The sequence below is a fragment of the Lepidochelys kempii genome, chromosome 14 (assembly GCF_965140265.1).
Source record: "Lepidochelys kempii isolate rLepKem1 chromosome 14, rLepKem1.hap2, whole genome shotgun sequence".
NCBI classification, from domain to species: Eukaryota; Metazoa; Chordata; order Testudines; family Cheloniidae; genus Lepidochelys; species Lepidochelys kempii.
Window position 1 is genome coordinate 34559664 of NC_133269.1, and position 144179 is coordinate 34703842.

At 46.8% G+C, this 144179-nt stretch overlaps 4 protein-coding genes and 5 pseudogenes across 4 annotated transcripts; 3 read left to right on the plus strand and 6 right to left on the minus strand.

Annotated features, from left to right (window-relative positions):
- The first annotated feature begins 1885 nt into the window (after positions 1–1885).
- On the plus strand, positions 1886–2836 carry LOC140898070 (olfactory receptor 11A1-like). Its single transcript, XM_073311528.1, has one exon. It carries the CDS (start codon positions 1889–1891, stop codon positions 2834–2836), a length of 948 nt encoding a protein of 315 aa, XP_073167629.1. The 5' UTR covers positions 1886–1888.
- Positions 2837–22445: 19609 nt separating this feature from the next.
- LOC140898141 (olfactory receptor 6N1-like) lies at positions 22446–57853 on the minus strand. The gene is given in 4 exon segments (XM_073311585.1): positions 22446–22975; positions 22978–23352; positions 23355–23427; positions 57780–57853. Coding segments are annotated over 3 exon segments (978 nt in total). The 5' UTR covers positions 57780–57853.
- On the plus strand, positions 39274–40324 carry LOC140897472 (olfactory receptor 5B21-like; annotated as a pseudogene).
- Positions 52783–69635, minus strand: LOC140898142 (von Willebrand factor A domain-containing protein 5A-like; annotated as a pseudogene).
- A 7249-nt stretch (positions 69636–76884) lies between these two features.
- On the minus strand, positions 76885–82971 carry LOC140898143 (olfactory receptor 6F1-like; annotated as a pseudogene).
- An 18756-nt stretch (positions 82972–101727) lies between these two features.
- LOC140898144 (olfactory receptor 6F1-like) lies at positions 101728–107413 on the plus strand (annotated as a pseudogene).
- Positions 107414–108767: 1354 nt separating this feature from the next.
- On the minus strand, positions 108768–109691 carry LOC140898145 (olfactory receptor 14A16-like). Its single transcript, XM_073311587.1, has one exon. It carries the CDS (start codon positions 109689–109691, stop codon positions 108768–108770), a length of 924 nt encoding a protein of 307 aa, XP_073167688.1.
- Positions 109692–124535: 14844 nt separating this feature from the next.
- On the minus strand, positions 124536–125495 carry LOC140897743 (olfactory receptor 14A16-like). The gene has a single exon (XM_073310744.1). The coding sequence runs from the start codon at positions 125493–125495 to the stop codon at positions 124536–124538; it is 960 nt and encodes a 319-aa protein (XP_073166845.1).
- Positions 125496–138694: 13199 nt separating this feature from the next.
- On the minus strand, positions 138695–139694 carry LOC140898146 (olfactory receptor 14A16-like; annotated as a pseudogene).
- Positions 139695–144179: the final 4485 nt, after the last annotated feature.

Here is a 144179-nt window from a genome sequence, read left to right on the forward strand (position 1 = left end):
CATCTCACAGCCCAGGCTCAGGGTCTCAACTCTGGCTCGCCAAGACCGCAGCCTGCCCTTCACCTTGTGCCTTCAGGGATGGGTGTCACCAGCCCTGCAGCCATACAGGGAGCTCTGTGCACCTCTGCTGTCACTGCCCCACTCGCTCACCGCAGTGAGAGCTGGGGGCAGAGGGTCCCTGCCCAGCCACAGGGCCAGTGACTCCCATCCCTGCCGGTGCGATGCAGAGGGGAGGCTGCACTAATGATGCCTGTTACCGATATTTTTTTATTTGGTTTTGCTGTGTCAGCTGATATCAACGTTTACCAACGTCTGTCAATGGAAATCAAATCCTGCCGAGCCAAACTATGAGTGTCAAAGAAGGCTAAAGGCATTAGCTGTCCAAATCCCTTTGAAATCAATGGGTCCCATCCTTGAAGTCAGTGGGAAATTTTATCTTTGACATCCACAAGAGAAGGCTCAGACTGGACAGAATTATTCCCGGTTTGTAAAAATAACTGTGCAGAATCAGGTCCTTACTTAGCAGTTAATAAGGATTAGTAAATTGGTCCAATAAAAGATATATTACCTCATCCACATGTCTCTTTGAATTAGTAATGGCACGAGGCAGTGATGGCAGATACAACAGCCACAAACAAAGGGAGAATTCATATCTTTTTAACCAAATATAAAGGGGAAAAAAAAGAATAAAAGGTAATGCTGATAAAAAAAAATCTGATGAAATAGTTTTCTATCAGGAAAAATATCAACTCCTCAAGATGGAAATGGTCCCATGGGACCATATTTTATTTCTAGGAAACTTTGTTTCCTAAAGAAAGTTATTGTATGTTTTATAAAATGAAATAAAATTTTAAAAAAATAAATTTTACTTTAAAATATACAAATAAAATACAATACAAATATAAAAAACAAGTAATCTAAAAATGTATTTTATTTCTAGATATATATTTTAAAGTCAATTAGAATGAAAACCAACATTTGAAATCATGGAATTGCCCATGAAATTGAAATTTGTAAGAAACATTTTCATGTTATTAGAGAAATGGAGAACCTAAATTTCCAACAGAAATCATTCATGCAAAATAGTGTAAATCTTTAGCTAAATTGGTGGTTTCTAGCTGTTTTGTGTTTGTTTTGTTTTGTTTTTAAATAAAGTTTGGGTAACTGTGTGTGGTTAGTAGTAACATTTCCACCACTAGGGGCTAACTGCAGAGATTTCAGATTTTCCTTTCTGCATAAGATGGTCACCTGGCTGGGTCTTTGGATGCAGAGTATCCTACTGCAGAACTATGAAATGTTATCATAGGGGTGGACAGGTAGTCCTGTTTGTTTAGGATAAATTTTTCAAAAGGCGCTAATAAAATTAGGCTACCCATTTCCCTTACAATTCACTTGCAGTTGGCTGCCCACCCATTGCAATTCCCAGCCCTATTTGCTTGGTTGGTTTCTTTTTTGTGACTTCCCATAAAATCCTGACCGATTTCAGCAGTGGAACTCCAGCCTATTTTGTTCTGCTTTTAGACACCAGGAAGTGGTGTGTATGACTATTTGAACCAATATCTTTCTAATCTGTCTCCTCTGTGTGTGTCTGTACTGTTGTATCTGAGCCCCATCACAATAGTATTTGAGTGCTTGGTGCCGTCTGTCAAGGTACTGCACAGATTTTCAGAGAGATTCACATTTTGTTTAACCTGCAGTCTGCTCAGATATGAAATCTATCCCAGGGATCAAGAGAGATGGCATTTCCCCTCCCCTGGACTTCATTCTCCACTCTGTTATTGTTCCAGTAGCCAGCAGAGGAAGACAATGAAAACAATGCTAACATTTTATTAAGTGAATGTTGTCCATTTATGTCGCTGAGTTATTTTCTTTCCCGTAGACACGTGCCATGGCGAATCCAGAACAGGGAAATCAAACGTCCATCACAGAATTCATCCTCCTAGGATTCAGCACTCTCCCTGAACTTCGGATCCTTTTCCTGGTGTTTCTCATGATCTACATTGCAACCATGGCCATTAACCTCCTCATCGTGGCGCTAGTTGTGGCTGATCAGAGCCTTCACACCCCCATGTACTTCTTCTTGGGGAACTTGTCCTGCTTGGAGACCTGCTACACCTCCACCCTCCTGCCGAGGATGCTGGTCGGTCTCCTGACTGAGGACAGGACTATTTCATTTAGTGGGTGTCTCTCACAGTATTATTTCTTTGGTTCTATGGCTGCCACAGAATGCCTTCTCTTAGCGGTGATGTCTTATGATCGGTATTTAGCCATCCACAAACCACTTCACTACGCAGCCTGTATGAGAGGCAGGTCTTGCCTCCAGCTTGCAGGTGGCACTTGGATAGGTGGCTTCCTAGCTAATAGTATAACAACATTGTCAATGTCACAGTTAACTTTCTGTGGCCCCAATGGTATTGACCATTTCTTTTGTGATCTTATCCCCCTTGTAAAACTCTCCTGCAATGACCCTCAGGTGATGGAAATGTTGGCTTTCACACTCTGCTTGATTTTCACACTGGTCCCATTCCTACTTACCTTGATGTCCTACATCTGCATCATTGTGACCATCCTGAGAATCCCTTCCACCACCGGGAGGCAAAGGGCCTTTTCCACCTGCTCCTCCCACCTCATTGTGGTGACCATTTATTATGGAACTCTACTGATTGCCTATATGTTCCCAGCAACCAACACCCTGAGAGACTTCAAGAAAGTTCTCTCTGTCACCTACACTGTCCTGACTCCCCTGGTCAATCCACTGATCTACAGCCTGAGAAACAAAGAGGTCAAGGAGGCCCTGAGGAAAGCTCTCAGGAAATGCAGGGTTGGACAATGCTAGCTGATCGGTTTCCTTATGTTAAAATGAAATAGATAAGTTTGATTCTGCCCCTAAAATCAGACCACTAAAGTTAAAAGGTCACATTTCCATTCTCTTCAATGGGGTTCATGTCATGCTCCTAGGAGAAATGGAGGTGCATAGACCTTTTAAAAACCTGTTATTTTTAGGACCAATATTAGATACCACAGGTGAGGTACAACTCAGCTGGTGGGAGACTTGAACTGGTGGCTACTTGAAATAAAGAGAACAAATGGAGATTGGGCTCAGCGGGAGGGTGCAGGCTAAATGGATGCAAATGGAATGCTGAGCATCCATCCCTTGTAGGGTGAGATAAACTAAAGAGTTAATTACACAATTTCTGCCATTGGAGTTCCATTTTGACATTGCAATCTAATATTTTTGTAATGCAGGTGTTGATGTCTGGGTGTATTTCATCCAAAGGACAGAAAAGCAAAAGGAAACCTTCTAACCTGTGCTGCAGGACACCAGCCCAGGCCTTTTAGTTGCCCATTTTCGAAAAAAGAAAAGGAGTACTCCAGTTAGAAGTACTCCACTTAGGAAGGAACAATCAGTTGCACACATACACAATGGGAAATGACTGCCTAGGAAGGAGTACTGCAAAAAGAGGTCTGGGGGTCACAGTGGATCACAAGCTAAATATGAGTCAACAGTGTAAGACTTGCAAAAAAATCAAACATCATTCTGGGATGTATTAGCAGAAGTGTTTGTAAGCAAGACACGAGAAGTAATTCTTCCATTCTACTCTGCACTGATTAGGCCTCAACTGGAGTATTATGTCCAGTTCTGGGTGCCACATTTCAGGAAAGATTTGGACAAATTGGAGAAAGTCCAGAGTAGAGCAACAAAAATGATGGAAGGTCTAGAAAACATGATGTATGAAGGAAGATTGAAAAAATTGGGTTTGTTTAGTCTGGAGAAGAGAAGACTGAGAGGGGTATAACAGTTTTCAAGTACTTAAAAGGTTGTTACAAGAAGGAGGGAGAAAAATTGTCCCCCCCCGCCACTGTTATTCACACCTTCTTGTCAACTGTTTGAAATTGGCCACCCTGATTACCACTACAAAAGTGATTTTTCCTCCTGCTGATAATAGCCCACTTTAATTGAATTGTCCCATTAGAATTTGTAACGCAACCCCCATCTTGTCATGTACTCTGTATATATTTCTTCCTACTGTATTTTCCACTCCATGCATCTGATGAAGTGGGGTTTAGCCCACAAAAGTTTATGTCCAAATAAATGTGTTAGTCTCTAAGGTGCCACAAGAACTCCTCATTTTTTTCTCTTCCTCCTGCTTCTCATCATCTACATTGAGACCGTGGTTGGGAACGTCCTCATCATTGCACTAGTTGTGGCTTATCAGCAACTTCATGCCCCCATGTACTTCTTCCTGGCGAATTGTCCTGCTTGGAGACCTGCGAGGGTTGAGATGCTGGCCAGTCTCCTGACTGGGGACAGAACCATTTCTGTTAGCGGCTGCCTCACGCAATATTATTTCTTTGGTTTCCTGGCAGTTGCAGAGAGTTATCTTCTGGCAGTGATGTCCTACGATTGGTATTTAGCGATATGCAAACCACTGCATTATGAAGCCCTTATGAATGGCAGGTCCTGCCTCCAGCTAGCAGTTGGCACTTGGGTAAGTCATTCTCTGGCTGCTGACATTAACTTTATGCGGCTCTGTCAAGGTTCCTTCCCCACTCTGAACTCTAGGGTACAGATGTGAGGACCTGCATGAAAACCTCCTAAGCTTACTTTTACCAGCTTAGGTGAAAACTTCCCCAAGGTACAAATTATTTTACCCTTTGCCCTTGGATTTCCACTGCCACCACCAAACTTTATCTGGGTTCCTGAAAAAACATAGTTTGGACATGTCTTTCCCCCCAAAATCCTCCCAACCCTTGCACCCCACTTCCTGGGGAAGGTTTGGTAAAAATCCTCACCAATTTGCATAGGTGACCACAGACCCAAACCCTTGGATCTTAGAACAATGAAAAAACATTCAGTTTTCTTACAAGAAGACTTTTAATAGAAGTAAAAAAGGAATCACCTCTGTAAAATCAGGATGGTAGATACCTTACAGGGTAATTAGATTCAAAACAAAGAGAATCCCTCTAGGCAAAACCTTAAGTTACAAAAAAGACACACAGACAGGAATATTCATTCTATTCAGCACAGCTATTTTCTCAGCCATTTAAACAAATCATAATCTAACACATACCTAGCTAGATTACTTACTAAGTTCTAAGACTCCATTCCTGTTCTGTCTCCAGCGAAAGCATCACACAGACAGACACAGACCCTTTGTTTTTCTCCCTCCTCCCAGCTTTTGAAAGTATCTTGTCTCCTCGTTGGTCATTTTGGTCAGGTGCCAGCGAGATTACCTTTAGCTTCTTAACCCTTTACTGGTAAGAGGATATTTCCTCTGGTCAGGAGGGATTTTAATGGGGTTTACCCTTCCCTTTATATTTATGACAGGCTCTAATGAAATTGACCATTTCTTCTGTGACTTCATCCCAGTAATAAAACTCTCCTGCAGTGACACACGTATGATGGAGCCTGTCACTACCATGCTGGCTGCTATATGCACTCTCTCGCCATTTCTATGAACACTGGCAACACACATCTGTATCCTCACGACCATCTTGCGAATGCCTTCCACCACTGGGTGGCAAAAGGCCTTTTCCACCTGCTTCTCTTACCTTATCGTGGTGTCAATTTTCTATGGGACCATAATGATTGTCTCCATGCTACCAAAAACTGATACACTGAGAGACCTGAACAAAGTGTTCTCCGTTTTCTACACAGTCCTGACTCCCATGGTCAACCCCCTCATATACAGCCTGAGGAACAGAGAGGTCACAGAGATCCTGGGGAAAGTTGTCACTAAATTCTGTGCTGTCAAAAGGGTTCAGACTGTCTTACCGTAGTTTGTTCAGTGCCCGTGAAATGGAAATAAGCTGGTTTGCTGTAATGAGTTTGAGTCACCTCTCTCACTGGCCATCTGGCTTTTTAGGTGAGGTCAGCGGCTGCTATAGCTTGCATTCAATATTGGGACAGATACTTCTGCTGTTTTGGCTTAGGGATGCAGGTCTTTGTGGTTTGATTAGTCTGATATTTATCACTGCTGTTGTGGGTTGCTCTAAAACACCTCATCAATGAGGCACCAAGGCAGAGAGATGCCATTCTCTGTGTCTCCATTACAATAGTCTGGAATTACGTGAGCACACACTGTGTTTTTTACCAGGCCCCTTTATCGTGGATTGCACCAGATACTCAATATTTCTTTACATCTAACTCCTTCAATGTGCAATGGTAATGTAAGATGTGAATCACGTCTCAGGGCCCATTAACTCTGTAAGAACGGGAGCCCTGAGGTGGGACAGTGAAGAAGAAAGGTCAGTACTGTGATAGTGGCACAGAGACACCGGACTTCTATTCCCTGTTTTGTTTCTGGCTGACTTCAGCTCTCTGGATCTCAGTTTCCTCATCTGTACAATGGAGTTTCTTGGGACCCCTGTGTGAATGGCTGCTTTGGTCCCTTATTGCTTGGGGTACCCTTGTTTTGCAGATTTCCAAATACCAGCACTCTGAAGTCTGATTTCTCAATTATAGAAAGCAGAGAAAGCATATAGTGTCCACTCCTACAGGGTGCTGGGTGTTTCCTGTGAAATGCTGAGTGCCCAGTGGAACAGGTGCTGGACTCTCCATGGAGACGCTTGGAGGGCTCAAGGGTTGGAGTGTGCCTATCACTAACCAGTAGATTGACAGCAGGGCCTGCATAGGCCTAGAAGGAGTGCTTATATTAACCATGGCTGGCGGAGTTGGGAAGCTGACCCCCAGTAGACACAGACAAGACTTCCTTACACTCAAGGCAGGTGGTGACGGGGGTGCTGCACTGCCCTGGGTACCCCCAGGAAGCATCACTGCTATTGAGGGTTAAGTTAGGAACTCCAGGTCAGTGCATCAGTAAAGAAGGCCCAAGAGAGTGAAATACGCATTGGCAGCAAGACAAAGGGTCTGTTGACAGCCAGACGTTTGTGGGCAGACTGCTGTCCCAGGAAGTCGATGGCTGAAGGTGACACATGATGGTCGTTGAACCGAAGTTACACCCACACACTGATTTTGAGTTTGAGTTGTTGTCCTTGGCAGTTCTCGGAGAATGGGCCCTGGGCAAGGTCCCTGCATTCTGAAAGGTTCCTTCGGGAAGTTCTGCCCTGAAACCAAAAATTCTGGTTTTACAGCATTATTTCAAAGAGCTCTAGAATGCACATGATAGTTCTAAATATAGAGGTAAAACAATCTCTCTACGCCTAGTCGATATTCCCCTGTTTATGCCTCTATTGCAGTCCATCAGATGAGATGTAATCAAGCCAGGGAGTCCAGCTCAGAGAGGAAAACAGGACCATGAAGCACCCACACTGCAACGCCCATGGATTGCTGAAGCAGCTCAGGGGAAGAGAGTTTAACGTCTAAGCTACCCCAAATGAAATGTTTCAATTTGGTTAAAAACAAAAACAAAAAACCAAAATGTATCAATCTGAGAATGTTTATTATTAGGGGAAAACAGGTAGGCACATGCCTGTGGAGGAGGACCTAGATCTTCTGTCTCCCACTCCTTTGCCTTAACACTAAGACCATCCATCATTCCCATGCATAGAATTTCACATAATGAAATCGCTTTTATTTAACCCCATGCAGGAGAGCTCCTCTTCAAGCAGAGAAATGGACAATGAGATGATGGTGACTAAATTCATCCTTACGGGACTTTCCAATTGCCCAGCCATTCGCTTATCCCTTTTTGTTGCCTTTCTGTTGATCTACTTGATAACCCTCGCTGCCAATGGCCTCATCTTCATAGCCATAGGGACTGAGGCTAAGCTGCACAACCCCATGTACTTCTCCCTCAGCAACCTCTCCTTGTTAGACATCTGCTGCCCCACTGCTACAATGCCCAAGATGCTGGAAAACCTCTTGTCAGAGAGCAACATGATTTCCTTCACTGGCTGCATGTTGCAGCTCTATTTCCTGGTGGCTCTAGCAGAGATGGAAATTTTCCTCTTGGTAGTGATGGGCTAGATGGTCATGGCCTAGATGGCCTGGAGGATGGTGTGGATTGCACCCTCAGCAAATTTTCAGATGACACTAAACTGGGAGGAGTGGTAGATACACTGGAGGGTAGGGATAGGATACAGCGGGAGACCTAGAGAAATTAGAGGGTTGAAACTCCTAAAGTTTAGGTTGGATATTGGAAAAAACTTTTTCACTAGGAGGGTGGTGAAGCACTGGAATGGGTTACTTAGGGAGGTGGTGGAATCTCCATCCTCAGGGGTTTTTAAAGCTTGGCTTGACAAAGCCCTGGCTGGGATGACTTAGTGGGTGTTGGTCCTGCTTTGAGCAGGGGATTGGACTAGATGACCTCTTGAGGTCTCTTCCAACCCTAATATTCTATGATTCTATGGATCTGGTCAGAAAATGAGGGTGGGAAATCACTAAAATGTTCATGATTTCCACCCCACCCTGTTTTTAATCCAAACCTCATTTGACTAATATTGTCCAACCATCTCTGTTACACCTTAGCGTAATGCAAAGATGTGACTATGAAGAACATTCTAGACATGGCTGAGTCAGACAAACCAGATTATTAGGGCTGGTCAAAAAGTTTTCATCAACTTTTTTTCAGAGAATTGGGAGTGTGATTAAATGATCTTTTTTTTATGGAAAGTATATGCTTCCCTTGCAAATTATTGATTTTTCATCAGAAAACTGAACCTGCTGCCAAAACCCCCCAAACTTTTGGAGGGTGGCAGTTTTGTCTGAAAATGTTTGTTTTCAGCAGTTTGGGGCCAAAAATTGTTCAGTTTTCAGCAGAAATTTTTCAAAATTTGGATGTTGAAAACAAAATAATGGGTTTGGGAGGGGTATCTATTTTTTTGTCCAAAATGTCAAAATTTTCCCTGGGGGAAAAAACAAAAACATGTTCTAACCAGCTGGATAGATGATTTGTTTGTCAAAACCCATTGTGACATAGTGAGGAATGCAAGGTTGATAGTGGGTGATTGTTCTGTATTTCCAAAGTTTCATATATGATATTCCAAAAAAATAAATTTCTATTATCTGATCCTTTGTACACAGAAGACTGAGATTTTTCAGAAGTCCCTAGAAAATTTGGATGCCTCAATTTCCATCAGTTTTCATAACTGGGCTTCCAAATTCCTTAGGCAGCTTCAAGAATTTCAGTCATTGGCTTCTCCACATTTATCCCAGTATAACTGAGTCCACAGTCAAAGTGGTACATCTTCACGCATTGCGCTCAGGCTTAGGCATCCAGACACCTAGAATGGAGCAGCAGGGCGACCCTCAGAGACAAACATCGGTACACACGGAACGGTCACTTCCCAAATTTAGGTGCCAACCCCAAGCGACACCTACAGGGTTCGGCGGCAGCTGAGTGAGGGCATTGTGAATTGCAGTGGGGCCTAGAACTGGTTCATGTTACCTCTTCTCTGGGGCAAGGGAAGAGCCAGGGACTCTCGGGGACAAAATCCGTCTCTTGGTCTGCTCCTGGGGCAGTGTCTGCACTGCCCCTTATGCAGGGATCAGGATAAAGTCCTTCTTGTGAGTTCACTCCCATTTGTGTTTCTTTTTTTGAATGGCCCAGCAAATGGGCTTGCCACTAGCCGTGTCTGGAAAACAGTGAACTTGAAGCAACTTGCACAGCGTTTCATGGAAAGAGACTCTGAATTCAGAGCATTGGACATGCCCAGAAGACGTAGGACCTCACTGCCAGAAGAAATGGGGGTAGGGTGAATGTAAAGGCTAGGGTGAAAGTTATAAGAACCAGTGTGTGGGTGTCACTGCAGGAGAGGTTTGTCATGGGGATTCAATCACCAAGAGTAATTTAATTTGTCTACAGAAAACCAATTGTAACATCATACCCATTAATATGGAAGTAATCAGAAATCTGCTCATCCAAGACCAGCTGCTAGCTGGAGGCAGAATCTGCCATTCATAAGGGCTGCATAATGCAAGGGGTTACATATCACTAAATACCGATCATGAGACATTGTAGCTAGGAGATAGAATTCAGCACCTGCCAGAGAATCAAAAACATAAAATTGCATGATGCAGCTGCTAACAGAAATGGCTCTGTCCCCAGGCAGGAGACTGGCCAGCATTCTGGTCAAGATGGGCAAAGTGAAGCAGATCTCCAAGCAGAAAGAAGTACCTGGGGGTGTGAAGGTTCTGATCACCCACAAGTAGCGCAACAACGAGGATGTTCCCAGCCATGGTCACAATGTGGATCACTTGAAGCTGCAAGAAGAGAAGAACCTTCAGTTTTTGGGTATTCCTGGATCCCAGGAGGATGAATTCTCTGACGGACATTTGATTTCCCTGTTCTGCGTCTGCCATGGCTTGTATCCAGTGGAACCAAACAAACTCTGCCGTATAATGAGGAGAACACAGAATTAAATGTTAATACATTGGCACCGCTTAATTCTAGACTTGTTCTAAAACCTTCCTCCTCCTTTTGGCCAGCAGTGTAAGGACTAGTTGGAGAATCCAGACCAGGGCTTCAGGGATTTGATATTTTGGAAAGTGGATTAGATTCTATTTCAGATAAAATCGTAATCACAGAACCATGCACTACAGCCTAAATCCTAAGAAATATTGAAATCCTAGGCATGAAATAAAACCAGTATAAACGTCTCCTCTCCGCCATCTTTTCATGCACAATTTGGGACATTACAATCCCAATCCCCATCCCCATCCTCCACCACCCTAGATTGCCCTGCAAGTTAAGCATGTGCTCAAGTATTGTGGGGAATTGGGGTCTAAATTGCTAGCAGTCTCCTGGGGGCAGCTACCATTTTGTGCTCACTTCTAAAACAAAATTACTGAGGCGTTACATACACTGTGCTCTCTGTCGTGGATACTTTATTTTTATTCCTTCTGTTGCTGTTTGCCTTTAATATAAAATAAAAAGTCATTGAGGCTGAGATTTTCAGAGCTGTCTAAGGGATTCAGTCTTCCAATTCACAATAAAACTAGTGGGAAATGTGTGTCCAAATCCCCTAGACAGCTTTAAAAGGCTCAGCTGGAAAGTATATGCTTACTTTTTCTGTATGGGAAACAGAAAAGAAGTCAAAGTGTTAGACAGAACTTCAAGATCACAGGTCAAGGCAGGGGAATTAGGAGCAGGATTGCTGCTGTGGTTGGTGAACTTTGGGAAATGTTTTTAATTATTATGATTTTATTTTTGTCTTTTATATTTCTTTACAACAGACAGTAGCTTCATGGAGCAGTGGAACATGTTATGCTTTGTGGACAAGTAGTTGATAAATTGAAGAGGTTCAGAGAAGAGCCAAAAGAATGATTAAAGGATTAGAAAAAGTGCCTTATAGCGATAGACTCAAGGAGCTCAATTGATTTATCTTAACAAAGAGAAGGTGAAGGGGTGACTTCATTACAGTCTGAGTACCTATATGGGGAACCAATATTTAATAATGGGCTCTTCAATCTGGCAGAGAAAGGTACAACATGGTCCAATGGCTGGAAGTTGAAGCTAGACAAATTCAGACTGGAAATAAGGCATAAATTTGTAACAGTGAGGGTGATTATACCCATAGGAACAATTTACCAAGGGTCATGGTGAATTCTCCCTCACTGACAATTTATAAATCAAGATTCAATATTTTTCTAAAAGTTCTGCTCTAGGAATTATTTTCGGGGAAGTTCTCCGGCCTGTGTTATACAGGAGGTCAAACTAGATGATCACCATGGTCCCTTCTGACCTTGGAATCTATGAAACCTGAGAGCTGGCAGATCTCTGTTCAAATCCTTTCTCCCCCTGAGCCAGAAGGGGGACTTGAACCAGGGTTATGCCACACCCCAACTACATAGCCTAACCACTGGGTTAAAAGTTATGAGGGAGGTCCTCCTCTTGCCCCAACTCCAGCCATCCTTGCTTTGCATAAGATCGCCTAAAAGGCCCCAATCTGGTAGGTGAGCTCTGACTATGTTTACCAAATTGGGCCCCACAGACAAATGAGGCAGAGGACTGGTTATCTCCTCCCAGCTCATACATCGCTCTGGGGCTCAGGTGTCTGTCTGGTTGGTGTTGGGCTGCAGAGCGCATGGGAACTTGCGCTTGGGAACTTTTACTGCAAAAAAGCAAGAGCCCAGGGAGTTTAGGCACTGACAGCATTTGACGGCAGCTCAGCAGCAGTTGTGTGAATCCCAGAGGGGGCCTGACTCCCTTATCTAGACCATTGGCAGGATGGAGCCAGATTTGCCAGAAACCCTTACAAGTGGACTCCATTGTTAACTGGCCTGTACCCTGAACCAAAAAGCCAATTCAGTCTTTTAGAGGCTTGCCAAATTATTACCAAAGACTCCGTGGAAGGTTTCAGCAACATTGCGAATGCAATGACAGACCTCTGCAAAAAGACACAGCCTGCCAAGGTGGTTTTGACTACAGACTGTCAGGAGGGCTTTGCTCAAGTGAAAAGACTTCTGTCAGTGACACTGGCTCTAGCCGGTCCAAATTTGGATAAAATGTTTGAACTCTGCACAGATTCATCAAGTACAGGCCTGGGAGCCGCACTGATGCAAGCAGGCAAGGGCAATAAGAAGCGTCCTATTGCTTTTTTTAAAGTAAACAACTGACCCATCACTGAACAAAATTACTCAGTCATCAAAAGGAAATATGCAGTTGTGGGGCAAATAAGGCTATACCTACGGCACAGGAAGTTCAGAGTCCTAACAGACCATTCTCCACTGGCAGGACTTCACTGAACGGAAGGTACCAGCTTCTGACTGCAATGCTGGAGTATAGACATTCATGGTATGGAAACTGCACACATGAAGGGCAAGGAAAATGTGTGACAGAAGCTCTGTCCAGGCACGAGGGTTCTGAGCCAACTCATGTGGATTAGCCAATGGCTAACCCTACTGCCTCAGTGAGAGTGGGGGAGGTGTGACCCAGGAATCCCGTGGTGCCAAGCGGCAGAGGGGTTGCCTAGGGTTTTACGGGAAGCCCCTTAGTTGGATATCTGCATAACTCTTCACTCAATGGTGGCATGTGAGGTCTCTACCAAGAGCCAGCAGCCCACTAGGCATCCTAATCGGTGTGAAATGTGGGTGTGGATAATATTAAAGGAGTCGTGTGTCCATATGTAAGCACAGTCAGGATGAGCTCCACCCTGACATCTGGTGGTGAGGTGTGGCAAGTTGTGGAAAAGAACTTCAGGGGCTGATCTCATTTGCATAGGCACACCCACCCCGCCTAGAATGAGGCCATAGCTGCCCAAATGGTCACTTTGGCTGCTGTGGGATCCCCAGTGTCTCTGTTATTGGGACAGGAAGAATAAATTGTTATTACCCTGATTATGGGAATCAAGGACAGTGGAACTGTACTTGAGCTTTTGTTATGATGGAGGGACTCGCCATCAACTAAGTAGCACTCGCTAGGCAAGGGACATGGGTTCCAAAACTCTGTGAATTGGGAGAGGTTGGGAACAGGTATTAATATCTGGTGGCATGGGCCCCCTGTGAGGGCCTTAATTGCACTTCCTTCTCTCTCCACTGTGGAATATCCGAGCTAATTTTGATTCTATTAGGAGTCTAGTTACAGGCTGCTGAGCTGAATTCACTTTGGGCTAATGGTGCACCAGCACTCAGGCTCCCCTACTACAAGCTGAAATCACAAAAGAGCTAAACTTGCTAAGAGCTGAAATCACTGAGTGTTGTGTTAAGTAGTGGGAGAGCCTGAAGATAGATTGTGGAGCAGTTTGCGGGACAGCGCGCAGAGTGGAGCAGCTGGTGGAGCAGAGCAATTTGTTGGAGGCCTAGAGCAGCCCATGGGCGGCTGGTGGAGTGGAGCCCCATGGAGAGGTGGGGCCATCAGCTTTGGACCACGTAAGGTACCCCTTAACCCCCGCCCCCATCCAATCTCCACCCAGGTTGGGAGGTAAAACTCTGTAGATAAACTTTTGAACTCTGGGGCTGCCCTGACCAGGGACAGAGACTTTCGGGTCGTTGGACTTTTGGGACTTTGGGTGATTTGGGGTTGCTGGACTCAAGAACTAAAGGGAAAGGACACGCCCCAATTTGCTTGGGGTGGGTTTTTTGCTCATGGGTTGTGTTATGAATCCTGTTGGTGGTGTTTCCCCAACATAATGCCACATTGTTTCTCTCTGTTATTAAAAGGCTTTTGCTACACTCAGACTATGTGCTTGCGAGAGGGGAAGTATTGCCTCTTGGAGGCGCCCAGCGGGGGTGGTATATATTTGTCCCAGGTCACTGGGTGGGGGCTCGAGCCGGTTTGCATTGTGTTATTGGAATGGAACCCCTAGCTACTGAACCAGGCCCTTGTTGCTGCCAACTCTGACAGGCAAAAGGGTTACACATACTCAAAACAAAGTCTTTAAGGTCTTGGCCTTAAGGCAGGTCATGTGGGTCGGAGGGGTTCCTACCAGGCAGGGGGTAACTGTGACCTTAAGAGCCCCTGAGTCAGCAAAGGGCCCTCTAGACTGTAACTCGCAACAGGCCTGACACACTCACTACACCCAACACACTGTTGTTGTCATGTGTATCTAAGCGGTGTCACGTTAGGTATCGTATGCAAAATGGTGACGCTGGTCCCGAAAATCATTGTGTTTTGTGTGTACGGGTTGTGTATAGCAAGTTATGTATATGTGCGGGAAATATGTTCTTAAAATGGCATTTGGAGGCCGTACATAATCCAAGTCTGCCCTAGACAAAGGAATATGCATTTACCTGTCTGATCGGCTTAATTACAGGGAGAGGACAATAAAAGGACATTTCCATGTAAGGTAAACAAAGCAATGAAGCTAATAAGTGATGGAGGAAATAATGTAGTGAGCACACTGGGGGTCTGAATCTGCACCTCAAGGAAATCTTTCTAACTCGTGAGACAGACAATGGACTTTGGAAAATATAAGCAGGAGCAAAAAGCCATTCTAGTTATCCCTCAATTTGGGGACAAAGATAACAGCACCCTCTGATTCTGTGGAAGTTGGATCCCTGGCCTGGAGGGCTAAAGATGCTGGTAACTTGATGTAAGTGAGAAAACTGCTTAGGCAAAGATTGTAACTTACTAAGATTTAAGTTTTAGTCACTAGAAAGCATGGTTTGGTTTGGTTTGTTTGTAACCAGACCTGTATCTTTTTCTCTTGCTTAGTATCATTTACATTTCTGTTCTTTGTTAATAAACTTATCCTTAGTTTTACTATAAACCAAATCAGTGCTGTGATATTGAAGTGAAGTGTGAGTCTTCAGCTAAACTAACAGTCTGGTGTGTGCGCTGCCTCTTTGGAATCAGTGAACTCAATAATTTCTGAGTGTGCAGTGACAGGGAGTAGACACTGCAGGGATATGTCTTTGGGGAACTCAGGAACTGGAGGTCAGTGATGGCTACCTGCAAGGCAAGGTTAAGATTGGCAGAATCTTGAGGAGTTTACTATGAAGCAGGCAGATGGATGTGGGAGGGAGCAACACACAGTCTAACCTCCAGCAAAGCTCACTCTTGCTAAAGCGGAGGGGTGACACAGTGGCTTATGGTTCTGGGTTCCCTGAGTAGACCCTTATCTCCCTGACTGGACAGGCATGCATTGTGTATTGTATGCCACTCAGTGTAGGCCTATTTGCATACTGAGCCAGATGCAAATTGAGAGAGTGCAAAATCTACAAAGTAAATCTGCAGGGTGAAACAAAGAGTGGAGGGGGTGTCCTGTTTGTGAATAGGATCAAAGGATTGGTCTGGTGTATCAGGGAGTGCAAAGAAACTCACTGAGTCCTTCACCTGGGAGAAAAACTAACCACACATTTGTTTCATGAAAGCAGGGTCCCAGGGAGCCTGACTGTAAAGTGCTGCAAGGATCCAGGGTGAGAAATACTCTACAAGACACAAGAGTATCTTGGGAATTAAGTCTAGGCTCTAGAATGTATGTTATGTATATAACCCTTTGTTTCCATTACTTCTATTTTCTGCTATTTGGATCTCTGTGCTTTGTTCAATTAACATCTACTTGTTTAAACTATAAACGTATCTAAGTGCTGTGTGTTAAGCGGAGCGGTGCTCTGAGGTGGAGCTGATAACCTGGGATGTACTGATCCTTTGGGAACAGTCAATCTGTGACTACTGCAAGCGTCCAGTGGACAAGGGGCTGGATGCTCCAGGGAGATGCTCGGGGGTTGGAGAGTATCTATCACTAACCTGCAGAGTGACAATGGGGCCTGCATAGGCCTAGGGGGAGTGCATATGTTGCCCTTGGTCGGTGGAGATGGGGCGTTGACCCCCGGCAGGCACAGTCAGGGTCAAGTGGTTGTGTCAGTTTTATTATGGTAGCACCTAGAAACTCTATTCACCCAAAATGACTTGCCAAAATTGTGGGAGTTGTGAGAAGAACTCAGCGCTCTAGAGCGCAAGGTACCATCAGCAAGGATACTGGACGGTAGCACACTTTTTTTCTCCCCAACATTCTCCTCAAGGCCAGCTGCATCTCTTTGTTCCTCAGGCTGTAGATAACGGGGTTCAGCACAGGCATGAGGACAATGTACACCAGGCCGAATGGCCTGTCTCTGCCCCCTCCATAACTTGACTTGGGTCAGAAATTGATAACACTCACCGATCCATAGAATACAGTCACCACCATGAGGTGTGAGGAGCAGGTGGAGAAGGCTTTGCGCCTTCCCTCAGCAGAAGACATCTTGAGGATGATGTGGGCATAAGACACAAGGATCAGCAGGCCAGGGGCCATGACCACCAACACGACCACCACAAATACCTCCACCTTGTTCAGGTAGGTGTCAGCGCAGGCCAGCTTCAGAAGAGGGGGGATGTAGCACAAGAAGTGGTGAATCTCAAATCACTAACATCTGGGTCAGAGGAGCAATGGGTCAGAGGAGACTTAAGTGTATAAAATAATTAATGGTCTAGAGGTGGTAGATTAAGCCCTTCTGTTCTCCCTATCTCATAACACAAGAACAAGGGGACTGTAACCTAGGAACACCTTTGGTGCCAAGTGGCAGAGAGCAAAGGGTCAGGGGGATAGGGTTTTTACAGGGATCCATTGGGTTGGATATCTGCATAATACCAAAGGGTGACATGTGAGATTACGAACAGCCAGCTGCCCACTGGTCATCATAATCACTGCAAAATGTATGTACGGATAATATTTAAGGAGTTATGTATCTATACTAGGCAAAGAAAAACACTAAATCCTTTGATTGGGAGGCAACTGACAGTGTATTTGCTTCAGGAAACATGCGTCATGGCCAAGGCTAGCTGTAATGCTCTGCAAGCATTTTGGGGTGAGCAATATTCTGCAAGATGTGAGAGTCTCCTGTTAATCAAGTCTGGGCTCCAGAACGCAGGGTATGATTTTGTTTTATATGTAACTATTTGTTCCCAGTACTTTTACTTGCTGCTACTTGACTGCCTGTGGTTCGGTAAATAACATTAGATTTCTTTTGACTGTAACCATATCTTTGTGCTGTGTGTCAAGCAGAGCCATGATCTGAGGTGGACCTGGCTCAGGTGTTGGAGTGAGCCTGTCGCTAACCTGTACAGTAACAGTGGGGCCTGCAGAGGCCTAGTGCTTGTGTCACCCATGACCAGTGGATTTGGGGAGCTGACCCCCGGCAGGCACAGACTTGGTTTCCCCACGCTAAGGGCAGGTGGCAGTGGGGGCGGCACAACCCCAGGCACCAACGGGAAACGTCACAGGGACATACAATAAAATTAAAAGATGGCAAATTCTGAACCAATAAATACCTTTTCCCACGACGTGTGATTAGACTGTAGTCATGAGAGCGGGACTGGACATTTGTATGGCTAACAAGAATAGCCAGAGTTATCATATGTAATGATGATAATTCCTATTACTCTAAGCAGCAGGTTGTTTTTCTCTAGGGACCAGACAGAGACTCTCAGCTATTCTGCAGCAAAAATAAGACAACCCTGAGTAGAGGCTGAGGACATTAGGGTTGAAACCGCCCCACACACAATGTGTATCCCCATGTCAGGTAAAGACTGCGTATCATTACCCCTTTTTGACCAGAGTGGCTAGGCAAAGTTTGGAGCCATGGGGATGTCCCCGTTGGAAGTAGAAATTGATGGAGTCTGGTATTTTCTTTGATCTCATTTATTGACAAGGAATGTACAACGTCCAACTTCTCTGAATGCATGAGGAACCAAGAACAAAAAGAGCAGCTTCTTTGCTTACTGCCCCAAGTCTCGTTCGTCACCTCATTAGATCCAAACACTCACTTTTTCCAGTATCTTACACACTCTCTCTCTCTCTCTCTCTCTCTCAGCAAAGCCCTTCTGCCCACTCAGTCCAAATTCCTGGGCAGGTTCACACACCTCTTTATCTTAGCCGGGGGAAGGGGCTTCTGCTTAACTCATTCTGACCGGTATGTGACTAGAAGGGTGTGTTCACACATCAGTTAGAATACGTTTTTTTAACTCAACCATAACAAGGTTTTTCCAGCTCATTACAACATCCCCCACCTCAGCGGAGGCTCAGGCTAGTCACCCAGGCTTGGCCCCACCCTACAATGTTCACCCAGCTATTTTTTGGCATGCTAGCACAAGCCCTACTAGTACGAGTCTGCCTGCCTAGGCTGGGAGGCTCACCTTCAGCTGCCGTGTAGACGTACCCTCAGTGGTTCAACTACTGTCATGCCTTCAATTAGTTCCTGTGTATTAATTTGAATCAGAGTCCTAAGAATTCAAGTACTACTCAATGGGTAGAATTTTCAAAATCACCAAAGTGACTTCAGAGCCTCCGTTCTCCTTTCAGAAGGACCTAAGGATGGGGGAATCTGTGTCTCATTGAAAGTCAATGTGATTTATGCTTCTAAGTCAGCTAGGCACTTTTGGAAATTTTACCCCATGTGCTTCAGGATGAAAGATGCTGGCACTTGTCAAATATGTCATGACTAGCATTTCCTCCATGCCTAACTGCTGTTTTTTTTTACTTGACATTGGTTTTGTTGTTTGTTGCTGCTGCTGTAGCAAAGAGGTTGTGTCAACAAAAATCATTCACATAATTTATTTTACTTTGTTAGCCATTAATCTGTTTAGGGTCTGATGCACTGGGTCTTAGGGAATGTCTACACTGCAAAGTAAGCCCAAACTCAGACTCAGGCTCGAGGATTTCAGTCTGACAAACGCACATTCAACCACCATTCTACACCTACTGAGAATGTAATTAAACCTTCTTTTGCCAGGGCCTCTGTGATCAGGATACTGTTTCATAAGCCCAGGCAAAAGGGGGTACATGGGATCCTCTAGAATAACCGTGGGAACAGTAACTCCATTTATGACATTGTCATTTGGAATAGTGTTTTGGCCTATCCATGAAGGTAGACGCCTGGCTGGCAGAAAACCCTGGCATCATGAACTTTTCCCGTGCAGCCCAAGTTGGCGTCCATAAATTGGCCTCTGTGGTCCCCAGGGGCCTGCATGCCCATGGAGTAGTACCCTTTGCAGTGTATGTACTCCTGCTCCTTGAGGAGGGCAAGCAATGGGCTCATGAGTCCCATCAGTGGCCCCAGTGCAGTGGGGAAACCCTATTCTCCCCAAGCCAGCAGTTACTTCAGGGATATTGTTTATGCCCCCACCTTTGGATAAACCACACACCTGATCACCTCAGAAACCTCGGCCACCACTTTACCTTCCAGTCAACTTTCCAACCCCAAACTGGTTAGCAACAGACCTGTAGGACTCTGGGGTGTAGAAATCCACTTTTGAACAGGAATGGCTTCCTTCGCGTATATGTCATGGTGCTGAAGGGTCCGGGCAAGCTGCTCACAAGGCTCCACAAATCTAGCTTTCTTCATGAGCAAATTCTAGTCATCCCAGATCCGCTTGACTATGGGGTCCCACTGGTCTGTGCTTGTGGCCCTGCTCCAGAAGCGCTGGTCTACACAGAGGGCATCAGCAGCTCTCCCGAGAGCCGTGAACACCATCAGCCAGTTTGAGTCTGACAGGTCTGTTTCACGCCCCCCCCCCTCCTCTGACAGGTGCCTTCTTCAGCAGGTCAGAAAATGCCCCCGAAACGTCCACCAGCACTTCATGGACTCTCTGCCCGTTACCTGAAACAGGAGTGAAAGCACAAGCAAGACAAGTGCTTCAAACGCTGACTCCTCCCTGTTGCTGGCTCCAGCCGTCGGGCACGTGTAGACTCAAAAGACAACTCGGCCAGATGCCTTGGCAGGATGCAACAGCTTCCGGTAAAGTGCCACGGGATGGACAGTCAAATTTTCCCACAGGGCATCACAAAGGGCTAGAACGGCTACCGCTGGGGAGGGTGCTAGGAAACCTGGCACAGGCTGGTTTGACTTAGGTTTGCGTAGTGCAGCACAGATGCCTGAGCACTGGCGTGAGGCCCGGGTCCAGAAATTCTAAACCTTAGCTTAATATGCAGTGTGGACGCTCAAGCCCAGGTTTACACCCACCGAGCCAATGGGTTCAAGTCCCGCAGACCCTAGGCTTACATTGCAGTATAGGCACATCCTTACGCCCCTTCTACCCATTGCAAGATGGCATATAGTACAAGAGTGGGAAGTCCAGTACAATCTTCCCAGATATAAACTTATGGAGCTTTTGGGAATCCAGGACATCAAGGAGACAGAAAATATTTGAACCAGCTAATTCCACCCACAGAGATCTGAGGCCAATGCCAAGTAAAACATGGCATTTTCCCAACTCAGAGAGAGCAGAGAAATAGATGAAACACGTATCTGAAATCCCAAATGTCACCATGTGGAGTGTAGAGTGCAAGACAGTAAGGTTTCCAATTAAGGCAGTAGCAAGTATCAGCTTTAGCCATGAATGGGAATGTCGTCATCCCAAAATGTAGTATGTCCTCACATTCCCCAAAGCAGTTCCCACTGGCATGAGCTAGGGCCCTGTCAAGATTCCTTCCCCACTCTGAACTCTAGGGTACAGATGTGGGGACCTGCATGAAAACCTCCTAAGCTTACTTTACCAGCTAAGGTTAAAACTTCCCCAAGGTACAAACTATTTTACCCTTTGCCCTTGGACTTCTACTGCCACCACCAAACATTTATCCGGGTTTATTTTATTAGGAAAGCATTGTTTGGAAACGTCTTTCCCCCAAAAAATCCTCCCAACCCTTGCACCCCACTTCCTGGGGAAGGTTTGGTAAAAATCCTCACCAATTTGCATAGGTGACCACAGACCCAAACTCTTGGATCTTAAGAACAATGAAAAAACATTCAATTTCTGAAAAGAAGGATTTTAATAGAATAAACAGTAAAAAAGAATCACCTCTGTAAAATCAGGATGGTAAATACCTTACAGGGTAATTAGATTCAAAACATAGAGAATCCCTCTAGGCAAAACCTTAAACTACAAAAAGACACACAGACAGAAATATTCATTCTATTCAGCACAGCTTAATTTCTCAGCCATTTAAAGAAATCATAATCTAACGCATATCTAGCTAGATTACTTATTAAATTCTAAGACTCCATTCCTGTTCTGTCCCTGGCAAAAGCATCACACAGACAGACTCTTTGTCTCTCCCTCCCTCCAGCTTTTTAAAGTATCTTGTCTCCTCATTGGTCATTTTGGTCAGGTGCCGGCGAGGTTACCTTTAGCTTCTTAATCCTTTACAGGTGAAGGATTTTTCCTCTGGCCAGGAGGGATTTTAAAGGTGTTTACCCTTAGAATCATAGAATCATAGAATATCAGGGTTGGAAGGGACCCCAGAAGGTCATCTAGTCCAACCCCCTGCTCGAAGCAGGGCCAATTCCCAGTTAAATCATCCCAGCCAGGGCTTTGTCAAGCCTGACCTTAAAAACCTCTAAGGAAGGAGATTCTACCACCTCCCTAGGTAATGCATTCCAGTGTTTCACCACCCTCTTAGTGAAAAAGTTTTTCCTAATATCCAATCTAAACCTTCCTCACTGCAACTTGAGACCATTACTCCTCGTTCTGTCCTCTTCTACCACTGAGAACAGTCTAGAGCCATCCTCTTTGGAACCCCCTTTCAGGTAGTTGAAAGCAGCTATCAAATCCCCCCTCATTCTTCTCTTCTGCAGGCTAAACAATCCCAGCTCCCTCAGCCTCTCCTCATAAGTCATGTGTTCTAGACCCCTAATCATTTTTGTTGCCCTTCGCTGGACTCTCTCCAAATTATCCACATCCTTCTTGTAGTGTGGGGCCCAAAACTGGACACAGTACTCCAGATGAGGCCTCACCAATGTCGAATAGAGGGGAACGATCACGTCCCTCGATCTGCTCGCTATGCCCCTACTTATACATCCCAAAATGCCATTGGCCTTCTTGGCAACAAGGGCACACTGCTGACTCATATCCAGCTTCTCGTCCACTGTCACCCCTAGGTCCTTTTCCGCAGAACTGCTGCCTAGCCATTCGGTCCCTAGTCTGTAGCGGTGCATTGGATTCTTCCATCCTAAGTGCAGGACCCTGCACTTATCCTTATTGAACCTCATCAGATTTCCTTCCCTTTATATTTATGACAGGCCCTACTAGATGAAAACTTTTCTTGCTCATTGAGCCAGATAGATTCCTTCACAGATCAGTGACTCCATCTGAATTCATTTGAGCAACATATATTAACTGATGACTTTTCCTCAGGGCCTCCTTCATCTCTTTGTTTCGCAGGCTGTAGATGAGGGGGTTGACCAGGGGAATCAGGACTGTGTAGAAGACAGAGAACACTTTGTTCAGGGCTATCTGTTTGTTGGTTTTTGGTAGCAGATACACAGTTATTAGGGTCCCATAGAAAACTGTAACCACAATGAGGTGAGAGGAGCAGGTGGAAAAGGCCTTTTGCCTCCCGGTGGTGGAAGGGATTCTCAGGATAGTAGCAATGATACAAACATAGGATGTCACAGTTAATAGAAATGGGCAAGGCGAGTCTAGGGAGGTGAGTATGAAACTAACCAGTGTGATCATGCTCGTGTCACTGCAGGAAAGTTTTAGCATTGGAGAAAAATCACAAAAGAAATGGTCAATTTCACTGGGGCCACAGAATGTTAATTGTGACATAAAACACATCATTATTACACAAGTTAGGAATCCGCTTATCCAAGACCCCCTGCTAGCTGGAGGCACAACCTGCTGTTCATCAGGGCTGCATAATGCAGGGGTTTGCATATTGCTAAATATTGATCATAAGACATTGCTGCTAGGAGATAGCATTCTGTAGCTGCCAAAAAATCAAAGCAATACAACTGTGCAAAACAGCCACTGACAGAAATGGTTCTGTCTCCAGTCAGGAGACTGGCCAGCATCCTAGGCAGGATGGCGGAGGTGTAGCAGGTCTCCAGGCAGGACAAGTTCCCCAGGAAGAAGTACATGGGGGTGTGAAGGTGCTGATCAGCCACAACTAGCGCAATGATTAGGATGTTCCCAGACGTAGTCACAATGTAGATCACTAGGAAAACCAGGAACAGAAGGAGATTCCCAAATCCCAATTCCCAAATCCCAGGAGGATGAATTCTGTGATGACCGTTCGATTGTCCTCTTCTGCTTTCTCTATGAGGTGCATCTAGGAACAAATAAAAATACTAAAACTCAGAGGTGGGACTTTCAAAGGCACAAACATCCCATCACCTTAAGAAAGGGCAGAAGGACAAATATCCAGAGGCATTTAGGCACCCAAAGTTGCAGATAGATGCCTCATGGGATTTTCAACAGTATTTAGGCAACATAGGTGCCTTAAGGCCAGATTTTTAAAGCTATTTAGGTGCTGCAGCACTCAGCATCGCAATGTCCAAGCCTAACTCACTTTTTCCCAGATTTAGGCACCGAGGAGTTTACCTTCTATTGACAGCCAATGGGATTTAGACTCCTCCATGCCTATATCCCTTTTGAAAATGGAATTTAGGCTTCTCAATCAGTCAGGCATTGTTGCCACACTGAGCTCAGCAACCCCAAATAGCTTCAACAATCTGGGCCTGAGGGCTTTGCTGAATCAGGACCTTAATTCAAGCTATGCAGAGCCTCAAAGGATCTGCTGTTCCTCAAAGGATGCTAGCCACTGGGAAGTTTTAGACCACACTAAAAAGGTCAGCAGAGCTAAGAGATAGTAAAGGAATTGCTTTAACAATATCGATCTTGCAGCCTTTCCTCACATGAATAAATCCACGAGGTCTAATTCTGATCTCACAAACTGTTTTTTGCAATATTAACTTCTGCCAGAGATCCTCCCATTTTACAGCTGCCCAGGTGAGGTCAGAACTAGGAGCTGTAAATTCTGAGGACATGTACATTCTACATGCTATGTATTTTATTTTTAAATAACTGACTTGCTGCACTGAATATATGTTATTATTATTTTAATGGGAATTGGGGGTCCAAATTCCTGAAGTGGGATAGACAGAGGAGTAGTTGTGGTTGATCTACCATGTAATCTGGAAGAACACTGCAAAGAGATGATGCAGTGCTCAATGCCTCCCGACAGCTGCTGAGAGCAATCAGCTGACACTCCGATCAGTGGAGGAAAGGCTCTGCTGAAGACAACTAGCAGCTACAGGGTCAGGAACATGCACAGAACTTCCACTTTATGGGAAAATACAGAAGGACATTTTGAAAACAACTGCGGAAAGGAGTGAGCGTCCATGTGAAAGAGGCGAGTTGTCAGGGAGACAGAAAGGCATGCAAGCCCTGTCTAAAGGGCTGGGAGATGGGAGATAAAAGCTATGGGAATTGCCCTGGGTACTGTTATGCTCACAGCATACAAACAGGGAAGTTAGATTAAAACATCAAATACTGTCTCTGGAAGGTTGCAATGGAACATGACTTTATTGCATAAAATCCAAAACCCTAATGCACAAGAACCAAAACCTGAGAGAGAAAAAGCAGGCTGCTCCCTAGGGCAGAGAGACCCAACTCACCCAGCATTGCTCTAGGCTGGCTCTTTCCAGACTGACTGCTGAAAGACACTGATCTCATGCTTCCCTACAGAGCCCCTGGTCTGCAAGCAGGACCAGGAGAACCCTTGAGAGTTTAAAGTGAGAGCATATAATTTTAATGCAGTTTTCAATACACCACCGATGCCATAGAGAGAGAGGGAAAGATACAGGCAAAGAGAGAGAGACAGACAGGCACAGAGAGACATCAGACAGATAGAGGGAGATGTGTGAAACACGCCTATTTAACATTAGAGCTGATGGATTTTTTTTCCTTCACAGAAATGTTTGACTTTTTCTGAAAAAAATTGACAATCAAAATGTTGTGGCTGAAAACTGAAAATTTTCCAACAGAAGCTGAAAGCTTTTGATTTTTGACCCAATATTTTTCAGATTTTGGCTGAAAAGTTTTTGGGTTTTGGCGAATTTTTTTTTTTAATGAAAACATGCCATTTTCCAGGGAAAGCAGACACTTTTCATGCAAAATTCTCATTTAATTTGAAAACCTAATTTTCCATAAAAAACCAAACCAAAAAAAAAAAAACAGTTTTGAGAAGAAATTTTCCAGAAGCTCTATTTAACATAAGAAATGTAACACATCCGAAAAGGCAATATAAAAAAACCCTCTGCATTCCAATGTTAGAGAAATAAAGAGACAAATTAGTAATACACTCGATCAGTAGTGTATCACTGTAACCAATTTCACTCAAACAATCACTGAAACACCAAGTCAGCTAAAATGTGTCCAAGTTATCAGTTAACCAAGGCCTTGTCTACACTATGAAATTAGGTGGAATTTCTCAAAGTTGGTTTTGTAGAAGGCCTTTTTATACAGGCAACTGTGTGTGTCCCCACACAAATGCTCTAAGTGCATGCAGTCGGCGGAGTGTGTCCACAGTCCCGAGGCAATTAGAGAAGGTGTATCAAGCCACAGGCTGGCCATGAGCCACCTGAGCACAAGGATTGATTTTACTTATGGAATTATGGAGCAGCTGATTTTGCTTACTACATGGGACACATTACTCACCCAGTCACTATATCTCATCCACAGCATAAAAAGGGGCTTGGAAAACAACAGTGGGCTGAAAAGCAAGAGCAAAATTTCATAGAGAGGACTCAAAGGCAGGCAATCAAAGAAACACTGAAACACCCTGTCTGGAACAGGATAGAATGGGAAATGCTCAGAAACCAAAAGAAAGAGAGAGAGAGACAGACAAAGAGATAGAGCCTTTGTATTTCAAGTGTTTTCCTAGTAGTACACTGCATGGTCTACAGTCCTTAATCAGCCTTCACTCAGTGAAAATTCCCATACACCGAGAACAATGGAAGTGTGTTGGTTACAGACTGAGCAAAACCGTTGTATTTGAGCACCTCACAGTCCTTAATATATTTATCCTCACAACACCACAGTGAGATTGGAAAAGGTTTTTGTGGCCATTGTACAGATGGAGAGCTGAGGCCCAGAGGGCCAAGTTTGATAAAGTACTTAGTGCCTAAAAATGCAGATCAGTGCCCAGTGAGATTTTACAAAGTCCTTAATCAGGCTCAGTGCCTAACTCTCGTTGAAGCCAAAGGGAGTTAGATGCCTAACCTGCTTAGATGCTTTTCAGTATTCCACCTGGTGCCCATCTACATCGTTTGGTGCCTCAACACCTTTAAAAATCTGGCCCTAAGCAATTCCCCCAAAGGCCCCCCCAGGGAGCCTGCAGGAGAACAGAGAATTGAACCCAGGTGTCCAACATCCCAGGTTAGCCCCCTATCCAAATCTATCCATAGCTATAGCTCACCACATTATTTAATTTCCTGAATTACAAAAAAGATCTCTTATGACAGTGAGTTCCAGGAGACAAATACACATTGTGTAAAAAGAAAATGGTTTTGTGTCTGAGTGTTAAAGGTGTTGCCTGTTAAGTTGATTGGGTGACTCTTGATTTGGAGGTGCACCTAATGGAGTTTCTCTGTCCCATTCATTAGTCCTTAACATCCCGCATGTCCCACCTTGTTCATCTCTTCTTTAAATTAAACTCTCCGAGCCTTTTCTGAGGCTGGGATATTCAAAGGGACCTAAAGAAATTTGGCACAGTAGAAAATCAAATGGATTTGGTCACCTGACTCCCTTGAAATTCCCAGTCCCATTAAACTCTGCCCATCCATGCATCTGCTTCTCTTCTCACCCTCTGCTCCATTCCCAGCCCCATGCAGCAAATGGGAAAAGAAGAGACGCTCTCCTCCCCCAGCTCTGAGACGGCAGGTGCAGCTCAGGAGCCTGCATGCCACAGCCAGCAGAGCGGGGTGTGAGCGCGCGCTCCTCATGCGAGTGCCTGAGACACTGAGAGCGCGACACTGACCAGCAGCGCAGCTGGGAAACTGCCTCTGCCCAGCGCCCTGCCCCGTGCACAAAGGGAACACCCCGAACAGCCACACACAGACCCCTCTCCCTTTCCTTCCCTCCCCAGCACCCTGAGACACACACTACCCCCGCTGCACTCTGCAGCCCAGCTGAAGCGTGAGAGTGTCTGGGCCTGGATTTCGTGCAGCACCCCTGGTGCAACAGAACAGCTGGAACTCAATGCTCCCAGCCACGCTCTGCAGTGTCGCAGCTCGGCCCTGTTAGGGGCAGGGCTGAGGCATATCAAGGGAAGAGTAGGAAGTGAGAGGGAGCAGGATATGCACAGCTGCGGTGTGCGCCTGAGAGAGGCTCATTCCCACTACGGCACCGTTTCCTCCCTACGTGAGATCCCCAGGATCTGACTAAGGGCTTGTCTAAATGGAGAGTCAGATCGTGGCAAGCTGAGGGTGTGAATATACAGCGCACTAGCCTGCCACGTACTAACACGCTGTGTGGACCCTGCTCCAGTGCACTAAACGTTCCCAAGTGCACATTGACCTACCCCCATTTCAAACAGCGCTCGGGCAAAGGCCACTAGGGGACTTTTAGTGCTTGATAGTGAGCTCCACGCAGCCCCTTACTGCACAGCAACCTACAGCACAGTAGATTTCCACCCCAGCTTGCCACGCACTAACTCCCTGTGTGGACAAACCCCAGGAAGTTCAGATTTACCTTTAATCCTCAGCAAGAAGTGGCAACCTCTCTGTCGACGCCGAGTGGGTGTGGGGATCAGGATCTGGTTTCCACTTCCATGCTGCTCCCCTCCGTGTCTCCTGCTCTCAGAGCTTGTCTACAGGGTGGGGAAGTGCACTCAAGAGCAATGGGATTTCTAAAGGGCACCAACGTGTGGCTTGTGAACGGGCTCGTGTAGACTCTTGCTGGCGCCCACTGAAAGGTCCTTTGTACAAGACACATTGGGACACTTTAGAATTAACACCCCGCTGTTGTGCACAAGCGCCCCATATGGACAAGCCCTCATTTGCTCTGCAAAGACATCTACCTTCTACTGCTGCACTGGGCTGGCTCTTGATTTCTTTCTTGATGCACACACCTGTGTATATTACAAGAGACCTGCATGCCTCCTGCTCTGGAGCCTTCCAGGGTTTATAGGGGAAAGCAGCCTCACGCTGGCTCAGACAGCTGTTGGGATCTCCGCTGAGGCTGCTGCTAATGATCCCTTTGAAAGTGCCCTCAGGAGGGAATTCAGTGCTATGGTGCTTGTTAAGACAGTGTAAACACAAAGGCCATTGACGACTGAGGCCTGGTCTACACTACAGAGCTCGGTCGATGCAAGGCATTTTACATTGACCTAACTATTGAGGCATTTACACTTCAATTTCATTCCCGCCAATGTAACTGCCCCGCTACGCCGACTTAATAACCCCACCTCCACAAGCGGCGTAGAGTCAAGGTTGATGTAGTTAGTATGTTAGAAAGAGGGTGATGATCCATTGTTCTCCATGTGCACCAAGGGTAGGGCAAGAAGGAAACTATAACAAAACATGCCGAGGAGTGGGGAGGAGCACTATGGAATCACAGAGCAACTGTGTGGCCCAGTGGAGAAACCACTGGATCGAGACTATTCCTAGCTCTGCGACTGGCCTGTTGGATGGACATGGGCAACTCACCTCACCTCTCTGTGCCTCAGTTTCCCATCTGTAAAATGGGGATAATGATGTCAAGCTCTTGGCGATCTGCTGATGAAAAGCACAATATAAAAACTAGGTCTTTTGATTATTACCGAGCCACAGTAGCACATCAACTGCAAACCTAGGTGAGAACGACAGCTGTCTAAACAGCCAGTAACTCCCGCCAACAAACATTGCTCTTTCTGTTTAAAAAACTAGGAAATAAAAAGTCACAAAAAACCTTTGTTAATGCAGAGTTAAGGTGCCCGGTGATAGCTAGGGCCCTATCCAAAGGCTGAGTTCAGCAAAAGTCTGACTTCTGAGAACCAGGAAATACAGAGAGAACATAAATGCCCACACAACCTTAACACTGCCGTATTTGTATGAAACCCCAAAATACCCACACCACACACTCCCACTCTACCATGTCACTGCAGTGGGCAGGCACTCTCTGCCCTGGCCCTATGTTCAAATACTGATCCCACTCCCCCAGCAGAATACCACACTTGTAAAGTGTGACGGCCACTTCACACCTTTTTCCAGCCCCTGAGTTGCTGAAGACAGGGGAGAGTATTGTCACACTTTTCAAGACCACCTGGCTCACTCATGCCATCCCTGATGACAGGGGAAGAAGAGCTGTGTCAAGGTTCCTCCCCCACTCTGAACTCTAGGGTACAGATGTGGGGACCTGCATGAAAACCTCCTAAGCTTACTTTTACCAGCTTAGGTGAAAACTTCCCCAAGGTACAAATTAATTGTATCCTTTGTCCTTGGACTTTTTCACTGCCACCACCAAACTTTGACTGGGTTTACTGGGAAACGTAGTTTGGACACATGTCTCCTCCCCAAATCCTCCCAACCCTTTCACCCCACTTCCTGGGAAAGGTTTGGCAAAAGTCCTCACCAATTTGCATAGGTGACCACAGACCCAAACCCTTGGATCTGAGAACAATGAAAAAACATTCAGTTTTCTTACAAGAAGACTTTTAATAGAAATAGAAGTAAATAGAAGTAAAGAAATCCTCTCTGTAAAATCAGGATGGTAGATACCTTACAGGGTAATTAGATTCAAAACATAGAGAATCCCTCTAGGCAAAACCTTAAGTTACAAAAAAGACACACAGACAGGAATAGTCATTCTATTCAGCACAACTGTTTTCTCAGCCATTTAAAGAAATCATAATCTAACACATACCTAGCTAGATTACTTACTAAAAGTTCAAAGACTCCATTCCTGGTCTATCCCTGGCAAAACCAGCATATAGACAGACAGAGACGCTTTGTTTCTCTCCCTCCTCCCAGCTTTTGAAAGTATCTTGCCTCCTCATTGGTCATTTTGGTCAGGTGCCAGCGAGGTTACCTTTAGCTTCTTAACCCTTTACAGGTGAGAGGATTTTTCCTCTGGCCAGGAGGGATTTTAAAGGGGTTTACCCTTTCCTTTATATTTATGACAAGCTGTCAGGCTGTCTGGAGTGGCTGAAGAGCACCGGTACCAACCTCAGGGCAGACAGTTCAGAAGCAGGGCACAACCACCACATTGGCTGTGAGTTCTAGACTTAGATTTCACCAACCAAGTATCAAGTGGGAACTCCTTAAGAACTACAACAACCTTAACATGGAGTCACAGACAGTCCCCTTGGGCACTCCAGTCTGTCTTGCTATCCAGGTGAGCCTGCCTTTGCAATAGATGGCCCCTTACACCAAAAATCACAATATTAAGGTTATTCTTAGTCCCAAAGGACCAGTCACTTACCCCAGGTCAACTGCACTTTAGATATTACACCAAAGATATTCTTGTAGCCAATCCTATAGTAAACTACCTAAGGATTTATTAGCTAAGAAAAACAAACATATCTATTCAGGGGACACCATCATAAGGCCTAATCACATCAGCCACACTATCAGAGGCTCGTTCACCTGCACATCTACCAACGTGATATATGCCATCATGTGCCAGCAATGCCCCTCTGCCATGCACATTGGCCAAACTGGACAGTCTCTACGTAAAAGAATAAATGGACACGAATCAGATGTCAAGAATTATAACATTCAAAAACCAGTCAGAGAACACTTCAATCTCTCTGGTCACTCGATTACAGACCTAAAAGTGGCAATTCTTCAACAAAAAAACTTCAAAAACAGACTCCAACGAGACAGTGCTGAATTGGAATTAATTTGCAAACTGGATACAATTAACTTAGGCTTGAATAGAGCCCGGGAGTGGATGGGTCATTACACAAAGTAAAACTATTTCCCCATGTTTATCCGCCCCCCCCCCCCCCAGCACTGTTCCTCACACGTTCTTGTCAACTGCTGGAAATGGCCCACCTCGATTATCACTACAAAAGGTTCCCCCTCCCTCCCCGCTCTCCTGCTGATAATAGCTCACCTTACCTGATCACTCTTGTTACAGTGTGTATGGTAACACCCATTGTTTCATGTTCTCTGTGTATATAAAATCTCCCCACTGTATTTTCCACTGCATGTATCCAGTGAAGTGAGCTGTAGCTCACAAAAGCTTATGCTCAAATAAATTTGTTAGTCTCTAAGGTGCCACAAGTACTCCTTTTCTTTCTACAAGGGAAGAGGCAATTCTTGATTTAGTCCCAAGTGGAGCACAAGATCTGGTCCAGGTGGGTAAATATAGATGAACTGCTCAGTAACAGTGACCATAATGTAATTAAATATAAACATCCTTGTAGGGGAAAACCCCCACAGTAGCATTTAACCTCAAAAAAGGAGAACTACACAAAAATGAGGAGGCTAGTTAAATGAAATTAAAAGGAACAATCACAAGGGTGAAATGCCTGCAAACTGCATGGAGATTATTTAAAAACACCATAATAGAGGCTCAAACTAAATTTACCCCCCCTCAAAAAAAAAAGTAAAGAAAACCAGAAAAATGGCTAACAGCAAAGTAAAAAAGGCAGTTAGAGACAAAAAGATATCTTTTTACAAATTGGAAGTCAAATACTACTGAGGAAAATAGAAAAGAGCATAAACTCTGGCAAGTCAAGCATAGAAGTATAAGTAAGTGAGGCTAAGAAAGAATCTGAAGAACAACGAGATAAGGACACAAAAACTAAAAGCAATTTTTTTAAGTACATCAGAAGCAGGAAGCCTGACAAACAGTCAGTGGGGCCACTGGACAATCAAGGTGAGAAAGGAGCACTCAAGGAAAACAAGGCCATTGCGGAGAAGCTAAACAAATTCTTTGCATCAGTCTTTACTGCAGAAGGTGTGTGGGAGCTTCCCACACCTATGCTATTCTTTTTAGGTGACAAATCTGAGGAACTCTCCCAGATTGAGATGTTAATAGAGGAGGTTTTGGACCAAATTGATAAATTAAACAGTAATAAGTCATCAGCACCAGATGGTATTCACCCAGGAATTCTGAAGGAACTTATATGAAATTGCAGAACTAGTAACTGTGGTATGTAACCTAGCACTTAAATCAATCTCTGTACCAGATGAATGGAGGGTAACTAATGTAACACCGATTTTTAAAAAAGGCTTCAGAGGCAATCCTGGCAATTACAGGCTGGGAAGCCTAACTTCAGTACCAGGCAAATTGGTTGAAACTATAGTCAAGAACAGAATGATCAGACACATAGATGAACAGAACGTGTTGGGGGAAGAACCAACACAGCTTTTGTAAAGGGAAATCATGCCCCCGCAATCTATTAGAATTCTTTGCGGGTGTCAACAAACATGTGGAAAAGGGTGATCCAGTGGATATAGTGTACTTGGACTGTCAGAAAGGTTTTGACAAGGTCCCTCACCAAAGGCTCTCAAACAAAGCAAGCAGAGAGGGGATAAGAGGGAAGGTCCTCCCATGGATCAGTAACTGGTTAAAAAGATAGGAAACAACGGGTAGGAATAAAAGTCAGTTTTCACAATGGGGAGATGTAAATTATGACGCCTCCCAAAGATCTGTACTGGGACCAGTGTTGCTCAACATATTCATAAATGATCCGGGAAAAGGGGTAAATAGTGAAACGGCAACATTTGCAGATGAGAGAAAGTTACTCAAGAAAGTTAAGTCCAAAGCTAGGAAGGTGCATAGGAATCTGCCCCCAGAAAAGTCTGGAGAAGCAGCTGATAAGTAGTTGAGAAACTGAAGGGCAAGGTCCCTGAAAAAACAATGAGTTCTCAGAGAGAGAGAGAAAGAGAGAGAAAGACAGGAAGTGAGAAGGTGAGGGACAGACAGAGAGAGCATGAGTAACAAAGGAGATCTCATAAAACGGGGTGACTGGACAACAAAATGGCAGATGAAATTAATATTGATAAGTGCAAAGCAATGCACACTGGAAGACATAATCCCAATGATGCATACAAAGTGATGGGGTCTAAATTAGCTGGTACCACTGAAGAAAGATCTTGGAATCATTGTGGGTAGTTCCCTGAAAACATCTGCTCCACGTGCAGTGGCAGTCAAAAAAGCGAACGACGTTAGGAACCTTTAGGAAAATGGTAGATAATAAGCCAGTAAATATCTTACTGCCTCTCTATAAATCCATGGTACGCCCACACCTTGAATACCGCGTGCAGATGTGGTCGCCCCCTCTCAAAAAAGAAATATTGGAATTGGAAAAGGTGCAGAGAAGGGCAACAAAAATGATGAGGGGCGTGGAACAGCTTCCGTATGAAGAGAGATTATAAAGACTGGGACTGTTCAGCTTGGAAAAGAGACGACTAAGGGGGGATAGGAGAGAGGTCTATAAAACTACGACTGTTGTGGAGGAAGTGAGTAAGGAAGTGTTATTTATTCCTTCACATAAAACAAGAACCAGGGGCCACCCAATGAAATTAATAGGCAGCAGGTTTAACACACACATATGGAAGTTCTTCTTCACACAACGCACAGTCAAGCTGCAGAACTCATTGCCAGGGGATGCTGTGAAAGCCAAAAGTATAACTGGGTTCAAAAAAGAATTAGATCAGTTTATGGAGGACAGGTCTATCCATAGCTGTTAGCCAAGATGGTCAGGGACACAACCCCATGCTCTTGGTGTTCCTAAACCTCTGACTGTCAGAAGCAGGGACTGGATGACAGGGGATGGATCAGTCAATAATTTCCCTGTTCTGTTCATTCCCTCTGAAGCATCTGACACCGGCCACTGCCAGAGACAGGACACTGGGCTAGATGGACCATTAGTTTGACCCAGAGTGGCCATTCTTGTGAGGTTACGCTGTTTTAAAAAGTAATACAGCATCAATTCTCCTATGGAGGGAACCCAGAGGATCACCGGCAGCAGTCCCAAGGGAGATCCCAACAGCAGCGGCAAGGGCCAGGGGCTGGCTGCTTTCCCTGATAAATACTGCAAGAATCCAGAGCAGGAGACATTAAGCGTTTGTGTGATGCCAACAATCAACCCAGGCAGCGAGAGATGCCGATCCCAGCAGCCACAGGCAGGTGTCTGCCCACACACTGGGACAAGAAGGCTGACTAACACCAGACCCAGTCACTGGAGATGGGGAGCTAACTGCTTCATGCGAAGGTTTGAAGGTAAGTGTCACTAGCCTCGGGGCAAATCCTCAGGTCCTTGTTCATATGCAGCCCTTGTTCTGAGACACCCCCCTTGGACAGTGTCCTCACACGCTGGGAGCTCTGCCAGAGTAAGGACTTCAGAGTTGCTTTCTTTGTGGTTCACAACTAGAAAAAATGATGAATCAGAACAGAGACCCAGCTATCATCTCTGCCCTTACACATCCCTCTGTCTGTCCTCCCCTCATCCTCTTGCTCGCTGGCTGGCTGTCCCCATCTCTCTCTCCCTGACAAATCATTGTTTTCTCAGGGACCTTGGCCTTCAGATTCTCAGCTACTTATCAGCTGCCTCTCCAGACTTTTCTGGGAGGCAGATACCTGTGCACCATCCCAGCCCAATCCTCAGATGCTTTATGTCTCATGCTGAGTATTTCCTCCCTGCATTTCTGTGGGACTTGAGGGCCCTCAGCATTTCTTGGGCAGTATTGAGCACCCCACCGAAAAAGGGTGTACATTAGAAATGAACTGAATGGAGACTGGATTCCTTACAGATTAGGAAACTTTGCCCAAGCATTTACTGCTCTACCGTAATTTTTTTCCAGAGGATGGGTACTACAGCGGTTAGGGCACCAGCCTGTGACTTAGAAGACCTGGGGGCTCTTCTCTGATCAGCCGCAGCCTCTTTGTATGACCTTGGATAGTCACTCAGTCAATAATTAATATTTAACATTAATCAATAATAGCTGGCAATTCATTATAAGCAGTGTCAGTGTTTCTGGACTAGTCATTAATGGGATATGAATGAGAGGAATCTGAGTATGCATCTACTCCAAGGGGTGGTTTCATCTGTGCCTTGGGCACGGCCATTGGCAGAGTCACTTTCCCATCAGTGCTGTTGGTCATTGTCACTCCCTCATCGCAGGCACTGACCTGGTGCAATCTCATTCCTGCCCTTCTCTGGGGAAGCTCATGTGTCTGACCCTCGCCCCCATCACATTGTTAAGCTGGAGCTCAGACTACAGTGGACAAGTAACTCATCTTCAGCTCCCAGCATGATGCTGCGGGGCAAGGGCTGATGCGATCCACCATTTACACTAGTTTAATCTTGCAAGTGACCTGTGCCCCGTGCTGCAGAGGAAAGCGAAACCCCCTCAGGGTCTCTGCCAATCTGACCTGAGGAAAAATTCCTTCCCGATCCCAAATATAGCAATCAGTTAGATCCTGAGCATGTGGGCTAAACCCACCAAGCAGATACCTGTGAAAGAATTCTCTGTAGTAACTCAGAGCCCTCTCCATCTTGTGCCCCATCACCAGCCACTGGAGATATTTGCTGCTATCAGTTGCAGATTGGCTACATGCTATTGTAGTCAATCTCATCATACCATTCCCTCCACAAACTTGTCAAGCTCAGTCTTGAAGCCCGTTAGGTTTTTTGCCACCACTGCTCCCTTTGGAAGGCTGTTCCAGAACTTCACTCTTGTGATAGTTAGAAACCTTAATCTAATTGCAAGCATAATCTTGTTGATGGCCAGTTTGTATCCATTTGTTCTTGTGTCCACATTGGCACTTAATTTAAATAACTCCTCTCCCTCCTTGGTGTTTATCCCTCTAATGTATTTGTAGAGAGCAATCATATCTCCCCTCAGCATTCTTTTGGTTAGGCTAAACAAGCTAAGCTCTTTGAGTCTCCTCTCATAAGATAGGTTCTCTGTTCCTTGGATCATCCTAGTAGCCCATCTCTGCACCTGTTCCAACTTGAATTAATCTTTCTTAAACATGGGAGACCAGAACTGCACACAGTATTGCTGATGAGGTCTCACCAGTGCCTTGTATGATGGTACTACCACTTCCCTCTCTCTACTGGAAATACCTCACCTGATGCATCCTAGGACTGCATTAGTCTTTTTCACGGCCGCATCACGTTAGCAGCTCATGGTCCTCCTGTGATCAACCAATACACCCAGGTCTTTCTCCTCCTCTGTCGCTTCCAACTGATACGTCCCCAGTTTACAGCAAAAATTCTTGTTGTTAGTTCCTAAATGCATGACCTTGCACTGTGCACTATTAAATTTCATCCCATTTCGAGTACTCCAGTTTTCAAGGTCATCCAGATCTTCTTATTTGATATTCTGGTCTTCCTCTGCATTGGCAATACCTCCCAACTTTGTGTCATCTGCAAATTTTATGAGCACACTCCCACTTTTTGTGCCAAGGTCAGGAATAAAAATGTTAAATAAGATTGGTCCCAAGACCGATCCTGGATGAACTCCACTAGTAACCTCCCTCCAGCCTAACAGTTCACCTTTCAGTATGACCCATTGTAGTCTCCCCTTTAACCAGTTCCTTCTTCACATTTCAATTCTCATATTAATCCTGATCTTCTCCAATTTAACTAATAATTTCCCATGTGGAACTGTATCAAATGCTTTACTGAAATCCAGGTAGGTTAAATCTATTGCAATTCCTTTGTCTAGAAAATCAGTTATCTTCTCAAAGAAAGTAATCAGGTTGGTCTGGCACAATTTACCTTTTGTAAAACCACGTTTATTTTATCCCAATTACTGTTTACCTCTATGTCCTTAAGTACTTTCTCTTTCAAAATTTGTTCTAAGATCTTGCATACAATTGAGGCCAAATTAACAAATCTGTAGTTTCCTGGCTCACTTTCCCCCCCTTTTTAAAATATAGGCAGTAAATTTGCAATTCTCCAATCCTAGAATATGATCCCCAAGTTTACAGGTTCATTAAATCCTTGCTATTGGGCTTGCAATTTCATGTGCCAATTCCCTTAATATTCTTGGATGGAGATTATCCAGGGGCCCCGATTTAGTCCCATTAAACTGTTTGAGTTTAGCTTCCACCTTGGACGTGGTAATTTCGACTTCCATATCCTCGTTCCCATTCGCCACCCTGCCACTACCCCTAAGCTCTTCATTAGCCTCATTAAAAACTGAGGCAAAGTATTTGTTTAGGTGTTAGGCCATGCCTAGATTATCTTTTATCTCCACCCTCAGTGTTTAGTGGTCCCATTTATTCTTTCCTTGTTTTCTTCTTATTTATATGGCTATAGAACCTTTTACTATTGGTCTTAATTTCCTTTGCAAAGTCCAACTCTGCTTGCCTTTTGGCATGTTCAGTTTATTCCAACACATTCTGACCTCTATGAGGTAGCTTTCTTTGCTGAACCATCCCATCTTCCATTCCTTGCAGGCTTTCTGCTTTCTCTTAATCACCTGTTTGAGAAGCTTGCTCGTCTGGGCTGGTCTGCAACCCTTCCTTATGAATTTTTTCCCCTTGCTTCGGATGCTGGCTTCAGATAGCTTCTGCTACTTCTACCAAGTAATTCCAAGCCTCCTCCACATTAAGATCCTGAAGTTCTTCGCGCCAGTCCACTTCCCAAATAATTCCCTTATTTTTTTTAAGTTAGCCCTTTTGAAATCAAACACCCTAGTTGTAGATCGAGTTTTGTTTATCCTTCCATTTAGTTGAAACTCAGTTAGCTCATGATCACTCAAACCAAGGTTGTCCCCTACAACCAGTTCTTCTATGAGGTCCTCATTGCTCACTCATACCAAATCTCAAATGGCATCACCTCTTCTTGGTTCAGCAACTATTTGGGGAAGAAATCTGTCAGCAATCACATCCAGGAAAACCTGGGCACTACTATTATTAGTTTCAGAGTGGTAGCCATGTTACTCTGTATCAGCAAAAACAATGAGGAGTCCCTGTGGCATCTTAGAGACTAACACATTTATTTGGGCATAAGCTTTCATGGGCTAAAACCCACTTCATCAGATGCATGGAATGAAAAATACAGTAAGCAGAATATATATTCTAGCACATGAAAAGATAGGAGTTGCCTTACCAAGTCGGGGGTCAGTGCTAACAAGCCAATTCAATTAAGGTGGAAGTGGCCTATTCTCAATAGTTGACAAGAAGGGGTGAATACCAAGGAAAGGAAAATTACTGTTGTCGTGCCAACAAAGCCAATGAAATCAAGGTGGCCCATTTCCAACAGTTGACAGGAAGGTGTGAGTATCAGCAGAGGGAAAATTACTTTTTGTAGCACTTGTCCTCCAATCTATATGTGGGAAATCAAAGTCTCCCTTAATCACACAATTCACAGTAGTATTTGTTTCCTTACAAACATTAACAAGAGGTCTCTATCCATATTGGATCCTGGTGGTCTCTAGCAGACTCCAAGATTATCCTGGGAGAACCTCCAGAAGCTTTCTTCCCCGAAGTGATTTTAGCCGAAACAGACTCTGTCTTATCAATTCCATCACTTCTAATTTCTTTAGTCTACCTCATCATTAATATACAATGCTGCTCCATCACCTTTGCCTTTATTTCTAGTCTTTCCTGAACAGCACATACCCATCCATACCTGTACTCCAGTCATGATTATTACTCTACCATGTTTCTGTTATCCCTATAATATCTGGTTTCACTTCCAGCACCAGTAGTTCTAGTTAACCCATTTTGTCACCCAGGCTCCTTGCGTTGGTGTACAAACATCTTATCTGGTGCTGCTTGGCTTCACCCACGTTCCTTGCCTGATCGGGTACAGTTATTCTTCTTCCAGTGTCACCTATCTGACTGGTATCAGCACTATCCTTCCTCTGAATGTCCATTCTCCGACCCACTGTGGCTCCTTTCTCCATTGCTGTATCCTTTCTGACTTGATTTTCCACCCTCTCAATCTTAGAATCAGGCATGGAGATTACCTGAGCATCTCCCCCAAGTTTCTAGTTTAAAACTCTTTTAATCAGTTGTGTCAACCTCCATCCCCAAATGGTCCCTTTTGGTCTTAAATCTAAGAATCAATTAATGAAAAAAGTTGGGGTATGGGGCAGAAGAAGGGCAAGTTAACTGGGTGACAGCTCTTTGGGGTGTGTAGGGAATCTCTCTGAAGTGAAGAAGTTTCTGTGTTGTGAGAGAATATAAATCCAGCTCTCAGTTTGCAGTGGGAACTCTTATGGAATCAAAAGATGGAAATCTATCTAATTTCATGGTCCAGCCAAATCTTTCGATGTTCATTACTTTTTCACGATCACAGGATGCAGCTCATGGAGAAAGGAGATGCGGAAAATCAAACAGATGTGACAGAATTCATCCTCCTGGGGTTTGGGGATCTCCCTGAACTGCAGATCCTTCTCTTTCTGGTTTTCCTAGTGATCTATATTGTGACCATGGCAGGGAACTTCCTCATCATTGCTCTAGTTGTGACTGATCAGCACCTTCACACCCCCATGTACTTCTTCCTGGGGAACTTGTCCTGCCTGGAGACCTGCTACACGTCTGCCTTCCTGCCGAGGGTGCTGGCCAGTCTCCTGACTGGGGACAGAACAATTTCTGTGGGGGGCTGCAAGACACAGTTTTTTTTCTTTTGTTTTCTAGCAACCACAGAGTGTTATCTCCTGGCAGTGATGTCTTATGATCGGTATTTAGCCATATGCAAACCACTGCACTATGGAACCTGTATGAATGGCAAGTTGTGCCTCCAGCTAGCAGCTGGGTGTTGGATAAGTGGATTTCTACCTTGTACAATAGTGATGTGTTTTATGTCACAATTAATTTTCTGTGGCCCCAGTGTAATGGACCATTTCTTTTGTGATCTCACCCCAATGCTAAAGCTCTCCTGCAGCGACACCAGCCAGATTATGCTGGTTCTTTACATATTTTCCTTCCCAGATGCAGTTACCCCATTTCTATTAACCTTGACATCCTATGTTTGTATCGTAAGCACCATCCTGAGAATCCCTTCCACCACCGGGAGGCAAAAGGCCTTTTCCACTTGCTTCTCTCACCTCATCGTGGTAACAATTTTCTATGGGACCATAATGATTGTCTACACACTACCGAAATCCAGCAACCTGAGAGCCCTGAACAAAGTGTTCTCTGTCTGCTACACAGTCCTGACTCCCCTGGCGAATCCCCTCATCTACAGCCTGAGAAACAGAGAGGTCAAGGAGGCCCTGAGAAAAGCTGCCAGGAAATGTCTGGCCCTCACACAGAAGTCAGACTAGTTGAATGAAATGAGGATCAATCAATCTGCTTTCTACTGTGAAAGAAGGAGGGTCTAAGTGGGCCCTGATACAGAAATGCAGTGTACAAGAGATGTGTGTGCTTGCGCACACACACACACACACACACACACATACATATAAATTTAAGAGTGATACAGATGGTTGGAATTTTGCAGGGGGAGGAGGGGAGAGAAGATTTTGACTTTTCATCAAAATAACTGAAACCTGAAAAATGAAAAAAAATTTGCTTTTTGGCAACTGACATCTGAAAACCTTCAGATGGAAACTGTAAAAAAAAAAAAAAAAAAAAAAGTCATGCACTGTTGTTGTGGCTGTGTTGGTCCCAGAATATTACAAAGACAAGCTGTGACTCTCTGTACCTCAAAATAGCACCCTGGACCCCCCTATTCACCACTGGGATAGGAGGATGCTGTGTTTGGTACAAAGTATGCCTTGGGAGGGATCATTTGAGAAGTCTGGATCTGCTGAACATTACTATCCTGTCGAATTGTGGGTACTATCATTGTATGTGATGTTATGAAGTATTGCTAAATGTGTTACTGAAATATAGTGAGGTTGGTTGATGGGCACAGCTGGCCTTTCAGTAACAACAAAGGGGCACCCATCGCTGGCCAGACAGGCGTTGATGGCCCATCAAGAAGAATCCACTCTCCCAGAAACTCCTCAGAGGGCAGGTACACAATGGGTACTGCCCGACCCCCGCCTCACAGCAAAGATCTTTCTAGCACCTGGAGAGAAAGTACAAGGAGGGTCAATGACATCACCACTTGGCCTCTCTCCTCCACCATCTCAACACCTGGAAGATCATCTGGAAGACAAAGACTTTGAACTGGGGAAGATTGGTCCCAGGCTGGGAAAGGATTCCAGCCTGTGTATAGAGAAATGTGAGCTTCCAGAAACTATTAGGGTGAGAAACTGTTTGATTCAAATGTTGCTTCATTTGTAGAATTTAGACTGCAAATTTATTAATATTTCTTATGTAACCAACTCTGATCTCTATGCCTGCTTCTTATAATCACTTAAAATCTATCTTTCTGTAGTTAATAAATCGGTTTTATATTTTACCTAAAACTGTGTGGTTTTGGTTGAAATGCTTGGGGAATCTCAGCTCAGCTTCACAAGGGCTGTTGCACATCTGCTTTCATTTGTTGGTGTGGCCAACTAATTAATGTGCTTGCACTGTCCAAGGGAGTCTTGAGAAGTGTAAGACGGTATGTTTCTAGGGTGCAAGGCTGGGGTGATTGACTGGTGCCTCTCTCTGTATAATTCATGACTGGCTTGGAAAACATTCATGCAATTTAACTGGGTGTGGGTCTCCACAAGCTGATGGCTGAGTAATCACAGCACCTGGAGGGGTTTGCTGCTTGTCACGGGCATAGTATTGTGAGAGACAGCCCAGGCTGGAGAGTTAAGGGGACACAGCGGTCCCACAGCTCCAGGTTGTACCCGGGGATCCCATCACACAAGGCCGGTGAGGTAGTATCTTTTATTGGACCATCTTCTGCTGGTGAGAGACTCAAGCTTAGACAGAAGAGCTCTTCTTCAGGACTTGGAAATACACTCAGTGTGTCAACTAAATACAAGGTGGAACATACTAAGTAGTTAACATATTTAACATAGTTAACATAAGTAGTTAACATATTTCAAGGGACTGCTATAGAGTGATCTCGGTGAAAAGTGTTCACCCAAAGGTAATACAGTGTTTGTCTTTTATCATTTTTCTGTGTCAGTTCATTTGAGAGCATAGTGATTGTCTGGTTTCACCCACATAGCTGTTGTCTGGGCATTTGATTCACTGGATGAGGTACACCACATGTCATGATAGGCACAGATAGGACCCATGGATCTTGAAAGGTGTGTTGGGGGAAGTATTGCTCATTGTAGCAGAGGAGATATGTCTGCTGCTTTTGCATCTGTTGTTCTGGCAGGGTCTGATGCGGCTTTGAGTTGGTGTGTCCTGATCTGTGGGGAACTTGCTTCTGATGGTGAGGTTGGAAAGGATGGAGGGTTGTCTGAAAGCCAGAAGTGGGGGTTCAGGAAAGATTTCTTTCAGAATGTGATCCCCATCGAGTGTGGATTGTAATTGTTTAATGATACTTTTCACAAAGCAATCACTCTACATCTGACCTCTCAGTCCTCATTCTCAAAAGAAATCTGCACAACCCTGTCAAAAGATGAGTCTGGGAACTTAAATTCATAATTTTGCAAGACACTAAAAATCATTAACTGAATAGAGACACTAGATTTATGGCTTATTACAACAAACTGTAACCAACTAACCCTCTCCCCCCCCCCCCCCCACACACACAGCTGCATTTCCCACCCTTCCTCTCATGACTGGGGGTGTGTGTGTCATAACCATAAGGGTAGCCTAAAATTCCTCCTTACCTGTAAGGAGGAATCTGGTTGGCACTTGACCAAAGGAACCAATGGGGACAAAAGATACTTTCAAATCTCGGGGGGGTGGGGGCCTTTGTTTTTTGTTCTTTGTTTCTGTGTTCCTTCGCTCTTAGGACTAAGAAGGACCGGACTTCGATCCATGTCCTCCAAACCACTCTCAACCAGTCTCTCAACTTGTGAATTTTCCCTTTGCTGGAGGGAGGTTTATCCCTGTTTTGTTGTAACTTTGAAACTAAGGCTCAAGGGGGTTCCTCTGTGTTTTGTTCACCTTTTGTTACCCTGTAAAGTTATCTTCCAACCTGATTTTACAGAGGGGATTTTTACCTTTTTTTAAAAAAATAAAATTCTTTTTTTAAGAACTGATTTTTTTTCAGTGTCCAAAGATCCAGGGATTTGGGTCTGTGTTCACTTTGTACCAATTGGTTAGGATATTGTTCTCAAGCCTCCTCAGGAAAGGGGGTGTAAGGGCTTGGGGGGATATTTTGGGGGAACAGAAACTCCAAGTGGTCCTTTCCCTGATTCTTTGTCTAAATCACTTGGTGGTGGCAGCATACTGTTCAAGGACAAGGTGGAATTTGTGCCTTGGGAAAGTTTTTAACCTAAGCTGGTAAAAATAAGCTTAGGGGGTCTTGCATGTGGGTCCCCACATCTGTACCCCAGAGTTCAGAGTGGGGAAGGAACCCTGACAGGTGTTAATCATAGAATATCAGGGTTGGAAGGGACCTCAGGAGGTCATCTAGTCCAACTCCCTGCTCAAAGCAGGACCAATCCCCGACTAAATGGGACATTTCAACTTGAATGGTCCCCTGAAATGTGTGTGAACTATTTATGATAAATTATCTGTTCCACCTTGTACTTAGCTGTGACACCGAGTACATTTCCCAGACTGAAGAAGAGTTCTGTGTAAGCATGAAGGCTTGTCTCTCCCACCAACAGAAGTTGGACCAATCAAAGGTAACACCTCACCCACCTTTTTTTTCCTCTCTCTCGCTCTCTCTCTCTCAAAAAAAATGTTCTGTTGTTTTCAGTTTTCTGTCAAAACCTTTGGAGGTGGTTTGCACTGTGCTCCTTTCTACTCAGCTGAGGAAAGAGAGAGGGGCCCAGACTCACAATCCCCGCCCCGCCCATGTGCACACACCTACCCTCCACCCTGCAAGACTCACACTTCCCCGTTAACCCACTGTTCCCTGGGGGAGAGGAGCTCCTAGATACATAGATTTTAAGGTGAAAAAAATCCATTCTGATCATTTTAGTCACATCTCCCGCATAGCAGAGGCTGGAGCTTTCCAGCCAGCGATTCCCCCCTCAGGCCCATCGCCCTAGGGGGCTGGTGAAGATACCCTTTGGGGGAGCTCAGGGAAATGGTCAGGCCCCACTCTCTGGTGTCGGGGTCGCTGTCTCTATCCCAGCCTGGTGTGGAGATGAGGCCCCAGCAAGGAGGGGAGGGAGGTTGGAGAGCCAGCCTGCCCCACGCTCACCCCACAGCAGCATCCTGTGGGGCTGGGCCCGCCTCCCTACTCTGGTCTGTTGGCTCTCCCCACTCTCAGATTTGCTGGGTGGCTCATTCCAATGAGTGGGGGCTCAGACCTCTGACCACCCCAAGGGGACAAGGAAGGGGAGGGCTAAGGAGGGGGGAAAAGGTCCCCGTCCCCTCATATGGTGAAGGTAGGATGCTGGTGCCAGGGTAAAGCGGTGAGGGGCCTGTGGGGGGTTCCGGGATGAGCCCCAGGGGACCGGAGCGACTGAAGAAGGGAGAGGGGGGTTGGTGTAGCCAGGAGCTGGGGGCATTCGGGCTGATGGGTAGGGTAGATGGACCGGGGTGTTGGGGGCCACAAAAGGGCCCTGGGGGGAGTCGGGGTGCTGGAGCAGTGGCAGGAGGGGCTGGGGTAAAGACAGAGGGAGGTGTGGGGAGGGAAGTGGTTTGAGGATGGTGGGGGATGGGGGCGTAGGGACGGTTTTCAGAGGTGGGTTTATTAGGCAATGGAGCTGGGGGGATGATGAGCAGCGGCGGGCGGAGGTCTGGGTGGGGTGAGGGGGTGCTGTCAGGGTGATGTTTTCTGAGGGTGTGTAGTTGGAGGGGTGTGCCATGAGGTGGATATATGTGGGGAGAAGGGGGTTGGTGTAGTGTGGTGGGTGGGGGATGTGGCAGAAGGAGGTTTTGTGGGGTTTGGGTTTCTCCGGGGGTGGGTGGATGTGTTTATTTGGGGATGGGGTAAAAGGGGTTGGATGGATTTAAACAGGAGCTGTGGGGAGGGTTGGGGGTTATATGGGGGTCTGTGGTGGGGGTGTTGGCTGGGAACTGCAGGAGGGTATTGGGGGGTCTATGGCAGAGGGTTGGTTGGGGGGCTATGGGAGAGGGTTGAGGGGCACTGTGGGAAGGGATTAATTGGGGGGTCTATGATGGGGGTTTGGAGGGGAAAGGGAAGGGCGGTGGGGGGCTGGGAGCACAGGCAGCCGTGTGGCAGTGCCGATGGCAGCAGCTGGCTGTGTCTGTCTCCTTCCCTCCTCTGCAGCCCCTTCCCCCTCCCCTCCCCTCCCTCCATCTTACTACTCACACCGGGGACAGGCCTGGCATGCTGGGCACGCTCAGGATGGACTCTGCCCGAAGCACCACACCGGGCCACGGGGACTCTCCCTGCTCATCCCTCTGCTGAGCAGCCAGCGGGCTCTCACCAAGCAGGAGGCTCGCTCAGATCTGGCAAGGGGTGAACCCCCTCTAGCCCGAGCCCACCCCGGCAACACCCCTGGCTTGTCCTGGAGCTAGAGAGGATCTTTTAGAAGGAGGCATCCAGCCCTGATTTAAAGACTGCAAATGACCCAGAAGCCACCACAGCCCTGGACAAACTGTTCCAATGGCCAATTGCCCTCACTGTTAAAAATGTGCCCCTTCTTTCTCACCCAAATTTGTCTCCCTTCTGCTGCCAGCCATTGGCTCTCATTTCGCCTTTGTCTGGGAGACTAAAGAGTCCCTGGCAACCATCAACGGAAGCTTTGCTCACCGTCTCCCTGTTCAGTAACATAGTTTGAGGTTCTTGAGTCTTTCACTGTAAGGTTGGTTTTCCAGATCCCCAAATCGTTCTTGGAGCACAGGTCAGCACCACCATGTTGTGCAATGGACACTTGACAAAATTACTGGACTTAGTGACAGACATTGCAGGAAGGATTATGTCTTTCAGTCATTCAACCCAGATTCCAATTGCCATGGACATTACAATTTTTACTACAGATACTTGTTTCCGTGTATGGACACGTTGCCTACCTCTGTCTTGGAGCAACTCTGAACCATTTACCAAGGGATGTGGTGGAGTTGCCATTATCTGGAGACTTTACAGGAAGGCTGGAGCCTCCTTCTAAAAGCTACACTCCAAGTAGGGTCATAATTGATTGACTTTCAATAATGAACATGCCTTTAGAGCAGGGGGACTGGATCCAGGGTCTCCCATGTCCTTGGGGAGTGCTGTAACCCCTGAGGCTCAGAGTTATGGGGCAGCTGTGTCTGATTCAAAGAGAGGGGCTGAGAGCCCCAGTCAGAAGTATGCACCTCCCTCCAGCCAGGATTTAGGTGCTGAACTTTTTGATCGGGCAGGTTTGGGACACACTCCTCTTAGCATCTCCCAGGAACTACCTTAGGCACCTGCCTGCAGAGCACGCTGGCTTTTGTGACTCCCAGTCTTAGTCCTGTCGCTCCCCATTCATTGTCCAGGGAGCCTGAGTACCTATCTCATCCATTGTGAACCCCAAGGATGTCCTTGCCGCTGACAAGCTAGGAGTTGCTCCACTCTAAGTTCCTGTGTGAATCATAGAAATGCAGGGTGGGAAGGAACCTTGAGAGGTCCTCACTGCCCAGGGCAAGATGACCTCAGTGCCCTGCTATTGACACAACCTAAATCAGTGGTTTTCAACCTGGGATCCGCACACTATGTCTAAGGTTTCCAAACGGGTTTGCACCTCCTTTCAAAATTTTTTAGAGGTCCGCAAATGAAAAAAAGCTTGAAAACCACTGACCTAAACGATTCTGTATTGAAACGGGTATTGACAGCAGTGAGATAGGATGTGAGAGTGGTCTGAGGCTTTAATGATGGGTAGGGAAAGTATAGGGTTAGTTGGTATCATGCATGTAACAGCGAAGGGATTGTTGTGACACAGGGGCCCCTTGGTGCCAACTGGCAAAGAGTTTGCTGTTTACAAGCAACTCCTGTCTCAGAACTGACAAACTCACTACAACTAATACATCTTTTTCAACGTGTTTATCCATAAAGGGTAGCATCCAAGGTGTCTACTGAAAGCTTGTAATGTACCGATACTCAATTATTGCGAAGTGTACATATAGGGAATAATGTAGCTATACTAAAAGTTTTGCCCTTATGGTCTTGGAGTAAGAGTTAGTCAGCAGGGAATTGTGTCTCGGTGATGGCCCATTTAACTGGAAGGGAGTTGTCATCCCTCCCTGGCTCATCTATTATGTAACGTTTCGCTCAATTGTCTACCAACCCAGAACAATCAACGGAAAGCCAAAGACACTATAAACATCAAAACCCCGTGGAAGCAAAAAAGACAAAATGACAGCAAGGGGACAGCCCTGTCTGGGAATAAAGACAAAAGACTGATTCCGTACATGACAGGAGAAAGAGACTGCACTCGTTCACTGAGGAGGTACCTGGCCGAGCAGGGGTACTTTATGAAAGACCAGGTCCTAGCTCCATGGGGCCTGCAATCCCTGTGACAGACTGAACTTTGGGGTGAGAATCTACTTTATTAGATAGGAAAGGTGACCATGAGTAAGCTTAGGCCCTAGTTTGTGCTTTATGATTTTGTTTTGTATGTAGCCATTTGCTTCTGTCACTCACACTTGTTTCTGTGTGAATCTCTGTTCTTTCTCAAATAAATTCCCTTTTGTTTTACTGTGACTGAACTCAAGTGCTGTGTGACAGAGGCCCGGGGGCGGAAAGGTGAAACTAAGGAACCCAGCGATCGGGGTGGATGCCAGAAGGGGACACTTTGAAGGAACTCAGGAGGTGGGGTGCATCGATTGTGAGGCTGCAGGGCTGGTGGAGACCAAAGGAGAGCATCTGAGCCGCCAGTTGTGTCCGGAGCTCTCACTCAGCCAGCACAGGCAGGACTCCCTCGTGCTGGAGGCAGGGGGTAACAAGGTGACTCCCAGCCCTGGGCACCCCGAGAAGCATCATAGTTGTAAAAGTCTGGTTACATTTTACAGGGCCTGGCTCAGTACTGAGGGCCAGGCAGCTGTAGATATACCCGTCCATTGCCGTAACAAGGCAGAGAGGCAGCGTGTGTATTATGGTCATGGGGGAGGGGCAGCACGCACTGAGGGCAGAGTTAAGGTGACTTGGGCTTTTACCTTACCTGAAGTTTGAGTTTTGCTGAATGCAATGGTATGGAAGGGCACAAGCTTTCCCCTTAGCCGCATGGTTGTTCTGTGATTCCGCAGTGTTCCTCCCCATACTTTGGTTATAGTGAAGTGGCTTTCAACCTTTATTCATTGCAGACTCCTGAAAAATTTCCAAGGAAGGTATGCACCCCTGTGGAAATCTTACGCAGACTACGGACCCCAAAGGGGTCTGTGGACCACAGGCTGAAAACCACTGGTTTAGTGCAATAGCAGTGCCTCGCAATGTTTGCAGTTGCTACCAGGACTGCCATGGCAAGTTTTAACACAATCTGCATAAGCATGTGAATTTTAGAGCACTTGGAGTCATCCACTTAACAAGAAGGGCTTCCCAACCTTGGCTAGGGCGGAGTTACCCTGGCACTCCATTACTGTATGAAGCAGGGGGAGAATGAAGGGGAGAGGATCCACCCATCTATCTGCAGCAGATTGGGCTCAGAGAGGTGGGAAGTGGCCCACTCATCTCCCTGAGAGGTTCTCAGCTGAAAGAGAACACGCAGGAGGGCTCAATACAGCCTGAAAGCACAGCTCTGAGGCACGTGAACTGCCCCTGTTCACTTTAGTGGGGGTTCCTCTCCCCCCACCCCAGGGCTGGAGAGTTTCTGGTGTGTCAAGCACCCCCCTTCTCAGCAGTGTGTCCTTGGTGCATGCCCCAAACCTGCCTGTTCTCAGCTCCCCCATCCAGAGGTGCAAGGGCTCCCCTGATCCTGGCCCACAGAAAGGCTAGCTCCACCTGAACCTGATTCAGGTAGGAGGAGACTAGAAGAAGGGGTCAGACCCCCATAGGCAGGCAGGGCCAAAAAAATACTGCAGAGCTGTGTGGGGACCATAAATTGGAGTGAGCAGGACATCTCTGTAAATGCGCATGAGCTAGCCCTGACCTTAGTACAGACACACACAGACTTTCACTGCCATTCAGCTGGTTGTGGACATCCAAATCCCCTCAGCACTTTTGAAATCTCAGCCTGATCTCCCTGGGAAGGGAGTGACTCAACGCAGGCACACCTCCTCCTAGCTGGTCTGGGAATCAGTTCTCTCCCCATCTGGTGCCCTCTTCCATGAGTTGCTCACTTTGTTACCCCTCCCTATAACTCAGGGTGCTCCCTTCTTGTGACTCAGCCCTCCGGCCAGGTTACTATGTGGCACCCCAGGGTAACGCAGTCCCAGCCAACAAGCTATCCATCTGCCTTCTCAGGCAGCTTCTGTCCCAACGCCAGGTCCTGGGCCACTTTGCCGGTGGAGGGACCCAGGCACTCTCTGACTTGCAAGCTAGGCCTGCTCAGTCTCAGACCTGGTTGCTGCAGCCCAGCGCTCTATCTCCTTGCCTTCCCCTGGGTTCACCCCTGGAGCTTCCTCCATGCCCCTTTGCTACGTCACTCCTCTAGATCTCTTATCAGACTCCCTGACTCAGGGCACAACTCCAGGGCTTCTTTATCCCCCTGGATCTCCTCCTTGTCCCAGACCAACTCCCTTTCTCTCCAAGGAACAACTGCAGACATCCTGCCTCCCAGCAGCTCATTCCTGCATGGGCTTCCTGGCTTGATAATGCTCGCCCAGCTCCTCCCACAGCTGGGCTTCACCTGCCATTAGGCCCTATCAAGCCCTGGTTTCCCTCCAGGTGCAGCATCGAAGGTTAATTGGCCCCTCCCAGCCCACATTAACCCACTCAGGGCTTGTGTGGGGTGGACACCCCATCACACCCACATACCCAGTGCAATTTTCTTGAGCTCAAAGTCCTTACAAGAAAGAGAAGCATGGCTAACCCGCTTTTGCAGATGGGGAAACTGAGGCACGGAGGAGTCATGTGATTTGCTCAGGGTCACCCAGCTGGTCAGTGGTAGGCATGGAAATAGACAGCAGGCTCCCAGCTCCTGCCTCCCAGGATATAAACACCAAGTTAGTGAAGAAAATGATAGAGCCCAGGATTGTCAAAGGGCCTCACGGGGGCCAGCTGAAATTCCAGGGGAGCTGGGCCTCTATAACCCTCTCAAAGCCCTTTGAAAATCCAACCCTAATAGAGGGGATATTATGTCAATGTTTGGGTTTTTTTTTTTTTTTTGCATGTGTTTATTCTCCTTGACATGAGACAGGAGAGATTCTCTTGCCGTGAGCACCCTGACAGTGCTATGAACTAAGGTGAATGGACGTTAACTAACAGAGATACATGTGTGATTAATTCAAAAGTTGATGTGGGAACATGCAGGTTTTGGAGGGGGGGGGGGGTTCCCCAAGGTCAGACGGGCAGAGAGCCTGGGTTTTTTTTGCCTTCCTCTGCAGTGCGGGGCAGGGGTCACTTGCTGGCTTGAACTAGTGTAAATGGTGGATTGTCTGTCACTTGAGGTCTTTAAATCAAGATTTGAGGACTTCAGTAACTCAGCCAGAGGTTGGGGGTCTATTCCAGGAGTGGGTGAGGTTCTGTGGCCTGCGATGTGCAGGAGGGCAGACCAGATGATCATGATGGTCCCTACTAGCCTTAAAGTTAACGTGATCTCCAGGGGGAAGACAGAAGCAGCACCCAGCAAAGCCCCCCTCAGCTGCAAGGGGTGCTGCAGGAGGCGATGGTGACCTGCTGTATAGCCTGGATCCATTTCATTTGAAACACATTAATTTCACTGACGCTCTGCTTAGGACAAAAATATTTTAAAAAAACAAACAGAAAAACAAACCAACCCAAAAGGCTGCTTCATTCTGTGCTCATTAAAACCATTCCTGTTAGCAAAGCTCCTTCTAAAAAGAACTCTCTCCAATGAGCCTTGCAGCGTCTGTGAGTGTACCGAGACCGACAGGAGGACGCGCTGATCATTAGAACTTCGCTTATCTTAATGAGGACTCGGAGAAGGGCTCAGCCCAGCACAGGGCTGGGCCCGGCCTGGAGAGCTGACAACTCTCTCGAGGAATTACGGGCCAGCAGCAGAAACAAAGTTACTCGTTGCTTTAATGGGTCCCGCCGCGGGCCATTAGAATGGCAACACTGCCGGGAAATGCCAGTCTCGGTGGCAGTCTCGTGGGGACTGATTAGAACAGAAACTCAGAGGCATTGATTAAAGTTAGACAAAGGAAGGGACAGGCCTGTTCCTATGCAGATAGCCCTGATGGGTAAAGCCAAAGAAATCAAGCCATTCATTCCCAGTGCCTGTGACAGGTGATCCCCCCCTTCGTAAATTCCATCAGACCCTCAGGTAGTAAGGGAATGTGAGGGGCTTGCTGGGGGGTGGGGGGGTGCAGTGAAACAGACATGTAAACAAACCTCAGTTTCCCACGAGGTTAGCAAAGGCATCACTGCCCAGTGGCACTAAGCAAAAGGCAATTCTGGGTTTCTAGGCCTCAGTGACTGACGGGCATTGCTGTCCTGCCCACAACCCCTACCTTTGCCGATGTCCTCGGTCCTCACCCACAGCCCCCTTCTCCCCCACCCCGTTCCATCTCTGGGCTCACACACACACAGCTGTGCTGCTGCCCCTCCATCCCGACCCGCAGCCCCCTGCGGTCCCAGCCCTGACTCCCTGACAGCTCTGCTGAGGGATCTCAGCCCTGACTGACAATACCCCTGTTGTGCCCATCCTAAAGCTGCCCATACATCACAGCAAGGAGCTGTCATTGCTGCCCTGCCCCAAACACACAGCGCTGACAGTTCCCATCTGTCCTGACCCTCTGCGATCCAAGTCCACCCCACACCAGAGCTCTGTCAATGCACCACAGTTGTGACCGGCAGCTCTCCTCCTGCACTGCTCCTGCCCTGTCTGCAGCACGCAGGCGAAGGAGCCTGGCCCAGGCCCTGCGTCCTCACAGCTCTGGTATTTCTGTGGAGTTCTGAGCTCCGGCAGCCCCTGCCAGGCCAGGCCCAGGCCAGAACTGAGCTGTCTCCATGCCTCACAAAGCAGCTTGCACTTCTCCCCCCTCACCCACCCACTCTCACAGAACAAGTGTCCTTCCTTCCAAGAGGGTGCAGAAGGGAAATACGCATCCTGCCCCACACCCGAGCGAGAGAAGAGGACAGCAGGGATGCATGCACCCACACCCACACACTGAGCAGGTCTCATTCCCTCCAGCCGGGGACAACAACAAAACACACACACAAATACACAAAAAGAAAAGGAGGACTTGTGGCACCTTAGAGACTAACCAATTTATCTGAGCATAAGCTTTCGTGAGCTACAGCTCACTTCACAGTATGCATCCGATGAAGTGAGCTGTAGCTCACGAAAGCTTATGCTCAAATAAATTGGTTAGTCTCTAAGGTGCCACAAGTACTCCTTTTCTTTTTGCGAATACAGACTAACACGGCTGTTACTCTGAAACAAATACACAGGAGATCCCACAGCCTCCGGCAGGGGGAACACCCTCACACACATACTGTCCCAGATCCACAGGATCCATGCTGCGCCCCCAGCTTTGGAACAGTCCCTTGGCGGATCCCCTTCGATGGGCTAGACCCCCAAAGGGTCTCACTCTCCCTTCAGGGGAGGCCACGTGGCCTCACCACCTCCTGGACTGACCCTCTGGGGCTCCAGCCCCCCTGCTTCATCCCGTGAGCTCTGTCCAGCGGAGCCAGACTCCTGAGAGAGACGTGTCCACTGTGCAGGGACCCGGGCACCTCCCCCAGGATTTGCGGTAACATTCGGGCAGCGTGTGCAAAACAGCTGGGTTTATTAGTCACGTAGACACAGCCTAGGAAGCTCTTAAGTTAGCAGAGAGAAATGAAGGTGAAAACGTCGTCCGTTCTGGTCAGCCCGGGGCCCCACCCAGCCGCAGTGAACCCCATGTCCAGGCTGTGTCTGTCGAACCTCTGCAGTCAGTTCCCAGGAGAGAGAGCGTCCGGAAGCCGCCTCTGACCCCCCAGCTCACCCCTTCCCAGTCCTCCGTTCTCCAGCTGGCAGGTGGGTGTCTTGGCTCAGCTTCCCTGCGAGAAGGGGGAAAATCCAGGCAGCGCTGGCATTGTCTCTCTGGCCCCCTTGTTCATCTGGGTCAGTTTCAACCAGTTCCTTAACGACTCTTCCTGCCACCCAGACAGGGAGCTGACAGGCACACTCCTCTGTCTTTTAGCCTTTCCTGAAAACACAGGGAGTCCTTTTCCCCCGCACTGGGTAACCACGTGACATAGAGGGGAAACCAAGGCACATAGTAAGGTCATAAAAATATAACCAAAAATTCCACCTTCCTCACATATATACATACACACAGAGCAATATATCACCAAAAATGTTAAACTTCTGTTACAGTTCTGGGTCTTCATAGTGTGAATCAGAATTCACCTTCCGTGACTTAAGTGGGGTTAATGCATTGGGGCACCTGAGACCCTGATTTGTCTCCAGAGGTCAGTTTCTAACCTTGGTCTCACTGGTGTAAGTTTGGAGAAGAAGAAGAATTCATAAGAATAGTCTGGAGCACGTGATGGGGATCCAGAGACCTTAGCTTTAATATCGGAGGTGGCCCTGACTGTCTTTGCGACCTCAGCCAAATCACTTATGCAAAAGTTTTCAAACTCAGGTGCCTAAAGTTAGCCAGCAAAAATCCTTACTAATCAAAGTGGCCAGACTTGTAGGTATGTTGGGCACCTGCATTTCTCAGTGACCTGTCTGGGAGCCAGGGCTGCCCAGCAATCCTGAAAAACACACCCAGACCATAACAGAGACATTAAGGCTAAGATTTTCAAACTGCCGAAGGGATTTGGATGCCCAATTTCTCTTCATTTCTAGGGGAGTTAGGCATCTAACTCCTTTAAGCACTTGTGAAAATTCCACAAAGCACCTAAATACCTTTAAAAACCTGTCCCTCTGGATACTAGGATTAGATGCTTTTGAAAGTATGTCCCATCTCCTCTCTGTGCCTCAGTTTCGCCAAATGGGGCTGAGGTCTACGGTTGTGCCAGATGAGAGCTAAGTTTGGCACTTTGAAAGCAGCTTTATAGAAGCTAGATGTCCAAATCCCATTGAAATTCAGTCGGATTTAGGTGCCTAATTCCAGCCTAATTATTAATTTTAGGTCCCCCAATTTGAAAATGTTGGCCACAAATCAATCTTCCTAAAACTGTTCATTTGGGAAAAGCAGAGGTTGCAATTTTCATTGAGGAGCAGGATGCTTAATGCTAAACGATTCTTTTGAACAGCCACGGATCAGTTTCACTAGGAGACGTATAGGTTCCCAGCTGTTCCAAGACCGGAAGGGACCCCCGTGATATAGTCTGTTCTGGGCATAGCACAGGCCAGAGACCCTCACCTACAGACCCCAGCGAGGCGGTGACAGCTGAGCGTGTGTTGGAGGCATTGGACTGGCCCTCGGCACTCCCAGCTCAGTTCCTGGCTTTGCCCCAGACTCCCTGTGTGGCACTGAGCGCGTCACGTAGGTTGATGTTTTCAAACTAAATATGATGGGAATTGTGTGCCCAAATCACCTTGTCAGGATTGGAAAATATCAACCTTAAACTCTGCCTCCAGCTGAGGATCTGGCCCACAATCAGCCGTCACTCCATTGGAGTCACTGGGCAGATCCCCAGGTGGTGTGACCCGGCCGTAGCTCCACTGGACTCATCTCCTCCCTGCGTGTGCTCAGACACGACAGTGCTCAGAGGCATTTACCTACCTAGACAGACAGTGAAGGCAAAACCTGTCCCCACTGAGATCAAAGGCCAACCTCCCATTGGCCCTGTGTCACCAGGATTGGGGCCTACGTGCGTTCCCTGCTGGTGACTTAATACAAAGGCAAATCTCAGTGGGTGCCTGGGGCGCTGCGATCCCATCCACAGTCGAAGCGCCCCAACCAGCCCTTGCTGATTAGGAGTTTGGACTGACAAATGGGAAGCATTTGGAAGTGAACTGGTAAAGAGAAAAGATGGAGAATACAGCAGATCTCCATGAAATTCTGGCTGCTTCATGCGGTCGCCAGAGGGCAGCAAAGGATAAGGAATGAGAGGGAAGCAGCATTATAGGGACTGGATGGAAGGGGATGACTCCCTGGTCTCTTCTGGCCTTGGAATCTATGGGACCATCTCATCTTCCCTCGTGTGTAACACAGGCCCTAGCACTGGTCGCATTCTGGGCTGTATTAACAGGAGGGTCGTGTGTAAGACGCAGGAGGTAACTGTCCTGCTCTACTCGGCCCTGGCGAGGCCGCAGTGGGGTACTGTGTCCGGTTCTTGGCACCACACTTAAGGAAAGATGTGGACACATTGGAGAGAGTCCAGAGGAGAGCAACAAAAGTGACCAGAGTTAGAAAACCTGACCTGTGAGGAAAGGTTAAAATACTGGGCATATTTTGCCTTGAGACCAGAAGACTGAGGAGGACCTGCCAACAGGCTTCCAATAAGCGAAGGGCTGTTCTGAAGGGGACGGTGATCCATTTTTCTCCATTGCCACTGAAGGGAGGAGAAGCAGCAATGGGCTTAATCTGCAGCAAGGGAGATTCAGATTGGATATTAGGAAAAACTCGCTCTCCCTCTCTCTCAGGGTAATCGAGCTCCGGAACAGGCTTCCAAGGGAGGTTGTGGAATCCCCGTCACTGAAGGTTTTTAAAACCAGGTTGGACAAACACCTGTCAGGGATGGTCTAGGTTTACTCTTGCTGACTCAAAGATTAAAGGATTTATTCCAAGAGGAGGTGTGAACTATACATTTGATAAGTGAAGTTTCTTGCTCAGAACTATTTCTGCTACAGTAACTGACCAAGATGTTACCCATCATGTATCTACCCCAGGTATTATACTGCACCCAGCACTGTCGTATCCGACTCCCAAGTATTTTTCGAGTTATCCTCATAGCACAACTGGAAGTGGGAATATCATCAGCATCCTCATCCCTATTTTTCAAAGGGGAAACTGAGGCACAAAGCAATGAAGAGACTTACCCAAGATGACGCTATGATTCAGTGACAGAGCTGAGAATCGAACTCAGCACCCATGTTCCCCAATCCAGGGCATCACTGGGATGCTCTCTGCAGGCCAGTCTTAGATATTGCACCCCATCAATATTTTGAGGACCACACTGTATTAAGTTTATGTATCATTGTGGGCCAGGAACTGTACATAACTCCATGGGAAAGGGCTATACCAGCTCCTCCAGGAACCAAAAATACCAGGGGAGGGGTGAGTAGAGCAAATCAACTAACCATCTATGTCTACACTGCACCCTACGCCCAGGTTCTGACTCATGTCTGAGCCCAAGGCCCCCTTCTGCGTGCACACAGATCAGTCTGACTCAGCGCAGGAAGCACTCAGGGCCAGGGTCCTAGGATGCTGCTCGGGGGATGGGTCAGAGCCCGACTCCCACTGAGACTCGGGTCCAAGCCCTGTCACCGTTCAGTGTGGACGTGGGTCAAGCCGCAGACCCGAGTCAGAAGGTCTGCACAGTGCAGTATGAACATGTTAGCACAGCTAACCCAGACCCAGCATTGTAAACCCAGGCTTCCAATGCAGCGTGGACACTCAAGCACAGGCTTGGAAACACCGAGTCCACAAGCCTGGGTTTACAATGCAGTGTAGACACCCCACCGCAAACTGATCCGCTCCCCAGAAGTTCCACGCCCTCACGGGGGTTCGCACACATTGGGTTAAGCTGGCTTTTCCAGAAACCAGGAAACAAAGAAAGGACTTTTGCTCTGAAAGGATGAGCTTGAACTGACTCGGACCCATCGACGGACAGGACCTTCTGGGCTGGCGGAAGCGTTGGAAAGACTCTGACCTGCTGGGGCCCCATAAGACTGACGCGTGACTCCTGCTATGCTCAGCGTGTTTACATCGGTTTCTTGTCTTGGTTTCTCTGTGATGCTTTTACCACAGTAGAAGCCAGAAGTCCTGAGTCCCAGTCCCCACTACTCAACCCGCTAGGCCACATTTGCCTCCAGGAACCAAAACAGAACCCGGGAACGCCATGAGCCAGTCCCTGCCCTAGTCACTAGCATGCCAAGCCCAAACAGAGCCAAGGAGAGGACCTAGGAGCCAGGACCAGACGGGAAGGGATGGGGCATTACAGGCTGGAGGGTTCATACATTAATGGGTGTGCTACAGTACGTGAGGCTGTCTTTGGTCACATACGTGTGAGTACAGACAGTCGTATGATTTTATTTTGTTATTCTGTGTGTGGATTTTCTATCTATCTATCTATCGGCTCAGGTATACAGACTGGCTCTGCTTCAAAGTCCACTAGAGTCAGCTGGAAGCTGGGATATCCAAATGCACCGAAGGGAGCTAGGCAATTAGCTTCTACCAACGGAGTTTATCTAAAGACCACTGGAAAGACTCACGCCGGCTGGAGTTTTCAATGGGAGCTGGTTCCCCAGCTCTCTCTGAAAGAGCCTTTCCTCTGACTTCAGGTGGTTTGGACCAGGATAGGAGGTTGGCATTTTCAAAGAGGACAAATCCCCTGGAACTGGGTGCCTCAACCACTTCTTCCAAAATCCCAGCCACAGGGTTTAATTTGCAAAAGCCTAGTAATATGGGCTAAAATACTGTGCCCATTGAAGTCAAAGACAAAACACTCTTTGATTTCAATGGGGCCAGGATGTCACCGCTGGTATTGAAGTTCCCCTATTCATAGCGGGAAGTGAGAATTAAGATCTCTGAATTCCGTCTGGCCTTTGGGGAAATCTCCGTCCCAGGGCAGCATTCCTTCAGGCCTTAAGGCAATTAATCCATTACCTGGTATCTTAATCCTTCCCTGGAGTCGCTGCACAATGTGGCTGTAAATTGAATTTGTTGAGTTGCCTTCTCAGACACGGAAAGGCTGAAATAGGGACACCTCCCAGCACAGAGTCATATGGTGCAAGCTGTTCAAAGGAGGTCAGTGCTGGCTAACATGAAGTGGGAAAACTGTTTGCTTCTTCCTTATGTTCCTGCAGTTTCTTGATAAAAATAGCACTTTCTTTCCAGGGAATTAACCAGCTGAGGTCTTTCATCGTTTGCTTGAGTCCCAGGATGTCCTGAGAAGGGCCCGGTGCTGTCCAGGATGGACACAGCGTGAGCATTAACCGTCGAGATGGACGGTCAGGTTTTGAAGCATTTCTTCCTGTGGTAGAGAATTCAGCAGCTGGTGAATGGGGACAGATTCACAACACGCAGCATGGGGCAAGCTTCCTCCATCTGCTGCCTGATTCCACCTTTCAGCCTTCACCGCGGAATTGCATTTGCCAACACAGCATTGTTCAGCTGGAAAATGACTGACCAGCTCTAGTCTGGACCTAGGCAGAGAGGAAATGAAGAATTAAGCCAATCACTGTGCTCGTGTTTGCATTCAGGATTGTCCAGCAAAGAGAAAACTGCCATTACGACAAAAGGAGGTCGTGTTTGGACAAGCAAAGATCCGGTTGGTCTGCCTGGCTGTCCAACAGTGGAACTCCGTGCAGATGGGACGAGGTTGACACTGGATGGCTCATGCAGGGTGAGGTCAGTGCAGCCACCTCTGGGGTGGGGGCCGGGGGCTGTTTACAGAGGGACCCCTCAGTCATTTGTAAAAAGCGAAGAAATGTGCAACATTGATGCAGGCGATCACGAGGACTCCCCCACAATGCGGAGAGGAGGCAGCGGCTGTGAGCAGCGTGGGGGTTATGCAACAGTGGGTCAGAGTGGGGTGGAGCCGGGGGGCAGCCATCGCTCCTCTTCAGCCAGCGGGAGGCAGATGCATCTGAATTGGTGGCAGTGGTGGGATCCCAGCTGGGGGTTTGCTCCGGGCTGGGCACAGGCTGGCCAGGTGGGTCTGCACCCAGTGGCCCCTGCTGGCCCTCGGGCTTCCAGTTGGACGCCCAGGGTAGTTTGGGGAGCGAGTGCGGGGATCCTGGAGGGGGCTCAGAGCCCGAAGATGGCAGGGCCATCGTTGCAGCCCAGCAGGGCGTTGGCAGCTTCCAGGCACTCGCTCAGCTGGGCCCCTGAAATGAGAGGGGGTTACTGGAGAGACACCAGCCTGGGGAACGAGGGGAGGGCCTGGGGGCAAAGGGAACAGAGCTCACAGCACGTGCGGGATTGGCGTGGGGGTTGGGAAGCTGGGAAGTAAAGGTGCTGGGGGGCGGGGCACGGAAATCCCAGAAGGGTGCTGGGATTGGGATGGGGAGAGGCTGGGGATGGGGGCTCTTGAGGGCTGGGCTGTGGGACCCTGGGGCACAGGAATCGCAGGAATGGGGGCCCTGGGACCCATAGGGCACAAGCTCTCAGGGCCCTGAAGGAGGCTGGGCTATGGGACATGGTGGGCAGGCTCATGGCTCTGGGCCGTGGGAACAGGGGCATGAGGATGGAGGTTCCAGGGGCCCAGGCTCAGGGGCCCCATGGGGCAGGGGCTTTAGGATCAAGTCCCTGGACCCTGTCCCTGCCCCCCACCCCACAGGCCCCCTCTCACCTGCTCAGTCCCGCACCCAGCCCACAGCCTTGGCCTCCAGCAGCTCGACTCGTCGGGCTGCCCCATGGCCCGGCCGTGCAGCCAGACCATGGCCAGCACTGTGGCCCAGATGCTGGGGGTCACGTCCTGTGGGGGGCAGGATAGAGACAGCCTGAGTCAGCGCCCAGCCTGGCCCCCTCCCCTGACTTCCATCCCTCACCCAGCCCTCCCCCTTTTCTACGGACCCCCCACTCCATCCCCCCACCCCGACTCGGAGGGTTCCTATAGCCCCCGCTCCAGCACCGTGGACCCTCTACCCAGATGCCCAGTGCCATGTCCAGGGAGTGGAGAGATGGCCTGAGACAGAGCCCAACCTGGGCGCCTCCACCTGGCCCTGGGCCCCCTCAATCCAATGCTCCGACCCCGTTAGGGGGTTCCCAGCCCCCCGATCTGGGCCCGTCTCGCCCACTGGGCTCCAGATTCAGGGGTCCTTTAATCCAGTCACCCACAGACTACCCCCCATCAATCTCATCTGGGAGCAGAGAACAGGCCCAACCCATGGCACCTGCCCCCGATCTCTCCCCTCTCCTCTGCACCCCCGCTCACCTCACTGGGTATCCTCCCCCTGGCGTTGGTCCCGCTCACCCCCAGCACAGCAGCCAGCCGGGGGTCCAGGTTCCACCAGACGTCGGCATTTTGCAGAGACACCAGCCTCAGCAAGGGAGACTCCTCCGGTGCCCGCTCTGGGGAGAGACACAGGGAGATGGGGCTGGCACAGGTTGTGGGTACAGAACAGCGACATGGCCTGTCCAGGCTGGGGGACAGCCAACAACCTTAACTGTCACCCTCTGTGTGTCCTTATCTCTGTCTCTCCAGGGGTGTCATTAACCTGCTCCTCTGCACCCTTTACCTGCTCTTCTGCACCCTTTACCCCACCACAGACATCCTTAACTCTGACCCTTCTTGCACCCATGGGATGACAATTAACTTTCAATCCGAGATGGGCACCCAACTCCCTGTGACTGTTCCTGCCCAGGCATTAATTCCACGACCCCACAGTGTTTCTCAATCACAGTCTGACCCCGGAACCATCCCCCACTACAACCTGCGATAAGGACCTATGTCTGGAGAGAGACACAAGAGTCTAAAGGGGTAGCGGGGGATGGGATGTTACAGAGTCTATATGATAGTATAGCCATGCATGGGCCAGGGTTACGGGGCAGAGTTAACGTTATCTGGGCTACAGTCACTTTGTATTTCCAGACTCTCCAAATGCAGGTTTTAAGGTAACCTTCACTTTAAAATTTCTGCCTTTTGTGGGTTTCTTCGTTTATAAACCAGAAGGTGCCAATAAAGACTTTTGCCCCTGAACTCGCCTGTACAAACCTCCAAGCTCAGACCCAGCTTCACAAGGTTTTTTTGCCTGGGAATTTCCCTCTGGGTTTATTTCACAGAAAACTGCTCAGAGACATTCCTGTTATGAAAAACTACTAATCTCACCCCCCCCGCCGCTCCCCACACACATCCTTAGCTCACTGACACAAACCTTACACCCCAAATTCCACCTTCACAGAGTTTTTTGCCTGGGGGTTTCCTTATTTTTTTATTCATTTTCTTTCAACATAATTTGCTTCATGACACACACACAAAAAAAAAAAAACAGCCAAGAATTCCCCCTCCCTCAGCGACACAAAGGTTTTTCACCCAGGAATTTCCTTCGTTTTCTATGTAGTGTTTAAAGACTTGCACAGCTCCATGACCTTCCGGGCACATGGGTCTCTAACCCGATGAAGCGTCACCCTGGCGTTGGCCCACCCCCGGAGTCCTGACTCCCAGCCCCCTTCACCGTTCTGGGGTGCCGTCTCCGGTGGGGCCCCCTGATTGCAGGACTGTCTGCCCTTGTGTTGGGCCCCCCCGGCTGAGCTTTGGAAGGCCACGGAACCAGGACAGGCGCTTGCGAGGGAGGAGATGGCCGGCGCTGGACTTTGGGAGCTTCAGGCACGCGGGGCAGAGGTACTCACGTGCCGCAGCCAAGTCACGGGACAAGCGCCCGAAGACGCTGCGCTGGTTCGGTTCGTCCAGGCGCACTCCGCTCGCCGGCCGCTCGCAGATGGGGTCTCTCGAGACGCAGTCTATCATCTCCGTATAGTCCATGATGAAATCGAAATTTAGCGAGTAGATGGACAGACACAGAGACAGACGGACATGAAAACAGACCCAGAGAAGCAAAGGGAGGGAAGAGAATTCCGCCCCCGCCCCCAGACACTTAGAGCCAACGCACCGCTGGGACCCCTCCTCCATACCCCCCAGCCCCTTTCCCCGAGCTGGGACCCCCCCACACCCAGCCCCATCCTCCTCTCCCCACAGCTCCATCATAGCCAGGATCTCCCAGCTCCTGCCCCTTCCCCCCTGGCTGTGACCCCCAGATCCAGTCCCCACAGCCCTATTCTTCTCCCACCAGCCAGGACCCCTCCTCCAGCCCCAGGGGATGCAGGGGTGGGTGCTGCACTCCATGGTTGAGGGCAGGATGCCAGGGGGCGAGAGGCCCCTACTAGCCAGGTCTGCTCATGACAGCAATGTGCCCGCCCCTCCTGTCCCTGCATCTGTCCGGGTCGGTCTGTCTGTCTGACTGGGTCTGTTTCTCTCTCTGCGTCTCTCCGTCCTGTCCCCGTCTGGGTCTGTCGGCTGATTCTCGGTCTCTATCCCTGTCTGACTCTGGGTCTCTGCATGCCTGTCTGCCTCTGTCCGGCACAGGTCTCACTCTTCCGGCTTGCGGGGGGGCGGGGGGCGGGGAAGACACACCCCCGTGGGCTACTCCCTATCTCACCCTGCCAGCCCTGGGGTCCGCGTTGCCCTGGAGCAGGGAGGGGACAGCACAGACCCCGGGAGTCAGGGGGGCAGGGAGAGGGGCAAAGGGACATTACCCCATAAACATGACGCCCCCTGCATGCCCCTTCTGGGTTCCCCCCGTGCTGGGATCCCTCCCTGAATTGCCCCCCTCCCTGGCGCCTGGTTCCCCCCACCTCCCCGTACCGCCCCCAGTGCCAGGTTCCCCCTCCCACCCGAGTTCCCCTCACACGCTGGGTCCCCCCATCTTACACTGGGATCCCCCCGTGCTGGGATCCCTGTCTGAATTCCCTCCACCTCCCCCAGTACCAGGTTCCCCCTCCCACCCGAGTTCCCCCCACATGCTGGGTCCCCCCCTGGCGCCAGGAGCCCCAGCCCCTTCGGGGGTTACCTGCCAGCAGGACATCCCGTCTCACCAGCAGCCCCTGCACCAGCTGCCCCCGCTCCATGTCCACCCCCATGTAGGCCGTGAGGGAGCAGACGACCCCCGAGCTCAGGCTGGCCTCCAGTACCCGGCGCCCGTCCCCCTCCAACCCCGCGCCCACGGCCCCCTCCAGCTCCAGCAGCAGCGACTTGGCTGCCAGCCGGTGAACGGGCAGCCTGTGCCAGGGAGAGAGATTCACGGGGTCAGCCCTGGACACCTGGGTTCCAGCCGCTGCGGGGAGGGGTGCAGGGTCTAGCAGGATGGGGGGTGAGGGTGCCAGGACTCCTGGGTTCTATCCTGGCCCCGGGAAGGGAGTGCGGTCTAGTGGTCACAGAAGGGGGCTGGTCCCATCCTGTCTCTGTTCTGCTGGGGTGAGGACGTGGGGGGGCAGGACCCAGCTGCCTGGGGTGGGGGATGGGAGCCCGGGGAGCATTGCTGTCACCTGTCTCCATCCTGTGGCTGCAGGGAGAACTGCAGCGTCTCCTTGTAGGTCTGGTCCTGGATGCGGTACTGCAGGGTGATGCCCCCCATGGGAATGTCTCGGGGCTGCGGGGAAAGAAAGGTGGTCAGAGGCGGAATGCAAGGCAGCAGAAGATGCCCTGGGACCCCTCAGACCCAGCTTACAGAATAAAGGGGTCAAATACACCCAATTAACACCAGTTGGGGGGCTGGCTTCCTAAGCCCAATGGCCATCATTAGGGTCCAGAGATAACAATCCCCATTGAGCTCAATGGGGCTGGGGTAGCACAGAGACTTCCAGCCCAGTGGCCATCATCAGAGGTCAGAGTTATCGATCCCCACTGAGGTTTCATCTACACGACATACTTTGGTAGAACTACATCGCTCAGGGGCATGAAAAATCCACACCCATGAGCGGCGTAGTTACACCGACCGTAGCCCCCCGTGCAGACAGTGCTACGTTGGCAGGAGATGAACATTTGTAGTGTAGACCGGCCCTGAGATCAATGCAGCCAGGCTAGTACAGAGACCTGCAGCCCAATGGCCATCGTGAGGGGTCAGAGTTAACAATCCCAACTGAAATCAATGGGGCTTGGGTAGCACAGAGACCCCTGACCCAATGGCCATCATTAGGGGTCAGAGTGAACTCTCCCCATTCAGAACAATGGGGCTGGGGTAGCACAGGGAGCTCCAGCCAATAGCCATCGTTAGGGGTCAGAGTTATCACCCAGGAGGGGACTGTGGGACTCCTGGCTCAGTCACTGACCACATGCCCTGGGGGCACCCCAGTTCGGGGGACCTCGCTCTCTCACCTGGGGCTGACCGCGGAGCTGGGCGTAGACGAGGCACCGCTGCCCAGCAAAGATCACCTCGGGGTCCCAATGCAGCAGCTCCGCCTGCATCTCAGGGGGCAGATCCCAGCTCAGTGAGATCCCAGTCAACGCTGGCTGCATGGCCCACTTCAGAGACTGCGGCACCTGGCGCGGGACCGGCACACACAGGTTGGGCCAGGACGCCTGGGTCTTATCCCCAGTTCTGGAGGGGAGTGGGGTCTAGTAGGCTCGAATGGGGGAGCTAGGAGCCAGGATTGCTGGGTTCTCACCTTTGGCTGTGTGCAATCCTGGCTGGTGATGAACTCGGCGCTGCCCCCCACTCCTCGGGCGAAGCCTTTGATCAGAGCCGTGGAGGCCCTGTCCCTGATGCCGAAGGAGAAGCACCTGATGGGGGGCAGAGACTGGAGGGGGAGGGGCAGAGCTGGTGGGACCCAACCAGTGCTCTGGGGGGGGCAGGGCAGTTGGAGAGGGGCCAGTAGGGCTGGCTGGACTGGGGGGGGCTCCCCATGCTGGCGGGGCTGGGAGGCAGGGTGAGGCAAAGGGTTGGGCAGATGCTGGGCACTATGGTGGTGGGGATCCACATGATGGCAATGCTAATGGGGTTAGGCACCCCCAGTTACTTGTGGGTCCCCCGATGATGCTGCACCTCTGCAATGATGTCCTGGGTGTTCTCTGCCTCCTCGTCCGTAAACACGAACAGCTGAGCGGGGGAGAGACTCTGTCAGAGCCGGGGACCCCAACCGCCCCAGAGACACCCCCTCCCTGTTGGGAATGGGACCAGCCCCCTGGAGAGTCTGCCCCACTGACCCTCCCAGAGACCCCCAGCCCCATCCCTCCCTTCCCAGAGATCTCCCTTGAGGGGCTGACAGACGGGGACTGCTGACCTCCCCTATCTCTGTGACCCCCAACCCCTAGGCATGACCCCAACCCATCACCTGTTCACCGGCCCCTGGAGACAAGAACCCACCGACTGCTGTGGGCACTTTTCCATGAACTCCCTCCTGACCCCCCCACCAGTGACCTCCCTGCTCCTCCCGGCTGCAGGGCACCCCCCAGAGCTGGGCACAGCACAAAGCGCTGCCCCTCCCAGCTCTATACAGAGGTACCCGCCCCTGGCAGTTGCTACCTGCCACGTCCTGCTCACACCCCCAGGGGCACTGGCCCCCCATCTGGCCCAGAGCCCCAGTCCCACTCCGAGCAACCTCTTGGCCCCGCTCGGCTGCCCCACAGGGCTCCCAGCCCCTCTCCGATCCCCTCTCCCAGGGTCTCCCCCTTGAACAGCCTCCGAGGGGAGCGGGGCAGGGGGGAGGGAGGGCTGGCAAGGAGGCGCCTGTAATGGCGTATGGCCCACAGCAACAGCTGGGAGCAAACACCCCATGGGCGGCAGCGGGGCACTGGGAGTGGGGGGGGCGGGGCTCAGAGTTACTGCAGAGAATCCTTCCTAGGGGGCTGGCTGGGGGGGTCTCGCCCTCATCCTCTGGGCAAGCTGACCCCCACGTGTGGGGTGGGGAAAGGATTTTCCCCTGGCTCAGACTGGTAGAGACCCGAGGGGGTTGGTCTCCTTCAGCAGCCTGGGGCACTCACTGCTTTGAACCGGAGCAACTTGGGGGAGTCGCTGTGACCTGACGCCTGTAACTCAGGGTTTGGGGGTGCCGGTGACTCAGCCTGAGGGGCGGGGCTGTCCCCGGGGGGAGCGAGGAGCTGAGCAGTGTCACGGGGGGGGGGGGTGGCGGGCGAGGAGCTGGGGCCTGATGAGATGATCATGATGTTCCCTTCGGTCCTGAAAGTCTGTGAGTCTGTCCCCGCAGGCCCGCATCCCTCTCTGAGACCCCCCACATCACCCCTCGGCGCCACAATCACCCTCCAGGCCCGCCCCAGGATGCCCCTCCGGCTGGCCCTGGCACCCCGGTACCTGGCGTGGGTGCCCGTCCCGGCAGGGGCTGCGGTAAACGGCTCGTAGTGGCTCCAAGATCTTGGTGCCCCCAGGTTAGCCTGGAGCAGCTGGAGGCGCTTCAGGGACTCGGCCTTGGTCTGCTGGGTATTCTCCACGCTCTGCCTGCGGGGGGCGCCGACAGGTCTGGGGCTGAGACAGCCGGAGCCAGGGACACCCTGCCCCCAGCCAGCCCTGCCCCCTCACCCACCGACACCCCTGTCCCCCAACCAGCCCTGCCCCCTCACCCACCGACACGCCTGTCCCCCAACCAGGCCTGCCCCCCACCCACAGACACACCCTGCCCCCAACAAACAGACATGCCCTGCCCCCTAACCAGCCCTGTCTCCAACCCACGGACACCTCCTGCCCCCAACAAACAGACATGCCCTGACTCCCAACCCACCGACACCCACTGCCCCCTAACCAGCCCTGCTCCCTAACCAGCCCTGTCCCCAACCCACCGACACACCCTGCTCCATAACCAGCCCTGCCCCCTAACCAAGAGACACCCTCTGTCCGCTAACCAGCCTTGCCCCCTAACCCAGCCAGCCCCCTCCCTGCCCTTCGGACTCACGGGTAGAAGGACTCAAACTCAGACCCAAAGCCATAGATGTTGAAATAACAGCCCAGGGGAAAACTCTTCAATAGGAGGACCAGGGTCTCCTGGGGACAGACATACGGATGGAGAGTCAGCCCCACGGGCCCAGCCAGCCTGGGTTGCTCCCCCGGCACGGCCCCACGGGCCCATCTAGCGCAGCCTCCCGCCTGGCCGTCCCTTGGTGCTGTTGATGCGCTGGCGGGACAGGTCTCTGCGTCCATGGGGCAGGCCGTGCTGCCGGAGCGGCCCAGCAGGAGGATGAACTCCCCGGCTGGCTCTGGGCTGGCACTACCTGGGGCACTCTGGGCAGCAGGGTCATCACCACGGTCGGGTCGCCCATTAGGGAGCCTGCGGGGAGATGGGGGCCAGCCCCTAAATGGGGTGGGCGTGGGGTCGAGCCCCTGTGAGCCGCCCCCTCAGAGCCCCATGACTGCCCCCAGAGACCCACTCCCACTGCTCTGTCCCTCCCCCCACCCCCTCTCTCCTTAGATCCCCCCACCCCCAATACCCAGCCCCCCAGTGCCTGCTCTCCCATCCCCAGTTCTCCCCCATGCCCCGCAAACCTGCAGTGCTCCCCAGTGCCCGCCTGCTCCCAGACACCCCGCCCTGTCAAGGCCAGCTCCGCCAAGACCCCCCCCGCTCCTGTCCCCTGACCCTCGCTTGCCCCCAGATTCCCCCAGCACCCACCTACAGCAGTCCTAGGACCCCCCTTTCCCCCATCATCCCCCTCATTGCCCCGTGCCCCCCCCCGATCCCATGTCACCGCTCAGCACCTACCTCACCCTCCCCAGATCCCCACCCCATGGATCCCCCTCTGCGCCCCCGCCCAGGGGTAGTAGGGTTCAGGATCCCCTCCCGCACCTGGCTCGGCTCCGGGCAGCCCCGCCTCCAGCACCGCGCTGGGTTTGGGTGGCTCCGTGTAATACACCAGCAGCTCCAAGTCCCGGTCCCACGGGGGGGCCTGGGCCAGTGACACCTGGGGGGCGACAGACACACAGTCACCTCCACACAGTTCCTGGGGGGGGGCAGGGTCCCGCTGGCTCTCGCGCCCGGCTCGGCACCCCCCAATGGAGACAGGGTGCGGGGCAGACCCTGGGAACGCTGGCTGCCCCCCCCACCCCCCCGGTTAGGTGGAGAGAAGAGAAGGAATAACAATCCCAAAGGCCAATGCGGGAACTTGGATTTTCCTGGTGAAAAATTGCAAAAATTTGACATTTTGGGGGGGGCTAAATCTTTCCAATTTGGGGGTGGCATTTTCCTGGTCCCCCCACCTCCATTTACTTCCACTGAGAAACAAGGCGAGGGAAAATCCCAGACACTAAAAACTTACAGAGCCCAGCGACTGCCCGGGATTGCATCCCCAAACTGGCAGATTTCAGCCTGTCCAGATTTTCCCCAGAGAAATTGGGAAATTCCCCAAATCCGTTGGAGTCGCTCAATTCCCCCACCCCCATAATCACCCAAAGAGTCTGGCCCACGCTCCCCCTTTCGGGACCCACCCCCTGCCCTACACCACATCTCTCACCCCCTGGGACCTTCCCCCCCAGCCCACAGCCCCGTTCCCTGGAACCCACTCCTCACCCCAGAACCCTCCCCCTTGACCCACCCCCAGCACCCTCCTCCCAGTGGGGATGGCCGGGACCCAGGTGTCCGGGTGAGCCCTTACCTGGGCAGTGGTTAGATCCCTGGCTGTATAGCTCAGGGGGGTGAGGGGGCAGCTGGAGAGCAGTGGATGCTGTGGGGCGACTGCAGCATGGCGCTTAGGCTCAGGGTGTAGGGCAGCTCCCCGTGGAGGACCCACGGGACCTCCTGGGTGATGTTCTCCCCATCCCACCCTGCAGAGAGAGACCCGGGGTGAGGGCCAGGGGGCTGGGAGAGTGGGGGGGAGGATGGGGGGTATGAAGTATTCGGGGGGTATTGGGCTGGGATATCAGGGGATTTCAGGATGGCTGGGGTGGGTCACATACCCTGGGGGGGTCACTTACCGCAGCGAACACAGTGGTGGCCTATTGGGCATTATGGGGGCTATGTGGGTCTTTCACTGTGGGGTAACGTAGAAGGGGCTATGGAGATTTCAGGGGGTTACAGACTGCGGGATCACTCACCATGGGGTGTGTAGCTGGGGTTCTGGGGGCTATGTGGTACAGGGAGCTATGCGGGATCTAGGGCACCTATAGGCCTGGTCTCAACATGAGGCATGTCAAAGGGGTGCAGCATGGCTGGAAGCACACAGCTGGAGTACAGGGGAGTATGGGGGGACCTGTGGGTCTCACCATGGGGCGTGTGGGGGGGCTGTGGGTCTCACAGTGATGGGGGTAGGGGATCTGTGGGTCTCACTGGAGGGCGTGTAGCGAGGCTGCAGGGGGATCTGTGGGTCTCACCGTGGGGCGTGTAGCGAGGGTGCAGCACGGTTGGCAGCACGTAGCGGGCGGCCCCATCATGCTCCAGCAGCAGCTCGTAGGTGTAGCTCAGGGTCAGCATCGCCTCCTCCCCGGGGGGTAAATTCCCCAGAGAGCAGCTGAACACGTTTCCCCCGGCCTCCTCCTGCTGCAGCAGAAACGAGCTCTGCCCCCCGGCCAGTGCATCGCCATACAGCTCCTGTGCCTGCCAGGAAAGATGGGGTCACCCTGAGATCCCCTTGACATCCCCCTGCCAGCATGTTCCCATACAGCTCCTATGCCTGCTGGAGAGACAGGGTCACCTCGAGATCCCTCTGCCCCCCAAAATCCCTCTGCCCCCGATATTCCCCTGCCCCTCGGCCAGCACTTCCCTGTTCACCTCCTGGAGAGACGGGGTCATCCCGACATCCCCCTGTCCCCCAAGATCCCCTGCCCTCCCGACGAGCACATCCCTGGACAGCTCATGCACCTGCCGGGAGAGATGGGGTCACCCCGAGATCCCCCCAGCCCGGCCCCCTCCTCTCTTCCCCCCAGGACCCCTGCCCCCCAGCACCTGTCTCTTTTCCTGGAGATGGGCCTGGATGCAGGCCCCCCGCAGCCAGGCCTGGAAGGCATCGACAGCCGCCTCAGCGTCCACGGGGAATTTGAACACCGCCTCCACGGGCCCCAGCTCCTCGTTCCTGTGGAGCAGCTGGCAGCCCACGTCCGCCACAAAGCCTCGGATCAACACCGACACCGAGCTGCGGTGCAGGGGCACTGGGGGCAGGGGGATATCAGCCACAGACCCCCCCATGGGCATGGGGGGGAGGAGCCGTGTCAGCCATGGGGCCACCCTCCCTCTCATGGCACCGTCCCCCGCAGCCCTGACTCACCCGGCTCCTTGGAGCTGGTCAGGAGGCCGCAGCTCATCATCTTGGCTCCGGGGTCGGGGATCTGTGTGAGGGGAAGCGGGGGGGGGTGAGATACGGGGTTCCCATGGAAACTGATGGCCACAGGGTGCCCTGACCCACACACACTCGGCAATGGCTCTGAGACCCTAGCCCCACCCCCCTGCTCAGCCAGGTCCTGTGGCAGGGAGTCCCACAGGCCCAAGCTCCCGAGATCAGAGTCACGGCTCTGCCCCAACTGCACCAGCCCCTGGCAGGGAGGGGCAGGCAGGGACTGGGGTACAGCTGGGAGTTGGGGGATGGAGAGAGAAACACAGGGAGGTATATGGGGATGGATGGACAGATGGAAGGAAGGAGAGGTGCAGGGGTCAGACGGACAGACAGAATGAAGGGAGATGAGGGACTCATGCGTTAGAACGAGGGGGCTGGGAGCCAGGACTGCTGGGTTCTATCCCCAGCCCCTGGGGGGCCCCTGGAGCAGTGACAGGGGGTGCAGGGGACCCGGGTCGGTCACTGGGGGGGTGTTAACCCAGCTAGGCCCTTCTCCCCGCTGTCGCCCTGCGGAGAAGCAGAGGTTTGTGGAGCAGGCTCTGGATCCTGGCTGTTCTTGGCAGGGACACGGCCCTGCTATTTACTCAGCTTTCACCCCAGGCTGGAGCAGCTGCCATAGACCCCCCCACCCCAACGGGGGTGAAATCCGGCCGTTCTTGCTCCACGCCGCAGAGCAGTTCGGCCTGGGCCTTGGATTTGCTGCCTTACGACGGGGTAAGAGGACGGCAGCCGGTTGATTTCTCCCGCAGCAGAAATCTGGCTCTGAGGCGCGCAGGGAGTCTCCGCGGAGGAGCGGGGAGCTGAGGGTGGGATGGGGGCGAGGAACGCCAGAGCTGCCGTGACTGAGAGGGGCTCCCAACCCCACTCTCCGAGCCATGTTTCTGCTGGCCACCACTCCAGCCCCCTGGAGAATTCCCAGCTGGAAGGTGGGACGGGGAGACTGGGATCACCTGGGCTAATCCGCACACCGGGGAGGGCCCGGAACGAACTGTGGGGGGAACGTAGGCAGATTCGTAGACAAACCTCCCGTCCGGCTTCACACGTGGCCCAGGATGGAGAATCCACCCGAGCCCCCGGGGAGTTGGGCCAGCAGCTAATTCCCCCCCCTCCCCGCCAGACAGGTGAGCCTCCCTCCTCGCCTGAATTCATCTGCCTGCAACTCCCAGCCACAGGACAGGCCACGTCCCCCCCGCAGGTATTTACCGCCTCTCTGGGCTGCGCTCCCTAGGCTGGGAAAGGGCTGAGGCCAGGGCAGGGCTCCAGCGGGGCGCGGGGCGGGTCGGTTGGTCCCGGCACTGAACTCTGATGCCTAATTCCCCGCCCGGAGAAAGGGAGTCGGCGTGAAACTTCGGCCGATTCACAGGCGGCGGCTCCTGCTGCAGCAGCTGCTTCTTGGGGGGCGAGGGAGCCGCAGGGCGGGGTGGGCGGGGGTGGGGAGCTCCGACCCCTCATGGGACCCAGCGGACCCCAGGAGCCTGTGGGGAGCAGGTCAGGGCCGGTGCCCCCCGGTGCAAAAGGGGAGGGCTGAGATTTGTGTCGTCACACCGGCCGGGCGCCACGGGGATGGCCCCTGGGAAACCCACGCAGGGAGAAGCGCGGAAAGGGGGGGTAGATGGGTGGGGGGGGACGGAGCAGAAACGCTTCGGGGTCACCTCCCTCCAAACACCCCCAAACCCGCCCGGCACGCAGGGCCCCGCAGCCAGGGCGGGGAGACTCTGCAGGGGCGAAGCCCTGAGTCGGGGGATGGGCCCAGACCAGGGGAAGGGGGGCCCTGGACATGGAGGGGGAGGGGGGGCTGGGGCCAGGCCCCCCAGGGGCAGGGCCCGACTGGGGCCCGATCCGCACCCCCGGTACCTTCTCGCTCGGTCTCTGAGCCAGGCTGGGAGGGAAAGTGTCCCCGCGAGCCCCGCCCCCCGCTAGGGAGCGTCTGCAAACGCCTCACCCCCCACCCAACCCAGCCAGGGAGCGTCTGCAAACGCCTCACCCCCCCCACCCCACCCCACCCCACCCCACCCAGCCAGGGAGCGTCTGCAAACGCCTCACCCCCCCACCCCACCCAGCCAGGGAGCGTCTGCAAACGCCTCACCCCCCCACCCCACCCAGCCAGGGAGCGTCTGCAAACGCCTCACCCCCCAGCCAAGGAGCGCCTGCCAGCTCCCCGTCCCCAGCTTCTATAAACCAGGGACCATCTGCACAGTTGGCCGCCCCGCCCTCCGACCCGGAAGCCAGGGACTGTCTGCAAACTCTTCGCTCCACACATCCTGCCATGTCCCCCCATTGAACTGGGGCTGGGGAGGGGGGGTCTCCAAACTGCCCCTTGCTCCTTCCTGCCCCTTTATGGCACAAAAAGCGGGGAGGATTGTGGATGCAAATGTTTCAACTCCAAGATACCCCTTTCCCATCAGGGTATTCACCCCACACTCTCCATCCAGGGGCAGTGGTGGAAGAGGGGCGAGAACCCGTCAGTCGACCGTCACACCGAGAGACATGAGGAAGCTCGGCCAGATGTGGGGAAGGGAGGGGGGAATTTTCCACCCACCGCGTTTCCTCTGCGGTCTCTGCAGATCCTGCTTTTAATGTCCCGCTGGATGGTGTTGGATCTGCCCCCCCGGCCCTGAGTCCTCTGTGGGTGGGAGCCCAGAGCTGGGGCAGAGAGAGCCCCCCCCCCCCTCCACACACAGCCCCACACCCATGGGCCTCTGGCCTGGGGGGACTCACTGTAATGGGGAGGTGGGAGGTCAGTCTCCATGGCCCCTCCAGACCTCGCTCTCTCTGCTGAGACTGCCAATGAGGTAGCGCCCAGGGGGATGCGGGCATCTTCTCCCCTACGGCCTGAGCTGGGACCCACCAAATGGACCCCACAAGCAGGCGTCAGCTGGGATCACTCTTCCACCCCCACGGAAGTGGCTCTGGACCGTAGCTGCTGCTGCTGCTGGGGCAGGTTCATAGGAGGCGCCTGTGAACGGGGCAGCCTGACCCACCCAGGGGATGACACAGGGGGCACCCAGGGATCCTCCCTTCCTTGCAATTCCAAACATCACAGTGTGAGAGGAGGAGGATCCCCACCCCCCACTCCTTGATACCCCCTCACTGCGAGCATCTCAGCAAGGAGAGGAGACTTCATTACCTGCAGGGGACACCGGCCTGGGGAGAAGCTGGAGAGAGGCTGGAAGAGAAGAGAAGAGGTGAGAGCTCCAGGGAGGGGATGGGGGTGCAGAGGGATGGAGGGATGCTGGGCGGGGGGATCTCCAGACAGACAGACAGAGGGATGCGGGCGGAGGGAAGTCACTTACCCAGCACAAGCAGAAGGAGAGTTCGTGCCATCCTGAGCTGGTTGCTCTGGGGTGGGAGCTGGGTTCTCAGCTCAGCCACCGGCCCCGTCTGGGTGCAGGGAGGGGAATGGGCCCTTCCCCTCTGATGGAGGCAGAGGCAGAGGAGAGCCTTAGGCGCAGTCACCACTCAGCTCAGAGGGCCATTGCACTGTAACTACACTGTAATTACAGTCCTCTTACTTTAAAGTGTAATGTGTATCCCTCTTTTGTATTTATATAGGGCTCATGTTGAAGGAGATTTTTGTCCACCCACTCTGTTCCTGTGAGACACTAGGGCAAATTCTCCAAAGCCAAGTGAGTTACACCAGATGTGAATTTGGTCCAATGCCCTATGTAACATCAGTACCCAAGCTTGTATCCCAACTTGATAATCACTCCATAGGAAGGATAAATAAGTCTTTAATTTAAATCCTCAGATCCTCAAACCATGAGCCTGGGATTTATATTGCATATTAGACAAAAAGCGCACAATAAAAATCATATCGTAGGAGGTGATCAGGTCCCTCATTCACATTAATTGCTGTGTTTCTGTGTCTTGCTATCACTGTACACTGAGTTGAGTACGTTGTGAAATCAGTAACTTGAATTATTCTTTTATCTTGTGAACCATCAAATGATATTTCCCGAATTGTTTCAGGTGGTCCGATGGTCCAGTGAAGCACAATCTAGAAATTCCATTTCAAACATCCATGTTTGCCAAGAGAAACCAAAGCTACCAGTAAAATTCTATTCAAGTATCAGGGGAAAGGAAGGTGAATTAACTGTATGGAGATCACAGTTAACAAAAATGATCTCTCTCTGTGTCCCCATACGCATCTATCTATCTAATCTAATTTATCGTACTATCTAGGTATTCCAACAATAAATAAATCCAGACTGATCAAGTGCATAGTGTCTCACAAAAGTAGAATTCACAGAATAAACTAAATTGGTTGAGAACGATTTGTGGACATAATCTTCCTTGGACATATCACTTTCATAACCTTTAACATTTTGAAAACAGCCTCCACCAGGCCCAAAGTGATAGCTATCCACAAAAACACCACATTTCGGAGGCACTTCATGATTCTAACACCTGTGAGTGCATGGAAACGTTAGAATTTACACTCACGAAACTCAATGGACTCAAGATTCAATGGAAACATGGCCACTGCTTATGTGAATCAGTGAGTGACCACTTACAATGATCTTTATGTAAATATTAGGTAAATCAGATTGCACAAAATCTTAACCAGTTCCATGTTATTTTATGAAGCGATATTAATTGTACATAGCACATCCATCTGTTTTAAGTACCTTTGGTAGACCAGATGCTAATCTACTGTAAATTGGCAGTTGAACATCTGGCCCTAGACAGCAGGCAAGCCTCAAAGGGTTTGAATGTTGGGTTAAGATAAAATTCTGGACAATGTAGGGTGAAATCCTGGCCCCACTGAAATTAAGTTCTGTAGTTGATGTCAGTGGGGCTAGGATCTTCTTAGGATTTTTAATGTCTGTCTCACAATATTTGTTGTTTTTCTTCAAGTCTCAACCGCTTGAATCAACAGATCAGCTTTCATATTTTCTTTTAAATAATCATTATGCCTGTCTCTGCGGTAGTTCTTTTCATCCATAGATCACAAAGCACTATATAAAGGAGGTGAATATCATTATCCCCATTTTACAGATGTGGAAACTGAGGCACAGAGAGAAGCCATTACTTGCCCAAAGTCACCCCCCAAGCCAATGGCAGAGCCAGGAATAGAACTAAGAAAAGGAGTACTTGTGGCACCTTAGAGACTAACCAATTTATTTGAGCATAAGCTTTCATGAGCTACAGCTCACTTCATTCTCCTAGTTGCAGTCTAGTCCTCTTGCCACCAGGGCACACTCATGGTTACAGAGAAAACCATAAGAACATGAAGTGTGCCCTACAGACTCAAAAACTAGAGAGCAAATCAAAAGAACCCAACATTTACTATTTAAAGCCAATCTCATGATTTGTGGGGCCCTGATTCATGATTTTTCAATGCTTGGATTTAACAATAATGATTTTTTTCCCCAAAAAAATTCTCCCAACCTCTGTGGTCTTCCAATATTTCATTTCTTTTGAGGATCCCTGTGCGTCATGGCCCCAGTCAGGTTGAAGGTACAATGAGGACACCTCTGGTTCTTCTCTTTTTGATATTTGTATTCACAATGAATGAACTCAGAAAGTGCAAAGGCATTTGGAAAATTAAAGGAGATGTTCTGTGAAATTTCTCAAACCTTAAGTTTTGGAAAGAAGTTAGGTGTCTTATTTTCTCTCAGCCACTTCCACAAGCACCACTAGATATACGTCGCCATAGAAGGAGGAGATAACACAAGACAATGAGGAACTCTTAGTAAAAGTGGATAGAGAAGGCAACAGGTGAATTCAAATCCTGATTAGATCTAGGCTTATTGTAAATTGGGGATTCACCCCATGACCTGGGAAATTTCAGCACAGAAAACACAGGCCTCTAGCACTGGAGGGAAAAAAATTAACTTCTCTAGATGTGACAAAGTGGAAGGCTATTGTAGTAACCAACAACGGCAAGTACATCTCTTGTATTGAGCCAGGGTATTACATTATGACTTGCATCTGATTTTAAAGGTCAATCAGGACTAAGATTCCGGATTCAGTTTTGACATCATCAAAATTTTGCAAGCTATTCTCACATATTTTCAGTCCAAACCGGCGGAATCCTCGTGAAATCAATCTTTCCAAAATTTTGGAATGCCCATGTACTAAAAACAAAGAAAAAAAGAAGGCTACAAAAATACCCATCTGGGTTTTTATCCAGTCTGGAACTAGAACTGGAACTTTATTCTGAATCCTCTTCAAAATCCACTGGGGTCTTGATTTGAGGTTCCTGTGGGTTTATCTTACCTCGGTTTGGAAGGGTTAAATTTTTATCAGTAAATGTCGGTAAATGCCAGTTGCGCCATACAGACTGTCAACCGACCAAAATAAAAGGTTCCATCAATACAAATAGAAATGTACAGAGAGGCAAAGTAAGAAACATGCTGCGTCAGAACTTCTTGGAGTTTGATTTAGGAATATATTGTGTATATTTTGTCTTGTGACGTTGACAATTTGAGTTTTAATCCTTATAAAGTGCAAACTTTTCAAAAAACCAATTGTCTTTAAATAATTATTCTCTGACCCACCTTATTGTCTGACATGCCACAGAAATTTCCCACAAGTGTGAAAATACAAATAGACAATATTTTTTAAAAAAATGCTTACAAATAAACCTTGATATTCTCTGTCAAAATTATAAAAAATAAAAATTTAATTCTGCCAAGCCTGTCGATATCTCTATCCTTTCCACAGGCCATGCTTTAATATAAATAAATGATTGGCACATGTGCAATTTGTTTCATTTTAAATTAAATACAAAGTAAGAGGATAGTAATGCATAAGGGCTGGATTTTGAAAGGTATTTAGCTGCTAACTGTGGTTTTAAAAAGCATCTAGGCCCTTAAAACTCATAGAAAATCCCATTAGGCACCTAAATACATTTAACAATCTGGCTGTAAATGTTCAAGGATGTGAGACACTAAGGACCAGATTGTTAAAGTTATTTAGTCACCTAACTCACATTGATTTCCATTGGAGTTAGGCATCTAATTACCTTTAGACTTCTGGCTCTCAGGGATTGTTGTTGTTTTTTCAGTACCCTATCAGCTTTGGTATATCTTCCATGTTCAGACTCATTTTGAAAAACATCGCTTCCCTGAATACATGTCTCAGGGCTTCTTTTACCTCTGGGTTCCTCAGTGTGTAGATGAAAGGGTTCAACAGGGGTGTGACAATAGTATTCAAGACGGTGACTATTTTGGTCAATTCCAGTGAGTTCTGCATGGAAGGGTTGACATGTGAGAAAATGGTTGAACCGTACCAGATAATGACAACTGTGAGATGGGAAGAGCAAGTTAAAAAGGCCCTTCTCCATTCCTTATCTGATGGGATTGTCAGTACAGTGGAGATGATGTAAATGTAGGAGAGCAGGGTTATGACACAGGAGCCCAGGATGACGATGAAGGAGATGATAAAGGCCACCGGATCAATAAGGTAGGTATCTGTGCAGGAAAGAACTATCCACGGCGCTATGTCCCCAAAAAAGTGATGGATGACACTAGGGCATAGAAGGACAACCTGGTGATCAGAAATGCTAGGACAGAAATAGGCAGGAAACCACACAACCAAGAGCCAACAGCCAGCTGAGCAGTCAAGGTGCTGTTCAGGATGGAGCTGTAGAGCAAAGGATAGCATATAGCCAAATAGCAGTCGTAGGCCATGACAGCCAAGAGAAAATCTCTGTGCATCCTAGGGAGAAAACAAAATACATCCGTAGGACACAGCTGACAAAGAAGATGGATTTGCTTTGGGACACAAGGTTGGCAAGCGTCTTTGGGATACAAATTGTGGTCTACCATACTTCCGGGAAGGAGAAATTGCAGAGAAGGAAGTACATTGGGGTGCGAAGGTGACGGCTGGTTGCCACTAGGACTATGATCGCCACATTTCCTGTGACTGATAGGATGTACATGACAAGGAAGAGCACAAAGAGCGAGATCTGCAAATATTGGGTCCCAGGGAATCCCAGGAGAATAAATTCCTTCACAATGGTGTGATAGCCCTTTTCCAGTGCGGTCAGCTGTTTTACCTGCCAAAACAAATGAAGACATGAAATTAAACTGATTAAACACAACTGTGGCTTTGTGGGATGCAGATGATTTTGATGCACAGAAAGAGCAGATAATTAAAAGAGGCAGGTGTCATAAATATAAAGGGAAGGGTAAACCCCTTTAAAATCCCTCCTGGCCAGAGGAAAAAATCCTCTCATCTGTAAAGGGTTAAGAAGCTAAAGGTAACCTCGCTGGCACCTGACCAAAATGACCAATGAGGAGACAAGATACTTTCAAAAGCTGGGAGGAGGGAGAGAAACAAAGGGTCTGTGTGTCTGTCTATATGCTGGTTTCTGCCGGGGATAGACCAGGAATGGAGTCTTAGAACTTTTAGTAAGTAATCTAGCTAGGTATGTGTTAGATTATGATTTCTTTAAATGGCTGAGAAAAGAATTGTGCTGAATAGAATGACTATTTCTGTCTGTGTGTCTTTTTTGTAACTTAAGGTTTTGCCTAGAGGGGTTCTCTATGTTTTGAATCTAATTACCCTGTAAGGTATCTACCATCCTGATTTTACAGGGGTGATTCCTTTACCTCTATTTACTTCTATTTCTATTAAAAGTCTTCTTGTAAGAAAACTGAATGCTTTTTCATTGTTCTCAGATCCAAGGGTTTGGGTCTGTGGTCACCTATGCAAATTGGTGAGGATTTTTACCAAACCTTTCCCAGGAAGTGGGGTGCAAGGGTTGGGAGGATTTTGGGGGGAAAGATGTGTCCAAACTACGTTTCCCAGTAAACCCAGTTAGAGTTTGGTGGTGGCAGTGGATATTCCAAGGACAAAAGATAAAATTAATTTGTACCTTGCAGAAGTTTTAACCTAAGCTGGTAAAAGTAAGCTTAGGAGATTTTCATCCAGGTCCCCACATCTGTACCCTAGAGTTCAGAGTGGGGGAGGAACCTTGACAGCAGGAAATAATGGTTTAAGGCTGAAAATATCCTATTGCTAGTACATTGCTGGAGCCTTCCTGCTCACAGGGTTAATTTAAGCTTGTTCTAATTTTTCCTGTGGAAACTTTTTTTCCAGTGGAAAGTGGCTTTTGGACCAAAAAGAAACTTTCATGATAGAAATTCCATTTTCAGGTGTTCCTTGAAAAACACAATTTTTAGTTTTTGTCAATGAAACATTTTTTTCCACGGTCAGCATCCAAAGCCCAAGACTGATTTTATTTTAATTTATATTTTTGTTGTTTTAAATTGAAAATTTTCAAATAAAAAGTTATTTTCTGGGGTGGGGGTGGGGGGTTGTCCTTTTGATAAAACCCTGAAAAATTTCAACAGAAGAAAGACCTATGGGTGTTAGGCTTTCAGCACAATCTGAGATTCCTTTAGAAGTGAACAAAACCCCTCGTCTCTTTTGAACATCCCTGCTAAATAGGGTGAGCTTTTCAAAAGTTCTCAGTATAGGCCTATTTCTGCTCCCAAGGAAGTCAATAGGATTTTTGTCATTGAGTCAGTGGGAGCAGACTTAGGTCAATACTGAACACATGAGATTTGTACCTGTCAATTTCCTTCCTACAATGCAAGAGGACATTTAATTCTTTTTGTGCAGAAAGTCTCCGGTTCCAAGCCTGCTGAAGTCCCAAGTTGGAGTGGGGATGTAATACAAAGTTGCAGTTCAGAGGACAGCTACTCAATTTTGGAGCATAAATAACCATTTACATCTATAAACCAGCATTCATTTTTGGTGGTTGAAAATGACTCAGTTGCAACCTCCTTTGACCAGTTGATACTGAGGTGTGCAAGGTCATGCAATGAGCCAATTACAGCAAAGCTCAGGGCCAGAGAGGACCAAAGAACAAAGGAAGCAATTTTGCTAAAAAAAAACCCACAAAGAATGCATCCCTTTTTTATCAGAATTTTCAATTCTTATGAAGAATTTCATCAAAACTGTGAATTTCAAATATTTTTGACCAGCTGTGCCAGGAGTCTGCAATTCTTCTCCCTGTTTAGTCAATAGAACATACTTCTCAACCAGAACCGTTAATAGAACCCAGGAGCCCTGATTCTCAGCCCCCGCTCTGCTCCAACCACGATCCTAACTCCCCTCAAAGAATGGGAATAGAACCCAAGTGTACTGATTCCTGTTCCTTTGATACAACAGCTATTCTATGCATCCCTAAAAGAGCTCGGCACAGAATCCAGGTACCCTCACTCCTAGACACCTGTGCTAAGCAACAGACCGCAAGCCCCACAAATACAGCAAAACTGTAATATGCCGAGTTTCGAAAACACCTTCAGAAAAAAATATCAGGTTCCCAGTGCTGGCCAAAAGTTTCCTTCACAGATGGATTAATCCTGAGGTGTCAAATCTGAGGCATTCAGAATTAGAAGCCACTTTTGAAAAAGTTGTCCCTAACTTGAAATCTATCAATGACTTTTACAGTGAATGTTCTGAATTTTTGTTTGATTGCTTGTTTTGGGTGTTCTGAGTTTTCATTAAAGTTACAATGTCAGGTTAATTTATAACCTAAATTTAGGCCCCTTTCCCTATTTGGATTTGAATTTGCAAAGGATCTAAGGGAGTTATGAAATGTAATGGAGTTGGGTGCCTAACTCCCTCAGACACCTTTGAAAATCCCAGCCTTAAATATTTTGTATCAAAGTCTAATCAACACGGGCAATCAACAATTATATTTTCTCCCTCTTTAATATAAGCCATTTATTTTGTTATGAATAATATCCTGTGAATAACATCTAATGCCCTGATTCTGCAAACAGTTAATACATACATAAACTTGCATATATAGACATATATAAAATAAAAATGCATGAATTTACTCACATGAATGATTCCTTTGAAGTCAAGGGTTCCACTCACATGAGTAAAGTGAGGAAAATAAGTAAAATTTTTAAACGTTTTTAAGAAATGGAACTTACTGCAACTCATCATTCAGCAAATCTTCTCACTGGGCAAACCTTCAGCGGGTGTGAATTATCAATAGACAGGGCAGATGAGAGAGGTAAGATGGAACAATTGTACTGAGGTCCTGAGCTCAGTGCCCCCACAAAACTATCTATTTAGGGTGAAATGGGAGGGGGAAAACATAATTTAACGGGCCTCCAAATTTCTCTCAGGAGACCTGTCAATGGAGCTACGATTATTTAGACCCACTGAGGATCTGGCTCTTTGTATTCAGTCTCTACTGATGGAAAGAGCTGAACCTAGCAAAATTTCCAGAACAGTTAAAACACCTGATTGACAAAATCTACTTGCCTGCCCTTTATCATGATGAAAATGATGAAAACAGCCGTGATATTCTATTTTCTCCATAAAAAGAAGGCCTCATCTCAGCTGAATGGTAGACTTAATCTTTTCAAGACTTTCCTCCTCTTTTAGCTCATAATGTCCTTTCTTTGTACCAACGAGACCTTATTGGCTTGCAGGGAACTGTATGCCTTTCACGGTAAATTATGTTAAAAATATTGAATTCCTTTAAAAAATACCTCGTTTGTAAGGTAGTGAACTGTAAGCACTCAGAACCAAGCTGGACACTAAGAAGAAGATTGATGAGATAGATAGGATAGGATTAAAGTTCAAAATGATCTGGACAAACTGGAGAAATGGTCTGAAGTAAATAGGATGAAATTCTGTGATGACAAATGCAAAGTACTCCACTTAGGAAGGAACAATCAGTTGCACATATACACAATGGGAAATGACTGCCCAGGGAGGAGTACTGTGGAAAGGGATCTTGGGGCCATAGTGGGTCACAAGCTAAACATGAGTCAATAGTGTAACACTGTTTCAAAACAAAAAGCAAACATCATTCTGGGATGTATTAACAGGAGTGTTGTAAGCAAGACACAAGAAGTAATTCTTCTGTTCTATTCCGCGCTGGTTAGGACTCAACTGGCGTATTGTGTCCAGTTCTGGGCACCACATTTCAGGAAAGATGCGGACAAATTGGAGAAAATCCAGAGAAGAACAACAAAAATGATTAAGTTTCAGAGTAACAGCCGTGTTAGTCTGTATTCGCAAAAAGAAAAGGAGTACCTGTGGCACCTTAGAGACTAACCAATTTATTAGAGCAAAAATGATTAAAGGTCTAGAAAACATGACCTATGAGGGAAGGGGGGAGGGGGAGGAGGGAGGGAAAGGGCTTGTTTAGTCTGGAGACGAGAAGACTGAGGTGGGACATGATGACAGTTTTCAAGTACATGAAAGGTTGTTACAAGGAGGAGGGAGGTAAATTGTTCTCATTAACCTGTGAAGATAGAACAAGAAGTAACTGGCTTAAATTGCAACAAGGGCAGTTTAGGTTGGACATTAGGAAAAACTTCCTAATTGTCAGAATAGTTAAGCACTGGAATAAATTATCTAGGGAAGTTGTGGAATCCCTATCTTTGGAGATTTTTAAGAGCAGGTTAGACAAACACTGTCAGGGATGGTCTAGATAATGCCCTTTTAACAAAGTTAAAATAATTTTCTAACCTCAGATCAAGTTAGGTGGTTGCTTCAGATATTGATGGAAAATACAAGGTCTTTGGGAGAGGAAGAGTTATTTTGTAGATTTGCAAACTCCCTTATGATTAGTTCTCCACAGAATGTTTACATCCTTTCTGAGGTCATGTGAAAAAGTCACACATGAGCTACTTTCTGAGGAACAGTTTATGATCCCATGGGTGGCTGAACTTTCTGTTCAGCTCACAGTTGCTATCATGCATTACATTTGTTCTTGTTCACATTTGCTTGTACTAACAGAAGAAACTTCCAGTATGGGCAGACTGTTCCCATAACTGCTTCTGCATGTGGCCTCTTACAGCTCTTTCTGAAGGATGAGCATTTGGTGAGGATTACCATACACTGGAGACTGAGACAGTCACGTTTATTCATTCAAACCTTTCTTTGAACCAGATGTAAGGCCCTGCACATTACAATTACCATAAAAGCAATGAATGACAGATATACAGAAAAAGATATTGCCGAATTACCTTCTCTTGGGGGCGTAGACACTGTCGATTTTTCCTACGAGGGTCTGACTGTTCCCTTACACTCTAGCATATTTATACCTTTACACGTTATCTGACCATCCAATCAACATTAAGCATTGTGTCTTACCTTACCCATGGTATATACATGTGAAGGCTTCAGTTTACAAAACTTTTTCTGTCCAGGCTACTTTCATGTCAACGTGTCCCTATTCCAATTGGTTTATTTACTTGGATCGTACCACTCAATATAGGGTCTTTTCTGTTTTTCACAATACAGGGTCATTTTGGCAATACTTTTTATGTATTGTACTGATTAACTTCCTTTTATCTATGTCCTTCAACACAGTACAAAACACCTGTGTCTTACCCAGCTGCTATAAGCATTCTTTAAAGAAGTCTCTACACACGGAGGAAGTTCGCAAGCAACACTCATGTCAAGCAAAGACTTGGCTGAAGCCAGTGAGCTTAGCATAAGTATTACCCTGTCCTGTCCACATTTATTCACCAGACTAGACCCATGTGTAGGACTCTTCCAACACCAGGCACTGGTCACTGTTACAGATGCTTTCCTTAGACTCCAACAACAGGGTGCAAACTGGTGACAAATGCAATGTTGATATTTCTCCACCACAATGTGGTCAAAGACTTACTAATTCATATCATACAGGTCATCAACTCACTATATCAGCTGTAGATTTCTATCAACTTATGTCTTTGGTCCTGTGTCCCATGCTGAGATGAGGAATCGAATTCAGCCGGTGCACTACTGAAGACCTCCTCAAGTGATACTGTGAGGGTTAGGTGTAAGGTAAGTACTTCTCTGCACAGAATGATTTTCACCCTAAGGCTTACGGAATCTGCCCACTGGCTCTGAACTGGAACAAGTCACAATTTCTCTATTCTGGCCACAAATACACATGCTCCCATCTTTGCAGCTTATTTACATTTAGGAGCTCTGACCTATCATTTAGAATGGGGTGTCCATGCTGCCAAGCCTAATGATGTTATCATGAATCTCTCATGGAGTTGAGGGCCATAAAGTCACAGATCCTGATTCTCTTTTCACATGTATTACACTATTATGGGGAGTAGCTTCTGCTTTAGGGGACAGTTCTGCCTCAATTAAGTCCATGCCAAAGTGGACTGGTATTTTCAAATGCGCCTAAAGGAATTTAGGTGCCCAAATCTCATTAATTTAAATTGGAGTTGGAAACCTAACTCCTTTAGTCGTCTTTGAAAATCGCAGCCTAAATCTCTTTAAGGGGAAGGGAGATCAGGTGCATAATTTCAACAATTATTTTACCCCTGATGTAAATTTTATTCAGTCCTTAGCCCAGCAAATTCCCATTGTATTTACTGGGATGATGCCTGATATTGCTCAGTAATTTTCACACCCATGTGGATGGCAAATGCTCTGAGCAGTTCAGGATTTCATGAGCACAATGACAACCCGGTGGAACTGGATAGCTAAGCACTAGGGCTGAGATCCTCAAAGGTATAAAGGTGCTAAAGAGACAAACAGGTGCCTAGCAGGATCTTCAGAAGCACCTTGGTGTCTAACTTCCATTGAAATCCCTAGAATTCAAACTATACTATATTCAAGCACACTAGTGAGCCTTAGGGTAAAATTTCCTAAAGCACCTAGGTGACTTAGGAGCTTAAGTCTCATTGGGTCTTTAGTCAATTAGCTGCACTTGAAAATTTAACTGTCAATCCTATTTTCAAAAGTGATTTAGGGCCAGATTAGTTGAGGTGTTTAGGCACCTAGTGGGATTTTGAAAAGCACCTAGGTACCTAAAACATTGATTTCCATGGATGTTAGGCAACTAGAAGGTTTGAAAATTCCACTAGGTGCCTAAATACTTTTAAAAATCTGGCCCTAGGGCTTGTCTATACAGAGAAGACACAGCAACTTAACTTCAATATGTTTATTTAGTCCACTGCAACTTTTGTGCCTTTGTGGACTCTTAGGTTGAAAACTGGTTATATCAGTTCAGTTTGCACCTGAAAATTGACATACATGAGGTTTAAACCAATATAATATCCACACACAAAGTTGCACTGTTTTAGCTAAATTGGTATAAAAATCACACCTTTCATTTTGTCAGTACAACTTTTTGTGTAGACTAGAGGTACATTTTTTCAAAAGCACCGAAGTGCCTTAGAACCAGATTTTCAAAGGTTATTAGGTGTCTAGTGGGATTTTCAAAGGCCTTGGCCCCTAAACCCCAATGAATTCAATTGGAGTTATGTGCTTAACCTGCATAGGTACTTCTGAAATTCCCACGAGGTGCTTATCTGCCTATCTTTAGAGGTCTGAATGTCTTTAGCCTCTGGTGCTTTATACTTCTGTATCTCAGACCACCTATTAGGTTGCCTAAATGTGGACGTAGTTGCCTAACTTTGGGCAGCCACTTAGGGACAAATTTTTAAAAGTATTTAGCCACCTAGTGGGATTTTAAAAGTACATAGGCACTTAACACCCACATAAATCAATAAGTTTGAGGTTCCTAGGTGCTTCTGAAAATTTCAATAGGCATCTAAATACCTTGAGAAATCTGGCCTTTAGTCTTTTACAAATGGAGAAACTGAGGAACAAAGAACTTAAACAATTTCACAGTGGTCCATCAGCAAGTCAATGGAGACACAAAACCAAGGTCTCCTAACTTCCCGTGCTCTTCTTTAAACAAGGACATCGTCCTCACTAAGCCAGGGGTTTGGAACATTCTTGAGAAGACAGTGAAATTCTGTTGAGACCAAATCCCAAGAGCACTTCTGAGGAACATAAATTAGTCTTATGTCTAGGACCTATTGAGTTGCCATACATAAAGGAAGCAGTTAAGGGGAAAAGACAGCAGGGTGATGATAAAATGGTAATGCAATGAGATTTTAATCAATATAGAAATTTATGTAATACGTAGGAAGATTTTGTGTATGAAACCTTTAAATGTTTGATTTATAGCTGGAGAAAAAAATACGGCACCCCAGCTCGCAATGCATGTTTTCCCTCAGAATCCAAGAATGCCTTATTCTAAGGAGAGAAGATAATGTGAGAAGGGGGTCTGTTCTGACTAGTTCTGTCAGCAAAAGCTAATAAGCTAGGTCCACTAAAGAGAGAGAGAGAGAGAGAGACCATCCCAGAAATATACTTTAAACCACTTGTATTAATACATATTTTTTGTATACTTGGTAATGTGACCTACTGGGCCTTATCTGGTTGGAAGGAATAGGTTTCCCAGTGAGGAACTGGTACATCTGTAACATACTTCCTTCTCTCTCACTTACTTTCTCACTTTCTACATTTCACTCATCTTTTTCAACTCTTGAATGCATAAGAGAAAATAGCTATACGATAGATCTGTGGAACTCGCTGCTGCTGTAATTTATTGAGTCGCATAGATAAGAATGTAAAAATGGATTGGATATTTCTCTTAGAGGTAGACTTAGGTTTCCATAGCCACAAATGCCACATGGATGCCCGCTCCTCATTCATTTTCATGGGCATTTGTTTGTTTAAGAACCAGATTTTTAAAAGTATTTAGGCACCTAATGAGATTTTTAGAAGCATCTGGGCACCTAAAAATCCTTGATTGCAATGGGTATTAGACACCTAGCTGCTTTGAAAAATCCCACTACGCACCTACAAGCCTTTAAGAATTTGCCCCATAATCCCTTTGGCAGCTTTTGAAATCTCAGCTGTAGCCTGGTCTGGTAGATGGGAAATAAGGAGTTGGAGTTTGTCCCAGCTCTGTCATGGATTTACTGTGTGAAAGTCAGATTAACTGTCTGTGCCTCAGTTTCCCCATCTGTAAATAAATGAAATAATACTACTCACCCACCTTAGTAAAATGGTTTGAAATCTACAGGTGAAAAAGCACCATGAATTTCTTCCCAAGTGTACTAGAGTGAATGGAAAGAATACCTTCGACTTCCTCTCTCATTGGATCAGGCCCTCTGTAACTATGGAGTTTAGGAAAGGATTACTTGTGGCACCTTAGAGACTAACAAATTTATTTGAGCATAAGCTTTCGTGAGCGACAGCTCACTTCATCAGATGAATCCGATGAACTGAGCTGTAGCTCACGAAAGCTTATGCTCAAATAAATTTGTTAGTCTCTAAGGTGCCACAAGTCCTCCTTTTCTTTTTGCAGATACAGACTAACATGGCTGCTACTCTGAAACCTGTCATTATGGAACTTAGGGTATTCAAAGGCAGGAGATCTTGGTCTCAGTTCCAAGTTTTGCCCCTGACTTCCAATGCATCCCTAAGCAAGATCCTTTACTCCTGTGACCTAATTTCTCCTCATATAGCAGAGGATTGATAATGGTTAATTATTTACTACAGAGGGGCAGTTGAAAAGCACCAATGTTGTTCCAAACAACATTGAAGTCATGGCTACAAAGGGAGTTCTTTTCAACCTGTAGTAGAATAAAATAGCTTATGACTGGACAGTGATTTCAAGATGTAAAGAGGTATAAAAGTAAAAGGTATTATTATCTTTGCCAGACTAGTCTCAGATTAGCATAAGGAGGATAATCATTATGGGTGCGATTTTCAAAAGAGTCTGTGGGAATCAGGCATTTACATTCCACTCTATCACAATGAGAATTGCATGTTTAATTGCTTTGAACTCCTTTGAAAATCCCATTGCACAGTGACAATCAATCGTTTATCCTTCAGGGCAAAGTTCTATTTCTGTCTCAGCTGAGCATGGGATGTGCCTCTAAGGGATATGTCTGCCCTACGAAATTAGGTCGAATTTATAGAAGTCAATTTTTTAGAAATTATTTTGATATAGTAGATTGTGTGTGTCCCCACACAAAATGCTCTAAGTGCATTAACTCGGCGGAGTGCTTCCACAGTACCGAGGCTAGCGTCAACTTCTGGAGTATTGCACTGTGGGTAGCTATCCCACAGTTCCCGCAGCCTCCACCACCCATTGGAATTCTGGGTTGAGATTGCAATGCCTGATGGGGCAAAAAACATTGTCGCTGGTGGTTCTGGGTACATGTCATCAGGGCCACCCTCCTTCTCTTCCTCCCTCCGTGAAAGCAATGGCAGACAATCGTTTCGCACCTTTTTTCCTGAGTTACCTGTGCATATGCCATACCACATCAAGCATGGAGCCTGCTCAGCTCACTGTCACCGTATGTCTCCTGGGTGCTGGCAGACGCAGTACTGCATTGCTACACAGCAGCAGCAACCCATTGCCTTGTGGCAGCAGATGGTGCAATAGGCCTGAAAACCATTGTCATCATGTCCGAGGTGCTCCTGGCTGCCTCGGTAAGGTTGGTCAGGAGCGCCTAGACAGACATTGGCGCAGGGAATAAATTAGGAGTGACTCGACCAGGTCATTCTCTTTACTCCTGCAGGCAGTCCTATTGTACCATCTTATGGTGAGCAGCCAGGAGATGTGGATGGCTTGCAGTCCTACTGCACCATCTGCTGCTAGCCAAAGATGTAAAAGATAGATGGAGTGGATCAAAACAAGAAATAGATCAGATTTGTTTTGTATGCATTTGCTCCTCCCTCCCTCTGTGAAATCAATGGCCGACAATCATTTTGGTGAGGTCTGTCAGGGGCACCTTGAAAACTTTAATGGAGATTCAGTCCTGCCCAAAATACCAGAGGGAGGGATAGGTTAGTGCGTTGAGCATTGCCTGCTAAACCCAGGGTTTTGAGTTCAATCCTTGAGGGGGCCATTCTGCATGACAGTTGTTTTTGTTTGTCCTTGATATAAAGCCACCTCCTTTGTTGATTTTAATTCTCTATAAGCCAACCCTGTAAGCCATGTCGTCAGTCGCCCCTCCCTCCGTCAGAGCAATGGCAGACAATTGTTCCACACCTTTTTTTTGCGCGGACACCATGCCATGGCAAGCATGGAGCCTGCTCAGCTCACTTTGGCAATTAGGAGCACATTAAACACCATGCGTATTATCCAGCAGTATATGCAGCACCAGAACCTGGCAAAGAGAAACCAGGTGAGTAGGAGACATCAGCGCGGTGACAAGAGTGATGAGGACATGGACACAAACTTCTCTCAAAGCATGGGCCCTGGCAATGTGGGCATCATGGTGCTAATGGGGCAGGTTCATGTAGTGGAACGCTGATTCTGGGCCTGGGAAACAAACACAGACTAGTGGGACTGCATAGTCTTGCAGGTCTGGGACGATTCCCAGTGGCTGCGAAACTTTCATATGTGTAAGGGCACTTTCATGGAACTTTGTGATTTGCTTTCCCTGCCCTGAAGCGCATGAATATCAAGATGAGCGCAGCTCTCACAGTTGAGAAGCGAGTGGCAATAGCGCTGTGGAAGCTTGCAACGCCAGACAGCTACCGGTGAGTCAGGAATCAATTTGGAGTGGGCAAATCTACTGTGGGGGCTGCTGTGATGCAAGTAGCCAAAGCAATCAAAGATCTGCTACTATCAAGGGTAGTGACCTTGGGAAATGTGCAGGTCATAGTGGATGGCTTTGCTGCAATGGGATTCCCTAACTGTGGTGGGGCCATAGACAGAACCCATGTCCCTATCTTGGCACCGGAGCACCAAGCCAGCGAGTACATAAACTGCAAGGGGTACTTTTCAATAGTGCTGCAAGCACTGGTGGATCACAAGGGACATTTCACCAACATCAACGTGGGATGGCCGGGAAAGGTACATGGCGCTTGCATCTTCAGGAACTCTGGTCTGTTTCAAAAGCTGCAGGAAGGGACTTTATTCCCAGACCAGAAAATAACCATTGGGGATGTTGAAATGCCTATAGTAATCCTTGGGGACCCAGCCTACCCCTTAATGCCATGGCTCATAAAGCCAAACACAGGCAGCCTGGACAGTAGTCAGGAGCTGTTCTACTGCAGGCTGAGCAAGTGCAGAATGGTGGTAGAATGTGCATTTGGATGTTTAAAAGTGCGCTGGCGCAGTTTACTGACTCATTTAGACCTCAGCGAAACCAGTATTCCCACTGTTATTACTGCTTGCTGTGCGCTCCACAATATCTGTGAGAGTATGGGGGAGATGTTTATGGTGGGGTGGGAGGTTGAGGTAAATCGCCTGGCCGCTGGTTACGTGCAGCCAGACACCAGGGCAGTTAGAAGAACACAGGAGGGCACGGTGTGCATCAGAGAAGCTTTGAAAACCAGTTTCATGACTGGCCAGGCTACGGTGTGCAAGGGAAGGACAAGGCCACACAGCACTTTAAAAGTTTAAAACTTATTAAATGCCAGCCTTCTGTTGCTTGGGCAATCCTCTGGGGTGGAGTGGCTGGTTGGCCGGAGGTCCCCCCACCACGTTCTTGGGCATCTGGGTGAGCAGGCTATGGAACTTGGGGAAGAGGGTGGTTGGTTATACAGGGGCTGTAGCGGCGGTCTGTGTTCTAGGTGCCTTTCCTGCAGCTCAGCCATATGCTGGAGCATATTAGTTTGATCCTCCAGCAGCCTCAGCATTGAATCCTGACTCCTCTCATCACGCTGCCACCACCTTTCAGCTTCAGCCCTCTCTTCAGCCCACCACCTCCCCTCCCAATCATTTTGTGCTTTCCTGCACTCTGACATTTTCTGCCTCCACGCATTTGTCTGTGCTCTGTCAGTTGTTGGAGGGCAGCATGAACTCAGAGAACATTTCATCGTGAGTGCGTTTTTTTCGCCTTCTAATCTTCACTAGCTTCTGGGAAGGAGAAGAACCTGTGGTCCTTGAAACACATGCAGCTGGTGGCGAAAATAAAGGGACAGTGGTATTTAAAAAGACACATTTTATAGAACAATGGCTACACTCTTTCACGGTAAACCTTGCTGTTAACATTACATACATAACACACGTGCTTTCGTTACAAGGTTGCATTTTGCCTCCTCCCACCACGTGGCTACCCCCTCAACCCTCCCCCCACCCCGTGGCTAACAGTGGGGAACATTTCTGTTCAGGCACAGGCAAACAGCCCAGCAGGAACGGGCACCTCTGAATGTCCCCTTAAGAAAAGCACCCTATTTCAACCAAGTGACCATGAATGATATCACTCTCCTGAGGATAACACAGAGAGATAAAGAATGGTTGTTGTTTGAATGCCAGCAAACATACACTGCAATGCTTTGTTCTACAATGATTCCCGACTATGTGCTACTGGTCTGGAGTGGTAAAGTGTCCTTCCATGGTGGACAGAATAAGGCTGCCCTCCCCAGAAACCTTTTGCAAAGGCTTTGGGAGTACATCCAGGAAAGCTGTGAATGCCAGGGCAAATTAATCATTAAACATGCTTGCTTTTAAACCATGTATAGTATTTTAAAAGGTACACTCACCAGAGGTCCCTTCTCCGCCTGACGGGTCCGGGAGGCAGCCTTGGGTGGGTTCGGGGGGTACTGACTCCAGGTCCAGGATGAGAAACAGTTCCTGGCTATTGGGAAAACAGGTTTCTCCACTTGCTTGCTGTGAGCTATCTACAACCTCATCATCATCATCTTCCTCGTCCCCAAAACCTGCTTCTGTGTTGCCTCCATCTCCACTGAAGGAGTCAAACAACACGGCTGGGGTAGCAGTGGCTGAACCCAGGCAGGAATGTCTGTGAGGGGAGGGCTCCTGCCTCATACTGAGAATGAGGGGCGATCAGCAGGTTATCTCAAGTGCTTATATATAAATGCACAAAGCCTTGGAAACAAGCAGGGAGAACTGGAGGTCCTGGGGATGTCAAGGAATTATGACGTGATTGGAATAACAGAGACTTGGTGGGATAACTCAAATGACTGCAGTACTGTCATGGATGGTTATAAACTGTTCAGGAAGGACAGGCAGGGCAGAAAAGGTGGGGGAGTTGCATTGTATGTAAGGGAGCAGTATGACTGCTCAGAGCTCCGGTACGAAACTGCAGAAAAACCTGAGTGTCTCTGGAGTAAGTTTAGAAGCGTGAGCAACAAGAGTGATATAGTGGTGGGAGTCTGCTATAGACCACCGGACAAGGGGGATGAGGTGGATGAGGCTTTCTTCCGGCAACTCGCAGAAGCTACTAGATCGCACACCCTGGTTCTCATGGGTGACTTTAATTTTCCTGATATCTGCTGGGAGAGCAATACAGTGGTGCATAGACAATCCAGGAAGTTTTTGGAAAACGTAGGGGAGCCAACTAGGGGGGGGGAGCTTTTCTTGACCTGCTGCTCACAAACAGAGAAGAATTAGTGGGGGAAGCAATAATGGGTGGGAATTTGGGAGGCAGTGACCATGAGTTGGTTGAGTTCAGGATCCTGACACAGGGAAGAAAGGTAAGCAGCAGGATACGGACCCCAGACTTCAGAAAAGCAGAGTTCGACTCCCTCAGGGAACGGATGGGTAGGATCCCCTCTGGGACTAACATGAAGGGGAAAGGAGTCCAGGAGAGCTGGCTGTATTTCAAGGAATCCCTGTTGAGGTTACAGGAACAAACCATCCTGATGTGTCGAAAGAATAGTAAATATGTCAGGCGACCAGCTTGGCTTAACGGTGAAATCCTAGCAGATCTTAAACATAAAAAAGAAGCTTACAAGAAGTGGAAGGTTGGACATATGACCAGGGAAGAGTATAAAAATATTGCTCGGGGATGTAGGAATGAAATCAGGAGGGCCAAATCGCACCTGGAGCTGCAGCTAGCAAGAGATGTCAAGAGTAACAAGAAGGGTTTCTTCAGGTATGTTGGCAACAGAAGAAGAAAGCCAAGGAAAGTGCGGGCCCCTTACTGAATGAGGGAGGCAACCTAGTGACAGAGGATGTGGAAAAAGCTAATGTACTCAATGCTTTTTTTGCCTCTGTCTTCACTAACAAGGTCAGCTCCCAGACTGCTGCGCTGGACATCACAGCATGGGGAGTAGATGGCCAGCCCTCTGTGGAGAAAGAGGTGGTTAGGGATTATTTAGAAAAGCTGGACGTGCACAAGTCCATGGGGCCGGACGAGTTGCATCCCAGAGTGCTAAAGGAATTGGCGGCTGTGATTGCAGAGCCATTGGCCATTATCTTTGAAAACTCGTGGCAAACGGGGGAGGTCCCAGATGACTGGAAAAAGGCTAATGTAGTGCCAATCTTTAAAAAAGGGAAGAAGGAGGATCCTGGGAACTACAGGCCAGTCAGCTTCACCTCAGTCCCCAGAAAAATCATGGAGCAGGTCCTCAAAGAATCAGTCCTGAAGCACTTACATGAGAGGAAAGTGATCAGGAACAGTCAGCATGGATTCACCAAGGGAAGGTCATGCCTGACTAATCTAATTGGCTTCTATGATGAGATTACTGGTTCTGTGGATGAAGGGAAAGCAGTGGATGTATTGTTTCTTGACTTTAGCAAAGCTTTTGACACGGTCTCCCACAGTATTCTTGTCAGCAAGTTAAAGAAGTATGGGCTGGATGAATGCAGTATAAGGTGGGTAGAAAGTTGGCTAGATTGTCGGGCTCAATGGGTAGTGATCAATGGCTCCATGTCTAGTTGGCAGCCGGTGTAAAGTGGAGTGCCCCAGGGGTCAGTCCTGGGGCGGGTTTTGATCAATATCTTCATTAATGATCTGGAGGATGGTGTGGATTGCACTCTCAGCAAATTTGTGGATGATACTAAACTGGGAGGAGTGGTAGATATGCGGGAGGGCAGGGATAGGATACAGAGGGACCTAAACAAATTGGAGGATTGGGCCAAAAGAAATCTGATGAGGTTCAATAAGGATAAGTGCAGGGTCCTGCACTTAGGACGGAAGAACCCAATGCACCGCTACAGACTAGGGAACGAATGGCTAGGCAGCAGTTCTGCGGAAAAGGACCTAGGGGTGACAGTGGATGAGAAGCTGGATATGAGTCAGCAGTGTGCCCTTGTTGCCAAGAAGGCCAATGGCATTTTGGGATGTATAAGTAGGGGCATAGCGAGCAGATTGAGGGACGTGATCGTTCCCCTCTATTCGACATTGGTGAGGCCTCATCTGGAGTACTGTGTCCAGTTTTGGGCCCCACACTACAAAAAGGATGTGGATAAATTGGAGAGAGTCCAGCGAAGGGCAACAAAAATGATTAGGGGTCTGGAACACATGACTTATGAGGAGAGGCTGAAGGAACTAGGATTGTTTAGTCTGCAGAAGAGAAGAATGAGGGGGGATTTGATAGCTGCTTTCAACTACCTTAGAGGTGGTTCCAGAGGGGATGGTTCTAGACTATTCTCAGTGGTAGAAGAGGACAGGACAAGGAGTAATGGTTTCAAGTTGCAGTGGGGGAGGTTTAGGTTGGATATTAGGAAAAACTTTTTCACTAGGAGGTTGGTGAAACAGTGGAATGCATTACCTAGGGTGGTGGTAGAATCTCCTTCCTTAGAAGTTTTTAAGGTCAGGCTTGACAAAGCCCTGGCTGGGATGATTTAATTGGGGATTGGTCCTGCTTTGAGCAGGGGGTTGGACTAGATGACCTCCTGAGGTCCCTTCCAACCCTGATATTCTATGATTCTATGAAATGGCATGCAGCTCGTCATAGAAGCGGCATGTTTTGGGCTCTGACCCAGAGTGGCCGTTTGCCTCTCTGGTTTTCTGGTAGGCTTGTCTCAGCTCCATAAGTTTCACACGGCACTGCTTCGGGTCCCTGTTATGGCCTCTGTCCTTCATGCCCTGGGAGATTTTGACAAATGTTTTGGCATTTCGAAAACTGGAACGTAGTTCTGATAGCACGGATTCCTCTTCCCATATAGTGATCAGATCCCGGACCTCCCATTCAGTCCATGCTGGAGTTCTTTTGCGATTCTGGGACTCCATCATGGTTACCTCTGCTGATGAGCTCTGCATGGTCAGCTGCAGCTTGCCACGCTGGCCAAACAGGAAATGAGATTCAAAAGTTTGCGGGCCTTTTCCTGTCATCTGAGTTGAGAGCACTGTCCAGAGCAGTCATAATGGAGCCTAATTGCATCCACAGTACCCCAAATTCGACCCAGGAAGGCTGATTTCAGTGCTAATCCCCTTGATGGGGGTGGAGTAAGGAAATAGATTTTAAGAGCCCTTTAAGTCGAAAAAAAGGGCTTCGTCGTGTGGACGGGTGCAGGGTTAAATCGATTTAATGCTGCTAAATTTGACCTCAACTTCTAGTGTAGACCAGGGCTAAGGTCTGGCACTGCAAAATCAGGTACACTTATTTTGGTTTATAATTTCTTCTTTTGTAAAATGGGGATAATGATCCTGACTCTGGTTGTAAAATGCTTTGAGATCTACTGATGAAAAGCATTGCACAAAAGCTAGGGATTATACTTAATGAGCATTGACAATTAAGCACTGTCTGGTACATAATTCTGTATGAAATTCTTGTTCTGTTCTCACTTATACGTTAATATGTCATGGATAGGCTTGGCAGCATTTTATTTTTATTATTTATAATTTTGATGGGTACTATCAATGTTTATTTTTAAGCTTTTCTCCACTTTTTATTTATTTCAGTATTTACAGTTGTGCAAAATTATGGGGGTGGGGAGTGGGAGACTGTCAGACAAATGATAGTCAACACTGAGATTCAAAAAGTGAAAGCTCTATAAACTATTAAAACACAAATTGTCAACATCACGTGTTAAACTATAGAAAGTAAATATCCTTAATTCAACAGATCATACCTGTTTTCACTTTTCATTCACTAATCCATTTGTAAGCCGAATTCAAAAGTCTAAATCACTGGATTTTGACTCTAATAAGTTCTCCGGCAGTATTTTTCTTACTTTGCCTATCTGTAAATTTTGAGTATTATCGATGGAAATACATTTTCATCAGTGTGTGTGTGTGTGTGTGGTGAAATTGACATTTACCAACATTCACCAATACAAATCTAATCCTTCCAAGCCTAGTCATGACATCTGTTCCTTGGTTGTTAGAGTCTGATCCTGGGCAAAATGTAAAATCAGTTTTAATGTTCGATACAAAGGGGGAGATTGTCAAAGGGTTTTCAGTGGGAGTTGGGCCATAGAATTTCCCTCTTTGTCTCTGAAAATCTTCACCAAAGACAAAAATCATGGTCCTGGACTCAGAAGAAGACACATAAATAACCCCAGTGTTCCAAAGATGTGTGTTGGGAAGTGTCAAGGTTCCTCCCCCACTCTGAACTCTAGGGTACATATGTGGGGACCTGCATGAAAAACCTCCTAAGCTTATCTTTACCAGCTTAGGTCAAAACTTCCCCAAGGTACAAAATATTCCACCCGTTGTCCTTGGATTGGCCGCTACCACCACCAAACTAATACTGGTTACTGGGGAAGAGCTGTTTGGACGCGTCTTTCCCCCCAAAATACTTCCCAAAACCTTGCACCCCACTTCCTGGACAAGGTTTGGTAAAAAGCCTCACCAATTTGCCTAGGTGACTACAGACCCAGACCCTTGGATCTTAAGAACAATGAACAATCCTCCCAACACTTGCACCCCCCCTTTCCTGGGAAATGTTGGATAAAAAGCCTCACCAATTTGCATAGGTGACCACAGACCCAAACCCTTGGATCTGAGAACAATGAAAAAGCATTCAGTTTTCTTACAAGAAGACTTTTAATAAAAATAGAAGTAAATAGAAATAAAGAAATTCCCCCTGTAAAATCAGGATGGTAGATATCTTACAGGGTAATTAGATTCAAAAACATAGAGAACCCCTCTAGGCAAAACCTTAAGTTACAAAAAAGATACACAGACAGAAATAGTTATTCTATTCAGCACAATTCTTTTCTCAGCCATTTAAAGAAATCATAATCTAACACATACCTAGCTAGATTACTTACTAAAAGTTCTAAGACTCCATTCCTGGTCTATCCCTGGCAGAAACCAGCATATAGACAGACACACAGACTCTTTGTTTCTCTCCCTCCTCCCAGCTTTTGAAAGTATCTTGTCTCCTCATTGGTCATTTTGATCAGGTGCCAGCGAGGTTACCTTAAGCTTCTTAACCCTTTACAGGTGAGAGGAGCTTTCCCCTGGCCAGGAGGGATTTCAAAGGGGTTTACCCTTCCCTTTATATTTATGACAAGGGTAGCTGAGTTTTGAAATGAGTTGGAGAATGGAAAGTGAGGGAGGATCTAGGAGAAAAGATTAGGAGTTCAAGTTTGGCCATGTTGTGCTGGAATTAGAGATTATGATTCTCTGCCTTGGAATATACCAATGTAAAATGTTCATCGTAGAGCCTTTGAGGAACAAAGACAAGTCCTACCTGCCGCAGAGCACAGCAGAGATTCATGAAGGAGAAAATAGCAGAGGACAAGACTGATCCATTTACCTTAATACTAGAAGAAAGGAAATTTTTAGGGAAACTGGGATATTTTTCTTCCTATTCTTCTTCATGCTAAATTCCATAGAATTATTAAAATGGGATTTGCATATCAGTGATTCTCCAGAGTGCGAGTCAAGATCATCCCTTAAAAATGGACATCCAAAATCAAAGGAAATTCTACATGCCATTGGTCCATAACCTAATGGAGTTTAATGGGTATTGGGTACCAAACTCTCTTAGCTCCCTTTGAAAATCCCAGCTAACAGAATGGAGGGACTTTTGACAAGGAATAGCACTGGCTGAAGATTGAATGAACAATTAGTAGATCAAAAGTGCTATCAACGTTTCAAATGTCAATGGGAAAAATGATGAAATGATCATGATCCCCTTCCCTTCCCTTGCCCTGTTTCTTGACAAACTCTAGTTGTAAGTCATAGCTGATTGAGGCTTAGGGAGATAGGGGAGGTGGTAATAATTATTCAGGCACTAGGATTCTGACTTGAACATTCAAGGAACATTCAATTCAATAATGCATTTTAACTGTTTAACTCCATGAGCATTTCTTGTGACCTACAGAATTCAAGACTGGGGTAGAGATGGAAAACTGATTCGGTGTGTTGGTTTTCACCCTCTGAGTCCTGGATTTCCATGTTGCTGCTATTTGCATACAGAAGGAAGCGTCCACTCCCATGGATGATGAGATTGTTTCTCATCAGGAGGACTGAGAAGAACAGAATTCAATACAAAGTATCATTTGTTTCTCCAGATGTTAGAAAATCTGTGGACCAAATGAATTTGGTCACTGTGTGGGGTGGGGTAAAATTTTCAACAGCAGCTAAGGGCCAGATTTTTTAAGGTATTTAGGCACCTAGTGGGATTTTCAAAAGCATCTAGGTGGCTAAAAAACACTCAAATCCACTAGTACCTCAGGAGGATGTTAAACAGAAGCTATTAAGGTTAGACATTTTTAAATCAGCAGATCCAGATAACCCGCATCCAGGAGTTTTAAAAATGCTAGCTGAGGAGCTCACTGGGCCTTTACTGTTGAAACGCTGGAAGAAAGCTAATGCTGTGCCAATATTGAAAAAGGGTAAATGGGAGGACCAAGGCAATTATAGGCCTGTCAGCCTGATAGGCCTATCAGGCAAGATAATGGAGTGGCTGATTGTGAGGTTATTGACATAAGCTGGGACAGTATAGATCATTGTTGCAACCAAAGTCCTGTAGTGGCACCAAATCTTGTATAAAGGGAGTCAAATAAGGTGTTAAAGACAAGGTTATGGACTGCTGGTGCTGATTATGCTGTCTATTTGTGTGTATTACTTTTGTAGTTAAAGTTATGAATATTGGCTCTATACTGTCTGTATTTCAAACTTATGCTATGCTTCTCCGTGACACCCCAGACACGTTGGTGTCAGCTCTGCCTAGCCTGCTTGATGGCCCATTAAGGACCATCAGCTATACAATTGACCCATTGAGAGAAGGCAGACACTCCTTGTGACTCAGCAAGGTATGCAAGGACCTGCCTAAGGACAGAACTCTGAGGTTTTTCCAGGCCAAGTGTTGGACAGCTTGTCTTTGGCAGAAAGAAAGAGAGATCACATGGCAAGAGACTATAAAAAGCTCCTGCAGCTCCTCCATCTTGTCTTCAGTCCTGCTTCATACCTCTGGAGGGACTTTGCTACACTGAAGCATTGAACCAAGGACTGAAAGACCCATCCCAGCTGTGGATGTCCTCCAGAGACTTGATTTGAACTTGCAGTTTATTCTCTCACTGCTGCAAGCCTGAACCAAGAACTTTGCCATCACTGTATATCATTGATTCCATTTAACCAATTCTAGCTCTCATCTATATCTTTTCTTTTTATGGATAAACCCTTAGATTTTAGATTCTAAAGGATTGGCAACAGCGTGATTTGTGGGTAAGATCTGTTTTGTATATTGACCTGGGTGTGGGATTTGGTCCTTTGGGATTGAGAGAACCTTTTTTCTTTTACTGGGGTATTGGTTTTCATCACCATTTGTCCTCATAACGTGTGGCATTGGTGGTGATACTGGGAAACTGGGGTGTCTAAGGGAATTGCTTGTGTGACTTGTGGTTAGCCAGTGGGGTAAAAGCAAAATCTCATCTGTCTGGCTGGTTTGGTTTGCCTTGGTGTGCACAGAAACCCCAGCCTTGGGCTGTAACTGCCCTGCTTGAAGCAATTTGTCCTGAATGGGCACTCTCCATTGGGTCCCGCCAGAACCAGCATCATTACACTGATAAGGGACTCAATTAATAAAGAAATAAAGTAATATAATTAATGTCATTTAACATGGGTTTATGGTAAATAGATCCTGTCAAACTAACTTGGTATCATTTTTGATGACATTACAATTGTGATTGATAAAGGCAATAGTGTTGATATAATAGACTTCTCTATGGCATTTGACTTGGTACTGCCTGACGTTTTGACTAAAATACTAGAAGGATACAAAAATAACTTGGCACACAATACATGGACCAAAAGCTGGCTAACTCTTAGGCCTCAAAATGTAAGTGTAAAAGGGAATTGTCATGGAACAAGTATGTTTCCAATGGGGTCCAAGAGGGTTCTGTTCATATCCTAATGCTATTTAACATTTTTAATGATATGGAAGATGACATAAACTCATCACTGATAAAGTATGCAAATGACACAAAAATGAGGAAGTAGTTAATAATGAAGAGGACAGGGTTATAGAGCGATCTGGATCGCTTGGTAAGATGGACTCAAGCAAACAATATGATTTTACTATGGCTAAATGTGAATGTATACATCTAGGAACAAAGAATGTCAGACATACTTGCCGGATGGGGAACTCTATTGTGGGAAACAGTGATTCTGAAAAAGATTTGGCGGTCATGGTGGATAATCAGCTGAACATGAGCTCCCAGTGTGATGCTGTGCCAAAAGGACTAATGCAATTCTTGGATGCATAAACAGGAAAAAGTCTATGTCCAGTTCTTGTGTCAACAGTTCAAAAAGGATGTTGATCAATTGGAGAGGGTTCAGAGAAGAGCCACGAGAATGATTAAAAGTTTAGGAAGCACGCCTTATAGTGACAGACCCAAGGAGCTCAATCTATTTAGCTTAACAAAAAGAAGGTTAATAAATTCCTTCATGGTCTCTTCAGTCTAGCATAGAAAGGGATAACAGCATACAATGGCTGGAACTTTAAGCTAGTCAAAATCAGACTGGAAATATGGCGTAGAGTGAGAGTAATTAACTTTTGGAGCAATTTACTAACGGTCATGGTGGATTCTCCATCACTGAGAATTTTTCAATCAAGATTGGATGTTTTTTTCTAAAAGATCTGCTCTACAAATTATTTTGAAGAAGATCTATGTCCTGTGTTATACAGAAGGTCAGATGATCACAATGGTCCCTTCTGACTTTGGAATCTATGCATCAATGAAATCAATGAGTTTAGGTGCCGTGGTGTTTTTGAAAATCCCTCTACATGCCTAAATACCATTTAAAATCTGGCACTGGGTGACTTGAAAGCCTAAATCCAATTTTCAAAAGAGCTTTAATCTTTCAGAGCCAGATTTTCAAAAGTATGAAGATGTCTAAAGCTTCAGATAGATGCTCAGTGGGATTTTCAAAAACACCTAACCAGATTAGGTGCCTAACCTGCTTAAGCATTTTTGTCAGTCTGCACTGTTGGCATCTAAATACTTTTGAAACTCCAGCTCTTAGGCTCCTAAGCAACTTACATGATTTTGGAATGGGATTTAGGCTTCTATATCATTTATGTACTCTCATAAATATAAAGGGAAGGGTAATCACCTTTCTGTATACAGTGCTATAAAATCCCTCCTGGCCAGAGGCAAAACCCTTTCACCTGTAAAGGGCTAAGAAGCTAGGATTACCTCGCTAGCACCTGACCAAAATGACCAATGAGGAGACAAGATACTTTCAAAGCTGGAGGGGGAGGAACAAAGGGTCTGTCTGTCTGTGTGATGCTTTTGCCGGGAACAGATCAGGAATGCAGACTCAGAACTCCTGTAAAAAGTTAGTCAGTAATCTAGGTAGAAATACATTAGATTTCCTTTTGTTTAATTGCGGGTAAAATAGGCTGTGCTGAATGGAATGTATATTCCTGTTTTTGCGTCTTTTTGTAACTTAAGGTTTTGCCTTGAGGGATTCTCTGTGTTTTGAATCTGATTACCCTGTAAGGTATTTACCATCCTGATTTTACAGAGGTGATTCTTTTACCTTTTCTTTCATTAAAATTCTTCTTTTAAGAACCTGATTGCTTTTTCTTTGTTCTTAAGATACAAGGGTTTGGGTCTGTGTTCACCTGTACAAATTGATGAGGATTTTTATCAAGCCTTCCCCAGGAAAGGGGGTGTAGGGCTTGGGGGGATATTTTGGGGGAAGACGTCTCCAAGTGGGCTCTTTCTCTGTTCTTTGTGTAACACACTTGGTGGTGGCAGCGTAGGGTTCAAGGACAAGACAAAGTTTGTACCTTGGGGAAGTTTTTAACCTAAGCTGGTAAGAATAAGCTTAGGGGGTCTTTCATGCAGGTCCCCACATCTGTACACTAGAGTTCAAAGTGGGGAAGGAACCTTGACACGCATCCTTGAAAACTGTACCTGTGATGTCTAACAATCCATGTAACAAAGCTTCTCCTGAATTATGGTCTGTTGTATCTTGACAGATGGAGCCTATGACTGGAATAGAGAAGGAAAACCATTCCAGGATACAGGAATTTATCCTTGTGGGCTTCCCCGGTAGTCAATATTTGCAGATCTCTCTGTCTGTGGTGTTTACCATGATGTATGTCCTGACAGTTGCAGGAAATGTTGCCATCCTAGTCCTAGTGAGGGCCAGCCATCAACTCCGCACCCCCATGTACTTCTTCCTTTGCAAACTCTCCTTGCTGGAGATATGATACACCACAGCTTGTGTTCCCAAGACCATTGCGATTTTCCTGGGGAAAAGCAGAACCATCCCCTTTCGTAGCTGCATCCTGTAGATATACTTCATTTTCTCTTTGGAGGGCACAGAATATTTCCTCTTGTCTGCCATGGCCCATGACTGCTATCTGGCTATTTGCTACCCATTGCACTATAGCACCATCATGAACAGCATCTTGTCTGCTCAGCTGGCCCTTGGCTCCTGGGTGTGTAGTTTCCTGGCTATTTCTATCCCAGAATCTCTGAGAGTTAGGTTGTCCTTCTGTGGCACGAATGTCATTACTCGTTTCTTCTGCAGCATAGATTCCTTAATCATTCTCTCCTGCCCAGACACCTATGTGATAGAGATGGCAGCTTTTATCATCTCGATCATTGTCATCCTGGGATTATGTTCAATAACTCTGGTCTCCTATATTTACACCCTCTCCACCATACGGAGCATCCCGTCAGCCCAAGGCCGGCAAAAGGCCTTTTCCACTTGCTCTGCCCATCTCACTCTTGTGATTATATGGTACAGCTCCACCATCTTCCTGTATGTCAGGCCTTCCAGACAGAATGTCTTGGACATGAACAAGACTGTCAACACTTTGAATACTATAGTAACTCCGCTGTTAAACCTCTTCATTGACAGTCTGAGAAACAAAGAGGTGAAAGTGGCTTTACGGAAGGTTATTCAGTGGGACACGAAGTTGTTTTTGAATGGCTTAGATGTTACTGGGTCTGATTCTCAGCCTGTGCTCTTGTTCCCTTTGGTAGTAACTGTCCTTGTTGTTGTTCTTTTAATCCTGGTTCCAATTTTACATTTACAACTTTTGTATTTGGGTAAAATTTTCAGAAGTGCCTGAGGGCCAGATTTGCAAAGGAATTTAGGCACCTAAAGATTCAGATAGGCCCCTAAATACCATTAAAGATGTGGCTTCTAGGAGCCTAATTTTTATTGAAAATCTACCAGACATGAGCTCCTAAGGGGCATATTTTCGAAGATATTTAGGTGTCTAAAGATGCAGATAGTTGTTTAGTGGGCTTTTCCAAAGCACTTCAGCAGATGAGGCACCAAATCCCATTGATTTCAGTGGTAGCTACAAATACTTTTGAAAATCTGTCCCTTAAAATCTCTCGAGAGGTCTCATTAGCAGCCCGTTGGCATCAATGATCATCTTTCAACTGAATTAAATGGCCTTTAGATCAGGCCCTATGTGGACATTACTTTTAGCAATTCACATTTAGGCCCCCATCCTGAGATCCTTACTCAGCTGGTAAATTATATTATTTTGAGTCGTCCAGTTGACTCTAATGGGACTACTCACACTAGGAAAGAAAGCTTGTGCATAAAGCGTGTGCAGGATCAAGATGTTAGTGACACTGAATCTGTACTCAGAAGTTTGTTCTAAGTTTAAATTTGTAGCAACTCCAGAGTTTTCATTATCTGTGATGTATGACTGGTTGGCCAACTCACACGACATTGTGTCTGTTCCCTGATTCAATAGCTGAAAAATAATTAAACAGCAGACTAAAGAACAAAATGCAGGAAATACAGAATGATGAACAACGATGGTGGATTTGTTTTTTTAATTAGTGAAGAATTTCAAAAAATCAACCTTATTTCCCTTTTTAAGGGTTCTAAGTTTGGGGGTCCTACATGTTGGTAAATGGAAACAAGTCAATAACATTTTTTATAAAGTTTTCCATTTAAATGTTGTCAAAAATTGAAATGAAAAATTTAATTAAAAAAAGAAAAGAAAAATTCACTAGAACAACAGTTCTTTACAAAAAATGTTTATTTTTGAAAATGGTCACTTTTCAGCAAAGAGGAATTACAAGGGAGAAAGAAGTTCAATTAATGGTGATCAATATGTTTTCACAGAAAGTGTTTTTTATCAAATGAACTTGATTTAACTGTGACATTTCTGATTGATGAAGGCAATGGTGTTGATGTAATAGACTTGCATTTTTCTAGAGGTTTGATTCAGGGTAACATCACACTATTTTAAAAAAAAATAACACTACACAAAACCAACAGTAAATTGGTTAAAAACTGGCTAACTGATAGTTCTCAAAACATAACTGTTCATAGAATCATAGAATATCAGAGTTGGAAGGGACCTCTGGAGGTCATCTAGTCCAACCCCCTGCCCAGAGCAGGACCAATCCCCAACTAAATCGTCCCAGCCAGGGCTTTGTCAAGTCTGACCTTAAAAACTTCTAAGGAAGGGGATTCCACCACCTCCCGAGGTAACACATTTCAGTGTTTCACCACCCTCCTAGTGAAAAAGTTTTTCCTAATATCCAACCTAAATCTCCCCCACTGCAACTTGAGACCGTTACTCCTTGATCTGTCATCAGCTACCACTGAGAACAGTCTAGATCCATCGTCTTTGGATCCACCTTTCAAGTAGCTAAAAGCAACTATCAAATCCCCCCTCATTCTTCTCTTCCGTAGACTAAACAATCCCAGTTCCTTCAGCCTCTCCTCATAAGTCATGTGTTCCAGACCCCAAATGATTTTTGTTGCCCTTCGCTGGACTCTCTCCAATTTATCCACATCCTTTTTGTAGTGTGGGGCCCAAAACTGGACACAGTACTCCAGATGAGGCCTCACCAATGTTGAATAGAGGGGAACGATCACGTCCCTCAATCTGCTTGCTACGCCCCTACTTATACACCCCAAAATGCCATTGGCCTTCTTGGCAACAAGGGCACACTGTTGACTCATATCCAGCTTCTTGTCCATTGTCACCCCTAGGTCCTTCTCTGCAGAACTGCTGCCTAGCCATTCGGTCCCTAGTCTGTAGCGGTGCATTGGATTCTTCCGTCCTAAGTGCAGAACTCTGCACTTGTCCTTGTTGAACCTCATCAGATTTCTTTTGGCCCAATCCTCCAATTTGTCTAGGTCCCTCTGTGTCCTATCCCTGCCCTCCAGCGTATCTACCACTCCTCCCAGTTTAGTGTCATCATCTGTTGATGGGAACTGTTGATTTTAACGGGTGATAGACACCTAGATGCTTTTGAGAATCCCACTAGGTTCCTAAATACCTTTACATATCTTGCCCTTGATGCCTGACTTATTTGTATTGTCAAGGTTCCTCCCCCACTCTGAACTCTAGGGTACAGATGTGGGGACCTGCATGAAAACCGTACTAAGCTTATCTTTACCAGCTTAGGTCAAAACTTCCCCAAGGTACAAAATATTCCACCCGTTGTCCTTGGACTGGCTGCTACCACCACCAAACTAATACTGGTTACTGGGGAAGAGCTGTTTGGACGCGTCCTTCCCCCCAAAATACTTCCCAAAACCTTGCACCCCACTTCCTGGACAAGGTTTGGTAAAAAGCCTCACCAATTTGCCTAGGTGACTACAGACCCAGACCCTGGGATCTTAAGAACAATGAACAATCCTCCCAACACTTGCACCCCCCCTTTCCTGGGAAATGTTGGATAAAAAGCCTCACCAATTTGCATAGGTGACCACAGACCCAAACCCTTGGATCTGAGAACAATGAAAAAGCATTCAGTTTTTTACAAGAAGACTTTTAATAAAAAATAGAAGTGAATAGAAATAAAGAAATCCCCCCTGTAAAATCGGGATGGTAGATATCTTACAGGGTAATTAGATTCAAAAACATAGAGAACCCCTCTAGGCAAAACCTTAAGTTACAAAAAACATACACAGACAGAAATAGTTATTCTATTCAGCACAATTCTTTTCTCAGCCATTTAAAGAAATCATAATCTAACACATACCTAGCTAGATTACTTACTAAAAGTTCTAAGACTCCATTCCTGGTCTATCCCCCGTAAAGACCAGCATATAGACAGACACAGACCCTTTGTTTCTCTCCCTCCTCCCAGCTTTTGAAAGTATCTTGTCTCCTCATTGGTCATTTTGGTCAGGTGCCAGCGAGGTTACCTTTAGCTTCTTAACCCTTTACAGGTGAGAGGAGCTTTCCCCTGGCCAGGAGGGATTTCAAAGGGGTTTACCCTTCCCTTTATATTTATGACATGTATTTTTGTATATTTGTATCTAGACCAGTCTTATTATCAAAGTGTAAATAAACTTTAACTTTTACCTTTGTATCACCCTACCTTTTGGAAAATGTTTTACTTATTAAGGCTGGGGATTTCAAAGGAGTGTAAAGACATAGGCTGGGTTTACCAAAGTATCCTGAGAGAGTTTCAATAGAATTTTTGCTCCTATGTCCCTTTGGCATCTTTGGAAGACCCAGCCCTAATTAGAGCTGATTGGAATTTTCATTGTAGAGGAAATTTCAATAGTTTGAAATTGGTTTTTATCTCAAATCTGGATGAAAATTTAAAACATGCTGATACAGACTAATACGGCTACCACTCTGAAACTTGTATTTAGCTGTGACACCTTTCCCAAACCCGAAGAAGAGCTCTGTGTAAGCTTGGAAATTTGACTCTCCCAACAACAGAAATTGGGCCAATACAAGATGTTACTTCACTCATTGCTCGGAAAACTCCATCAAGGAGATGACATACGGGCACGCCCAATAAATGAGAAAACATTGACAACACTGTCTACCCAAACACTAAACATCTCCCCAGGCAGAGGAACCAGAATGGAGATGGGGTGGACAGGGGGCCATGGCCCCATCGCTTTTAAAAGTGGGAGGGCTATGTTCTCCCACTTTTTACTGGCCTTAAGGGTGAGTGATGGTGGGGAGGAGGCAGAGAGGAGCAAGCATGGGGAAGGGCCTTGGGGGAAGAGGCCATGTGGGGGTAGGGCCTTGGTTCAGGTGTAGGTGCCCCCCGCCCCCACTTCTAGGGAGCTTCCGGTGCTCCTGTGCCCAGGCACTCCCACCTCATAAAGAAACAAATCAATCCACCAGTAAAAAAAAAAACAAAACCCTAAAATAAAATTTAAAAAATCTGAGAAAGAAGCAAGAACCAAACAACTTCACTGATACCACAATCATATTTTTTACCCTGAGGGGAAGAACAAAAAAAGGAATGGAGTCTCTGGCTCCTTAGGGTCTACTAGGGGCTTTGCTATGGCTCCTGATTTTATGTGGAAGGTACTCAGATAGCATGGTAATGGTTACAGTGTGGAATCCTATGATAGACAGATAGATTAGATTAGATTTAGATAGAATGAACTCCTGCAAGTCCTTCTTACATGGGATTATGGTTGGCACCTGACACAGGGTAGGACTCTGCACTTAAACAGGTCCCCTGTCTCTTTGTCATGTGCTAAAATTAAGACTTCCAGACCCACCAGCCATGCCCCCGCCCTCCCCCCCCCCTCACTTCCAGACTCCCTATACAGCAAAAGACTTGTTCCATGCAGCAGGGCCTGTAGGTGAAAGGCAACAAAAGTCAAAGGCCCCAGACTTCAGTCTTGATTTCTCTGAGTGATTTCTCTTCTTTCTTCAGCAAAGTAACATGCACCTTTCTCAGGTAGGAGAGCTGCCATGAACAAAGAGCGATAGACGGCTATTGAGCAAGCCCAGACTTCTGAAGTCACCATGTCTATATTTACCCAGATAGCAAAACACAGAGTTCATGATCTGATGCTGCCATATCCCACTCTGTCACACCAGCAAACAGAAAATCAAAAGCCATCAAACCCCAAGTAAAGTTTTGACCCCAAAAAAGGAGAAGAACCAGACATTCCGTGAAGTCCACTGGGTACTTTCTAACGGCTACTGATTTTATGTGGAAGGTACTCAGATAACATGGTGAGGGGTGGCAGTATAAAAGCATGAGACAGATAGATAGATTTTCATCTTACTTATACTGGTATAAACCGAGAAGAACTCCACTGACTTAGTGGAGTTAGTGTGGATTTACCACTATACATACAGCATTTTGCACAAAAAAATCACACACCATATTCTTATGGGGACAATAATGTCATCAGTTGATTGTATTTGTAAAAAAAACAGATAAAACCATGTTCATCAGAGAAATGCAGACATTTTATTCTAGTTGAATAACCTTCACCCAGTTGTTAGAGAGCTTATTCCTTCACTCTCCCACTTCCCTGGTCCTTCTCGCATGAACAGAGAGCAACAATACCCGAAGTCCGAAGGTGCAAACAATTTGATGTTTATTGGGGTGAACTTCCAGCAAGCTTAAATACAAGTTCCTTTTTCCTTATTTTCAAATCCCAACTTACTTCCTGTTTGCCCCTAATTTATATAGTAATATTCTTAGCTATACCTTAACCAATCATTCTACTGAAATTTAACTAACCAATCCTAACATACTGTAACATGATTAGCTAACCAATTATATCCCACCACAATAATTAGATTACACCCAGCAAAATTAATTATACAGCAGACAGAAACAATCACAGAACCAGACAGAGGTTATACAGACAAACAATAGCAAAGTGGGAACGATAATGACAAAATAATACAGAAGTGAGGATTTCACATCCTAGCTATTGATAAGTGAGTTCTTGCCAGACAGGATGCTATCAAACTAAGTTTCCTTTTACATTTTCTAGGCACTTCCCTTTCTCTGGAGGTGATAGGAATACAATCCTGTCCTGATAGTGCCTGACAGCCCAATAGCACCTTATTTCAATGTGACTAGTTTGGAATGTGAGGATGTGACTGTTCGCTTCCTAGCTTATGGTTGCCTCTGCTGCTTAGCCAAAGGCCTTAGCCTAAGAACAGGGCCTCAGACTGTCACAGTAAGAGAAGGACCTTACACTGGCAGACAGTGATTTTGATTCTTTCTTTTATACCTCTAACTAGCCAAGTGATAAGAATACACCTAAATTCTTAAAGTACAGGCCTTTACAGACAGGCCTGAATATCTATATCCTAACACCAGTCAGTTTCCTCAGGGAAGCTTTGATTTCCTTGTTCCTTATGCTGTAGATGATCGGATTCATCACTGGTGGCAGTACAGAATAGAGAACAGCCACCATGAGATCCAGAGCTGACGGAGAACTGGAGATGGGTTTCATGTAGGCAAAGACAGCAGTGGAAACAAACATGGAAATTACAATGAGGTGAGGAAGGCATGTGGAGAAGGTTTTATGTCGGCCCTGCTCAGAGGGGATTCTCAGTACCTTGGTTAAGATCTGAACATATGTCACAATTATAAAAACAAAGCAAATTAGTGATAAACACACACCAAATCCAATAACCCCAACTTCATTGAAGTACGAGTTAGAGCAGGCAAGCTTGAGTAGCTGGGGGATTTCACAGAAGAACTGATCCACCATGTTGCCTCCACAGAAGGTGATCGAAAAAGTGTTCTCGGTATGCAATGAAGCATAGAGAATTACACTGATCCAGGCACTGGCTGCCATTTGGACACAAGCTCTCCTATTCATTATAGTCTCATAGTGCAGTGGTTTGCAGATGGCGACGTATCGATCGTATGCCATGATGGTGAGTAAGACAAAGTCGGCTTCAGCAAAGAAGATGAGGAAAAAGACTTGGGCGACACATCCAGAATAGGAAATGGACCTGGTGTTCATAAGGGAATTGGCCATAGATTTGGGGATGGTGACAGAGATGGAGCCGAGGTCTAGGATGGACAAACTCATCAGGAAGAAGTACATGGGGGTGTGAAGGTGGTGGTCAAGAGCTATGGCTATGATGATGAGAAGATTTCCTGTCAGGGCTGCCAGGTAAAGCACTAGAAAAACCATGAAGTGCAAAATCTGCAGCTCTCGAACATCAGAGTATCCCAGGAGAAGGAACTCAGTTACGGTGGTTCGGTTGGACATTTTTTTTCCTAGTTCATCGTGTGATGGCTGTGGAGGGAAGGACAAGAGCAATGGTCAGGGTTATAGCGAGAGAGGGAATGACTCTGATTCCCCTCTCCATGCTATCTCATGGTGTGAATGTCAAAGGTGCACAGCACTTGTCACTTCCATTGACTGGAGTAGTGAGGGCTCCTCACCGCTCACAACCAGGGCACTACTCTGGTGCGTTATCACAGGAGTGTAAATTGGCATCGCTCCCTTAAAGTCACTGGAGCTGGGTCAGTTTACACCATCTGAGGATCTGGCCCAAGATGTGGCTTGATCAAATGCAGGATGAAAGATGGAACAAAGTACAACCCAAATCCAACAATCTGAGCCAAAATTATGCCCCTATTGCTATAGACAGCAGGCTCACAACTTGGCCAACTAAAATACTAAAATGCCAGCACAGTCTGATTCCCACTTAACTGAGAAATACAGCACAGAATCACCCAGCTTCCCGCATGGCAGCTTTTCTGTGATGATTCCACCCCAACATCCCACATACCGCCTGATGCCTACTTACACGTTGATTTATGGCACCAGATCCCAGCTGCACTCCCACTGCTGGGTGATGATGGGCTGGTCGCATCGCTCAGTTGCTGATGGGTTGTGTGGTTCCCCTCTGTGACTTTATTTCTGTGCTGTGTGAGTCAGGAGACTTCGGTTCTAGTCTTGCCTTTGTCACTTTGTGACCATGGAGCAGTCACCGCTGCCTCTCTTTCCTCCCCTTCTCTTTGTCTGTCTCGTGTACTTTGAATGTGAACTCTTTTGGGGATGGATTGTGTCTTCCTATGTGCATGTTCTGTGCACATGTTGACAGTATTTTTGTTTAGCAGGCAGCAGTGTGGGACAGAGGCTATGATGGTAGAAGTGGAGATCTGGGTTCTAGTTCCATCAGCCTCCTGCCTGTCCTTGGGTAGGATAAAGAGAGACAGCCTTTGTCTGGGAGCTTCGACTCTCAGGGCTTTAGTTTAGAGAGGTTAGTATGCTTAAAACACATTCTCTGGGCCACCAACTTTGCTACTTACTCAGTTTTACCATCCTGCAGCTACCCCTTTGAAACAGACAAACACGTTTGCAATAGAGGGAATGGGGTTGGAGATTATGGTGTTATTGGACAATATTCATGTTCCCCACCATGGCAAAAAGCTAAGTTTCCAGGTAGGAGTCGTCAGACAATTTCTACTTTATTTCAAAGGAAAATTCAGTTTTCAGTTGAATATATTTTCATGGAAAGTCTCTGATATCCATCAAAATGAAAACTTTTTTTGATTATGGCTAAAATTTTCAGGTTCCAACAGTTTTCGGCTGAAACTGTTTGGTTCTCAATGAAAAGTCATTTTTTTCTGGTGGAAAAAAAAATCTGATCTTCTCTATATATCTGCATAATTTGATAGTAAAAGTCCTAAAGAGTTCCAATTGAAATTCATATTTCTGATATTAAATTTGCCCCATATATTAATACTCTAACGTATTTAATTAAAATAGAAAACTTACTTTGTTGGTCTTTATTCCAATTTGTGATGCATTTGATCCGACTGTGTTAGGAATCATTGGTCATTATCTATCTATCTATCTATCTATCTATCTATCTATCTATCTATCTATCTATCTATCTATCTATCTATTCACCCACTGCCAGGATTCTTTGGTTCTCTCTCTCTGTCTCATGCCCCCATCACTGTAGTATCCACCAGCTGTTGTCACATCCCTTCGCTGGATGTCCTGAGTTGCAGGGGGTCTCTCTGCAGTTCCTAGCACAGATGGGCGCTCCCTGCTTCCCTCCTAGGGCAGGCTTGGGTGAAAGGTGATGGACTAAATGGGATCAGGGACTGAAAGACAGTCCCAGCTCTAGAGCTGATCCTGGTTTGTGCCGGCTTCAAACAAGGTCAGAGCCCAAGATATCCCTGCTCTGGGGCTAAATAGCTGAATCAGGTCTCCAGGGCTGTGAGCCCAGCTCTGCTCTCACCTCAGGAGCAAACCATCCTGACAACCTGCCCTAGTTGACCCTCACCCCCCAGAGGGGGAACAGCCCCTGCCCTGCATCTCACATGGTGACAGCATCTCTTGAAGGACCTTTAGCTAAGGCTGGATCACAAAGGGGGTCCCCACAGGATGGCAAAATAAAACATATATTTGTAGCACACACACGGGCTCTACAATAGCTAAGAGCCTCTTGGCACCAGAGTCTCAGTTGGCCTGGAAAAGCCTCTTCCTTCATTAACTCCACGTAGTCACCTCTAGGGGAGCAGAGGTGTTTTTCTCCTGCATTGCACCAGCAGCTCTTGGGATGCAGCCACCAGAGGAACCCACAGCTCAGGCTGCCCTGGCTGCTTGAAGTTCCTCACTAAGAGACAAACACTAAAAACTAAGGACCAGGTCCTGAGCTGGTGTAAATTGATACACTTCCATTGACTTCAGAGTAGCGTGGGCTATTTACACCACTTGGGGATCTGACTCATTGATTTCCACGGAGCTACATCCATTTACACCAGCTGGGGATCTGGCCCATGACACAGTTTCCAACCCATATCCTTTGCCTGTGAAACTGAACCAAAGAAGAGTCAAACATTCGTAACCAGGCTCCTCTTTCCTAGCTCTTTGTCCACTGGGATGAATTACAAGTATAACTTGTAAGGGTGACAGAGCGATTCATTCCCACTTGGGACAGAACTGGGGACAGTGTTGTGGAGATTTTCTGCTTCTGATATTCAACTTTTATTGGGGTGAATAGCCCAGGTCTTTTCTTTCTTTCTTTCTTTCTTTCTTTCTTTCTTTCTTTCTTTCTTTCTTTCTTTCTTTCTTTCTTTCTTTCTTTCTTTCTTTCTCAGTAGTAACATTGTTTCCTTCCGGCAGACAACATTAAAATAAAAGGCTCCTTTGGCTGCAGATGCACTGTTTAAAAATGTGTAATTACATGAGACATTCATGTCAGAGAAACTGATGAAATACAAAGAGCCAGAGAGTAGAAATCAGCCCTAGACCTATTGGAATCAATGGTTCCGATTCTCAGCAAGTTCAAATCAGGGTCAGTGGAGTGAATGGGTCAGTGCCCCAGTTTTTGTAAATCACCTTTTGCTGCCTTGGACTCAAAGGGTCCAGATCTCCAAACAGCTGTTGTGTAAATCAGCCCCAGCCCCACTGAAGTCAATTACACCAGTTCCTCAGAGAATGTAAATTGGCAGAGTGCTATGGAATTCGGCCAGGTTACATGAGCTAAATATCTGTGCCGTGATGTTGAGCTTTTTGTTTGTTCCTGTCTCTGAGATTCTCATTGCTGAACATCACAATCCCATCTCAATGCTCCTGGAATATTCCAATAGCAGGGTTCATAGAAACCTGCAAGATGGGTACCCAACCAGTAAATGAATTGATGAATATTATTACCATCACAGCAACGCCCTTCTAGTTAAGGTTGCACCATGACTTCTGTTTAAAGGTCCTCCTTTCTTAAAAAAAAAAAAAAGGAAAAAAACAGAAGACAAACTTAGTCAGATTCTTTTGAAATTTAATGTGCCTTAGGAGGGTGCAGGGTAGGATTAGTGACCTAAATGTGGGGTCATTTGAGCGAAGGGTTGTGGAGATATGAGCCCCATTACAAGATTCTAGGTTTGTTTATTTTGCTCAAAGCTAGAGATCAAACTATTGATGTGAGGCAGGTCAAACTGGTCTCAATCTGTCTCATTTTACCCAAGGTAGTGCACGGCCCCCACGAAATCTTGGGGGACCCGAAATGAGATTGGAATTTAAGAAAGTCTGCGTGTTGGATTGTGCGCTTGTGCCAATACAGAAGGAGGGCTAGAGGATTTCCATTCCCGCCATTTTGATGGTTTAAAGCTCAGTTTCTGGAAGTGCACTAGAAGCTGAATGGTTACTCGGATAGCTTTGAAATTTGGGTGCCTCAGGCAGGCCCGGGGTAGCATTCGAGTTCCAAATTTGTTGTCATTTGACCAAGGGCTTCCAGAGTTATAAGCCCCTCCATAACTTCCAGTTTCCTTCTGCTGCCTTGTATTGTTAAACTGTGAGGTACTAATGACTGGATCAATCACAGACCTCATTGAGATTGACGGCTGTGAATTCATCCTTCAATTAACATAACGAACGATAAGTTAACCAAAGGCCCCCACCTTAAGCTTTGTCTACACTACCAATTTTGTCGGTTGGGATGTGAAAAAACCACCCCAACCGACAAAAGTTTGACCGACCCAAGCGATAAAGGAAGAAAGAGCCGAAGGGTAGACATGGCAGTAAAGGTAAAAGCTGTAAGGTCTATAGTGTCGACATGGCCTAACTCCGTTGAGTTACTCACTGGGTGAGTAAGAGGAGAAACAGCTCCATTTCCTCGACTAGAGTTACTCTTTATTTACTCCAGCCTGAGGGCGAAAAGAATGAGTCTCACTGAGTCCAGTGGAATCACTCCTGGTTTGCATGGGGGGAGCGTATCCGCACCAATGACCAGTGGGGGAACACACAGGGATGCCATTAACGTCTCTCTGTTTCAACTGGGGTAAGTCAGCTTGGAAGCCCCAGCCCATGTTTGTAGCTCTCGCCGTTCCTAACTGTGCAACCCTGGACTAGGTCACTTCATTTCCTTCCCCACCTACATTTCCATCCATGCAAATGTCCTATGCTTGATGTGGCCACCTCTGTATGGAATGGGGGAAAATGAAACAAAAAACTTGTGAAATGAAGAAATTTCCTTGGAGAAATTTGCTCTAATGAACACACGGCGTGCACCTCTATGATCAACCCCTGGAACTGCTGAAGTCAGTGGGAGCATTGCTAGTGATGGCAGTGGGATCAGGACCGGGCCTTCCCTGCTATGTCAGAGCTGAGGGTTGTGTGGCTGACAGAAGAAGACTATTTCTACCAGGAAATTGCAAATTAATTTGAGATGGGCCCAGCTCAGACACTGGACTCTTTCTTGGGATCCTCACGTCCCCAAAGCTCAGTCAAGGGGGCTTAGGATCTGAGGTTCTGGTTCCACACTAAAGCCCATCCCTACAGAACCCACCTTCACTTTGACTGGCAACAATTGGCTCCTTTGATGGCTATTGCAATCTCCATGGAGAGATCATGTAGTGAAGAGGACTGGGAGCCCGATCTACCCTCTCCCATTTTGAGATGATCTCTTCAGGTCCGGGCTGGTCCATGGTCTCTGCTGAGGCTCCTCACAGGGGATTAATGCATTCTAGTTTGGATGGATGAGATGTTTAATGGGTGCTTTCATGACGTGTCCAAGGAGATGAGGCACAAAACCAATTTTTCACAGCGCTCAGAAGGGGAGGACACTGGGACACTGCTCACTGGGGCTGGGTTGAATAGGTGACCTAGACATGAAAACAGCCGCTTCATCTGTTATCTCCCAAGCCAGCATATCCCATCGTGCGCCGAGATGGCTATAGCATTCATGTGGACATGGGGTGTGAACGGAGACCTCCTCTCCTTTCATATGTCCAGTGCTGGAAGCAAAGACCAGGGACTGTCCTGCTCTCTAAAGATGGCTTTTCTGGGAACAGAGAGACAAGGTGGGTGAGGTAATATCTAGTGAGTAGAAAACAGCTCAACAGAATGGGCACCATGTATCCCAGGTACTAATTGCTGATTTCCATGGAGAGGCCCCAGGAATGGGCTTGGCCCTCTGGGGGACCTGTAACCGACTCTGCAGCATCCTGTGCAATTAGAGTGGAAGCAAGGGGGTGTGCGTGCTGCAGAATCTGGAACAATACAGTGGACACTTGCTCCAGGATGTGAGCTATGACAGGGATTTTCAGAGTGGTTTCATGGAAACAGGTGCCCAATGCCCATTGTCTGCACAATGGGAGTTAGATGCTTAACTCTCTTAGGGTATGTCTACACTATGAAATAAGGTCAATTTTATAGAAGTCAATTTTTAGAAACTGATTTTATTCAGTTGCTCGCGTATATCCCCACTAAGTGCATTAAGTTGGAGGAGTGCGTCCTCAATACCATGGCTTGCGTCGACTTACAGAGCGGTACACTGTGAGTAGCTATCCCACAGTTCTCGCAGTCTCTGCTGCCCATTGGAATTCTGGGTTAAGCTCCCAATGCCTGATGGGGCACAAACATTGTCGCACGTGATTCTGGGTACATGTCGTCAGGACCCCCGCTCCTTCCCTCCTTCCCTCCCTCTGTGAAAGCAACGGCAGACAATCATTTCATGCCTTTTTTCCTGGGTTACCCATGCAGATGCCATACCACGGCAAGCATGGAGCTCGCTCAGCTCACTGTACGTCTCCTGGGTGCTGCTGGCAGATGCGGTACTGCACTGCTACATAGCACCATTCCTTGCCTTCATGGCAGACGGTGCAGTAGGACTGATAGTCGGCGTACGTCTCCTGGGTGCTCCTGGCAGATCTCGGTGAGGTCGATCGGGGCGCCTGGACAGACATGGCTATCCTCCTCTTAGAGCACCGATTGGGAGCCAGAGACTCCAGGTCATTCTCTTCTTTAAGTTTCATCTCATGGAGATTCAGTCCTGCCTGGAATATCATGCGAGCTGGAAGCTTCTGCCTCAGGCAGCTCTCCCAGCCAGCAGCACCGCGCGGTCGCACCTACCCAGCTATAATGATGTAGACCAACTGAGAACCTGCCCCTTCACTTTTAAGAAGCCTGTGTAACCCTTCTGCCAGTTGGAGTCGGCAGCAACAAGGGCCGCGTTCAATATCTTGGGGGTCCTTTTCAACAATGCAACACAACACCGGCTTGAGCCCCCAGCTAGTAACCTGGCACAATTACACATCCCCCGTTGGGCACCTCTAGAGATAACACTTTCCCTCTCACAAGCACAGAGTCCGAGTGTAGAAGAGAAACTTTTAATAAAAAGGGGGAAAGTAAGCTGGTATTAACTTGGGAAAACACTGCAAGCAGGATTCATAACATAAACCATGAGCAAAACACCCACCCCAGAGTATATTGGGCAGGGTCCTTTTGCCTCAGGTTCTTAAGTCCAGCAACCAAAAGTTCCTGTAACGTGCCCTTCACCGCACCCCACTCACAGCTGTTGTCCTTGGTCAGTGAAGACCAGAGTTCAGAGGTGCATCTGTGGCATTCACCGTCCACCCTGGTGGACGGAGAGAAAGGCACCTTGCTCTCTCCGCTGTCCGGGCATTTGCTCTGGCCTCTGCCAGCCAGCCACCCCCCCGCACACACACACACCCCCCTCCACTGGCCTTTGACACCCATGTCCCCTGCTTAGCAAGTGCAGTTAACTTGAGGGTGAGTTCCTCAGTCAGGGCATGTCAAGCACAGTTCTGCTGCCCTTGATTCACACAAGAAGGATACACAACCCTTTATTACCCCTGCCCCAATAACAAAGTGTCTTGTGATCCAACACCAGCCAAAAGTCATTCCCATCATGCTGTGTGCCTAGGCAGAGAGGGAGTGTGTGATGGTGTTCCCCGGGCTGCAACCTGGGACTGTGAGATGGCTGTGTCTCCTGAATTCACTAGCCTGGTGTGTCTCTCACAATGCTCTGCTAGCGACTAACAGCAAACCCCTCCAGGTGCTGTTATCACTCAGTCCAGAAGCATGTGAAGCCCCACACCCAGCTAGATTGCATGAATGCTCCCAGAGCCACTCGTGAATTGCACAAAGAAAGGCACCAGCCAGATGCCCCCAGCTCCCAGCCTTGTACCTCAGGAATATACCGTCTTGCACTGCTCAAGGCATTTAGGCACCTACCGATGAAGACAGGCACCTAGGGAGATTAATCAAAGCTCCTAAGTAAGCCAGGTGGCTAAATCCCATGGACATTCAATGGGAGTTAAGCACCTAACCTGCTTAGGTGCTCTTGTAAATCCCACTGGGCACCTATTAGAATAGGTAGGTGCCTAAATCCCTTTATAATCCTAGCCCTGTGTCTATCTTCTCAAGTTCTAAGGCCTGGGCTTCACCTGAACTTCAGAAACATTACCCCTATCATTTGCAAAAGAGCCTATTGGAGCAAACCTTGGGTTTCTACAACTGATACACCACCATCTGCATCCCTCTGCAATAGCGACCACAGTGGACTTTATCTAGGGACATGTAGGTGCTTACAGGGTTAGGCAGCAGCTGAGCAGAGCTTTTGAGGATGTAAATTTTGGACTTAGGCACCGAAATGGTTTTGCGTATTTAGCCCTCGGCTCCTGCTCAGTGGGGCTGGGTTTGGACAGGTGGCTTAGAGGTGAAAGCAGCAACTTCATCTCTTATCTCCCGAGCCAGCCTGTCCCATCCTGCTTGACAATGTTTGTAGCTTCCACATGGAAATGGGGTGTGAACTGAGACCTCAGCTCCTCTCAGATGTTCAGGGGCCAAAGGCAAGAGACAGTCCTGCTCTCTAAAGTTGCCTTATTGGGGCACAATCTATTCCCAGGCCCTGCCACAGCATGGTGCACCAAGCATGGTGTGCCAGGAACATAACATCAGCCCAGGGATTCAGTTACTGAGAGCAACCAAAGCAATCAGACCAAGTGGGGCATCCCCTAGGAAACCCGTGTGAGGAGCACAGAGCTGTGATTATCCCCAGGGGGCATTAGAAGGGGAGAGAGTAGAAAACAGCTCAGCAGAAGGGAACGATTGTATCCTGGGTGCAAAATCACTGATTTCCTTGGGGAGACCCCAGGAATGGGTTTGGCCCTCTGGCGGAACCAGTGACCGACTCTCCACCATCCTGTGCAGTTAGAGCAGACACAAGGGGCTGTGGGTGCTGCAGAATCTGGAACCGTACAGTGAACTTTCACTGCGGGCCATGAGCTGTGACAGGGATTTTCAGAGTGGCTTCAGGGAATTATGTGCCCATCTCCCATTGACTGCACAATGGGAGTTAGGCAACTAATGTCCTTCGACCGCTTTGAATATCCCAGACTTAATATACAGAGATTTCTGTCTTGTCCCCTTGTATCCCAATTTTCTTTGCACCACCCTAACCCTCAGTGGCCAGATGATTAGCCCAAGGTTCTGAAGTCTGACATTTTTCAGTAGTACATATATAAGCCCAGGTGGCAGCTGTGCGATCTTCCCTCGCTCTCCACTCCCCGGACGTGTGCTTCTACCCTGCCGTGGAGGGACCCCTGCTATATAGGACAGAGGATTCCTTTCTGCATACTTCTGGACCTCTCTATAGTAATGGAGCACAAGGATGCAAATATATTTCCAGTGATGCTGATGTTTGTGTGTTGGGGATACATCTTCTAGAAACCGCACAAAGACCCCCAGTCCATTTCTTAAGGCCACCATGAAGCCATCACAAGGCACAAACTTCGATGCTTATGCCAACATAGTCACTAGCGGCCTAGCGGGGGAATGGTCCCTGTGCACCCCTAGGCAGTGATGAAGGCAAGGCTGGATGTTGAACACTGCACAGCTCAGGGATGGATGTTTCTGTTTGGCCAATGATGAAGAGAGGGGCCATTTGTAAAATCTGACAATAGATCATTTTCCACTTGACAAAGCCCTCAGCTGGCATTTTCAAAGAGGCCTCATTTTCAAAGCTACCCAGCTACCACTGACTGTCAGCTATCCAATGACTATCAGCCTTTCTCGTGTACCCTGCTGGGACCAGATTGTTCTGCATGATCTAGAGGTGAGGTGGTCCGTATCTCAGCTGAGATGGGAGCAGCCTTATATTTTAAAACCTCAAACTCATGAGTGTTTGGTCCTGGGGTCTGTGTCTGGCTCATTTTAAAGGGACAGGGCCATTTGTAGAACCCATGTCTGGATACGGCTGCAGTTTACAAAGCCCTTCAGTGTTAGGAAGGGCTCAAAAATACGTTTTTTGGATCTGTCTTCAGTCTTCTGGGATGATATTGTTAAAGCCTCTTCAGGGCTATCAGACACTCAGGGCTAGATTCACAGAAGGAATTAGGGCCTGATTTTTTTAAGGTATTTAAGCATTTAGTAGGACTTTCAAAACACCCTTTGATTTCAATTGGATTTAGGTACCTAAATGCTTTTGAAAATCCCACCAGGCACCTAAATACCTTTAAAAATCTTGCTTTTAGGTATTCTAACGATGAGCATTGCAGCACCTAACATTTAGGCACTTAGAAAATCCCCATGATTCCTAAAGCCTGTGTTTGGAGCCCAGGCTCCCTGTTCAATGAATGGGGAGAGGTAAACACCTAAATGGGATCCACAGTTGCCAGCAGGCAGTGGGGAGGTGCCTAACCTGACCACTGGGAGATGATGACTAGACTCGGGTGTGCCACGCTCCGTCCCCTCACAGAGATAGTTGCCTATGTCGAACTGTTGGGTGGCGCCTATCCCTGCTTGTGATGCATACCTGGGAACCCTCTCCTTGGGTCAGGCCCCTCCGGTGTTTTGTGTGAGAAGGAGAAGGCCCTCCTGTTTAACTTTTAGCCCAGTGGTTAGGGTACTTACCTGGCTATGGGGAAACCCCCAGTTCAAGTCCCCCCTCTGCCTGAGGAGGAGAAGGGATTTGAAGGGGGATCTGCCACCTTTTGGGTGAGTGTCCTAATCACTGGGCTGTGGGATATTCCGACGTGGGGCTCCCTCAACCTCTCCTGTTCAAGCTGTTCCACTTTGGATTAAATCATTAAAGAATCATTGGGTCAGAGAGGGAGAGAGAGCACATGAGAATTACCCTGTAGCCTGGTGGTCAAAGCACTCACCTGGGAGACCCCGTGTCCAGACCCCCTGCTCCAATAACTCTTTAATTATTTTTCCAGACTGGAACAGCTTCAACTGGAGTGACTGTGGGAGCCTCACATCAGAATACCCCTAACACTGACGACATGGACAGTGGCACTGCATCCTTTCTCTGTGCAAGTCCTTGTCAATGTTGCTCTCTCTCTCTCTACTCCATTCATCGGTGTGGTGCCGAAAGTCACTGACACGTCACGTCCCAGAATCCTAATTTTTGAAAGACGCCAGACGGGGAGAGTAATTCCAATGCACCAATTGCAGGGCTTTATTTGACTGGGAAAGGAGAGAAATGGAAAGAGTGTCAGGGTCTGACACCAGTTTGGGGTTATCCTTAAGCCCTATCCATATCCCTAACCCATTTTCAACAGGGACTTAAACATGAGTTTACCTTTAAACCTTCAATGGGGCCACTCATATGGTTAAAGTTAAGAACGTGCTGAAGTGGCTGCGGAATCAGGACCATTGTACAGAATATTCAAAGGAAATGAGTTTTAAATTCATAATCATGAGTTTTTGGAGCAGATCCTCAGCTGGTGTAAATTCTCAGAGATCTATTGACTTCAATAGAGCTATGCCAATTTAAATCAGCTGAGCATTGGCCTGAGGCCCGGCTTGACTAAGCCTTTCTGGGATGATTTACAAAAAGAAAAGGAGGACTTGTGGCACCTTAGAGACTAACCAATTTATTTAGTTGGTGTTGGTCCTGCTTTGTGCAGGGGATTGGACTAGATGGCCTCCTGAGGTCTCTTCCAACCCGTCTGTAATACTTCCAAGCAAACCAGAGTATGTTAAAAATGTATCCAGTCAAAACAGCTCAAAGTTCAAACACTAAATGTATTAGGATGAGCTGTTTGTAAATGAGTGATGGAGTAAGATATAGTCATACAAAATCTTTGCGAAATAATGTGTAATAAGGAGTACTTATAAGAAAATCATGATCTGGACATAGACAATCATTAACAGGAAAAGAAGCACAATAATTTGCACAATAATTTCCATAGATTATTCATTATCTAGTGTGATAGGGTCGAGCCAGATGGCTACAGGAGAGTAGTAGAAGGCAGATATATTAGCCCCAGGTTAAGTAGGTCCCTTTCCCCTGGGTAAGGTAACAGGGAAGGTTCCAGAACAATCAGGAACCTTCTGGAGACAATTAAGACAGACAGGCTGATTGGCTGCAGGTGTTCTAATCAAGAAGCTGCTAGAATCAATTAAGGCAGGCTAATCAGGGCATCTGGGTTTAAAAAGGAGCTCACTTCAGTTTTTGGTGCACGTGTAAGGAGCTAGGAGCAAGAGTCGCTAGGAGTGAGAATGTGGACTGTGGGAGGACTGAGGAATACAAGCATTATCAGACACCAGGAGGACGGTCCTATGGTGAGGATAAAGAAGGTGTTGGGAGGAGGCCATGGGGAAGTAGCCCAGGGAGTTGTAGCTGTCGCACAGCTGTTCCAGGAGGCACTCTAGACAGCTGCATTCCACAGGGCCCTGGAGTCGAGGCGAGCCCGGGTTCCCCCCAAACCTCCCAATTCCTGGTCAGACACAGGAGGAGTTGACCTGGACTGTGGGTTCACGAAAACAGCCAAACTGAGGGCTGCCGTGAAGCTCAAAGGCAAACAAATCCGTCAATAAGCGCAAGACCCACCAAGGTAGAGGAGAAATTTTGTCACACTAGCTAGCTAGCTCATGTAATTCACAATCAAATAGAAATCTATCATTATCACTAAATGAAGTTGTGGGTTAGGACAAGGAATGGTCCTGTCTGTCTGTCTCTCTAGCTAATCACATACTCTGATTTGTCTGTCATATATGAAGTGTACACAACCATGCACAAAGATGATATTCTAATACTACTAACAGGCCAACTTCTGAGATCCTTTCTCAGCTCGGGTGTGAGTACATCTACACGGAAAGGTATATGGAACACCAGATCAGTGCACGTGATGGCACTTGTCCACTTACACCAGGGCTAGAACAAAATGATCCCAGACAAGAAGACAAGAAGACCCCAGACACCAGTGTTCATGTCACTTATTTTAAAACAGTCTTTCCACCATAGCAAGAATGACACTGTTTTTACATCCCCACAACAGAACGGATGTGGACAAATTGGAGAGAGTCCAGTGGAGAGCAACGAAAATGATTAGTGGGCTGGGGCACATGACTTATGAGGAGAGACTGAGGGAACTGGGGTTATTTAGTCTGCAGAAGAGAAGAGAGAGGGGGAATTTGATAGCAGCCTTCAATGACCTGAAGGGGGGTTCCAAAGAGGATGGAGCTAGGCAGTTCTCAGTGGTGGCAAATGACAGAACAAGGAGCAGTGGTCTCAAGATACAGTGGGGGAGGTCTAGGTGGGATATTGGGAAACACTATTTCACTAGGAGGGTTACCTAGGGAGGTGGTGGAATCTCCATCCTTAGAGGTTTTTAAGGCCTGGCTTGACAAAGCCTTGACTGGGGTGATTTAGTCGGCGTTGGTCCTGCTTTGAGCAGGAGATTGGACTAGATGACCTCCTGAGGTCTCTTCCAACCCTAATATTCTATGATGCTATACTCATTTAGGTTAAAATAATAAAAAGATGCCTTACATATTGTCAAGGTTCCTTCCCCACTCTGAACTCTAGGGTACAGATGTGGGGACCTGCATGAAAGACCCCCTAAGCTTATTCTTACCAGCTTAGGTTAAAAACTTCCTCATGGTACAAACTTTGCCTTGTCCTTGAACCCTATGCTGCCACCACCAAGCGTGTTACACAAAGAACTGAGAAAGAGCCCACTTGGAGACGTCTTCCCCCAAAATATCCCCCCAAGACCTACACCCCCTTTCCTGGGAAAGGCTTGATCAAAATCCTCACCAATTTGTACAGGTGAACACAGACCCAAACCCTTGGATCTTAAGAACAAAGAAAAAGCAATCAGGTTCTTGAAAGAAGAATTTTAATGAAAGAAAGGGTAAAAGAATGACCTCTCTAAAAATCAGGATGGTAAATACCTTACAGGGTAATCAGATAAAAACATAGAGCATCCCTCTAGGCAAAACCTTAAGTTACAAAAAGACACAAAACCAGGAATATACATTCCATTCAGCACAGCTATTTTACCAGCCATTAAACAGAAGAAATCTAATGCATTTCTAGCTAGATTACTTACTAACTTTTTACAAAAAGAAAAGGAGTTCTTGTGGCACCTTAGAGACTAACCAATTTATTTGAGCATAAGCTTTCGTGAGCTACAGCTCACTTCATCGGATGTTATGCTCAAATAAATTGGTTAGTCTCTAAGGTGCCACAAGAACTCCTTTTCTTTTTGCGAATACAGACTAACACGGCTGTTACTCTGTAACCTTTTACAGGAGTTCTGAGCTGCATTCCTGATCTGTTCCTGGCAAAAGCATCACACAGACAGACATACCCTTTGTTCCCCCCCCCCCAGCTTTGAAAGTATCTTGTCTCCTCATTTGTCATTTTGGTCAGGTGCCAGCGAGGTTATCTTAGCTTCTTAACCCTTTACAGGTGAAAGGGTTTTGCCTCTGGCCAGGAGGGATTTTATAGCACTGTGGAGAGAAAGGTGGTTACCCTTTCCTTTATATTTATGACACATATCTTTAATAATACAATAATATCCCAACAATCTACACATAATCATGTCAGTAGGAACTAAGCCATGCATAATCCTCTTTTGCACTCTTTTGTCATCGTGGGGAGCAAACCTTCAGTTCGCTCAGGAAACCCCATCAAAGAGATGACATATGGATACTCCCAAGAAGGGACAAATATTGAAAATCCCGTCTCACCAAACACTCACCATCTTCTCAGGCCTTTCCACTGCCAAAACCTCCTAAAACAAACAAACAAACCAACTGAGTTTTTATCCCAAAATATAAGAAGAGCAAAAGACCTTACCAGGGACTCTGCTATGGCTACTGATTTTATAGGCAAGGGTCTCAGGTAGTATGGTGATCGGTAGCAGTATATGATATATTCCAATCTTATTTACATTGGTGTAAACCTATAGAAACTCCTTTTTTTCTTGAGTCATGTTTGTCTGTATCTTTACTAGTGCAAATACCCAATTCCGCATAAACAGAGTGCACAGTATTTTCTCATGGAGGCAATAATGTCATCAGATTTTATTTATAAAGAAATACAGAATGAAATTGCTACCGAAGGAGACATATGGACATTTTGTTCTTAGTGAATAACTTCCAACCTATCTGTTTACTCAGTGCACCTTTGATCTCTTTGTTTCTTATGCTGTAGATGATCGGATTCATCATCGGTGGCAACACAGAATAAAGAACAGCCACTATGAGATTCAGACCTGAGGTTGAGCTGGAGGTGGGTTTCAGGTAGGCAAAGGTTGCAGTACTAAAGAACAAGGACACCACGGTGAGGTGAGGGAGGCAGGTGGAGAAGGCTTTATGCCCACCCTGCTTAGAGGGGATTCTCAGCACTGCTTTGAAGATCTGAACATATGACACAATGATGAAAAGAAAGCAGCTTAAGCCTAAGAATGAACTAAAGATGAGAAACCCAACTTCAATGAGGTACAAGTCAGAGCAGGCGAGATTGAGGAGCTGGGGGATTTCACAGAAGAACTGATCCACCACGTTGCCTCCACAGAAGCAGATTTCAAAGGTGATCCCAGTGTGCAGTGCAGAGTAGAGAATTCCAGTGATCCAGGCACTGGCTGCCATTTGAACACATGCTGTCCTGTTCACCACTGTCTCATAGTGCAGTGGTTGGCAGATGGCGACGTATCGGTCGTACGCCATGATGGTCAGTAAGGCAAAATCTGCTGAAGCGAAGAAGAAGATGAGAAAGACTTGGGCAACACATCCAGAATAAGAAATCGATCTGGTGTTCGTGAGGGAATTGGCCATGGATTTGGGGATGGTGACAGACATGGAGCCGAGGTCTAGGATGGACAGATTCATCAGGAAGAAGTACATGGGGGTGTGAAGGTGGCGGTCAAGGGCTATGGCTGTGATGATGAGAAGGTTCCCCAGCAGGGATATCAGGTAAAGCAGTAGAAACACCACAAAGTGTAAAATCTGCAGCTCCCGAATGTCAGAGAATCCCAGGAGAAGGAACTCGGTCACGGCAGTTTGGTTGGACATTTTCTTCTGCAGTACACTGTGCGATGTCTGTGGAGGGAATGAGAAAGACAATGGTCAGGATTAGAGCGACAGAGGGAATGGCCCTGATTCCCCTTTCCCTAATATCTCATTCTATGAATGTCAAAAGTGCACAGATCTCATCACTTACAATGAGTAGGTGTTGTTAGTGCTCCTCGCCTCTGACAATCAATGAGTCACGTTACCACACCAGTGTAAATTAGGTCAGCTCCTTTAAAGTCAATGGAGCTTCGTCACTTTATCTCATCTGAGGATTTGGCCCAAGGTGTGGCTTGATAAAATGCAATATGAAGGATGGAACAAAGCACACTCCAAACCCAACAATTCTCACAACTTGGGTATGAAACTGATCAACTAAAATTCTAACACAGCCTGATTCTCACTTTGCAGGGCAATATGACGTTGACTCACCCAGCATCGTAAATAGCAACTCATCTGTAATTTTTCCACCCCAAACTCTGTGCATAGAGGCTGGTTGGAAATTTTTCAGCTGTGTTCTTTTTAATGGAGATTGGTTTTTAAGCTAAATAACAACACATCTCAGAATCTGTCTGCTTTTCTCAAACATTTTGGGATTGTTTTGTAAAAAAAAAATGAAAACTTAAAAAACCAAACTATATTGGTTTTGGAATAAAAAAAAATCAGTTTTCAGCAGAAAGTTTTCATTTGCCAAAAACTGGGAGGGGGAGGAGGGAGCGGGGAATGGATTTAGGGTGTTCAGTGAAAAGTAAAAATTTTCCTGATGGGAGGAAAAATTCCAGTCAGCAGTAGGTATTTGATTAAACTGATGGGAAAGGTCTTAACCAGTTCATACGGTAATTCATATTTATCATCTTAATTCTTTCCTGTATGTTGATCCCCCAACACATTTAATTGAAATAGCAAACTTCCTGTGCTAGCCTTTGTGGATTTTTCCCAATGGAAGACACATTCAGTCATCCAGCACTAGGATTTTTTGGTCACTATCTATCTATATAGCAGAATCTAGAAGCTAATGGCACAGGTATCTGAGAATCCTTTCAGCCTCATTCTGCGATTGAACTAGGCTCAAACCGATTGCTCTCTGCAGACGAGCTGTGAGTAGCTGGCGTTGAGCTGCACTGACATTAAAGGACTGATGCTGTGGGAAGGTGATTTATCCACGTCTATTTCCTGAGGGCTAGCAAGACTCATGCCCTGGAGCCCTGCACAGCTCAGAAGCAGAGATTCAGAGGCAAGGGCACAGAAACAAAGGTGATAATGCTAAAAGGGCCATTCAGACCCTCTAGTCTGACCCCAGCATAACACAGGGAGTACAATCGCCACCGTGGTTCCCTGATTCCAGCCAAGCTTCTGTGGGCCACGATTAAAAGATAAAAAGAAAAGGAGGACTTGTGGCACCTTAGAGACTAACCAATTTATTTGAGCATAAGCTTTCGTGAGCTACAACTCACTTCATCGGATCTGTAGCTCACGAAAGCTTATGCTCAAATAAATTGGTTAGTCTCTAAGGTGCCACAAGTCCTCCTTTTCTTTTTCTGAAACCTGTGATTAAAAGATAGCACCTAACCTGCTCAGATGCTATTGTAAATCCCCAAAGGCGCCTTTCTCCTTCTTTAGGTGCTTAAACCCTTTGTAATCCTGGTCCTGTGTCTATCTTGTTAACTTCCAAGGAAATCCTGGAAATATGGGTTCTAGTCCCATTTACCTCCTGTATGTCCTTTGGCAACATTGAGATAGACTGGCTTTAACTGGTGGTTCAACTCTGAGTCTAAAGGTGCTAGTGTGCATAACATATCAACTGTGGCTATCAGCTCTGCTGCTTATTCAATTTTGACCTTCCAGTAATTATCCCTTTGACACAGAAACAAACCCAGTTTCAAGAGAAAAAATGGTTTTGAAATTATGGTATTATTGAACAGTATTAGTGTTCCCCTCCCTTGTTTAAAGTTCCATTCCAAATTAGAGATGTTTGGAAATTTAGATATTTTTTGTAGTAGTAGGAAAATGAGTTTTTTGTAGGAAAACAAGTTTTTGAACTAAACAAAAATGTTCAGGGAAAGTATCTCCTATACTCAGATATTTTGTTTTGCTTTTTTGAAATCTGCAAATCCCAATATTCTTTGGTTTGCAATGTGCAATTTCCAGTTTACAGTAGTTTTTAGCTGAAAAGAAATTAGTTGTTGGTTGCTAAACCCTGTAAACATTTCTGATTTCTCATGCAAAGTCATTGTCCACCTTCTTTTTCTCTGACTGGATCTAGATGTCTGACCGGACTGAGAGTTAATTCCTTAAAGAGTTCAAATTCTAACTTATATTTCGGTTCTTACATTCTGCTGAAAAGAAATCTGACAGGCTCTAGCTGTTTGATAATAAAAGTCTTTAAAAGTTCCAATTACAATTCATATCTCTATTATTAAATTTGTCTGTATATTAATACCTTCACATGTAGAATTGAAAGCAAAAAGGTAGTCTGTTGGTCTTTGTGGATTTTTTCCCAACATGCGATGCTTTTGATCCTCCAGCACCAGGATTCTTTGGTCATCTCTCTCTCATGCCCCCATCACTGTATTATCAAGCAGCAGTTTCCATGTCCCTTCGCTGGATTTCCTGAGTCTCTCTGCAGTTCCTAGTAGACAGGGATCCACTCCACAGAGGGGTGCTCCCTGCTCCCCTCCTTGGACAGGCTTGGCTGGGAGATGAAGGACTGTCTTTTGCAGGGTTCAGATATTGTCACAGCCCAGGATGTCCCTACTCTGGGCTAAATAGTTGAATCCGGTCTCCAAGGCTTTACGCCCAGCTCTGATCTCACCTCTGGAGCAAACCACCCTGACAACCTGCCCAACGCTAACCCCACAGAGGGAGAACAGTACCCGCCCTTTATCTCACTTGATGGCAGCATCCCTGGAAGGACCCTTGGCTAAAACCAAGGCAGGGCAGAGGCCCAAAGAATGTCCCAAGGTGTTTGTAGAATGAATCATAGAATGAATGAATCATAGAATCTCAGGGTTGGAAGGGATAAAACAGCGATTTCTAACAGAGACACATGATCCACAATAGCGAAGAGCCTTGTCGCACCAGAATCTCAGCTGGCCTGGAATAGCCTGTTCCTTCATTAACATCACGTAATCACTTCTGGGGGAGCAGAGACTTTTTTTCCCTCCTGCATTGTATGAGCAGGTCTTGGGATGCCTCTGCTAGAGGAACCCACAGCTCAGGCTGCCTAGTCTGACTGAAGTCAGTCACCAAGAGGTACCCAGAGGTGAAGACTAAAAACTAAGGGCCAGGTCATGGGCTTGTGTAAATTGTTACACTTCCATTGAGTTCATGGTAGTTTGGCCTATTTACGCCAACTGGGAATCTGGGCCTTGGATTTCCGTCGAGGGATGTCAATTTACATCAGCTGGGGATCTAGCCCATTACACAGTTATAAATCCATATTTTTTGCCTGCCAATGTGATCCGAAGCTGATTCAAAAGTTCTGAACTCGTCTGCACTTTCTTAGCTCTTTGCCCCATGGGTTTAATTACAAGTGTAACTTTTATTGGTGGTGGAGAATGGTTCAGTCCCTCTACGGATAGAACTTTGGAAGAATTCAGTGTTGCACAGTTTTCAAGTATCTCATTTTCAACTTCTGTTGGGATGAATGGCCCAAATCTTTCTTTCTTTCTTTCTTTCTTTCTTTCTTTCTTTCTTTCTTTCTTTCTTTCTTTCTTTCTTTCTTTCTTTCTTTCTTTCTTTCTTTCTTTCTTTCTTTCTTTCTTTCTTTCTCATCCATTACATTAATTTTTCTCTTACTACAGACAGCACTAAACTAAAAATTTCAATGGGATGCAGATGCAACGCTGCAAGACTTTTAAAAAATATTGAATTCACATTGGTCGCCAGCAGGTGTAAATTGGCTGTAGCTCCTTTGGAGCCAATGGGCCCTGCTGCCTATTCTGCAGAGTGTTAATAGCCCGCTTCATGTTAATTGCCCACTTCATTTTAAGTGGTCTCCTACAATATGTGTGATCCCCTTATGCATAACAATCTGTCCCACCTTGTACTGATCATGAACACTATGGTTCTCTTCTCCAGACCAGAGGAAGAGCTCTGTGAAGCACAAAAGCTTGTCCCATCCACCAACAGAAGTTGGTCCAATAAAAAATGATACCTCACCTTCTTTGTCTCTCTCAAAATCTTGAAAAGTCTTGCAGGATGGGAAACCCATTTCCCACCCAGCTGCATTCTTCAGGTATTCTTCCCTGCTCTGTGCCTGGTTACCCTGTAGATCGAGATAACAATACAACTTAGCTGTAGATCTCAAAGTGATTTATCAAGCCGGGTCAGGATCATCATCCTCATTTTTCAGAGTGTACAGAGAGGGGAAGTAACTGGCTAGAGGTCACACAGCAGCTCTGAGGAATATAACCCGGGTGTCATGAGTCCCAGTCCCTTCGGGTATGTCTACACGGGGATAAAAGCCCTGTGGCACGGCTTTGGCAGGCCTGGGTCATCTGACTCGGGGTTGCAGAGCTTGGACTGTGGTGCTAAAAATTGCTGTGTAGGGTCCTAGAGCTCGGGCTCCAGCCTGGGTCCGAATGTCTACACAACAATATTTCAGCCCCGGAGCCCAAGCCCCATGAGCTCGAGTCAGCGGATCCAGGCCAGCCATGGGTTTATTAATCCCTGTGAAGGCATAGCTGAGTAATGTCGCTCCCTCTGGTCACGTAGCAATTGTGACACTGACAGGCCAGCTCAGGTCAGAGCAATAGGCCAATTCACTTGTGTGTTGTTAGGGCTTCCCCTACCCTCCCTTGGTTCTTGTCATGCAGACAGAAAGCAGGTAGCCAGTGTCCAAACTGCCAGCAATGCATAACCCCAGCTCTTTACACCAACAGAGCTTCCTCTCCCTCCTCCTTTGTAGTGGGCTTAATTATACCTGTAGTGTACGCCCCGGTACCCTGAACCCTGGTACCACCCTTACAATTTATGGTCATATTCCATTTTGGAGGGTCTTGAGTCTGGGGGCTTCGGTACCACCTCTTTTGTACCCCGTGGGAGGGATAGGGAGTGAAATTATGCACCGGTCAGGGTTACCTTTTTCATTGGTTTTTAGTGTTCCTTATAGCTTCCCCCATCTCCCTGCCCCCCCACCCCAAGTTGACCTTGTCTTGGGAGAGGAGTCAGGCAGCCATCAATTGTACACTGTATATCAAACGCCCGCCATATCCAGCAACACTGGAACCCTATTTCTCTTTGTATTGAAAAACCCCATCTGTGGGCAGAAGCAACACACGGTGGTGTCCCCCCTGCCCCTTGTTCACATATGTTGATAAGGGTATACGACACAAACAATTCTATTTTAAAAACCTCAAAATTCAAGTGGGCAAACAAAACCCAAAATTCTATCTCAGGCAAATAAACAGGACTACATACTATATTACCATCACAAACGTATGACTATCAAAGAAATGTTAAGTGTACTAATTCACTCAAGTGTTTAGTTCAAAGGAAATGGGAATGATATTGCCTTCACTTATCTGTAACCTGTTGAATGCTATCCCTTTACATTAGGTATATCCCTCTACTTAATTAACCCTAGATCAAAAGTGTGAATTTATGTGATGTGTGAACTTCATGAAAACTAAGGAAGGATTGTTGTCTACTGTTACATTGCAATTTATATCGCATGTATCCCGGTAATTACGTTTGCCCATCAAATGCGATTGGAGCCTTGGAAATGTAAATGAAGAACATGCTACCTTCAAAGTACGGGTCATTGTGTTGGACAAAGGGAAATCCACAGACCCAGTCTGCGTTTAGTCATTAGAGGAAAAACCCATGCTGTGATGGAAACACTTGCCAGATTGCTTTCCGGGGAAGACAGCTGTAAGAATGGATCCAGGGAATGGTTCTGTCTCTCTGAGCTGTTTGGACACTTTCAGGGAACATTCCAGATGCAAGCAATGTGCCAGCAATGCCCCTCTGCCATGTACATTGGTCAAACTGGACAGTCTCTACATAAAAGAATAAATGGACAAAAATCAGTTGTCAAGAATTATAACATTCATAAACCAGTCGGAGAACACTTCGATCTCTCTGGTCATGCGATTACAGACATGAAAGTCGCTATATTACAACAAAAAAACTTCAGAAACAGACTCCAACGAGAGACTGCCGAATTGGAATTAATTTGCAAACTGGATACAGTTAACTTAGGCCTGAATAGAGACTTAGAATGGATGGGTCATTACACAAAGTAAAACTATTTCCCCATGTTTGTTTATTTCTTCCCTCTCCCCCCCCCTCACAGTTCCTCAGTTGTTCCTGTTAACTGCTTGAAATGGCTCACCTTGATTATCACTGCAAAAAGTTTCCCTCCTCCCTCCCCCCAACCCCGATCTCCTGCTGGTAATAGCTCATCTTAATTGATCACTCTCCTTACAGGTTTGGTTTTTCGGTTTGGTTTTTTTCTCATGTTCTCTGTGTGTATATATATATGTCCTCACTGTGTTTTCCACTAAATGCATCCGATGAAGTGAGCTGTAGCTCACGAAAGTTTATGCTCAAATTAATTGGTTAGTTCTAAGGTGCCACCAGTACTCCTCTTCTTTTTGCGAATACAGACTAGCATGGCTGCTACTCTGAAACCTGAAAAGATGCAAGACAGAGATCCCCAAAGTTATCTTGGGTAACCCTGAGAGACTTATGGAAAACTAGCAGATACCACATTTCTGCTGTCACTTTGCACTGACAAACTTGGACTGTCCAAACCTGTTAATGTATTTTACCTGCTTTAAACTCTCAATAACTTTCATTTCTTTTCTTAGCTAATAAAACTTTAGTTAGTTTACTAGAGAAATTTGCTGCCAGCATTGCCTTTGCTGTGAGATCAAGAGGATCCATTGACCTGGGATAAGTGACTGACCCTTTGGGGTTGGGAGTAACCCAATAGAATGTGATTCTTTGTTTTAAGAACCTTTTATCACAAAGTCCAGTTTATCTGGTTGGTAAGAGTGGCTGGAGATCCTAGGGGACTGTCTGTGACTCCATGGTAATACTAATATAGTGATCCAGGAGTTCACATTTATTACTGGCTTGGTGAAATCTAATTTTTGAATATACCACCAGTTTGGGGTGTCTGCCCTGTGTTCTGACCATCTGACCTGCGATTGACACTCATGGTTGTGAGCCGTTCCAGACAGTGTGACAGCAGTGACTGAGGAGGAATGGTCCAGGTGATCTGGACGCTAACATGGAACCTGAGAGACCCAGCTCAGCTACCTGCTTTGCCATGGGTTTCCTGTGTGATCTTGGGCACGTCATTCTGTCCGGACAACAGTTCCCATCTATAACATGGATATAATAGTATTGCCCTGCCTTGTAGGGTTGCGGGGAGGATAAATATATTAAAGAGTTAGTGGTTAAAACAGAGGTGGTTGGAAACTTTGTTTCCTCATGAAAATTTTGTGTTTTTTTTGTTAAAGAAAATCCCCAACATTTCTCAAAACTGAACTTTTTTGTCTGAAAACTGTCAAAAAACATTAAATTAAACTAAATTAAATTAAATTAAAAATACAATTTTCAGGCAAAACTATTTGTTTTTCCAGTTTTAATTTCTTTAAATGAAAAACAGAAAATGTTCAAGGAAAGTGAAGACTTTCTGTGAAAATTTTGTTTGGTGAAACCTGCAATTTATACATTGGAAAACATTGTGATGGAATGCAGTCATGGCAGCCATATAGACACTTTAGATAGACAGAGCAGTGAATAATGGGACTTTTTTTCCTGATCATTGTCAAAGTCAGATTCAAGACTCAGAAGGTTTGTCAGACCACTCTGTTTATTAGCAAAGCGCTTTGCCAATGCACCCAGATATGTGTGCCTCTTGCAAAAGCTCAAGCTAACTTGTTTAAACAGATAAGCCAAAGCCAATTTAACATAAGAGACAAAAGGAAGCAGAAACTGACAAATATACATACCTATCTTATTTGCATACTAACGTTTACCAATCTCCTACCTCAGTAGGAGCTCTAAGTTAATTAGTTTCAGGACCCATTGTCTCACACTCTTTAATGTTTCTCTTCCTGACAACTATATTTCAACAAACCCTTCAAGCAGCATTTCTTTAATGAATTATAATTTCAATATAATTCATTCTACTTTCACATCATCTATAGAGTTGAATTATAACAGTTCCGTCCATTCGAAGCTATCATGAGGCTGATGTCATTCTCAGATTAAATTCTTCCATGGGCACCATTTAATTTGATGCCTGAATGGGACCTGAGTTCTTCTGAGCTGGCCTCTGGGCATAAGAAATAAGTTACATTTCATGTTCAGCACTGGATGGGTTGATTTTTCACCTGCTTTGAAGCACCAAGTATTGGCTATTGCCCAGAGCCACCAAGTATGTCAGTGGCAAAACCAAAAACCAAGTCACATGAGAGCTGGGTGCATAATACCTTGGAGGACCTGGGCCTGGAACAAGTTCTGAACTCCTATCTACTGCACTTGCTGAATCATATTAAAGAAGTTCTGTATTAAAATCACAAATGAGTTTGATTCCCCATAGTTTAAATTCCAGGGTATTAGTAATTAAGAAGTTTCTTGGTTTTTAGTACTGTTTCTCTCCCTCTATATGTGAAACTTGCAAGCTGCTAATTGTGTTAGTACATTCTAAGACAGAGTCTGTTCTCAAAGCAATTCTTTGTAACAACAACCACTCACACAGAGAGAGACTTAAAACAATACTCTGTAACAACAGAAACAGCACCCAGAGACTCCCCGCCCTTTTGTTGTATTCATCTTGCTTTGTTAACAGTTGTGATTAAAATGGATGTATGTGGATGGATGCTTGGTGTGGATAATAAATGAATGATCAGGGAGGGGCCAGCCTAAGAATCCAGTGTCCATCGGCTGAAGAAGGCGTCAAGTGGAAATAACCAGAGGGCCCCTGGAGGGCAGACTGGAATCCACCCAACAGCCTCAAGGATGGGAGAACCAAAGAACAAGATAACATCTAGCAGCACAGAGCCGTCAGGAATGTGCCATCTGCTGATTGATTCAGCAACAGCATGATGAAGCAATTCCCATAGACTGGCAAAGGAAGAAATTCCTATAAAAATAGACTCTAGAAAGCGAGAACTTTGGGGGTCTGATTCTGCAAACCAACTTCCAGGAGCATCAGATGAGCATCTGACAAGGCCCTGCTCCCTCCTCATGTCCAGGCCACCTGGCCAGTGGCTTGGCATGAGCAACTCTAAGTCTGATAACTATGATAACAACCTTGCAGAACCTGTGTGTGTGTGTGTGTGTGTATGAATGAATGTGTGAATAAATATGAGACTGAATGGAATGTTATAGCTGTAACTAACTGCTTACTATGATTCTTTCTGTATTCACAATAAATGTGGTATTTTGCCCTTTCCCCTTTAATAAGATCCTGCTGGTTTTTATTTTATTGGTATAACACACTAACTTCTTTAGACTCCCTTGAAAATAAAAGCCCAAATATGGAATTTTTTGCACCATTCTGGAGTCCTTTCAAGATGCAGAATAAAAGTGACATTTGAAAATGTGGCTCAAAATAATTCTTGCAAATTTTGTTTTAAAATTAACAAGATAGCAAATACAAAGGTTGAAGGACTCCTGAAATGAGCTGCACTTGGCATGGGAGGAAATGATGCATTGGAAACATCACCTTTGAACGGACTCAAATCTCACTATCTGAGGAGCTGCAGGAAGACAGCAGCTTTTGATGTTTATCCCAGGCTCAGCGGTAAGTCCTTATTAATGTTCACTTCCAAACACACACATGCAGCAAAATCATATTTTCCCATAAATATGCAATCATGTACCCGTACAAACACAAGCACAATAATCCACAGTCATAACACTCATGTATTCACACAATATTTTTCACTAATAAACACACAATATTGTGTGTTCACAAACACAACAATAATGCAAACTTGCATGCCAGAAGAAGCACTGACAATACACACAAAAGTTACGCAATATTTTTCACCATAAACACATGATTTTGTACATTCTCATGGACACACACGAACAGAAGACTCACATGGACACTGATTTCAACTCAGGTATACACTCACAATAATGTACATTGACAACACCACACATGTGAGCCGTGTACTTGACTAGCAAACACACACTGAAAGCAATGTCTCAGTACATTGCACTTATCATGTAATCTCACAAAAAGAAACACATAAAACAGATTGACACTAGAAACCTTCACCATCATAGCAATGTCAGCTTGGAAGTGTGATTTTTTGGGCAACATTTCTATGGCAGTAAAACCCCTCTTGTAAACATGGTTAAACCAGCTTACAAATGCTTCTGTGGTGTGGCTTGTTTCTCTCAGAGAACCAGTGTAAGTAATACCAGCAAAACTACTAGTCCATTTACAGTAGGAGAGTTTGTTTGTATTGCTATTTCAGCAAAACTTTTCCAGTGTAGACCTGGCTCTACCTTGTCTCGCTAGACATTCTCCCTCTTCTTCTCATATAAACACACACACACTTACATGCACAGAGATTCTCCTCCATTTACAGCCACTGGGTAAAATTATCATCCCTCACCCAGTTATTTAGGTACCAAAGTCTTATTTTCAAACGTGACTTTGGCACTTCTACCTATAATACGGCCATATTTTTAAAGGTATTTAGGTGCATATGGAGAATTACTTAAAGAACCTAGATACTTAATACCTATAGAAATCCATGGGTGTTAAGTGATAAGATGTTTTTGAAGATCTCACAACGCACCTAAATACCTTTAAAAATCTGGCCTGAGTGACTAAGGCATGTTGCACTTGTCACAGAAGTGTTTCTGCAAATGTTACCCCTCGCCATGAGGCAGCCACCAGGCAGAGGCAGATCCGATTGCTCACGATAGTGAGGAATTGCAGCAGGTATGAGATGCCATTCTGAAGTCTGAGGACATGCTATCAAAGAAGAAGAACTCCATGCAGTCCATCAGGCAGTGGAAGTAGGCCTGGGCATGGTAGCTAGGGAAGGAACTCGTCTCCTGATTGCTCACCATGCGGATGACCATGCTGGTGAGCAGGACGTCCAGGAGGGAGAGGTTGGTGAGGAAGCAGCACACTGTACTGGTGAGTTTGGAGAAGAAGACCCAGAGATTCTGGCTTTGGGATAAACTGTTATTTCATGTTAATTATCCAGAACCCAGAAAGGGAGAATAATTCCAGTGCACCAATTGCAGGGCTTTATTTGATTGGGAAAGGAGAGTAACTTGCAGTGTCAGGGTCTGACACCAGTTTGGGGTTATCCTTCAGCCCTATCCATAGCCCTAACCCATAACCAACAGGGACTTAAGTATAAGTTTTCTTTAAACTTTCAATGGGGCCACTCATGTTTGGACCAGATCCTCAGCTGGTGTAAATTCTCAGAGATCTATTGACTTCAACAGAGCGATGACAATTTAAACCAGCTGAGAATTAGCCCCTTGGTTTTTCAGGAACCCATGTGTGATATGTTCATTTATTCAGAGAAACAAAACACAGCATGTTTAAAATGTATCCAGTCAAAACATCTGGAAGTCTAAACACTGAGTACTTTTGATGAGCTCTTTGTAAATGAGCGATGGAGTAAGACAGAGTCATAAACTATCTTTGCTAAATAATGTTTAATAACGAGTACTTATAAGAGAATCATGAAGTGGACAAAGACAATCATTAACAGGAAGAAGCACAATAATTTTCATCCGTGATTTGTTATCTAGCTAGCTAACTAACATAATTCACAATCAAAGAGAAATCAGTCATTATGACTAAATGAGGTTGTGTGTTAGGAGAATAAATGATCCTATCTGTCTGTCTCTCTATCTAATCACATGACCTGTTTTTGTCCGTCATATATGTAGTGTACAGAACCATGCACAAAGATGGTATTCTAATAGTAACAACTTCTGAGATCCTTTCTCAGCTTGGAAATGAGTAGATCTACATGGGATAGCGTATGGAACACCAGATAAGTGCATGTGACGGCACTTTTCCATTTACATCAAGGCTAGAACAAAATGATCCCAACCAAGTAACTTACACCAGTGTTCATGTCACTGCTGAGTGTAGCCCAGAGACTTTGGGCCAGAACCTCAGAAGTATTAAATTGGTGATGTTAATGTGTTTACTCTACATTGGTGCTGGTTCAGATGAGCTGGGATATCAGGCCCTTACATTTCTGTCACACTCACTTTCTCCTGGGGTCTGTCAGCCAATTCTGGATCCTTGTGTAGACAGGCTCTTGGCCAAATCCTAATTTCTTTGAAGTGAGGGGCTAAACCTCAGTGACTTCAGTAGGATCCAAACTTGGCCTCATTATCCCAAGTTGGATTTTCTTTAGAAAACACTGGAAAAAGTTTCTCTTCCAAACAGTCTTTGCACCATAGCAAGAATGACACAGATCTTACACAGAGAAGATGGGTGAGGTAATAACTTTAATTGGACAATCTTCTGTTGGTGAGAGGGACAAGCTTTTGAGTTACACAGAACTCTTCTTCAGGTTAAAATAATAAAAGACAGCTATCTGAGGCTCTTTCTCCCCTAAGACGTCATTCATAATACAATAATATCCCAACAGTATATACATAATCGAGTCAGGAGGAACTTAGCCATGCAGAAACTTCTTTTGCACCCTTTTATCATTGTGGGGAGCAAACCTTCAGCTTACTCAGAAAACCCCATCAAAGAGATGACATATGAGCACTCTCAAGAGAAGGCAAACATTGAAAATCCTGTCAAACTAAACTCTCACCGTCTCAACAGGCCTTCTCACCTGCAAACCCACCTGGAACAAAGAAACAAATAAAAACAAACAACTCAACAAAATTAAACTAAACAACTGACAAACAAACAAAAACCAAAGAACAAATGTGTTGATACCTCTGTCAGCGTTATTATCCTGACAAAGAAGAGCCAGAGAACCCACTAGGAACTTTGCTAGGGCTACTGATTATCACATAGAATGGTGGTGTCTAGCTGTACACAGATAGATAGATAGATAGATAGATAGATAGATAGATAGATAGATTCCGATCTTAATTACATTGATGTAAACCTAGAGTAACTATAATTTTCTTGGGTTAAATTTGTCTGGATTTTTATGAATGCAAATACCCAATTCTGCATAAAAAAGATTACAAAGTATGTTCTCATGAAGGCAATCATGTCATCAGATGATTCTATTTATAAAGAAACACAGAATGAACTCGCGATCAGTGGAGAAATATAGACATTTTATTCTGCTGAATAACCTCCAACCTATCAGTTTACTCAGTGCACCTTTCATTTCCTTGTTTCTCATGCTGTAGATGATCAGATTCATCATTGGGGGCAACACAGAATAGAGAACAGCCACCAAGAGATTCAGATCTGAGGTCGAGTTGGAGGTTGGTTTCAGGAAGGCAAAGGTGCCCGTGAAAAGGAACAAGGAGACCACAGTGAGATGAGGGAGGCAGGTGGAGAGGGCTTTATGCTGGCCCTGCTCCGAAGGGATTTTCAGCACTGTTTTGTAGATCTGAACATATGACACAATTATAAAAGCAAAGCAGATTAAACCTAAAAGCACATGAAAAGAAATAACAACAATTTCCCTGAGATACGAGTCAGAGCAGGCGAGGTGGAGGAGCTGGGGGATTTCACAGAAGAACTGGTCCACCACGTTGCCTCTACAGAAGGATATTGCAAACATATTCCCAGTGTGCACTGCAGAGTAGAGAATAACACTGATCCAGGCACTTGCTGCCATTTGGACGAAAGCTCTCCTGTTCATTACTGTCTCCAAGTGCAATGGTTGGCAGATGGCGATGTATCGATCGTACGGCATGATGGTCAGTAAGGAAAAATTTGCTGAAGCAAAGAATAAGAAAAAAATTATTTGGGTATCTCAACCAGAATAAGAAATCGATTTTGTGTTCATGAGGGAATTGGCCATAGATTTGGGAATGGTGACAGAGATGGAACCAAAGTCTAGAATGGACAGATTCATCAGGAAGAATTACATGGGGTTGTGAAGGTGGCGGTCAAGGCCTATGGCTGTGATGATGAGAAGGTTCCCCAACAGGGTTATCAGGTAAAGCAGTAGAAACACCACTGCTTTGTAAAATCTGCAGCTCCCGAACATCAGAGAATCCCAGGAGAAAGAATTCGATCATGGAGGTTTGGTTGGACATTTTGTTCCTCGGTACACTGTGTGATGGCTGTGGAGGAAATGAGAAGGACAATGATCAGGACTAGAGTGACAGAGGGAATGGCCCTGTTTCTCCTTTCCCTAATATCTCATTCTAGGAATGTCAAAGGTACATAGAACTCATCACTTACAAAGACTAGGTGTTCTTAGTGCTCCTCACCTCTGACAATCAATCAGTAATATTATCACGCTTGTGTAACCTCCTTCATCACTTTACCCAATCTGAGGATTTGGCACAAGGTGTGGCTTGATAAAATGCATAATGAAGGATGGAACAAAGCACGCTCCAAATCTAACAGGTCTTGCAAAGAAGGTCCCTCCATTGCGACCAACACCAAGCTTACCACTTGGGCATGAATCTAATAGACTAAAATGCCAACACAGCCCCGTGTCTTCTGTGTAAGTTCTGTACACCCATTTACACCATTTATACTCAGCCAGCAGCAGTGTGGAGCTAGGCCAGGAACTCTGGGTTCTACTCCCAGTCAGCTCCCGTGTGTCCTTGAACGGGGTCAGGATAGACAGGCTTTGGCTGCTTGATGAATACCTGTTCCATTCATTCCCTCTGGAGAACCTGGCATTGGCCACTGTCAGAAGACAGGATGCTTGTGCCTCTGTGAATCTTCCAGGGACGGAAGTGAGAAGGAGAGTACATGAGAATTTATGAAAGAGTGATCTAGAAGCTTTCCACAGCGTGGACAGACAGAAAGCAAAGTGGGGGATTCTTCCCCCCACCCCAGGCAGTACAATGAATATAGCCTCTGTTTCCTTCCACTGGAAGACACTTGCACACCTGCTGGGCCAAGACTGCTGCCTGGGACTGCGGGTGCTACAAGTGGCCAGCAGTGGGCCAGAAGGACGAGGACCGTGCAGGAGGTTTGCCAATAGAGGCAAAGAGAAGCCAAAAGCACTTTGCTTCCAAAAGAGCCAAGGAGGAGAAGGACACAATCCATCAAGAGAGACTGCTCTAGAGGTTCCTGGATGAAGAGAGGTGGAGCAGACAGTGGGACGGATTGCTCAGGGAGAGAACCCTGGGTATGTGGGCCAGCAGGGTGATTCATCCAGCTCCGTGACAGAGCCTGCACCAATGCATGTGCCAGCTGCAATGTCTGCGAGTGCACAGGTACCTGTAGACAGGAGAGTGGAATGGTGTCCCTGGTCCTGGTTCACAATGGTTGGAGGGTGGAGTTTCTAGCAGGACCAGCAAACAAAATTACAAGCAGGGTTTGTTTTCCAAACTATTCACAGTTGTGTGTCTGAGAGAAAGATTCTCTAACCCCTGTCCAAGGGATGGACCCCTGTCTCCGAGACCAGGGAGGTGGCAGAGCGCAGACTGGTTTATGGCATATACGACATCTTTGCTGGTCAGCCCTGAACTCTGAATTCCATGATTCATCTTCTTCTGACACTTAATAGCTTTTCTATTGTGGCTGTAGCGATTCTTCAGACGCTCAGCCAAATGGCAATCCCGCTTCCACGTGGCACCTCAATTTCCCACTCTCTAAAGTGGGGATAATCCTGACCCACATTCAGAAAGCAGTTGATCTTCCCTCTTTCTTCCCAGGTCCCTGCCCTCCATGCCCAGGCCCAGCCTCTGTCCTGTTCCCCAAACTTCCATGCCCATGTTAGCGTCTGTCTCACCCCCGCTCAACCTGCAAGGTCTCCTGCCAGCAAAGGGAAGCTGCTCCCGGATCTGGAGCTGCCTTCGTATGTCCTGAGGGCTGTCCTGTACCATGGTCACCATGGGCAGGTAGTTCTATCAAGGCCAATAGTATAGCGGTCAATAGGTTTCCAGTATAGGGTGGTGTTTATGTGACCATCGCTTATTAGCACTGTAGTGTCCAGGAAGTGGATCTCTTGTGTGGACTGGACCAGGCTGAGGTTGATGGTGGGATGGAAATTGTTGAAATCATGGTGGAATTCCTCAAGGGCTTCTTTTCCATGGGTCCAGATGATGAAGATGTCATCAATGTAGCGCAAGTAGAGTAGGGGCATTAGGGGACGAGAGCTGAGGAAGCGTTGTTCTAAGTCAGCCATAAAAATGTTGGCCTACTGAGGGGCCATGCGGGTACCCATAGCAGTGCCGCTGATTTGAAGGTATACATTGTCCCCAAATGTAAAATAGTTATGGGTGAGGACAAAGTCACAAAGTTCAGCCACCAGGTTTGCTGTGACATTATCGGGGATACTGTTTCTGATGGTTTGTAGTCCATCTTTGTGTGGAATGTTGGTGTAGAGGGCTTCTACATCCATAGTGGCCAGGATGGTGTTTTCAGGAAGATCACCGATGGATTGTAGTTTCCTCAGGTGTCTCGAAGATAGCTGGCAGTGCTGGAAGCATAGAGCCTGAGGAGAGAGTCTACATAAGCAGACAATCCTGCTGTCAGGGTGCCAATGCCTGAGATGATGGGGCGTCCAGGATTTCCAGGTTTATGGATCTTGGGTAGCAGATAGAAGACCCCTGGTCGGGGTTCTAGGGGTGTGTCTGTGTGGATTTGTTCTTGTGCTTTTTCAGGGAGTTTCTTGAGCAGATGGTGTAGTTTCTTTTGGTAACCTGCAGTGGGATCAGAGGGTAATGCCTTGTAGAAAGTGGTGTTGGAGAGCTGCCGAGCAGCCTCTTGTTCATATTCCGACCTATTCATGATGACAACAGCACCTCCTTTGTCAGCCTTTTTGATTATGATGTCTGAGCTGTTTCTGAGGCTGTGGATGGTATTGTGTTCTGCACGGCTGATGTTATGGGGCAAGTGATGTTGCTTTTCCACAATTTCAGCCCATGCACATCGGCAGAAGCACTCTCTGTAGAAGTCCAGTCTGTTGTTTCAACCTTCAGGAAGAGTCCACCCACAATCCTTCTTTTTGTAGTCTTGGTAGGAAGGTCTCTGTGGGTTTGTATCTTGTTCAGAGGTGTGTTGGAAATATTCCTTGAGTCGGAGATGTCAAAAATAGGATTCTAGGTCACCACAGAACTGTATCATGTTCGTGGGGGTGGAGGGGAAGAAGGAGAGGCCCTGAGATAGGACAGATTCTTCTGCTGAGCTAAGAGTATAGTTGGATAGATTAACAATATTGCTGCGTGGGTTAAGGGAACCACTGTTGTGGCCCCTTGTGGCATGTAGTAATTTAGATAGTTTAGTGTCCTTTTTCTTTTGTAGAGAAGCAAAATGTGTGTTGTAATTGGCTTGTCTAGTTTTTGTAAAGCACTCCAACACCACTTTCTACAAACCATTACCCTCCGATCCCACTGAGGATTACCAGAAGTTAGTGCCTGTCTCACTCCCCGCAACCTGCAAGGTCTCGTGCTAGCAAAGGGAAGCTGCTCCCAGATCTGGAGCTGCATTCGCATGTCCTGGGGGCTGTCCTGCACCGTGGTCACCACGGGCAGGTAGGTCATCAACCTCCATCTCTGTCCCAGCTGCAGGATGGCCTCTGGTTCCTGCTCCCTCAGGCACCTGGAGATGCTGAAATAGGGGTGGGGCTGGCGGAGCAGGAGAACACCCCATGAGGTTAAGAAATGACAGTGAGAGCGTTTTCCCTCCCTGGGAGATTACGGTGTCCCTCTGTGGGGACTCCCTTCCTGGCAGATGCTGTGCTTCCATTCCTGGACACTGCCAGGAGGCCCAGCTCCCAGCCCTAGCAGCTTGGCTGTTCCAACCCCTACTGTTGGGGACACTGGGGCATGGCCACTAGGTAACTCGAGGGGATGGAAGACCACGAGTGTCGATGAAGCCCCCTCGCACTAGGCCCAAGTGTCCTTGGCCCCCCGCTCCCGCCTGGAGGCACTCGCAGCAGTTATGCTGAGGATCTGCAACAATATGTTGCAGAGTCAGACTGCCTGAAACTAAGCAAGGCCAAACAGGGCAGATATGGAAGAACAATACTGAATAAAGCAGCTTTATGTATAGTTTAACAAATGATACAGAGAACAAGGGAACTAGCTGGGAACTGGATTGGCTGGCTATATGGATATTTAGAGCAGCTTGCTATTGGATAGGTATGCTGGGAAAAAGGATGTATAAAAGCCTGTGTAACTTCCTGCTCTGTGTACAGGATTTGAGATTCTATTCTCCCTGTACCTTTTTGCAGCTGCAAATAAACTTTTCTGCTCTCCACCCCGTTGTGATTATTGGGCATATCACACTGGGTAGCGAACCAACTCCACCTGTTGTTTAGCCTCTCGGCACTGGGTGCCGGCAACACTACCGTGTACCGAAACTGCCTTTAAAGGATTATCCAAGCCCCTCCCAGGCCTGCTCCCATTGTGGGTCTCTCTCCTGGCTGAGCACAGGCTGTTCTTATATCGCCCAACAGGCCTGGATCCTAGTTACATGCTGCTCCTTCTCATGTGCCCCTGCACTTATTCCCTTCACCTGGGGATAGGTTCACTTGAGCTACTACCCCTTTCATGGCCATTTCACCCTGGGACAGCCTGAAACTGGAAACCTGTGCTCTAACAGTAACTGTTTGC

Bases quoted from the DNA above. Each gene is read 5' to 3' on its own strand.
- LOC140898145 (XM_073311587.1), bottom strand. From the start codon at position 109,691: ATGTCCAACCGAACCACCGTAACTGAGTTCCTTCTCCTGGGATACTCT.
- LOC140897743 (XM_073310744.1), bottom strand. From the start codon at position 125,495: ATGTCCAACCAAACTGCCGTGACCGAGTTCCTTCTCCTGGGATTCTCT.
- LOC140898070 (XM_073311528.1), top strand. From the start codon at position 1,889: ATGGCGAATCCAGAACAGGGAAATCAAACGTCCATCACAGAATTCATC.